Here is a 144,179-nt window from a genome sequence, read left to right as displayed (position 1 = left end):
TTCAGCATGTCCTATACATGTATGTGCTGAGGTTCAAATCTTTAGCTCCCATGTTTCTGGTGGATGTGGATTGCTTGCAGTGGAGCATGTCTACCAAATCCTGATTGGACATGGTCTTGTATGTCAGGCATAGGTCACCTGTAATGTATGTGGTATGACACTGAAAAAGCTTGTTTTAGTTATTCTGGAAGTATATGACATGTGTTGTAGATCCCTGATCTTCATGGTAAGGTACTTGTGGGGTCTCTCCAGCTGCTGCAAGTGCTGGTTGAGGTACATACCAAATGGGGCGTTGTATTCAAGCATGAGCCTGATAAGGGAGAAGTATAGTGGTACAATGACCTCCTATGGTCTGGATGGAATACCCTCCATGATAAGGTGGCCAAGATAGAAAGTCTGTCAAACAACTTTGGCAACATGGGTGTCAAATGAGATGTCACTATCTACATGTGTCCCCAGCTGTCTGATTTGTTTCCTGTACTCATTGGGTTGCTGTCTATGTACAGATCTGTGGGTACTGTGTTCCTCCCAAAGGGGATGGCTACACATCAGTTGCAGTCAGTTTCAGGCCATGAGTCCAGCACCAGCTATCTGTCTGTGTGACGGCAGTCTGTAGGATGTGTGTGCTGGCTGATGTATTCACTATGGTGCCCAGGTTGCAGTCATCTGTAAACTTTGTCGGCCACAACCCTCCTATGTTTGCTTTCACATCTGAAAAGTAAATACCAAATAAGAGAGGTCCCAGGACACAACCTTGTGGGACACCACTTGTGACTGGCTTCGAACCTGACAAGGCACCTGCAATGTTGACATTATGGGTTCTGTTTCTGAGCCATTTTGCAACCTATGCTGTGACATATGGTGTTATATTTCAGCTGTTGAGCTTGTCTATGAGGCCTGAGTGGGGTATTGTGTCAAAGGCCTTAGCCAAGTGCAGGTAGGTTGTGTGGACTGTGTAGCCCTCATCAACGGCTCTACTGACAGTTTCAAAGTAGTCAACTTGGTGCAAAACGCAGGATCTGCCCTGTACAAAGCTGAATTGGGTGGGATCAAGGGTCTGTAGGACACCAATGTCTCTGTGTGGAAGCTCCATAATGACCCTTCACAAAGCTTTGCAGACAAGGCTGTTTAAGCTTGTGTGGTGGTAGCTGCCAGGGTCTGTGGAGGCATCTCCTTTGTGGAGTGGGACCACTGTTGCCGCACGCCAGTGTTCAGGTACAGATCCTGTAGCAAGGCTAAGGTTAAATAGCATCTGCATATACAGGTTTAGCTCCATCTGTAGTTCACATAGCATGCAACTGGGGATACCATCAGGTCCCATTGATGCTGTGTACTCGTCTTTGCTGACTGCAGCTCTCACATGGACATCCAGGATGACAGTGAGGTTACATACAGCTGTAATAACTATCATGTTTTGGGGGTGAGGGAGGGGGTACATTGCACTGAACTGGTCTGCCAGGGTGTCACTAATATCTGTCAGGTCACTGGAATATAAGTTGTTGTGTACCAAATCTGAGCATATATGAGGGTTCCCACCCAGGCGTCAGACATAACTGAAGAAAGCAGTGTGGTTACCTTCATCGTCTGTGGTGATTTATGTCCCCAAGTTGAACTTGGGTGTCTTTATGTGAGAATGTAGCTTTCTACTACTGCTGATCACAGCTGCCTTACATTCTGGAGATGTAGCTCTGTCTTGCATTAGTATCCTTCATCTGTTATACAGTTCGTTTATGGCTGGGGTCCACCAGACAGGCCACTTTCCCTTGGTGGTGAGGGTCTCATTCTCATTTGTGATTGCATGGTCCATGCTTACTCGGAGATGTCCGAGAAAGTGTCTGTGCAGGAGTCACCATTGTGTGTTGTGGTTTCCACTGGCCCAGTGGGCTTAATGGATACCATCTCAGTCTGAAGAAGTGTGAAGTCAGCTTCTGAGCTGTTTGTCACTATACCCCTGGTATCATACTAGCACTGACACAGGTGTAGACAATTCCCCAGAATCCATCAAACAAAATGGACATGCAGGCTTACAGATGCCCTAGGGGGGTAGCCTAGTATGAACCCATTATGATACAGATTGTACAGGACACTACAGATAACCCCAAGGCTGTTGCAAATGATGGTAGTAAGCATGTTGTTGATTCCTGGATATGCTCCGGATCACACAGATATTACAAACAACATACCAGACACACACAGGTATGGCCAACATACATCCTGACATGTGCAGTGCAAACCCCCCCCCCATAATGCCAAATACCTTCCCCAGCAGACTGCCGCCTCCCTGACATTATGTCACCCTTACCACAGGGTACGTACCCAAAGAGCAGTGTACAACAACAGTGGGTGTTCTCAACAAAGGTGTCTCCTGAATGGATAGTAAAAACAACCACCACAGAATCATGAGAGGTTTGGTCTGCACAGCTATGGAAAGGACCAGCATGTACCACAGACATAATGATATTGTGGATCTATTGACACCCGACCCTACCCAGTGTGGGTTTACAAAGTGCAGACCCCACCCCTAAACATGTGTGACTCAGTTGAAACAGTACTTGAAGTCAGTGATGAGGGCAATGTGGTCCACACAGTGTAGCCGGACCTTGCAAAGCCTTCTGTACAATACCCTATGTGTTCCGTATAGATTTGCTCACCAGCTGATATATACACCCCAATGTCATGAGAGGGGTTGCAAACCAGACCAACGACAGAACTGACATGGTCAGACATGCAGCAGCCATGTCAGACTACAAACCACATATAACAGGCATCCCACAAAGCTTGGTCCTCGGACCTTCACCATCTGGTATATATGCCCCATAGGTACAGGCCAACAAGTAAGGACTGTGCTGGAACATGTTTGTAGAGGACAACAAGCCGCCTGACATATCCGATACACCAGCTGACACAAGCATCCAATAAAGGGCCACATAGAAACAGACAACTGGTGCCATAGCCATGTCAGCATGTTAAATGGTGAAAACAGTATAGTCAGCCTCTGTGGATATCCAGTAAGTGACCACCAATTCCCACATAGGTGTCGACCTATGACATACCTAACATGTAATGCCAGAATGGGGGACACAAGGTGATAGATATCCTGCATTGGACAAAAATGTGGCTGTAGGGTTAACAGAAACAATCCGTATACCAACCTAATCATGAGGGTTATGACATCTAGCTAACGGGAGGTCATTGTGGTTTTGCAGTTATCTTTCAGCAGCATTACAAATGACCACAACAGCGCCTGTGGGGTGTACCTCAGCAGATACATTCAGCAACTGTAAAGTCCACAACAGTACCTCACCAGGAGTATCAAAGAGCTGGAACACATGTAATGTGTCGCCTGATTAAACAGAATTCAGCTCCACACACTGCCATGTTGGCCACCCAGACACAAGCTGTGCCTGATGTAGAAAGCCATGTCCAAGCTGGCAGCAATGCACATGCCGTACCTTGTACAATGTGAATGGCAGGGAGATATGCACATGAGGGACCTGAACCCCAGCACTGACATACATAGGACAAGCTGTACTGCATTATCCATAACACAGAAGCCACCCCCACGCATGAGTAAACTACCAGTACAGGTTATCCATAGAGTCACTCATTGATTCTACTCAACAGGGATCCTAACGAGTGGATGGGAGATGGTAGGTATACCCTCGGTATCAATGTTGTGTCACAGGTAGACAGAGGCACAGTATACAAAACAAGACATATGTCATGTCAAACTGCACTTACGATGTGTTGATGGACAAACACACTATCCAATAAGCATTAGAAATGGCCTTGGGCACATCGGTAGTGTTTGCCAATGTACACCCATGTTGTGGAATACACTACTGATGTTGGATGAGGCCGTTGTAAGTAGTTCACATATGAACATAATGCAACATGGTCAGATAGGTTCATAGGTTCATAGGTTCATACTAGGCTATCTGCCCCAAGGCAGTTCTAAGCCTAGCCCAGAGTCTGGTTAAGACGCCACCCCTTATATGGAAACAGTACTGTGCCCATTAGTTGGACGTGCCTGTCTCCAGCAGTGACACAGTGACGATCCCGGGTAAACCTATGATTTCCCATCCACAGGTCAGGATACCTCTTGAACAGAGCCAGCAAGGTGCTGTGACTCACATGGACCGTGATTGTATTCCACAGCATAGGGAGTCTCCGGTGATAAATCCACCCTCCAACATGTCCAATGTACATCCCTGCTATGGTGTAAGTCACTTGCACTAGTGGTTCAGGTGGATCTGACGATTTTGAGGTGGAGCATGTCCATTAATCCCTGGTTGGACATGCTTGCATGTCATGCACATGTCACCTGTAAGCAGACAGTATGTGACTGAATAGAGCTGTAGTGTCTTCAATCTGGCAGCATATGACAGATGTTGGAGACCCTTTATCCTTTTGTTGGGGACATTCAGGGTCTCTCCACTTGCTGCAGATGTCAGGTGAGATACATCCAGATAAGGCAGTGTACCAGATCACCGGTCCGATAAGTGAAGAGTACAGGGGAACAATGACCCACTAGATCTGGATGTGGATCCCTTCCTGATCATGTGGACAATGTAGAAGGTCCTACTAGCCACTTTAGCAATGTGAGTGTCATCAGAACAGTGACTGTCAACCTGGGTCCCCAGGTCCATGATAACCTCCTCTGTGCTTAGAGGATTGCCACCTATATGGTAGCTTGGGGTTACCTTGCTTTCCCTGAAGGGTATGACTACACATGTTTTGCAAGTTGACTTCAGGCCATGGCTCTGGCACCAGCTATCAGTGTCCGTGAGTCCCTTCTGAAGGATATCCGTGTCTGATGCACTGTCCACTATGGCACCCAGTGTGCAGTCATCTGCAAACTTTGTCAGCCAAAGTCCTCCCATGTTGGCCTGTACTTCTGAGAAGTAGATAACAAACAATAGGGGGCCAAGGGCTGAGCCCTGTGTGAGACCACATGTGACTGGCCTGGTGTCTGACATAGTGCCAGCAACTCTAACCCTGTGGGTCCTGTCCGTCAGACAGTTTGCAACCTGATCTTGTGACATATGGGTGTACATTTCTGTTGGTAGGGTTTCCTACAATACCTGAGTGGGGTATTGCGTTGAAAGTGTTTTCAAGGGCAAGGTAGGCTCTATGGACTGCCTTTCCCTCATCAATGTCCTTAGTTACTGTTTTGATAATGTCAACCAAGTACAAAAGGCATGACTTTCCCTTGATCAACACAAACTGGGACAGGTACAATGTCTGCATGTCCCCATATCTTTCTTTATGAGCTCCATTATGATCCTCTCCATAGCTTTGCAGACTACACTTGTTAAGCTTATGGGGCAGTAATTACCAGAGTCCATAGAGGCACTACCTTTGTGCAGACGTGCACAACTGGACCCTAAAGAGGCTGTTGTGCACAGTATGGAAATGTAAATCAGTGATAGGACTAAAGCCCAGGATACTGTCCACCACAGTGAAAGTACTGAACCACTACACTATACAGTACTACAGTGCTAGGTCAGTAGGAATGGATGTTAACAATTGTATGCAAAGTATCCCATGCAAAACCTGCAGGCACAGTATAATCCCTGTTGTGTTCACAGGAAGCATCTGGACAGTAACTACACAACATGTCACAGAACACACAACCTTAAACAGGAGTTATTTTTTGGAGTTCACACTCATCCACAACTGTGATGGGCTGCATAGTTCAACATATGGAAAGCTCACACTGGGCATGCTCACACACTTTGATAAATGAGACATCATTCACACAACATGCCATGGGAAGGCTGAACTGGGCATGCTCACACACTTAGTTCAAATGTTCCTCTTAACAACTGTGAAAATACACCACAGGATGCACATTCCCCATTCCAAACAATGAAGATGTCAGCACCCTATAAGTAGATCAGTAGAAATGCTACCTTCCAGTAATCCGAATAGCGCGCTCTGCTAATGCGTCTGTCTCTAGTGTCATAACATAGTTAGGTAGGGGTTTGAATCCAGCAAGTGGCATGGGGGTAAGTGTGTGTATAAGTGTGTATGAGAAGAACATCCCTTTTGGCAACTGTGGAAACACACCACAGGGAGCTCATTCCACTTTCTAAACACTGATGATGTCAGCACCCTATAAGTAGATCAACTGAAATGAAATCTCCCAGTAATGCGAATAGCGCACTCTGCTAATACGTCCGTCTCTAGTGTCATAACATAGTTAGGTAGGGGTTTGAATCCTGCAAAGAGAATGTATGTGTGGTAGTATGAGTGGGGTTTGTGTGTGTGCATAACGCTGTGGAGGGAAAGTGCCTTTTGTCAACTGGGAGAACACACTACAGGGTGCACATCCCTCTTCGTAAACACAGATGATGTCAGCACCCTCTAAGTACAGCATTGGAAAAGATTGCTCCTACAAATGCAAATAGCACACTCTGCTAATGTGTCTGCTTGTAGAGTCATAACACATCTAGGAGCCAGGCTGTGTTGCAGATTCTGGTTGCTGCATATATCTTCACTGTTTCCTGTAGTGAGTGTGTATGGCTACTGAGACCTACGATTATATTTCATATGTATTTATATATATGTATGTGTAGATATACATACCTTCACATATGTACATTACCTTACATTATTATGTACAAGCTAACAGGTAGCAGTGCTGTTTCTGTTCACACTGAACTAGTATGGGAATCCAGTAATTTGGCCATTACAACTCTACCTGACATGCTTTGGATAGTACATCTCCTATATTGCCTTTATACTGATTCCTACTATTACATGTTATATTTATTTTAGCACTGTGTTCTTGTAAAGCAAGCATGGCTTAGTGGTAGGTCATACGGACTAATGTTACCAAGGTCCTGGGTTCGAGACTGACAGTGGGAATTTATTTTTCTTAGCAAACTTTCGAACTGAGTACAGGACCTGTCAATCAAAGTGCCATAAAGGCACTTTTAAGCACTTTAAACCAGGTCTGCGCTTTTGCTGAGCTCACGCGATGCGACTGGCGGTGAGCTCCGCTAACACAAGCGACACCAGCTATTTTCTTTGAAAGAAAAGAAAAGGGGTGACAGGAAAGTGGTGAAAAGGGGTCACAAAGAGGGTAAGACAGTAGGGAAAGAAGCGTGGGATTTGCAGGAAGGGTGTAGGTAAGGCCCATAGATGCCCATGTCTTTAGCAGCAACAGCTGTATATTTCTATGTATTTTGGTGAGACATTTGAAACCTTCCACCTCTGAGAGAGGTGTCAGGACAACATTAATATTTGTTGTACAGCCAATTGTAATTAACAGTTTAGATGTCCAGCGGACATGTCTGCGACATGGACAGCTATGTATGGGGCGTAATTTTTGTGGGACAGAGTGCCCTTTTTTTTTTTACAGGTGAGAGTGGTATGACAGGTGAAGGAAGTTGGTAAAGCTGGGGAGGTAGGTTGGGTAGGTTAACAGACAAGACAGACAAGACGCATACAGGGACGGTGTATGACACACGTGGGGGTTACACAATTGACGGGGACGGAGGTTGGGATATCCGAGATGCACGAGCCCACAGATGGCAACAGTGGAACTGATATCCCCACCCATAGGCAGTTGCCACTGTTCCTTCACAGCCCAGGACGGGGCTGTGCTGTGGGCTGTGTAGGCGGGCAACGGCCGGGGCCGTTAGCTGTGCCACACGAGCCTCGAGCTGGCGTAGGGGTCCAAGAACAGTGTCTTGGATCTCCCTACGCACCACAGACCGGACACCGCAGAGGGTGAGTGGACGAACCCCTCCGGCCACACTTGCAGAGGGGGGACGGGCCCCATCCCCTGCAGCGCTTCCACCCGAAGGTGGCACAGGGCCACCGGAGGGGGGTCCGGCCTGGGCACTAGTGCCAGGTGCAGTCGCCAGCTGAGGTGGGAGAGGTGGGTCCGCTGGGACCTGTCTTCCCAAGCGTTCTAGGTTTGTGAGTAGTTATGTTAGTTTGGGTTAGTGGCATTTTATTCCATTCAGATTAGTTGTAACAGCATGCATTGGTATTCCCATCAAACAAACACCCAGATATGAACACCATTGAACAAGGGGCATATCAATATCACATGCATTATTTGAACAGCAAAACACAGTCAAACGACATGCAGGGTTGATTAATGGCAACAGGCCATCAGATTTGCAGGTATGAACAGGGCACATGCACGAACAGACATGCATATATGTTTGGAACGGACAAATGTCCATGATTAATGAAATGTTCACATACCATTATTTAGTGGATGTTGTTATATGGAATTATAGGGTTGGGTGGGGATAGAAAGTGATGACACATTCATATGTTACACATTGATTCACATTTATCATAGGTACACAATTAAGTTGAGGCTGATGTTTCAAAATAATCTTTATTTGACTGTCATGCTACACCTGTTACACATACATCACTATCCTACTTATTTTGAATTTGATCAGATACATCATCCTGCTACACTTTGATGACAGGACAGGGGACAACTATGGCTGTTTAGTCTGTCAGATAATCATTCATTCTATCTGCAAATTGTTTACTGTTATCACCATATACAGATTTTGAGCTAGACATTCAGATTCAGACACACTGAAATCAGTTTGGGATGTTAATTTGTACTTCCCACATGCATTTAGTTCTGTAAAACACACTGAGGCTTATATATTCAGGGGTTATTACTACTTTATTTATTCATACATGAGCCTTTCTGTCACTCTCACACATTCTGCAACTTCACAGTTCAGGTTGGTACTTCTAGGCTTTGTTCACATATTAGACCTGTGGTGATTCAAACACTTTCCAACAGCCTCACTTCTGTCATGATTCAGCATTTGAACAGGGGATATATCTCACATGTGACTACCTCAGATTCTGAAGCTGTACTCTTGAGACTACTGCAGGTTACAGTATATTTAATTAATGATGGGACATCTGTATTACAGCACTGTTTAATTCTATCAATTATATTTCCAGTTACACTTGCATACTGATGAACTTGTTGCAGCCATACCTGCAGACTTTCAATTCCTGCTTGCACATTATATTACTTTTAATCAATACACTGCACTGTTCTGATACATGGTACATAATAATATTTATTTACAAGTACTGGGTGGGGTTACTAACCTGCATGGTGGCGCAGCCGCACCAGCCTTCTGGCGTGCATCTCAACATTCGCAGAGCGGACACCTGCAGCTGTAATACAAAGGGAATAATATTGGACTACACATCTCCATGGTATCAGCTGGTTGAAATCCTTACATACATGGGTAAAATGTGACTTACTCAGTAGTGGGCGTTGGGCATTTGCCGGGCCTCCTGGATCCAACGGTTCAATTGGTCCTGCTTGCGTCTCTTCAGGTCCGCATGGTGGTGACGGACCTGCTCACCAGTGCGTGGAATGCCAGTAGCACTGGTCAGATCACGAGCCAACTGGTCCCACGCCTCTGCCCTATATACTCCCCATGAGACCTGGCCCTGCATGAGTTGGGCCTCGTGATTATGGACAAGGAGCCAGACCATGTATCTGGACTCCTCAACGCCCAACGCTGTGCTCGAAAGCAATGTCCCTCACCTACTCCACTCATGCTGACTGCAAGTCTGTTCTACAATCAGTTATGCTGTGTATTCCCGCCTATGGGGCTTATATATGCCGCTTTTCCCGCACATTTCTCTGATTGGCCGTTTTGGAATTGTATCTACTTCACTGAAAATGCTTTCTCATGCTCCATTCTGGGTTTTATCCCATATATATGCTATTTCTGCATTTCGAGGTATTGCTGTCATGGCTTGGTGGTTTAGTTCCTTGACTCTAGTGCATGGTATCCTGGGTTTGAATCTGGCAACTGATTTTTGCTTTTCCCGACAGAAATGAGTTGAGGACCTGTCAATCAAACATGCCAAAAGCACTTTTAAGCACTTTAAACCTGTTCTGCGCTCGTTTGCACGGAGGTAACGCATGCGCACTGGCAGTTAGCCTGTGGGAGCGGCGCTCAAACGGTGTGCGCTGGGATAAATCTTAATTGGCTAGCGACACACATGTTCAGCTAATTGCACACAGTTTCAGCCTGTTTACCCGCTGCTTGGCAACGGGCACGCAGTTTGCAGCTTTTTAAACACTACTCAGCTACGGGCACTCTGTCTCACGGCAGCTTAGCTATCAGTACATTTCTGACTATTTTTATTCTTTTGTTACTTCAAAATGCTCTATTTCATTCCATTTTACAAAAGGGAATACATTTACATTTGTACAATACTGTCAGGGGGCTTTTTAGTGCTTATTTACAAAAAAAAAAGGTTGTTGTAGGGGCTCGAACCCTGCCTGCCTACTCTTAGGGTGGCTACTCTACCGCTAAGCTATTATTTCTTGGCTTACTTTGCATATTTAGTTCTTATATCCTTTTCCACTGACTGCTAACTGTGATTGCGCTAGTAGCACACCCACACACAGTAGCAAACATTTACGGGTTTAACAAAAAAAAGGTTTTAATTTACTTTTATGACATCTCTTCACTTTATACACTGATGGCCAGTCGGGCATGTGTTGTATAGTGTGTTTATTCACATTTTCATGGCCTTTCTCGTGGCTGTTTACTTTCAGCCATTCTAGTCTTCCGGCGTGTCATTGCAGGGCTTAGCCTACAGACACGCTTCTACTCTCTTACACGGACCGTGTAAGAGTTACTAGTGTGATTCAGCATGCCTCATGCACCTCATGCATATGCATGACATGCTGACATCACACAGTTTCACTGCAGCCTCCGTGTAAGAGTTATAACTCTTACACGGAGGCTTCCTGAATCTGGCCCCATAATAGCAATTTTAGGTGGAAATATAAATACATGTCAGCATAATCCTCCTCCCTTGATACCACAAATCTACCATTATTATTCTTTCCTCTTCTATCACTATTGGGGCTCTTCTAGCCATTAGTATAAGCACACCCTTTTCCTTTCTCCCTAATGTTCTGCTGAATATCTATCCACAAAAACTTTTTTAATCAGATTAATTTACTCATTTCTTTCCAAATTTGTATCCTGTGGCATTACTGTTTGCACTCAGCATTTCTTAATATAATTTAATGATCTTTCTTTTTTGACTGTACTTGTGAAACAATTCACATTCCAAGATAATATTGAAAGTGTTGTCATTATGTTAAGAAGTTGTTATTTCCACCTGTTATATATGACAGCTCTTTCAAATGTCTGTTTCCAGCCTTTGTGTTATAAGCACCAACTAATGTTTGGCAGGTTGATCTTTTGTGCAGTTGTTTGTCATTTTCATTTGAAACTATGTCGCATTTGTAAATATTTTTTGTTTAAAATGTAAACCCTCACACAAAAAACAAACACACCCCAGAACCCTTCTATAACCTACTAACTTAATATAAATGCACAAAACTACATACAGCTTCAAATAATGAAGTTTAACCCTCCTAATAGGAATAAATGTCTGAAAGCCACAGCTGCACACACAGGCATTATCCAAGCTAAGGTTAAGGTTATCCACACTAAGATATATGTTACAGTATGTGCTCCTATTTACATTCATTGTGGTCTGTTTTTGTTTTATCTTTATTCCCCTCCCACATGTGAAAAACAACATTAATATTCAGAAAATATTAACATTTAGCCTTAAAAAAGAAAAGTACTCTGGCTTTTATTGCCCTATAATCAGCTTGTCTCCATAGAAACATAAGAACAAGATATATAGCTGCCACTCATGCTTCTAAAGTCACACTGAACACTTATTTGCTGAAGGAAAGCTTTTCATTACATTCAGAGTTCTCTTATTTACTTGCCTTCACTTAAAACTTGTTATTAGATCAAGCCAAGGACCCTAATACAGTCATTCACCTATACAACAGTAATAGAAAACATAACTCTACATACATCATTATCTTTGTACTTTTACACTCCATCCCCACATCAACAACCAAAGATAACAGCCTGTTAACTTAAACATGCTTTTGTACACCTTTCTTCTTCTTCTTTCTTTTTTACATCATAATGCCTACACTTCCTAAGACCAAAAAAAGAAGAAAGAAAAAATAAAAGGCACCTGCTTACTTTAGTATATTTATCACATATAATAATAACTGAAAATGCCTTACTATATAACATGCAATTTCATACTTGTCAACTGTCCAGATTTCTGCTGAATGTCCAGATTTTTGCCTTATATTTTTGGTCTATTTCTCCAAAAGTTTGTGGTTTCTGGTAAATCATTAGCAAATCATTGAGGACTAAAATCAGAAAATAATGGTAGACATTTAAGTTTCAGACTGCATATCCTTCAGAAAATTCATGCTAGTGCAAAATCTGTTATTTTACCAACTTTCTAAGTTTGTAAGAGCAATATTTAAAAGCTGTCCCTATTTGTGGGCCTTCCCCCCATTATTTGTGGTTCTGTCCAGATTTCTTGCTCTAAGAGGTTGAGAGGTATGTGCAATTTATATTATAATGAAATAATTTATAGAAATACTGTGAAGAACAAAATTTGTTTTACTTACATTTACTTTTTCCTTCTTCTTCCCTTCCCCTTATCATCTTTCCAAATATTAATGACATGAAGTAGGGCAAATGCTTTGTAGTCCCCTACACATTTAATTGTGTCAACAAATGTCCAATCTTTCCACTTTTTCTTGTACAGCCATATTTCACAAATATGACTGGTGCTTTGTAATCTCACATTTATTCATAATTTCCATGTTGCTAGTCTTCTTCCTGTTCATCTCCATCTCCCGACTCCAGAATCTGGTTCAATTCAATTGAATTCCAAGGTGCTCAAGATTCCTCTAGTTAACACCTATGCTTTTCCCTGTCTCTCAAGTATTTTTTTAGGAACATTGTAAGAGCTTTCAATAAAGTGTCTCAATGAGTTTTATTGTCAGAAGAATGAGAAGCAAAGTCCTCTTCTGTTCAATGTCTCAGTTTTTGTTGGACAGACAAACTTTTACATTTCCTCCTTAGTCTATTCGGCATCAAAAAATGATTTTGATCTTCTAGGAAAATATTTTGTGGACAGCAGCGAAGTCATTCCCTGGATAGTGGAATACATTTACTTCTCTTCTGCTTGGTGTGCAGTGAATAATCATTTTCCTATGTCTCCAACTTGTAGTACTTTACTCTTCTTCCATAGTTTTTTGTCAGGATCATCTCTTTCTGCTGGAAGCATTTCTTATTTACTAATACAGGTCTTTGAAGGTTTCTCATGGCAAGTTTAGAGCAAGTGCACAATGTGCCCTTTCAATTAACAAACCCTGCTGTGGAATACCAGTCCAGTTGATTATTTATACCTTCATGAAATTAATACAGTCTGTATTTTCCAGTTTCCCAGGTACAGCAGGAAATCTCGGGTTTGCCCTCTGTACTGTGTCCTCTAACATAACTATTTTTGAAACAACTCTTCTAGAGCAGTGTGATAAACTGAGATGCTGCCAGGCCAGCTAGCTGGAATTTTGTAAATAATTATATGTCACTTGAAAATATTAATATGATTTATATAAGAATTGCAAAAGCTGCCAGCCCAGCTAGATAGAATTTTGTAAATAATTCTATGTTATTTGTAAATATTAATGTGATCCATAGGTTTGCCTTACAAATGTAAGAGAACTATATGTTATGATTAAACTGTGTTATGTGCTGAGCTTCAAAAATGTAACCACAGTGCACCCTGCTGGAAAAGAGCAGAAATGTGTATATGGACTACATGCTAATGCAAATGTATGTTTTCATATTAGAAGTTGGAATATACAGAGTTAACTTGCAAAACTCTAAAAAAAGTTGATAAGTAAAGACTTTTGCAATGTATTATAAAGTCAGTTTATCTCAGCTAAGAGACAGGATTTCTAGGCTAGGGGCTTCTTTCTATTGTCTGGAAACAGAACTAATTACAGGTTTCTGAGGTAATTGTTTTATGACTTCCAATTCAGGCAAGCTTATAAGAGAGAACTGTCAGCTTCTGAGAGATAAGTATTTTTTAGGAAAACACTGATGTTGAGAAAATTCTTTAATAATAACAGCAAAGCTTTTGGGACTAAACCCTTCTTCAATACTACAAACATTTAAAAAATCAAAGCAGTTAAATTTAAATAGGAGCCAAACCATCACATAATTGCAGCCAGCCAACCATGCGGTGGAAGCAATTAAAGGACAAAATTGGAAAAAATAATTTAAAAAAGTACATAAAATCCAAACTTTAAAATTAAGTATATTGTAACCTCACTAAAATTGGTTTTAAAGTTATAGCTGTGTTACAACCAGGTGAATGCTCAGCGACAAAGCTCAAAATCCATTCATATTCCTTAATTTCTAGGAAGTTGTTAATATCACCACCTCTCACAGATGCATACACCATGTCTATCACCCTGAATTTAAATCTATGGGTATAGATAAGTATTTCTAACAGAGACATGTTAAAAATGTAAGTTCCTGCTAGCCTAGGAAACTTAGGCAGAGTTGACAAGAAGGATGTAATCTGAGATGATTCAGCAGTAATGTGTATTATTAAGTTAAGAACTATCTCAGAGAGAAAGTCAGTACATTTTGTATTTGTCTCTGGATCTGTAAACATCCATTCAGTTATTTAGGTGCAGTTATTTCTCTTAGAGATAGATATGAACACAGTAAGAATAGTTTAGATGTTTTCTGTATTTATGTGAGATAATTCTGCAATGTTGTTATAAAATATTTCCTGTGATTCTGAACTCTATTGTCACTGTGCTGAGTTAATAAGTATTGCATTGTCTGTTTATTATTAACTGTATTTAAAACTTTTAATGGTGGTTTATTTTGTGTAGAGATATTTAAGCCCTTAGAGTACTTGCATGTATTTGGTGACACTGTATAGGCTACTCCTAAATAGCCTTAGCCTTGGTCACACTTACTATTTGGATAACAGTAACATTACACAGTAGAATTGGTCACCCTTTGGGAAGGGCCTTATACTAGTTGATAGGTAGGGGTTCTGGTGGCAGTGCCAACTACCTTATGGTCTGGATAGAAGGGTGCATAGCTATTAAACCTGTGCCAGCCTTCCCCAGGTGTGTGTTTGTGTATAAATCAAATCTTAAAGTGTGTGTGTGTGTGTGTGTGTGTGTGTGTGTGTGTGTGTGTGTGTGTGTGTGTGTGTGTGTGTGCGTCAGCTACTTGGGCAGGGACATGAAGCACTGGTTGGACAGAGAGAGTGCTGGGAGGACTTGGCTTGGAACCTTGGCTAAGTACTCCACTCTGTAGCTGTGCCAGTGGGGAGTCTTACTGGGGATCTGGAGAGAGAGAGAGAAAGAAACCAGACCCAGATTGACTGTGATCTCTGTGTGCTCTTAAGGGAAATTGTACTTTATTGTGTGTATGTATTGTTCATCTTCCCAATGTACATGTCCCTCACTGGTGTTAGTGGTGAGTATTGAGGCTCCTTGATTACTGGGGCAGTGTATGGGCATCACAAGCAGTCTCATAATCAGCCAGCCTTTTCTTTATTTTTACCTCTGATTTTTACAGCTTTATCAGTTCATCTGACTAGCTGTTTAAGACTTCTTCTGTTTTTTTCCAGTATTTTATTTGAATTGACATAATTCTTCAATTTTTCATTTATTTTAATCAGCTCTGAGCACATTTGATTTTTTTTCCTCTAGATTACTGGAAGCTATGTCTTGCACCAGAACTGGAACTTGAACTGGTTTTTGCCGAAAATCAGTGGGGGTTTTCCCAGTCAGCATTTTCTCTTCACCCTTTCTAGTTGATTTTCTTCAGGCTCTCTACATTTCTTTTTTGCTTGGATCCTGGCAGTGTACTTACTAGCCAGTAGCTGAATTTACTAAAGCTGGATGAGTTACTGGGCCTTATCGCTTTATCATTTCTTTTTTCACACTGGGAGACTTGAAGTTAAGCTGTTGATCATTGTGCAGCCATCTTGGAAGTCATAAACAGGTTCTTTTTGACATAAACACTACCAAAAATGTAGACAGACTTTATTTGAATAATGGTAGCATTATGGTAAGAGTTTTCTAAGGTAAGGCGTGCAGTTGTGGTTTGAGGCAGGGTTAGGGTTAGCACACAGTAAGGATGAGCAGGGGAAAAAAAAAATGTCAGATAAAGGGATAACACTTTTCCTTTTATTTTCTTATTTAGATTGTTATTTATTCTGAGACTGTAAATAATTTTATCTTCAACATTCTATGTTAAAAAAGGACAAAGGTCAGGTGATATGAAATTGAGCAAACTTGATTCTTTTACGTGTATTTCTTTAGTATATTAGCAATTATATTATTAGTTGTCATGATTGACATATATATATATATATATATATATATATATATATATATATATATATACAGATATATGATACTACTGAAAATAATTAAAAGACCAAATGTTAATGTTCCAAGTGACCACAAAACATTGACACTGCAAATGTCAACATGCATCAAGCAATGACCTCAGTGCAAGCGGAATAAAAACAAACAAAAAAAAGAAACACAAACATTGTGATTTGCAGTGAGCCAAGCCCTCTCCTCTACCCCCCACCCCCTACTAATTACTAGGTTCATAGGTTCATAGGTTTGTAGTAGGCTATCGCCCTAGGGCCTATACAAGCCTAGCCATAACAATTCCCTGGCTTTTTCCTCTCACAATATTTACTTCCCTGGACCCCTGTCTAGCAGGGTGACTGACATAATCCCCAGGGTGAATTTCCTTTCTCCCATCCAATCGTCAAGGTTCCCTTTGAAGAGGGCCAAGGAGGCGCTCTGCTTAACATGTATGGGCAGTCTATTCCAGAGTTTGGGGAGTCTCTGGGTCAGGAACCTATCCCTCCAGCATGTTTTGTTTATTGTGATGGCAAGGTTTAGATCCCTGGAGCGTGTGGCTCTGAGGAATTGGTATTTCTTTAAGTGTAGCATGTCCAACAGCTTTGGGTTTGACATGGCCTTGTATGTTAAGAAGAGATCGCCTCTGAGTAGACGATATGCGACAGAGAATAGCTAGAGTTTTTTAAGGTGGTCAGCGTAGGGCATCTGCTTTAGGCCTGTGATTCTTTTAGTGAGGTATTTCTGCGGCCTTTCCAGTTGTTGCAGATGTCTTGAGAGGTACATCCAAATGGGGCATTGTATTCTATAATGGGTCTAATAAGGGATGAGTACAGTGGGACAATGACCTCCTTTTTCTGGATGAAAAGCCCTTAGTGATGAGGTGTGCCACATAGAAGGATTTCCTGACTGTTGTGGCGATGTGGTTCTCAAAGGTGAGACCACAGTCCACCTGTGTCCCTAAGTCTCTTATCACACTTTCGGTGTTTAGTGTACTGCCACCTATGTGGTAATTCATGGGTACATGTTTTTTCCCAAAAGGAATAACTATACATTTCTTGGCAATGAGCTTGAGCCCATGGCTCTGGCACCAAGATTCTGTTTCTGTAAGGCCCTTTTGTAGAGTATCCACATCATTTGGGGATTCGATAATGGCTCCCAGTTTGCAGTCATCTTCAAAATTTGTTAGCCAGAGTCCCTTAGTGTTGGCCTGTACTTCAGAGAAGTAGATGCCAAACAAGAGCGGTCCAAGGACTGAACCCTGAGGTACTCCACTTGTCACTTGTCTGGAGCTGGATTTGGAGTCGGCTACTTTTACAGTGTGGGTTCTGTCAGTAAGCCAGTTGGCAACCCATCGAGTGATATAGGGATTAATGCCCAGCTTAGTAAGTTTATCTAATGCCAAGATCTCACAATATTGAGGAAAGGGCATGTCCAACAACATGAATAATTATGAGATCTTGCACATCTGTTGACCATCTGCTTAGCTGACCAAATATTATTAGCTAAACAGCTGCTGGCCAAAATGACAGTCAATTAAACCCATGCCTATATGTATGTATGTATATATATATATATATATATATATATATATATATATATATATACTCTCACTTTAACATCACAGCAAAAGACAACACCACTATATACCCAACTGAACACACCAAATTGCTAGGAGTGGAAACAGACAATAAACTAAAATTTGACATTCACATATCCATGACCATAAAAAAAGTGCACAAAAAACTAGGAGAGCTATACAGAAATAAGCAACTTCTCACCAAAGCAGCAAAGATTTCAATAGCAAATTCCCACCTTATCTCCACCCTACTTTATGCCTCTCCAATATATACTAACCTAAGGCAATGTGATCTAAACAAGCTAGAGACCTGCTACAACAAAATCGCCAAATTCGACACAGGGGCATCCTACCGTAGTCAACACTGTCTCTCACTTGCTAAACTGGGCTGGCTTGAACTCCCTCACCTCCTTCAATGGTATCAACTCTCACTTGCCCACAAACTAGTAAACCATCCACTAAATGTCCCATCCCTCCAGAATCTACTCCAGCCCTATCGCACCACCAGACCACTAAGATCCAGCTACAAAAATCACTTGCAGATCACTAAAGCCAATAACTGTGCTGGTGAAGCACTATTCTCTTGCACCATAGCCAAATTATGGGACTCCCTCCCTCCCACAATTATCTCCATACCATCATGCACCCACTTCAAAACTTTACTAAAAGCACACTTAAAAACATTCTGGCTATGCCCTTGCAACTCCCACTCTAATATCACCCACCCCATCCAAACACAACCTTTCTTTCCACTCCACTAACTAACTTGATTATAGCAAGCTCATATCTCATAAGCCAGTACTTATTATACAGCAGGAACTTCTTCTTGTAACATTTGTTAATGTCTGTTATGTACTTCACAGATAAAGATTCTAGTTGTCTACTGATGTACTATGTTCTTCATCTGTAAATATGTTGTAAGTAATTGCTATGTAAATTGTTAATCGTTATGTAATCCAGTGTAACTACTGTCTATTTTAACTGTGGAGCTTTTCTCCCCGGGCCTGAAAATGGACCTACGTCCAGTCGGACACTCCCGGTCAATAAATATAAATAAATAAATTAATTAATTAATTTAAAAAAAAAAAAAAAAAAAAAAAAATATATATATATATATATATATATATATATACATATATCTTGAAGCCCACATAACTCCATGTATTATTGTCTGAAATTGAAGCCGCATGATTTTGATGTTGTCTACTATGTTTTATCCATGTTTGTCACCCTACTGAAAACTGCATATTATACTTATCTCTAAATGTTTCTGTTGTTCCTAATGTATTTATACTCTGCTTTCTGGAGATTTTCTCCCTGGGCCTCCGCTGGAAATGGACATATATCCAGTCGGACTTTCCCAGTAAACAAATGTAAAATAAAATAAAAAAAATCTATATATAAATATATATATATATATATATATATATATATATATATATATATATATATAATATACAGTTTATTTATTTATAGACACATTATGTATATATACATATAGTGTCTATACTAATAAGCATTAGTGATTATGGGCTGAGCTTGTAATTAGCCATTGTTTGATCAGTGTTCTTTTCTGATAAGCAAATTTAAAAAAATAAATATACCCAAATGTCAGCATTAAAAATATCAAATCATCAAAAGAAAAATGTTGACAATGGGCTGTACATGCTCTGAGACATAAACTTGGAGCATGCAAGTACAAAACTGTGCTTTTGCAGGGCAGTAAGCCCACCTACACCCTCACATCCCCTGCTAATTAGATATTCTAACTCCCAGATCCGAAAATACTGGGAAAAGGGTATATTCCCTAAAAATCATAATGTAGTCATCTCACACACCTATGGACCAACTGATTTATCAACCAAATACTATACACGTACAGACACACACATATACACACAGACATGCATATGCATACTAGAAGATGGTAAAACGTTCTGATGATTCAGATGGTTAACATTTAAAGTACTTCAAAATTATTATTTAAATTCAATGGACCTCTGCATGGTTGAAACATTAATTAAGTGCACAACAAAAATTAGAATATACAAAATTTTAAAAGGATGACAGTGTAGGCAGAATGTCTATTTTAGTGTAAATGCTCATATCCAGGAATCAGGTATCATGTTAGTGAGGTGAGAGTGTGTTTATTTTAAAGTGTCTTTGTTCTGGTTTAACCATTTGGTTTCCAAACCAGTTATTTTACATTAGGAATGTTTGTGGTCTAGACTCTTTTGGCAGGAGAGTGTAGCCTACATCCTTCTAAGCTGGGAATTGCTGGTGAAGGCTTATTGTGCCTGTTAGTCAAAGTGTCTTTGTTCTGGTTTAAGCACTTGGGTTCCAGACTAGTTATTTTGCACTAGTAAGGTTTGTTATCTACACTCTTAGCAGTATTCTACTGAATTGCTGCTTTATTTAAACTGTTTTTCTGCTGTTGTGACTGTGAGTTTCTGCATTTTGAATTTCTAGTACTTCTGCATTTTATAGCATAGGTTAGATTCAGACTTGCTAATGTGGGCACTAAAACCAGCCATCTTACATTAAGAAGGCACCCTGCACCCTATTGGCAGAAGTGTGCAGCTAAGAACCCATCTGAGTTGGGGATTGCTGGAATAAGGTTCAGTCTTGGGCTTTACCTTTGGTTACTTTGTTTAAAACTGTTTAACTTCACTAGTATTTAAGTGTCATATTTGCACAGGTTTGCACTCAGCTTACCAGAGCTGCTCACAGATTGCACTGCTGCCCTGCAAGCAAATCTGGTGTACATTGTGAAGCACTGATGCAGATTTATACCCCTAGCCCTCCATAGAATAGCTGATTTTTGTTAGTCTTACAGCAAAAACTGGCCCCTTTAGCCTACTCCTCACTAGTTACTAAAGTATATACCTGCCATAATGGGCAGACAGTTTCCGACATTTCTCCAGCCAGCCTGATTAACATGGGCATCCTGAGGCAATGTAGCAATTGCCTCATACATACTGACAACCAGTTACTCCTAAAACAAACAAATACAATATGTGAGAGATACATCTATACTATGAATATGGAATCAATTCTCTCACATAACAACAAACCAGATATCAAACAGGTTGTCAGCTCACACACTTCACCTCTTGCACATAGCAAGCTCACAACACATAAACCCACATACACAGAGGTACTCTCTAGAAGCCAACTTAAAGATCAGAGACCTCCCAAGTTGGGGATTGCTGGAATAAGGTTCAGTCTTGGGCTTTACCTTTGGTTACTTTGTTTAAAACTGCTTAACTTCACTTGTATTTAAGTGTCATATTTGCACAGGTTTGCACTCAGCTTACCAGAGCTGCTCACAGATTGCACTGCTGCCCTGCAAGCAAATCTGGTGTGCATTGTGACGCACTGATGCAGTTTTATACCCCTATCCCTCCATAGAATAGCTGCTTTTTGTTAGTCTTACAGCAAAAACTGGCCCCTTTAGCCTACTCCTCACTAGTTACTAAAGTATATACCTGCCATAATGGGCAGACAGTTTCCGACATTTCTCCAGCCAGCCTGATTGACATGGGCATCCTGAGGCAATGTAGCAATTGCCTCATACATACTGACAACCAGTTACTCCTAAAACAAACAAATACAATATGTGAGAGATACATCTATACTATGAATATGGAATCAATTCTCTCACATAACAACAAACCAGATATCAAACAGGTTGTCAGCTCACACACTTCACCTCTTGCACAAAACAAGCTCACAACACATAAACCCACATACACAGAGGTACTCTCTAGAAGCCAACTTAAAGATCAGAGACCTCCCAAGTGCAAACCTACTGCACACACAACAGGCCCAACAGAATCCACTACACATAATAATACACACAACAGTGTCTCAGCTAATAGGGTCCTATGGCAAAACACCTCAAAACTAAATGTTTTGGTCATAGGTGACTCCATAGTGAAACACACATATGTCCCCCTCACCAGGCTGGACAAGGAGAAGGTCACAGTAAGCTGCCTGTTAGGTGACAGGATCCATCAGATCATGCACACACTCAAGTCTCTCAAAACAAGTATCATTATGACTCTGTCATAGTCCATGTTGGAGTGAATAACTTGAGTCTTACCTCACTGGACTATATGAGGAGAGACATAACTGAGTTCTCAGATTATGTGTCTCAGGCAGGTATGTCCCTAGCCCTAAGCAGCATTCTACCTTCACCCAGGATGATGCATCAATATAAACAAAAATGATTGACTTTAACAATTGGCTTAGCTTCTGGTGTAAATCCAGTGGGGATCCAGTATCTGTCAGCCTGAGAAGATATGGTCGACAGACCACATCACTTTCCCAGAGATGTTCTTCACCTGTCGCCTCTTGGCTTTTGATTACTGGCAAAGGTACTTGTCTCCCCAATACTGCGTTTTTTATTCGATGTCATAACAATAAAATTCCCGACATAAAAAACCACCAGAGACAAACTCAAGGTTATGCTGCTTAATGCTAGGAGTCTGAATCGGAAACTTCACAAACTGGAAGCACTCCTTACCTTGGAAGATGCTGAGGTCTGAGCAGTCACAGAAATGTGGTTCCAGGCCACAGAGAACACCCTGGCCATACAAGGCTACAACGTCTTACTCGTGTTCAAATCTCAAAATGAATGTGAAAGAATCAAAGGTGGGAGTGTATCCTTCTTCATTAAAGACAAATACACCTCAAGACTGGTGAAACAGTACGACTCGCTAGATCTACTCCAAGTCCAACTAACTGTAGGTAAAACCCCCTTCCATATTATTGTTAGCTATAGGTCTCCTCCATTAACCATGAGAACCACTTTGCCTACCTGAACCTACTTAAGTCAGCCAAACATCTTGGTCATGGGTGATTTCCACTATCCTTCCATTGATTGGGAGTCATATATGAGCATAAACACGCTCTTCCTAAGGTACCGGGACTTTGTTAATACAGATATTCTGGAACAGATAGTCTGCACCCCACAAGGGGCTCAAATGTCCTAGACTTAGTACTCACCAACATAGGGGGTCTCTGCACTACTCCCTGTGTGTTGCCCTCCCTGATAAAGTCTGATCATAAATCAGTCTCATTCAAAGTAATGATCGTACCTGACCCCCCCCCCCCCACTCAAGAGCAAAAAGTATGAAACATTTATCCAAAGCAAACTATAGCTTCCTAAGTGATGGCATAAATGGTTTCAAACCTCCTGCTACCACTGTCAACAATGACTGCTATACAGAGGTGTGCACTGTCAACAATGACTGCTATACAGAGGTGTGCACAAATGCTCTGTATAAACACCTATACAAATGTATAGACTTGGCTGTACCTGAATGGATAAAAACAAGGTTCTCACCAAAAAAACAAGCCACCCTGGTGGACATCAAGCATAAATACGTTATACAACAAGAGGAAAAAACTAATGTCTAAGAACAAAAGGGAACTAACTCAGCAGAGGAAGGACACCCTCCACAGCTTAAACAAGCAAATCAGATATCTTGTAAAGCCCTCTAAAGCCAATTACGAAGCTAAACTAGCATCCCTAGCTAAGAAAAATCACAAGGTGCATTTTAGCTATGTCAGAAATCTAAAAGGGAAGGCCCAGTTTTGTGTCAAACTAGTAGTGTATGGTGCCACTCATACTGACCCTGAGGGCATCACCAACCTGCTAGCAGACAGATTTGGTGCAAACTTCACCACCCTGTTCCAACCAGACATACCCGAAAGCACACCTGTCATCATTCCTCTACTTAGTATCTCTAAAGAGCAGGTCATAACTGCACACTCCATGGCCAAAAACACATCCTCTATGGGACTAGATAACATCTCAGGCTGCCTACTAAATGGTCTAAAACAAGAACTAGTGAAACCACTTGCCACTCTCTTCAACCACAGTCTAAATACTGGCTTTGTCCCAGCAGAGTGGAAAACAGCAACAGTAATTACCTTGCAAAAAGGGGGTCCATCAACCATCAACCAACCCTGGGAACTATAGACCCATAAGGCTAACCAGCCTTATCTGCCAGACCATGGAGAGAATCATCATAGACCTTATCAACAAAGACATCGGTGATCTTCAAACCTTTGACTGAACCAAATTTGGCTTTGTTAAGGGAAGATCATGCTTATTAAATCTGGTGGACTTCTTTGAGAATGTCAGCAAAGCCCTAGATGAATAGCCTATCTTGATTTAACCAAGGCTTTTGACACACTCCCCCACTCAGGCATCACTGAGAAACTCACCCAGCTCAGAATTAATCTATATGTCACTAGATGGGTAGTCAATTGGCTCATCGACAAAATGCAAACAGTCAAATTTGGGGATTCCACCTCTACCAGCAGACCAGTTATCAAGGATCTGAGCTGAGCCCCCTACTTTTGGAATCTATTTCTCAGACGTCGAGGCAAAAATAGATGGCCTGTGGGTTACCATGTTCACCAATGACTGCAAACTGGGTGTGATCATTGAGTCCCCCAACAATGTTCACGTACTACAAAAAGGGCTTACACACACAAATGATTGGTGCCAAAGCTATGGACTTAAAAAAATGCATTATCATCCCTTTTGGCAATGGGGAAGTCCCTGCAAATTACAATATTAACAATACCCCCTAAGCTCAAACCCTGCAGTGAGAGAACACAGGTTGACAGCAACATATGTCCACAGTGGTAAGGAAGGCCTTAACCTCATCCCTAATCAGACCACTAATAGAGTACAACACTCCCTTCTGTATGTACCTCACCAGACACCTGCAGGAGCTGGAGAGACCTCAGAGGATTCTCACCAAGAAAATTCAGGACCTTCAACACATGACATGCATGGACAGACTGAAGGCCCTGTAACTGTACTCTGTATCTTATAGGCTACTGAGAGGTGACTTGTGCCTGGCCTACAGAGCAGTTTCAGACTCTGTCCTAATGGAAATGCTGCACATCTGCAAGTCAAATGGGACAAGCTTCACTTACTCTAGGGGTCTTAACCTAGCCTGCAACATTAAGAGAACATGCTGGAGAGACAGATATGTCTCCCAGTGATTGTCAATCCTCTGGAACAAACTCCCAATTCACATAAAACAAAGCTCTTCAATAAATGTAACTTAGACAACTGCATGGGAGGCAGTATGTTTACCCTGGGGATGTTAGCTATGTCCTTCTTGGATAAGGGCATTTGCTGCTGATCATAGACTCATGTTGCAAATATAGACCACACAACTTGGTCAATAAGGGAACAAGGGTATAACATGGCTAGGCTTACAAAGGCCCTAGGGACAATAACACAGTAAACTCTTATGAACCTATGAACCTATAAAGAAACATTTAGTGGACATTTCAATACATGTCAGAGGAAAGGATTACATGAATATTACACCATTCTCTAGTGAAGTTTTTAAATTGTAGGCATCTTTCACATACCTCTGTGGCAGATTGATCCTCTTGCATCATTACATATACTATGGAATTTGTTCCTTTGATTCTAAATGGGTATTACAGTACATTCTTTATATTCTTGTGGTTATATGAAAAGTTTAATAGTATTCCTCTCCTTTGGGTAAAACTTGATTAATGGCAGATTTGGGGAGAGGGATAGTTTAGAAAGAGAGACTGACCTGTGGTATTAAAGTTCATTATATTAACTTACTTTTTTGTAAGCAGTAAATTATCTGGTAATCTGTGACAGATTTCAGTAACAAAACAGACAAACTAATGAATTAAAGCAAAAAAAAAAAAAAAGATTAACATTGGTAATGAAATAATACAAATGTCTAAGGGCAGTGAAAAAATAAAGTAAATAAATGCATATAGATTCTTTGGTAGGAAAACGTTGTGCTTCAGTGATATAAGGCACTAGATGGATCTGTTTATCCATATCAGTAAAGACATCAGAATTCTACTGTTTTTATCACCATCATAAGAATTATTCTGAGATGCAGAACAAAATAATCAGTAGCAAAGTAATTCATTTCAAATATGTCTACATTTTTCTGTTTTGCAGGTTTTAATAAAGATTTCATTGGTGCTGCTGTTTATCAAGTGCATCTCTGTGCACACTTCGTCAGTTCAGAAGAATGAGGATTCACAGTCCAAACCCCTCAGTTTACTACTCCGACAGCTGGACTCCCCTAAGAAATGGATTCCAAGTAGTAAGTAAACCAATGACTATCACACAGAAATCAACGTGTAAACCACTACCTTCAATATAAACATAATTTTGCTTTTCATTTTATTCCATAACCAAATAAATGTCCTGTTTCAAGATGAATCCTTTTAGGTCACAATCTGAAAATGTTAAAGAAAATGATTATATGTAATACAAGTAACAAATAAAACAGTCAGAGTAGTAATATGAAAAGTTGTTATATCTGTATTATACTTCTACATGAAACTGACTTAGCCCTTTTGTTCACGCACACCTTTGTAATTATGCATAATTAGGGTCTGACTATGAATATTAGAGTGGTATTCATTGTTATTATATGAATGTGTAAAGGGTATCTGCCCTGTCTGGGTTTCCACAGCAAAGGCATGATTCACAGAGGCCATTTATGGTATTGTATGATGTCCACGAATGGTTCCCCTTCAGACAATCAATGTTTTAAAACTTCGAATTTCATATGGCCGAGACCATATGATTGAAGTTTTAAAACTCAAACATTCTGAATAGAGATTTCCATAAAGCATGGATTGGAAAATTTTCCCTTTTCCTCACTGTAGTGCAATCTCGGAGTTGGTATATTTAAATAGCAGGGGGGTGTGGGGGTGCAGGGGGGCTTACCACTCTGCAAAAACATCCAGGAAAAATTTTTTGTTTTGTTTTTGTTTTTCTTTCAGGTGTTCGAAGTTTTGAAACTTAGATCATATGGTCTCGGCCATATGAAATTTGAAGTTTTAAAACTTTGATCAACTGAAGTACATCCCTGTGAATAAGCTTAAGCAAATGAAGTCATAAACAGTTGCAACTGAGAAATGATGCACAACATCATTTCTCAGTTACCTTCTCCTGCCTATTTGTGATTGTTTGTCAGGATTTTGTGCATTTCCACGCTGTACACAGGTTCATTATGAAAGGTGGAATCATGCCTTTTCTACCCACTTTGCAATCTATGATGATGCTGTCACTTGCTGCGTAGGTACTTTTGTTAACTGGTAATGTGTAATATTATGATCTGCCTTTGAGTCTTAGTACTTAAATATGCATGTATCTAGTGCAGTGGATTAAAGCTATGAGCTGTTAATCTTCTAGTTTGAGGTTTAGCTCCATCAATCTCCATTTACATTCCAGCATGGAAATCAGTAGCCTGTACTTATGAAGGCTAAAGAAAGGCTGCAACATTGTGTAGAAGAAAGACAACTGGTCTTTCAGCCGTTATTCACATTTTTAATGGTGTCATTAAAAAGATTCCAGACTGACTTACAAATTCACTATCCTTATAAGTGAATGAGAAAGCAGCAGATTATGACCAGGGTTAATCAGCTTTCTATTCCAGAAGATCTTTAAATGTTGACTTTTCAGCTCCAGTCAGCTCGTTCTGCTGTAGAGTATTAAATCTTCTACTAGATCATGAAGAGTCCCTACACTTAAATCAGATAATTTTCAAGCACAGATTAGCACACAACATTCACTCACAGTTGATGTTTATAGGACATAAAGACTTTAATTTAGGGCAGTGCTCCATGGTAGGTTTCACAGCCTAACATGTATTTCTCGCAAAGAGGACATGCAGTTTAAGACCTTCCTAAAACACTAAGATCTCCTGCACAGCACATTTAAAAGAAAGGTCCTCATTCATCATGTAAACACTGTTAAAACACCACTCACAGCTACACAGAGTAACACTCTTTCCAATGCCTGTACTGTTAAACCCTTAAGGCAAATCAGCACACAATCAAATTTCCTAGTCACTGGTGATTCTGTAGTGAGGCACACCAATGTCTCCTTCTCCAGACTGAGTAAGGAGAGAGTCACTGTTAGCTTCCTTTCTTTGAATGGATCCATCAAGTCACACAAGCAGTCAGTTTACTGAATCACAAGTACTAGTATGATTCTATCATAGTCCATGTGGGTGTTAATACCCTGAGAAGTGCGTCTTTTGACCACATTAAACGAGACATGATTGAGCTCACTGATTATGTGTCTCAGGCAGGTGTGAGCCTAGCACTGTGCAGAAAATCACCTTATCCAAGAATGATGCCACATTACCAATAGAAAATGATTGATTTTACTGACTTACAAAGTCATGTCCAACTCAGAATTGATGGACATGCTCTACCTAAAGAGATCCAAGTCACTGCGAGCCATGCGCTCTAGTGAGCTAAACATCGCCACAACAATAAATAGAACATGCTGGAGGGAAGATTCCTGTCACAGAGACTCCCCATGCTTTGGAACAAAATTCCAAATTACATCAGGCAGAGCCCCTCACTAACACTCTTCAAGAGAAACCTTGACGAGTGGATGGATAACAGAAAATACACCCCTGCAATCACATAATTGGCTCTGCTTGACAGAGGATCAGTTAATTAATCAATGGGGCGCCGAAAGCCAACACACTCTGGCTAGGCTTATAAATGCCCTCAGGCAGATAGCCTAGTACCTACCTATGAACCTATGAACCTATTTTAACAATTTACTTAGCTTCTGGTGTCAATCCAAGGGGGTACAATATTTGATGGCCTGGGAAGACATAGCTGACAGACCATGCTGCTTTGCTAGTGATGGCCTGCACTTATTCCCTAAAGGCTTTTGGATATTGGCAAACACCTCTTCCACTCCCATAGTGCCTTTTTTAATCAATGACAAACTGATAAATTTCCCAACTTAAATTAAGGAATATCTGAAGGGTACTGCTCAGTGTTAGAAGTCATAACGAGAAACTCTACTCTCAGCAAGCTTTCCTCTCCCTGGAGTGTGTAGACATCTGTATGGTAACAGATACACTGTTTAAAGTCACTGAGTGTACTCCAACAATGCAGTGTTAAAATGCCTTTCAGACTTTTAGACCAGCTACTGCACAGGAGAGAACTAAAGGTGGAGGAGTCTCAGTCTACAATAAAAACAATCTTACGTCCAGATTCGTTAAAGTGTATGACCCACTAGAACTTAGACATGTGCAACTCACCATAAACAAGGTTTCATATCATATCCTTGTGACCTATAGGTTCCCATTCATGTCCCAGGAAACCCATACAACCTCTCTCAGTGTACTGGGATCCCAAACTGTTCAATGCAATATGATCATTATTGGGGATCTCAACTACCCCTCTATATATTGGGAATCTACACCACTTCTAATGCACAATCCCATCTATTCCTAAACTTTGTTAATACCAACATCTAGGGTACAGACATTCTTCACCTTGTACTTACAAATATGAGGGAATGATATTCCTCACCCAATGCAATGTTCTTACTCATTAGATCTGACCATAAGAAAGTATTACTTGAAATGAAAATTAAATCCGGAACCTAGTGAAACCAAAAACCTTTAGGAACTATTCCAAAGCTAGCCACTCTATACTAAGCTACAAACTGGCTAAATTCTAAGCACCCCCAAACCCAGTAAACACCAAAGCATATGCTGAGCTATTTGCAAAATCTGTGTACAACCACATTGATAGCTGTACTGAGGGAGCTGTGCTCACCCATACTAAGAATAACATAAACTCAAAATACAAGCCACCTGGTGGAATCACAATATTAATCAGTTATACAATGAAGGAAAAATAATTTTGTCCAGGTGTAAAAGGAACAAACCATAAAACTTTCTACAGCTATGTCCCTAACCTCAAGGGAAATATGCAACAGTGCATAGAACTTATTGTAAATGGTATCACCTACACTGAGCTGGAGGCCAGTGCCAACATTTTGGCTGACAGATTCAGCTCAAATGTATCCTCCTACTCCCTCCTGCTAGTCCAAACTAAATACTGCATATTACAGTCCCCCCAACGATTACTAGGGAGCAGGTCCTCAGTCCATTTTCCAAGGCCAAAAACACTGCATCAATGGGAACTGAGAACATCTTGGGATGCTTACTAAATAGCATGAAACATGACCTCTCTGGTTCAGCTGAATCACTTTTCAGCTGGAACCTACAGTCAGGTTTTGTGCCCAAGGAATGGAAGATGGCTAGAGTCATTCCCCTGCACAAAGGAGGTACAACCACCGATGTGGGTTACTACAGGTCCATAAGTCTGATCAGCCTCATATGTAAGGCCATGGAAAGAATCATTATGGATGTGATAAATGAGGACAAAATGCATACATAAATGCTGAACCCATCACAGTTTGGCTTTGTTAAAGGAAGGTCATGCCTATTAAATCTGGTGGACTTCTTTGAGAGGGTCACCAAAGCAATGGATGAGGGTAAGACTGTGCACACAGCTTACCTCAACCTGGAAAAGGCTTTTGATACAATAGCACATGGAGGCATTATAGACAAGCTAACAAAATTAGGTATAAACCCTTTCATCACCCACTGGATAGCCAACTGGCTTACTGATAGGACCCAGGAAGTCAAAATGGGTGAGGCCACCTCCACCAAGAGGCCAGTCACTGGCAGACTCCCCCAGGGCTCAGTACTAGGTACACTCCTTTTTTGCATTTATTTCTCTGAAATGGAAGGAAATGCTGAAGGTTTATGGCTAACCCATTATAGAGTACAATGCCCCTTTTGGTATGTACCTCACAAGACATCTACAACAACTGGAAAGGCCACAGAAATACCTCACAAAGAGGATTACCGGCCTCAAACAGATGCCCTACGCAGACCATCTCAAAAAACTCCAGCTTTACTCTGTCGCATATCGCCTACTCACAGGTGATCTCTGCCTAACATACAAAGCTATGTCAAACCCAGAGCTGTTGGACATGCTCCACGTAAAGAAATCCCAATCTCTCTGAACTACATGCTCTAGGGACCAAAACCTTGTCACCACAATAAACAGAACATGCTGGAGGGATAGATTCCTGTCTCAGAGACTTCCCATACTCTGGAAAAAAATTACTTATCTATAGCAAACAAACCTCATTAGCACTCTTCAAAAAAAATCTTGATGATTGGATATGAGATAGGAAATTCACCCTGGGGATCACTTCTGCGGCTCTGCTTGACAGGGGCACAGGAAAATAATTTTCTTTGGTGGCAAAAGCCAGGTTACCATTTGGCTAGGCTTATATAGGTCTTAGGGCCAATAGCCTAGTACCTACCTATGAACCTATGAACTAAGTTTGCAGATGATTGCAAGCTGGGGGTTATCATTGACTCCCCTGCAGACATGATCATTCTTCAAGAATGTCTATTTCTGATTAGCAAATGGTGCCAAAGCCATGGTCTTAAACTCAATGCTAACAAATGCATAATTGTACTGTTTTGGAAATCAGCCATCCCAGCTAATTATCTTGTTGATAATATGCCAGTAAGAGTCGACTCAGTGGTCAAGGATTTGGGTAAGCACATAGACAGTAGCCTTATCTTCAGTCACTGTGTGGCCACAGTGGTGCAGAAATCTTTTTATGTTGTGCAACTTATAAATAAGGGCATGGCATCTAGGTCCAAAGAAGTCATTACCACAATGTAATCTGCCCTTATCAGACCAATCATAGAGTAGAATGGGTTTACCTTTACATGTGCGTATTGCACACGGGCGACCGTCAAATGTTCGAAAGACAGTTTTCAAGTTCTGAAAACTTCGAACGGAAGAAGGTTCGAATGTGCAATGAGCGAATGCACAGTGAGAGTCGCTCATTGCACATTCGACATTTAGGGGCAGAGCGCACTATAGTGGGGAGTTGGAAATGGTTCCATTCCCTGCTGTAGTGGGATCTCGGAGTTAGAATAATAAAGAAGGTGGGGTGTGGTGGGTGCAGCTCCCCACATGGGGGGTGCAAGGGGGCTTGCCCCCCTGCATTACACGGCATATACTTTTGTTGCCAACATTCATGTTCGAAAAACAGCGAATCAGCTGTTTGATTTGCTGCTTTTCGAACATTAGAAACTGATGCTTTTTCCAGTTTCGTTTTTACGATGCGAGGATATGACTACTTGCACAAGTGTGATTTGAGGTTTTAAAGGTAAACCGTACAATGCTCCCTTCAGTATGTACCTGACCAGGCATATGCAACAACTAAAGTGACCTCAGAGGTTCCTTACAAAAAGAATACATGGCATAAAAACCTGCCATATGCAGGGTGCCTTAAAGCCCTTTCCCTCTACTCAGTCTCCTATAGACTGTTAAGGGGTGGTCTGTGCTTGGCTTACAAAGCATCTGCAAACCTCACACTTATGAATCTCCTGCATATTCATAAGTCAAACAGTACCAGAAATACAAGGTCTAAAGACCTAAATTTTGTCGGCGACTTAAACAGAACATGCTGGAGAGACAAATATGTGTCCCAGAGACTGCCCCTCCTATGGAGCAGGCATCCCATCCATGTGAAGCTGAGTTCATCTATTACCCAATTTAAGTGTAACCTAGACTAGTGGATGAGGAATAGGAAATTTACACCAAGCCTGGCACCCATGTCCCTTATGGACAGAGGTAGCTTATAAATGCCTGGCTATCAATGAATACAAGATGCTATTACTCCTTTGGGAAAACATGACTAGGCTTAGAAAGACCTCCTGGTTGATTAGCCAAGTAACAATCTATGAATCTATGAAGACATCGATGAAGGTTATGCTGAAATAGAATACTGCATCAGCTCCTGGCAATGAATATTATTGGTTCTAGCTGTTGTTGTTTGTCTTTCGGCTTTTCCCGGTTAGGGGTCACCACAGTGGAACTCCGGTCCGCTAATGATTGGCAGTAGATTTTCATGAACGCTGAGGTGCCAGCTCGCCGTTCAACCTTCAACTAAGGCACGCCCATTTATGCATGTCTTTCGAATGCCCACCCAACCGCTGGGAGGACATGTAGACTCCACACAGAAGGCACTCCCTGCACCCTAGCCTAGAATCAAACGGGAGAACCTCTTGCTGTGAGGCAACAACGCTACCACTGCACCACCGCGGAATTCTAGCTGATATATCTAAAATTTGTATAAACTACTTGCATCAATATTGCCCATATTTCTCATAAATAAAAGCTTTGCACCATAAAAAAATTGCTATGTCCCCATACAGCATATCTCTGTGCAGGTGATTAGTCAGAGAATCAGCCACAGTGTCAACCAGAAGACCCAATCAAGGATAACCTTACATCTGGAATTTTTCTCAGTGCTAGATATAAGGCTTATTACCTCCATGAATGTTTCTATTTTTCATTAAGAGACCCATAATGCAAAGCTCTGTCTGTTCATTAGAACTGAAGGGTCTTCTTTGATACTGATATCTGCACCCATACCTCTCAACCTCTTAGCACAAAAAACATCTGCACAAAGTCAAGCATAATGGGGGACAAAGCTCCAAAAATAGGAAACAATTTTAAATATTGCTCTTATAAACTTAGAAAGTTGATAGAATAAAGAGTCTTGTGTTACCATGAATTTTCTGAATGATATGAAGTCTGAAACTCAAATGCCTGCCATTATTTAGTGAATTAATTCCTCGCTGATTTGCCACAAAAATCTAAAAATAACAATCACAAATAACAATATAGTTTTGTATGGTAACTGCAAAACACCTGACCAGTGACTGCAAGGCTCTCCTGGGGGTAGTGAGGACAGCTGAAAAAGTCATTGGTTCCTCGTTCCAATCCATGGATGATCTGCATTAGACTCGGTATGTGTTACGGGCTAGGAAGATAATCGACGAGTCCACTCACCCTGCCCATGGCATGTACTTCTGCCTTTCTCAGGCAGGTGGCATCACAGCTTACACTGAAAAACATCTAGACTGATCAGGAGCTTCTTCCCTCTAGCCATAAGGCTGCTGAACTTGAATGTCAGGCATGAAAGCAAGTAATCCAATCAATATGCCATTTGCTGTGAAGTATCATCTATAGTAATCGCTCTTGACAAATGGCTTTAGTAGCTGGCACAGTTAACCTAATTTCTTATGCTATTACTTCCTGAATGTGCAATAGTCAGGAGCGAGTCACCACTCCATACATGTGCAATATGAACATCAGAATATATCATACTACAACTGATGAAGTGCAATATTCTAAACAATCACAATGTGAAGTCATAGTCTTTGCAATACCTACTAGTATAATATTGTCGAATGTCTTCCTGTCCAGTTGCAGTAATTTATTGTGTTGTTAATATTTTAAGTATTACTGTATGTGAATTAGTCTTGTCTTACTATCACTCAAACTATGTGTTCATTGTTATGTCTTGCACTGGGACCAAAGCAACATAATTTTGTTCAGCTTGCACTGCTGTTTATATCTGACCAACAATAAAGTTTACAAGGAATAGACCAAAATTATGAGGCACAAATCTGGATATTCTGTGAAAATCTGGACAGTTGAGAGTTATGCCTGAGCCTCTGGTGGAGTATATAAAGAAGAACATGATGGTAGTTTTACATTTCTGACTTTATTTGTACCAAGATGAAATTCCTTTCTGTATAATATGGAACCTGTTTCTCATATAAGAAGCAAATGAAACTGTTATGATCTTAGGACATAGTAACAGGGAAATGAGATCTCCAAATCACAGATGCTATGCTTTAACCATGTCACAGACACTGTTTGAATATGAAGTAGATATAAGCTGACCAAATGATGCGTCACATTCCGATACTCCTTGTATTGGCATGCTTTAGCTACAGTTCACATTTCACTCTGACATACACACTTCAATGAGTCAATTACAGCACTGCTGTGCACTAGATCAGTGATGGGGTGAATGTTACATGAGACAAGGGTTAAAGAACTCGGTACATGGTATGGAATGAAACTTAACTCAGTAGCTTTGTATTGAAAGTGCTTCTGTTTGTCAGACTAGTAAACTTTAAGAATAATACACTTAGTGTACCGCTTGGCTGATTCATTTGTTGTAATATATAGAAAAATTATGACTTGATTTGAGAGTAAGAAAGTACATTTGTGTAAGTAAATATATCATAACAGTAGACAGCAGTTTCCTTAGCAATATGAATTATACCCTGTTAGTGTTGTAAGAGCTAGCTAGCTTCCAAAGCTTATGGTCACCTTCCAAGTACTCAAACCACTAAGCAGCTTGAGCAGAGTTGAAGAAAAAGAGTGGTTGGGTGCCGAGCCTTTCAGAGCTCTCATACCAACTGAGAGAAGGAGGCTAGTGCTCTGCTAAGGTCAATGCTTGGAAAACAGAAACAGAGGCCCTCAACCTGGCAAAAAAGAGAGGGAATGGAGGGAGTGGCTACTGCAGAAGTGGTCATTCAAATATCTACTATTATGGTCAGTTTATTTGTAGTATGCTCATCATTTGATCATTGCTTGGAATTGCCTTTGCTGTGGAGGGTATAACAAAAATTAATAGCATCAGACAACCATTTGGATATAGTCTGCTTTGATAAAGTTTGTCTTGCCTACACAAGAAACAAATTACTGATCAGAGAGCCTGAAAACTTTAGCTTTGTTAGGATAATATCTTAGTTGTTTGTGGACATCCAGAGGATAGTGGATCCTTTCTTCTTTGCTTTTAGGCCTATAGTTTGTGGAATGAAGACAAGGAGATGGATTTCTTGGCTCTAAATAAACTCAGATATTACTTTAGTTATAAATGAAGGATTAGTTCTTCAGGAAACCTTATCTCTTTGGAAAATGATATAACATCAAACTATCACAAGAGCTTGCAGAAGTCATAGAAAGCAGCCAAACTATTTCCTTGCTAGTCAGCCAGATGAGCTGTATCCAATGGATTAAGAATTATTTTCTCTAAAACAAAGTTAAGATCTCAAGGAGGGGTCACTGTTTTCAATGAGGTGTAGTATGTAAAATCCCCTTTCAGAAACAATTTAACATGAGAATGCATTGAAAGGAGAGGTTCCACGGGCAGACACACTGAAATAATCAACATGTGTACATTGATAGAGTAGTAAGAAAGGCCAGAGGATAATAATTCATTGGGAGGGTGGCCTAATGGTTAAGATGTTTGCCTTGCAAGCACAAGGTGCAAGGTTTGAGACTCACAAGCCATAATTAGCTAGGCTTAAAATGGCTTGCAAGGGCAGTTAGCTAAGTACTAAATAGAATTTAGATATTTTAGAACCAGATAAACAATGTTGTTAAAAGGGTCCTGGTTCTTATCTTGGCACCAACTAGAAAATATTTTCCACTGATCAGTATATGGTTTCCTGGTAGAAGGCTTTCTTGCCTCCTTTAATACCTGCCACATATCCTCTGAAAATAGATACTTAAAAGGTATTAAGGCCCTATCATCAAGGCAGTTAACTGCAGTTGTTTGGAGATGGGATGTAGCAAACACCCCCTGTTTGTTGTGAGTAAGTCAAGTCTGTGAGGAAGCTTGTAGTAATTGGCTCTAGGCCACTTCTAAAAGAAGAGAGAATCACTGCTACCTGGGTAAGAAGGTAGTCAACACAATGATCTTTGGAGAGTCCTTGAAAATCTTCAGAATGACCCTGGGTATTAGTGGAAGGGTTGGAAAAGGATGCAGGAACATTCCTGGACAATGAAAATAAAAACAACTCACCCCTTTGCCATTTTGTTTTGCACAGAGTCCTGGAGCAGAATATTGCCAAATGATTGCTCTGACTGGAGGCAAAAAGATCTACCAGAGGTGTTCCCCAAACCTGGATCAATTCCTGGAATGCACCCTGATTTGGATTCCATTTGTGAGGGTCAGTCCTAGTCCTGCTCAACTTGTTTGCCATAAAAGTTTCCTCTGACAGGATGTAAGATGCCTGTAGAGTGAGACTGTGCTGAAAAGCTATAACCCAGGCAACTATGGCTAGTCTGCTCAGAAGTTAAGATCTGGTTCTCCCTCAATTGTTTATGTACCACATATCTGTGGCATTCTCTGTAATAATCACTTGTAATGATCCTGGGAACCATAACTGATTGAGAGAGTTGGGTGCATTTATAACTACCAAAATCTCTTCTATGATTATATTTTTTAGTCTGGCTATTTTGTTTTGAATATCTTGCACTTTTATCCCCATGGACACTGTTCCCCAAGCAAAGTTTGAGTTGTCTGTAGTTAGAGATTGCTATGGAGTTGGAAGGGAAAATTGGGGGACCTGGATTTAGACACAACTGGTCTTTTCACTGAACAAGTTCCCTTTTCACAAACCCCAAAACAGGAATTTGGAATGTCAGAGGATCTTAAAGCTGGGCCCATACTGGTTTTAGGTACTGTTGATTTTCTGTAATTTGGTGTCTTGTTAGACAAATTATGCAAATCATAGATGCCATGCATCATAGTATCTTGAAAAATGTCCTTGCTGAGAATTTTGTTTCAGTGGAAAACTCATGAATAAATATAGATTCACTTTTTCCTTTGGAAGAAAAGTTCTCTGAGTTGAGGTATCTAGGATATACTTCTGGGAAACAATCTTGTGAGAAGGAATCAGGCAGGACTTTTGAATGTTCTCTTGAAACCCCAGTCCATACAAGAGATCTCTTGCCCAAGTGAGAGATGCCTAAGCAAGTTATCTAAATAAGGAAAATGTAAATAGCTTGCAGTCTGCAGTATACTATTACTGGAGCTAGGCACTTTGCAAATAACTTTGGAGCAGTGGATAACTCAAAGGGTAATGCACAGAATTGACAGTGTGATCCAGATACAGAAATCCTTTAAAATGTCTGAAATCTGGTGCTATAAGAATGTGATAAGCACCTTTTAAATTTAGAGCCACTAAAAATTTAAATGAGGAACAGGAGATAACAGATTGTGAAAATAATATAATAATAATAATAATAATAATAATAGTAATAATTACTATTGTTATTAGGTTCATAGGTTCATACTAGGCTATCTGCCCTAGGGCATTTATAAGCCTAGCCAGAGTGTGTGGCTTTCACCACCCCTTAGGATGAGAATACTATACCCATTAGTTTGCTGTGCCTCTGTCCAGCAGTGACACAGAGATGATTCCCAGGGTAAACCTACGATCTCCCATCCACTCAAGATTTCTCTTGAACAGAGTCAGTAAGGGGCTCTGCCTCACATGGACTGGGATTCTGTTCCATAGTGTAGGGAGTCTCTGGGTGATGAATCTGTCCCTCCAGCATGTCCTATTTATATCCGTGTTGAGGTTTAAGTCTCTTGCTCTCGTGGCTCTGGTGGATTTGGGTTTTTTGAGGTGGAGCATGTCCATTAATTCCGGGTTGGACATGGCCTTGTATGTCAGGCACAGATCACCTCTGAGCAGATGGTATGCGACTGAATAGAGCTGGAGTTTCTTCAGTCGGGCATCATGACATATGTTTGAGCCTTTATCCTTTTGGTGAGGAACTTTGGGGTCTTTCCAACTGCTGCAGGTGTCGGGTAAGGTACATTCCAAATGGGGCGTTGTACTCAATCATTGGTCTGATAAGTGAAGAGTACAGGGGTACAATGACCTTTCCTGATCTGGATGTGAATCCCTTCATGATCAGGTGGGCAATGTAGAAGGTCTTCCTAACCACTTTGGCAATGTGAGTGTCAAAAGAGAGGTTACTGTCAACTTGGGTCCCCAGGTCCCTGATAACTTCTTCCATGTTTAATGGATTACCACCTATGTGGTAATTAGGGGTTACCTTGTTTTTCCCAAAGGGTATGACTATACATTTTTTGGCATTTAGCTTAAGGCCATGGCTCTGGCACCAGTTATCCATTTCTATGAGACCTCTCTGGAGGATGTCTGTGTCTGATGGAGTGTCAATTATGGTGCCCAGTTTGCAGTCATCTGCAAATTCTGTCAGCCACAATCCCCCTATGTTTGCCTGCACTTCAGAAAAATAAATGCCGAACAAGAGGGGGCCCAGGACTGAGCCCTGTGGGACACCTCTCGTGACCGGCTTAGAGTCTGACATGGCACCAGCAACTCTAACCCTGTGTGTTCTGTCCTTGAACCAGTTTGCAACCCATCTTGTGACATATAGGTTTACATCTAAGCTGTTGAGCTTTTCTATGATGCCCGAGTGGGGTATTGTGTCGAACGCTTTTGCTAGGTCAAGGTAGGCTGTGTGAACTGCCTTACCCTCATCAATGGCCTTAGTGACTGTTTCGAAAAAGTCGACCAAGTTCAAGAGGCAGGATCTGCCCTTGACAAAGCCAAATTGGGTAGGATCCAGTGTATTATTGTTGTTGTTATTATTATTATTATTATTATTATTATTATTATTATATTTTCAACATTGCTACTGTTAGAAACTGGTTTCAAAAGGAAAGATCTAGGACTGGTCTCCATTAAGTTCTTTGTCTGCCACCAGAAATATTCTTGAATAAAATCCTTCTACTATTCAAGGAGGGACAGCTTCTGTCACCCCCGGAGTTAGCAGATGCTGAATGACAGGAAGGAGAATCAAAGTATGATTTGGAATATGAAAAGGAATCCACTGAAAAGGAAGGAGAAAATCTCCATTGCCATCATTACCCGTGATGAATCACTTTCAGAACCCATTGGTATGAGATCTGTTGCAAAAGAAAGAAAGAAAGGTAGGCTCAGATTTTTGGCTTGTCACAGTGGGAAGAGGGAAGAATTCTGAAAATATTCATTCAGATTTGTTAGACTGTGCTTTATTCTGGAGTGCTCTTACTTTCTTCTTGTAGGAAGAAAGCAGCTTGCTGTCTTTTTTCTTTTTTTCTTCTTTTTTTTTACTTTTTGTAAAAAGTTGCAATGGTAGCATTAAACCCCTTGACAAATTTGGGGAAGGCTGAGAAAACTGTGAAACTCCCTGTATCATCTTCTTGCTCTCATGACACTTTTAGCAAATGGTCCGAAGACTACCTCTATCTAAGGAAGAACTTAAATTTTCAAGTTTAACACCTTTAGGAAGATTTTCAGTATGCAACCAAGTAAACCTTCTCATAAAAGTTCCAGTAGCAGCAGTTCTGGAAGAGGCATTAGCTGAATCATAAGCATGTTTCAATGAGTGTGTAGTCACTTAAGATACAAACTCTAGAGGATTACACAAATTACACAAGGACGATTTTTCCTCAGATGAGGGAAAAGTCATAATGCTCATTATACTCAAAAAGCAGCAAGCATACATTGTAACATATGAACTTTACAACTAAATTCTTAAAATAAGTCTTGCAGAATATTCTTATCCCCAAAAAAATCTTTCAAAGGCTTCCCCATCCTTGTCAGAAAAGTAGAGGTTGACATTAACCAAATGTTTAGCAATACCTGATTTTACCAGTTGGGTCTGATCTCAGGTTAGAAAATAAAAAGATATAAAAGTAAGGACCCTTATACAATCTATGTGTTTTCTTAGGAGCAGGAGTCTCCCTGTCAGTCAAATTACAGGCTATAATAAATACATCTTCCAGTGCTGAACATACAGGAGGAACTGGAGCAGGTTCAGGAAATTCCATTTGTAATAAATCATAATAGTTCTTTAAAGACAATGAAAGGTCATTATACTCTGACTGAAACAACTGATTCATTCTAGATATGGTTTCAGAAAAAGAAAATCCTTCCAAGGGATTGCAAGAAGAAAGACTCTCCTCAGAATCAGAATCATAAACCTGAGGAGAGAACACAGAAGTTTTCCCTTCACAATCATTTTGTTGTTCAAATTCTTGAACATCCTCAGACAATACCAGAAATACCAGACCTTAGAGGGTCAACAGCATGAACTAATCCTTGAGTTAAGCCTAATACGTCACTCCTATCTAAAGTAGCAGAGACAGGCAAAGACAAATGTATGATTTATTTTTGCTTATTTTTGACAGGATTTTCTAAAGAAGCAGATTATTTTCGATAGGCAAAAACCCTTCTAGGAACAGATTTCCCCGACTGGCAAGGCAGAGCACTATTCCCTGACCCTTCTTCCAAGACTGATCAGGGGTTCTCCCTTGCCCACCAAGGGCACTCCAACAACCACAGAGGACATGTCTAATGCCCAGTTTATGGTGGCTGCAGGGACTACACCAGAAGGAGCCAGCAAAAAAGATGAATGGCCTGAATAGCCAGTAATGGTCACAACAGAGTCACTCATCAGTGGCTGAAACAATCTGTAGTCTATTGTAGAACTGTAGGGTGAAAAGGCTGCATGGAAACTTTCATTTTTGTGGTTTGAGGAAATTAAACCAGAGGAACTGATAGATTGTTTCATGATGAAGCCAAAAAGTTGAGTTAATCCAGAGGCAGCCCATTAGCAATAGTCAATGAAATGGTAAGTATTAGAATAGTAACTCTTTTCTGCAAAACACAATAAAAAGCACTTTAAGCACTAACCCAAGCCCCCAAAAGTAGTTCAAAATAACATTCAAACAGAAAAACATGATTTAAATAAGTTTTAACAACTTTTTCCTCAAAAATAAAAAGTAATTCCCCCAATCAAAAGTGGCCAAAAACACGTAACAGTCTGTAAAAGTATATTTTCCTAGTTTCAAAATAAAACTTTTACATAAAAAGTTAATTTTTGGTCATAAAATAAGATGTGGAAATTTTTTTTTCTCAAAGAGAACTTCTCTTCCCAGCAATGGAAATGCGTTACCTGACCGTGGCTCCATGAAAACTCTTGCAGGAAAGCTTTGAAGGACTTGACAACCCAAATCTCTCTTTCTTCAGCTTTGCTCAAGCCATTTTATGGTTTGGGCACATGGAAGGTGTCCTTAAACTTTGGAATCTGGACAGCTGTTATATCATTAACAAGATATAACCTATATAGTTAAGGCAACTGCGGCATGGATCAAATGATGAACACGCAATGTTCCACCAATATAGTATTGAAAACCTTTATGGGTAGAGAAGCTTAATGTATCTGTGTAACACAAGAAACATGCAAGCATCCAGGAGATTAGGAACATCAGCCAGAGCTTGTAATGACATAGCATTTTCCTCCTAGATGATAGATTCTAGGCTGTTAACTAGACAAGCCAACAATGGGTATAACCAAGGCAGACATATAAGTCAGCTTAGTTTTGGGAGAAAGAGTCCCTGAGGAAGATTTGAGGGTCAAACATTTAGACCTCTACCCCTTGGCACAGATACCTGAATTTTTTTAAGTCCCCACTAAGACCCAAGATTCTTTTTACTGTTACTTGATCATTCTGTTGTGATCTGCTGGCTGCTTGACATTTCTTGTGATTAAATCTCTGATCACTAACACTCCTTTCCGTCCTTATCTCACCTGTCTGCAGTCCTTATCAGGCACTTGTGCTAGGTGTCCTACTTGGGTTCCTATCACGTCATCGAACTTTTACAAGTTCGAACCACATATGGTTGAGACCATACATTTGAATATGTAAAAGTTTGAGCATGTGAATGCAAATCTCCATAGGCAGAGGTTTCCATTTTGTTCAATATGGTGCGATCTCGGAGTTGGTATATTTAAGTAGCAGGGGGTGTGGGGGAAGGGGAGCTTGCCCCCCTGATTACAACAGTTTATTTTGTTGTCCTTTGTGCTTTTTTTTTTTTTTTTAGGTAGTCAAAGTTATGTAGCTTTGAACATAATGGTTCGACCATTAGGTGCTCAAAGTTACGTAACTTCGACTATGTGATATAGACCCATCCTACCCTTTCCTCGTAAACTATTCCTGTTGTCTATACCAGTTCTGAATCTCTGTTTTTTACCACTTTTGAAACCACCAGGTACCATCAATATGGATCGGAGAGCAAACGCAGAAGTAATGATTCACAATTTTATTGAATGACCGATAAAACCATACGTTAACTCACCCTATTAAGTCCCAAAGTACATTTCCATTTCAAATCACTTCATTAGATGCAAGCTGAATGCTAAACAATTGCATTTATACCTCCACTGCACTAAAAAGTTTAATTGGTTAACCAATGAAATTAAAATGAATCTCTATTAATTAATATAAAAACTACAATATGAATAACCATGTTTTAAGCATTTTAAAATGTCAGTAAACACAATTCCCACTTTAACACAATAAATATGCATGATCCTAAAATCATGTGAATAATAGTAATAATAATAATAATAAAACCAATACATTTCAATAAAATATCTTTTAAAATCCAAAGCTTAAAACGTTACAAGAAAGGCATAGTACAAAAACCTGAACATTGAGCTCCCTCTAGTGTCCTTTCAACAGAAGTACATCCATAACCAATATTTTAAACAGAAAAATGTCTATGCACAACTGTTTCTTTTATTGAAGGGTGACATTTGAAAAAAATTATATTTGCTTTAAAAAATTGTATTTACTTTAAAAATACATATATTTACTTTAAAAACTAATAATCAGGGGGAAGAAAGCTTGTGTTCAAATGCTTAACAAATGGGTATTTGTTTATATTTATATATTTATTTATATGTATATCTTTCTCAGTGGTATAAATAGGAAGGAGAGAATTTCAAAGCTTAGCTGATCTTAACTTCTTAAGCACAGGGGCTATCGATATTTGGTCATTTAACCCAGGAAATTTATTAGCTTGAAGGGTAATCTGTCACCAGAGCTCCCTGTATTCTATTGTCTCCTCCCATAAACTACCCTTTCCATCCATCTTTACACTTACAGTAACAAAAAACTTATACTGGGCATTGTTACATTTCTATTTATGCTTATATAAATACATAAATAGACTTGGTTTTGAAATATAATTATATTTATTTCAAGGGGGAATTGTTCCACGAGATAAAAAGGGTGGCCATGGGCGCAGCTTACACCCCGACTTACGCCAGTCTTGTTTTGGCGAGGTGGGAGGAGAAGTTAGTGTTGAATTTTTTATACTGTGATAATTGGATTTTATGCAAAAGATTTTTAGATGACATATGTATTTTATGGTCTAGGCCTGTTGAAGTCATTAATGATTTTATAGGTTTCTTAAATAGTACTACGAAGTTTTTAGAATTTACACGTAAGATGAGTCAAGAAAGACTGCAGTACTTAGATGTCGAGATATTATGAGGAAAATAATTAATTTAATTTAAAACAATTTCAGAAAAAGTACATTCTCAAACTCATATCTACACTTTAATAGTGTGCAACCCATGCATTATAAGAAAAATATTGTTAAGGGGCAATATATTAGATCAAGCAGGATTACATTGAACAATGAAGAATTTTTGAAAGAAATGGTTTTATTAAGGCAATTTTCTAAAGCTAGAAACTATCCGGTTTGGCTGATTGTCCAAGTGGAAAAAGAAGTAAGTGATACAAGGGTAGATAAATTTAAACCTATTTTAGTTGTTAGCCTCCAGAATGATGGTGATGAGAAACAGACCAATCAGAATTCTTATGGAAATGCCTTAGTAAAAGAATACAATGGAAGTTCCAACTTGATTAGGGACATTTTGGATACTGAATGGAATAGGTTCACTGCATTTACAGACCTTGAGAAAATATCTAAGGACAAATTAAAAAAAAAAACTCATATAGTTTGAAAAATTTGTTAGAAAATGAAGCAACACAGAATAGGGTAATAAGGAAAAGAAAAGAAACAAAACCTTCAAATGTGATCATTGTGCCCAGAGTAGTTATATTGTAAATAAAGAGAGTATTTGCACAGTAGAAATACATGGATTATGGGCAAAGAATATAGTAATTGTGACTCTACTGGGCTACTTTATTTAGCCATGTGCCAGCACTGCCAGGCATGTTATGTCGGTAAAACTGAGCGCAAGCTCAGAAAAAGGATTTATGAGCATTCTTATGAGATTCAGACTAAAAAGGATACCAATGCTTTATATAAGCATAAACAGAAATGTAACAATGCCCAGTATAAGTATTTTGTTATTGAAAGTGTAAAGGTGGATGGAAGGGGTGGTTTATGGGAGGAGACAATAGACTACAGGAAGCTATGGTGGCAGATTACCCTTCAAGCTAATAAATTTCCTGGGTTAAATGACCACATATCGATAGCCCCTGTGCTTAAGTTAAGATCGGGGTGGCCTGGTAGGGGTTTGCCTGTTACAAACAAAAGGGTGGGGGTTTGAGTTTCAGAAGGAAGGGATTGGCTAGGCTTAAATGGCTAAGGCAGGGCAGTTAACTTAGTACTAACCTATGAACCTATGAACCTATGAACCTAAGCTTTGAAGTTCTCTCCTTCCTAGTTATACCACTGAGAAAGATATACATATAAATAAATATATAAATATAAACAAATGCCCATTCATTAACCATTTGAACACAAGCTTTCTTCTACCTGATTATTATTTTTTAAGTAAATATACATATATATATATATATATATTTTAAAGCAAATACAATTTTTTATACCAAATATATTTTTTTCAAATGTCACCCTTCATTAAAAGAAACAGTTGTGCATAGACATTTTTCTGTTTAAAATATTGGTTATGGATGTATTTCTGTTGAAAGGACAATCAAGGGAGTTCAATGTTCAGGTCTTTGTACTATGCCTTTCTTGTAAAGTTTTAAGCTGTGGATTTTAAAAGATATTTTATTGAAATGTATTGGTTTTATTATTATTATTATTATTATTATTATTATTATTATTATTATTATTACTGACATGATTTTAGCATCATGCATATTTATTGTGTTAAAGTGGGAATTGTGTTTACTGAGATTTTAAAATACTTTAAACACGGTTAATCATATTGTAGTTTTTATATATTTTTTGAATTAATTATTAGAGATTATTTTCAATTTCATTGGTTAACCAATTAAACTTTTCAGTGCAGTGGAGGTATAAATGCAATTGCTTAGCATTCAGTTTACATCTGATGAAGTGATTTGAAACTAAATGTACTTTGGGACTTAATAGGAGGCAATAATATATGGTTTTATCAGTCATTCAATAAAATTGTGAATTGTCACTTCTGCTTTTAGTCTCTGATCCATGTTGATGGTACCTGGTGGTTTTACTAGTGATTTGTGGTGCCCTAGTGATTTTTTTTATTTTCTCCCACTTTTGCTCATCCTGTCTAAGCAACTAAGCCACATACTTCTGTCATGCCTCCTTGGTCTCCCTGCTTCTTCTTCCTGTAGTATTTACCATAATCTATTTCTCCATCTTCTCATCTTGACAACCCTGCATCTCTTTTGTTCACTATATATCCCTCTTGAAATTGAAAAACTGAAACTGGGTGGTTGTCAGAACTGAGAGACAGATATGCAGATAATAGGTTTATGGGACTGTATACTCAATTATTGCAAAAACCTAACACCATTACAGCAAGTTTTGACATGAACTATTTTTTTCTAGTCCCATGCTATTTTTCATAAGCTACTAGACATGTAGTTACAGACCTTTCACTTTTAGAAGGAAGCTGTACATATAAATCTCTCCTTTTCTTTCAGCATCTGGCACATTTATTTTCCAGACCCTGCATACCTCCTCTATTTCCTGACTTGTAGTCGTATGCTGTTCTTCACTAGTCATGCCACCTCTGACTACATACATTACAAAAGTATGATAGGAAAAGGAGACTAAAAGGCTACTGAGTCACCCCTTTAAGTGCATTTAACATTCTTCCCCTCTATCTCTTTCTTCCTCATTATCCTTTTGTAGTGCATAGAACATGGTGATTATGCTCTGACATTTGGAAAAAGACAAATCAGTTAAGTGTTAAAGTGGAGCAAGACCTGACCATAACAATTGTTAAGCACCCCCAGCTAAGGTTGTTAATTTCGGGTCTAGCGTTAGGCAGTCAAATCTGCCAGTACTGACAAGTAAATGACAATGGCAGTACTATTGTCTGAGGGGATAACGCATCCCTTCCTCTTACAAACCAAAAAAGTAGCTAGACTAACAGGGTGTGTTCACTGGAAGTGTGTTTTTTGACCCTAAAAGGTATAAACTCTGAAACTCAAATGTATGGCATTATTCAGTGACTTCAGTCCTCTTTGATTTTTTAACCATGGACTTTATGAGGAAAAGACTAAACAAATGAGGCAAAAATCTGGACATTCTGTGAAAATCTGAACTGTTGAGAGCCACGAAAGTTGAGTGTAATCATAATGAAAAGTGTTACACTTTCTTTCTGAGAGTGCCCCTTCAAAGTGTTTCACGGGGTTGAAAGTCATCAAAACACTTAACGTTTTTTTTTCTCTTACTAGTAGTACTTGGCGCAGGCAAATCTCCATGCACTACAAAGAATTATGATCATTCATTGATCGTAACTTAATATTTATATGTTCTTAACATGGATGCCAAGATTCACCTCTCAAGCTTTGAAGTGAATTTCTTGACATCCATGTCTCAAACACATAAACAGCTTATGACTGGTGACCCAGTCTTAATCTTCTATATTATAAGTCTGTACCTTCTGGAATGTTTCAGTGTATTACTTCTCTAATGATTATTGTGGTAGTCATTTCAAGTCCATAGCTCTCTCTCTCTCTCTCTCTCTCTCTCTCTCTCTCTCTCTCTCTCTCTCTCTCTCTCTCTCTCTCTCTCTCTCTCTCTCTCTTTAAGACAGCATTTTTTGGAGACCCATTGCATAGTTGTTAGCCTCTATCTTTCCTCTCTGTTCTTCTAGTTTAAAAAAGCCCACTCACATCTCCCTGACATGACCTTGTACAATAGTGTCATGTTCGCTTCTGGTCTGTAGGAAGAGCTGAGACTCCTCTAGCATTTGATTATATCTGCCTCTCCCCCAAGCCCACAAGTATCATTTCTAAGAACAATATCTATTCAGCTACCTTTATGATTATGCACATTCTGTGCACATCTGGACTAGATCCTTGAACAACACTGCCTTGAGCTTTCACTTGTGTGGATCTGCCCAAGATTTGCTTAGTCTGCCATAATGTTCTCCTCTGATAGTATGTATGATGCCAGAAGAATTAGAGAATATTGAGAAGCCTGCACTCAGGCTATCATTGCCAACAAGCAGAGAGGGTAAGATCTAATATCCCTTGTGTGTTGAGGTACAACACCACTGTGGTGTTGTCCATAACTACTAGAAGAGGTCCCTGAGTCCACAGGTAGTAAAGGACTTTCAAAGTGTGAATAACTGCCAACATCCCCTTGATACTGATGTATTTCCATGCATCTTTAGGCCTCCAAGTGGCTTGCACATGCATCCTCACTGACACGGCTCCCCAGGCGATGTCAGACAAATCTGACAAATCTGTCTGGACAGATTGGACTGGCACCAAAGGGGAGAAAGGAAGCCCTGGATTGATACTCAACTAATCTCACCACTGTGTGGGGAATGTCTCAAGTAGATCTGTTCACCTTCTTTCAAAACAGAGAGTTGGATAAATTTTGTTGCATACATCCTTGCAGTCATGCTTGGAGGATGGATGCATTCTCGTTCCCTTAGATGGGAATGTCCCTGTATGTATTTCCACCCTTTACACTGATTTATCTGGTCTGATGAAATGCATCACAAGCATATGGGATTCCAGGGAATGGAGATGCTAGGCCCAAGAATTTTGGCCATATCATTGAATTTTTCTCATGTGAAGAATGGGACATTTGTATCATGAGAATCATGGATGACATTCCAAGTATGTTTAGGAATTCTCTCACTGAGGTGACATTCCTCTTAGAGAATTCTAGAAACACTGTCTGGTACAACACAACCTAGTCTTCAGGCAGAAAGGCCATCCTTTTGTTAGAGTCAATCAGAAACCACTACCACTTGCAAGGGTGTCAGACGACTTTCAGAGGTTCATCTTGAACCCTACATGGGAGTGTAAGGTCTCTAAGCTGTACATGCATCTCAAAACAAACTTCCGCATAAAACACTGGTAAAAGCTGCCATGATGGATTATGAAAGCTTCTTTACCTGAGATTCTAGCCACTTACCAGTTTATCTTGAGTGACTGGGTTAGAAGAAGAAAAAGAAAAAGAAGACAGGGTTTTCTTATTAGTACAAGGTGCTGAGGTCTCCAGAGAAGAGTCCACTGACAAAGGGGTTTGGAGGCCCGGCAAGGCTAAGCATATCCTAAATTTCTTAAACACTTTCTAAGGCAAATCCTCAATGAACACAAGGGAACTACCAGTTTTCTTGGGATTAATGGAGGAAAGGTCTCAAATGTCTGGAGCCTAAGCATCCAAGAGATCATAAACCTTGTTAATCTTGGGGACAGCTAGATATAGCTCCCAGATGAATACATCTCTAAATCTAGTCAACATTTGAGAAAAAGAAAACATCTGTTTGGGTACCTGTACCTCCTTGTTATTAGATTAGTCAAACTGATCCTAGTCAGACAGGTCAGAGTCCTCAGACACAGAATCTCCTTCAAAAAAGAGGATCTTTAGCAGACTGATCAGTAATGGAAGAGCTAGCATTACTCATTACCCAGCTATGTACCCATAGTCAACTGCTTGAACAATGGATCTAGCCATAGCTATTATCTCAGATGAATAAAACAGTCAGAGACTGCTGTTGCACCACCCGGTTGGTCTTCTGTCTCTTTTTTGCATGCACTACACTAGTGGGAGAATCCCTGGGGAAAAGTATCAATAATGAAAACAAATGCTGCACTTCTGACTTTTCCTGCACCTAAAAAGTCTGGTTCTCCCATACCTACAGCTGGCAATGTCAGAGCCCTGAAAGATGTGACTGACCCTTGTGTCATGCACAGTTGTGGTATTACAAGCACCCCAGGGAACATAACATAGGGCTAGTGGTACAATAACCTGCCTGAAGCTAAGACTATTGCAGAGTCACTAGCCATAGGCTGTACTGTAGTCTTTCCAGGTGTAGATAGGGAAGATGATTGGGAGTGAGGGTCTGAGTCCATCAAGTCAGGGGACAAGAAACTAAATACTGGCTGCACAGTTAGCCCATTAAGAAGATGAACAAATCCCACTATTCGTCTGCTAAGCAGCAATCTAAATACTATTTTTGTATGGATTCTGTTTGGAGCATTGCACTGAGAAAATGACAGCATTTTCAGTAACATAGTTTGAAGCACAACATACATGCACAAAACATCACCTGATTCTGTAAACAAAAAAGCTAGTTTTAGTCCAAAGGAATGGATACATCCTAAAACAGTATTAGACAAATTATGAAATGATGAAACATTCTTGTCTGAAATGTTTAGCATGCAAAATGGCACAAAAAGCAATCTGAAGCATATTTCTGCAGAGGATACTATTCTAAAGACTGTATTGAGTAAAATGACAGCTTCAGTAACATAGTTCCAAGCACAAAATACATGCACAAAAGTCCTCTAATTTTGCAAAAAAAAAAAAAAAATTGGGAGCTAAAAATAAATAAGGCGATGAAAAATTTCTGTCAAAATGTTTAACATATGAGATGGCATCAAAATTGCAATTTAAATGAAACAAAAATGTTTAAAATGCTATAATCCTAACCATTCACCACAAATAATCATAGGATCACAGGATCATAGTAGGTTACTAGGCTAACAGCCCCAGGGCCATTACAAGCCCAGCCAAGCTCAACCCATGTTCCCAAGATTGTCAGGTTCAAGCAGACACTAAAATCAGCAAGTATTTCCCCTGTCCAAGAGGGACACAGGTTGAACCCCCAGGTGAATTTCTGGTTACCTATCCAACCATCCAAATTACACTTAGATAGGGCCAATGAGGGGCTTTGTTTAACATGGCTAGGAAGCTTGTTCCAAAGATAGGACAATCACTGTAAGACAAATCTGTCTCTCCAGCAAGTTCTGCTAATGTCACATGCCAGGTTAAGGTCCATTGAGTATGTGACCCATGTGGTATTTGACTTGTGAATGTGCAACATTTCCATTAAAGCTGGGTCAAAGATTGCTCTATATGCAAGGTGCAGGTCGCCTCTGAGCAGTCTGTATGACAGAGAGTAGAGTGACAATGATTCCAGTCTGTCCACATAAGACAGATCTCGAAGACCCTGAATTTACTTTGTAAGGAACCTTTGTGGTCTCTCCAATTGTTGCAGGTGTTTGGAAAGGAACATAAGGAACATACCAAAGGGAGACTTGTACTCTTCTATTGGCCTGATGAGGGAAGAGTACAGGGGGTTATAACCTCTTTTTTCTGGAGGTAATGCCCTTACTTATTAGATGAGCAATATAAAATGCCCTTCTTACCACTGTGGAGACATAGTGATCAAAGTTAAAGTTTCTGTTGACCTGTGTGCCCAGATCTCTCACCACTGACTGTGTATCTGTGGTATTGTTATTGATGTGGTAGTTTGTAGGAACATCACCCTTGCCAAAGGGGATGATAATGCATTTTTTACATTAAGTTTAAGGCCATGACTTTGGCATCAGTCATTAGTCTGCATAAGACCTTGAAGGATGTTGACATCGCTAGGGGTTTCAATGATCTCTCCCAATTTGCAATCATCAGCAAAATTTGTCAGCCAAAGTCCTTTAGTATTAGCCTGCATTTCAGAGATGACCGTATGAGTTCTATCAGTGAGACAGTTTGCAACCTGCAAGACAAAATATATGGGTTGATACTAAGCTGGGTTTATCAATGATGCTTGAGTGGGGGATTCTATCAAAGGCCTTGGCTAAGTCTAAGTAGGCGGTATGCATAGATTTACCCTTGTCTAGGGCTTTGGTGACTGTCTCAAAGGAGTCCACTAAGTTTAACAGGCATGATCTCCCCTTAACAAAGCCAAGTTGGGTGAGGTTGAGTGGCTGGACATTTCCTATATCTTTGTTAATAAGGTCCATGATGATTTGTTCCAAGGCCTTGCAGATAAGGCTGGTCAGGCTAATGGGTCTATAGTTCTGTGGTCCATGGCTGTACCCCCTTTGTGCAAAGGGATGACGGTAGCTGTTTTCCATTCTGCTGGGATGAAACCATACCTAAGTATGTTATTGAAAACTGTGTCCAATGGTGATGCTAATTCATGTTTTAACCCATGTAGAACACAGCCCAGGATGTTGTCTGGTTCCATAGAGGTTGTATTTTTGGCACTGAAGAGGGGATTTAAGACCTTCTTCTTGGAGATATGAGGTGGGAGACAGTTGTTAGGGATGCTTTGGGGTATATGTGGTTGGGACAGTGGAGTAACATTTTCACTGGACCTGTCAGCTAGCAGGTTTACTATATCCATAGTTTCTTTATATGTAGTACCATTAACTATGAGTTCACTGCAAATCTGGGCCTTAACTTGGAGGTTATGGATGTAACTAAAAATGCATTGTGGTTATCCTTAGTTAGGAAAGCTAATTTGGATTCATAGTTAGCTTTGAAGGACTTCAGTAGGAGTCTTATTTGCTTGTTTATGTTGAGGAGGGAGTGTTTCCAGTTTTGAGACTGTTCCTTCCTACTCTTTGACAGCAATTTCTTTCTCCTGTTGTATAGCCTATTGATGGCAGTTGTTCACCAGGAAGGTTTGTTTTTCCTTGAAGATCTTGCTTTGGTTCTATCAGGTATGGCAGTGTTAATCCAATTGTACAGGTGCTCCTATAAAGCATTGGTGCATAACTCAGCATAGTTGCCTGTTCCATCAGTGGGGTGAGGGGCTGTAAAGCTATTTATGCTGTCATGTAAGAGGTTGTAATTGGCCTTGCAGAAGTTTTTAGTCTAATTGTTGGTAAGGAGGGGGCTTGTGTTATAGTTACTTCTAGCGAGACTGATTTGTGGCCAGATCTCACCAGGGATGGCCACACATTGGGGGTGGTGCAGAGGTCCCCCATCCTGATGAGCACCAGATCCAGAATGTTTGTGCCCCTTGTGGGGATGTCAAACAGCTGGTCTATGGCATTGGAGTTAATAAAGTCCAGGAACCTTTGGACAAGTGAGTTAGAACACGTTTAATTTACCCAGTTAATGGATGGGTTATTAAAGTCACCCAAAGCCAGAGTACTTGGTTATATCTTGATTGATTCAAGTAGATCCAAGTAGGCTGAGTGGATGCCCTGATTCATGGAGGAAATCCTATAGCTGGCAATGACCAGAAGAGGGGTCTTACCTACAATCAGTTGCACTTGAAGTAATTCAAGGGAATTGTGCTGTTTAACCAATCTAAAGGTGTATTTATCTTTAATGAACATTGATACACCATCTCCTTTAGTTCTTATGCCTTCAGTTTGTGGTTTGAATGTGTGGGAGGAAATTCAACCTAGTATAGCTGGGGTGCTCTCCTCAGCCTTAAACCAGGTCTTGATGACTGCACAAATGTCAGCATCTTCCAAGGTGAGGACTGCTACCATTGAGTGCAGTTTCTAGTTTAGACTCCTAGCATTCAGCTGCATAACTCTGAGGTTGTTTTTAGAGGGCATTTTTACATCAGGAATTTTGATCTTGTGACATTGCCTAAAAAATGCACTACGGGGATCCCAGGGGTAACAGATGAATACCATCTCTGGCAAAGCATCGAGGTCTGTCAACCATATCATCCCAAGCTGACAGATACTGGATCCCCTTTGAATGACAGCAGAAACTAAGCCAATTGTTGACGTCAATCATGTTCTTGCTTGTACTGAGGTATCATTCTAGGCAATAGTAAAATGCTGCTTAAGGCTAGGGACATACCTGCCTGAGGTCCACATAATCAGAAACCTCAGTCATGTCTCTCTTCATATAGTCCAATGAGGAACATCTCAAGTTGTTCACACCAACATGGACTATGATGGAGTCATAACAGTATCGGTTGTTGAGAACCTTGGGTGCGTGTGTGATGTGTTGGATCCTGGCATCTGACAGACAGCTGACTGTGACTCTTTCCTTATCCAACCTGGTGAGAGGGACATCTGTGTGTCTCACAAGTGAGTCGCCTATGACTAAGATGTTTCTTTTTGTCTTATGCCTTAGGGGCTTGACTGGTGAAACACTGGTGTGATATATTATGTGTAGTATGTTCTGCAGAGGATGTGTTATGTGAATCATGCTTGTGCTTCTGTTTGGGAGGTCTCTGATATTTAGGTAAGCTTCTGGTAAGACCTCCACATATGTAGGTTTATGTGTTGTTGGTTTAGTAGGTCAGGAAGAGAGGTTTGCATGCTGACAACCTGCTTAATATCAGATGAGCAAGAGAACCTGGATTCTAGGTTCTTCATATAGATGCATCTACATACCTCTCAACCTCTTACTGCAAGAAATCTGGGCAAAGCCTGACATAATAGGGGGACAAAGTTAGAAAAATAGGGACATATTTTAAATATTGTTCTTAAAAACTTAGAAAGTGCTAGAATAACAGGATTTGTATTAGCATGCATTTTTATGAAGGATATGAAGTCTGAAACTCAAATGTATGTCGTTATTTAGTAACTTCAGTCCTCAGATTATCCTATTGACTTGCTAGAAAACCACAGATTTTATGAGGAAAAAACAAAAAATATGAGGCAAACGTCTGAAAATTCTACAAACATCTGAACAGTTGAGAGCTATGTGCAGCTCTCACATAATGAATTTGTGTGGACTAGAAAAAGTGGATTGTCAATGTGCATGAGGCAATAGCTGCATTGCCTCAGAATGCCCATGTCAACCAGACTAGCTGGAAAAACTGTGGGAAATTGTCTGTCTATAATGCTAGATAAGTTGATGTGGTCAAAAAACAGGGAGAGGACAGGAAGGACCAGGTAAAGGAGAGGACAGGAGAAGGGGACAAAAAATACTAAGAGCTAGTGTGTAGGATCTGTGTTGGTACCTCAGCAGCTTTGCTGAGTGTATCACCTGTTAGTGAGGGACAATCATGAAAACTCACTGATGGAGCACCAGCAGAGTAATAAAGGAAAATTTGCGGGCAGATGTGTTTGGGTCTATAACCGTCAATGGTGCTCACTGCTGCTCTGTAGTGCATGATGCGAAACAAGTGTAAACCCATGCAAATGCAGTACTTATGTAGCAAACAAGAGCAAACTGATTTAAACAAATTAACCAGTTATAAAGTTCAGACTGAGCCTTGTTCCAGCAACCTTCAAGCAGATGAGTTCTAATTGTACACTCTTGCTACTAGGGTGCAGGGAACACTGTCCAACAAATTATGGCCTGGTTTAGTGCTCATGTTACACAAACAGAACTAGATTCAGCAGGTCTGAATCTAGTCTATGCTACAGCAAACAAAGTGCAACAATTTCAGAAAAAAAAAACAGTTCAAATAAGCAGTGATATGATAAAAATGCAGTTCAAAAGTGCAATATACAGTGAAACATTCTACTTAGGTTTTTGCAGAGATCAGTAGTGCCTTGGATTGATGAGATAAATACAGCAGAGCAATAGCTGGTTGCCAAACTCTGTGGAACCTTACTAGAACAAATGCAAACCCATGCAAATGCAGTGTGCTTATGTAGCAAATGAGAGCAATTTGATTTATTTATTTATTTTATTTTATTTTATTTTACATTTGTTAAACAGTTTAAAAAAGAAATCTAAATCAAAAACAATCAAACAATAAAACAATCAAACAATGACTAAAAAGATTTAAACAAATTAACCAATAAAAAAGCTCAAAACATCAGCCCTGTTCCAGCAACATTCAATCAGATGAGTTCTATCTGCATACTCCTGCCACCTAGGGTGCAGGGGAACCCTCTCCCACAAAAGATGACCTGGTTTAGTGTTCTAGTTTTACAAACAGAACTAGATTCGGCAAGTCTGAATATAGTCTATGCTACAGCAAATTGCAGCAATTTCAGAAAAACAGTTCAAATAAGCAGGCACAATAAGCCTTCAATCAGCATCTCCCAGCTCAGAAGGCAGAGGCTACCCTTTCCTCTCACAAGTTTGTAGACCAACCTTCTTAATGTAAAGTAACTGGCCTGAAACCCAAGTGCTTAAACCAGAACAAAAACACTTTTAGAATAACAGGCACAAAGCCTTCAACTAGCAATTTCCAACTTAGAAAGATGTAAGCAACCTCTCCTGCCAGAAGAGTGTAGATTACAAACTTTCTTAATGTAAAACAACTGGCCTGAAGCTCAAGTGCCTAAACCAAAATGAAGAAGCTTAGAATAACAGTTAAAATGTAATCAGGCTAATAACAAACAGTAATAAATGCAGCAGAATAAATGCAACCGAGCACTTTTAATAAGAAGCAACAAAAGCAAAATAAAGTAATACAGTAGGAAACAGAAATATAGTAAAAACAGCTGAATAAAGTGCATTTTTTTTGTTAATTGGGAAGGGAGGAACAGAAGATAATTCAAGGTTAAGAAACTAAGGGTGTAGGCTTTCCACAATGATTTCTCTGTACTCAGTAGAATGAGCTGATGAGATGGGACTGGAAAGAGTGTCCAGTGTCAGATTTATAGTAGGGGAAGGCAACTCCAAAGCCACCAAGTTTAAGAATACAACAGTTGGGAAGGTGGGTGAGAAAAATAAATTACAGACATCAACAATATTCAGGCAGAGTACAACAAGCAAGCCAAACAAGCACCCCAGCTAAATAGAGATATTTCTAGCTAAAATGAGGAATGCTATTTCTCAGCTCCTCACACTAATAAGCTGATGTTATTCACTGTTTGCAAATGAATTCTTTGCTAACTTTTCTAAATTACCCTCGCCAAGGCCTCTTAGAACACAAACAGAACAGGAAACTTAAAACAAAACAAATGTAATACAAGAATAAGATGCAAAATAGAAGTAACCAAACCTTAAATGAAACATCAATTCAAAATAAAATGCAAACAGAGATCCATAATATTCAGGCAGAGTACAGCAAGCAAGCCAAATAAAAAAATCAATATCAGTAAGTTTCCTGCTAAACTTCTAAATGAAGATTTAATCAAGAGGCCATACTGTGCTAGTCAAAATAAAAGCAGAAGCATATCAAGCACTGATAGAAAAGGGAGATGGAAGAAACAAAACTCAAAATGAGTTTCTTATCTGAGCTCTGATGTCACCTAATTTGAAAGAATAAATATCCCAAGAGATCCTTCTCGGACTGTTGCATAAGAAAACTAAAAGGGTTCTGTCTGTGATTATGAAGGGCTGTACTGGTCATGCCAGGTGAATGGTTCTTCACCCTCACAGACAAGCAGTTGGATGAGTTCTGACCCTTGGCAGACTGCCGGAGGGAAGGTAGCAGGGCACTTCTATCTGTATGTCATCAAGGCAGTGTGCTTGTTGAGCATTACATAATGTTTATCCATTGAATATTTTAATTTATGGCTTACAGAGTATACTATATACTATCATTTTAAACCTGCTTCTATGTTGCTGAAACAAATGAAAGGTGCCATTCAAATACAAATATTTAATGGAACAATGAGGAAGTAATGGTAATAAAAATTGTTTTTCTAGCCTGCAGACAGGATTATTGTTATCCTCTGACCTGTGAAGACATCTACTACAGTGGGTATCAGAACAGCGGTGTCTATCAGATCTACCCAGCAGAAACATACACTCCAGTAAATGTTTACTGTGACATGAAAACAGATGGAGGAAAGTGGACGGTAAGCAAAATTACAAATTATAAAATATAACAACTGTGAACAGGCGGTATCAATGGCAAAATGTAAAAATTTTGGGAAATACGGAATTTAAATTGTGTTTTCATAGGGTTATCCTCTCAGAGCTGAGGTTACACATTATCCAGAAAGCTTATAAAATGACTGTGTTTTTTGCAAGTCAAAATAGTTCTTTATAAATGAACCACATTAGTGTCCATCAGTGAAATGTTTCAACATATATTTTTAGTCCTCTGAGATCCATGCATATTACTTCATATAAAAAAATGCAAGAGCATACCACATCAGCAGACTGTTATGTCTACAGATAAAATGCATTTGTGGGGCAGTTGTATTAGGGCTCTAGAGCCCTAAAGTGGTACTTTTGTAGATCACACAACTGAGCTGGACAGATGTGCAGAATCTGTGTGGAGAATTGTGGCTAGACATTTGTAGGAATGACCTCTAAGCTTACAAATAAACATTTCTAAATGGAAACTAACAAATTGTCCAGTAAAAACTGCATCTGTAAAATAATATTAGCACGAAAACAATATTTAACCAAACAGGAAATGTCTTAGTTCGGAAAAGCTTGAACACGAAAGTGATCTATAAATTTAATCTGATTTTTATAACCAGAAGCAATACATTCTTGAATGAAAAGCATCTTGTGGATGGCAGTGGAGTATGGATATATTAAACTTATGGGGGCAAACCTTTTTTTAAATACAAGAAATATTACCAAATTGCAATAACTACTATCAGTGAACACTTTCCATCATGGTTTGAAAATAAAAAATGAATTGAGTTAAATCATGGCAAGCTCTTGTAACTTTCTGAAAAAGAGGCCAGCTAGAATGGCATTTCTAAAAGTCTCACCCATTGAGAGGAATTGATATTCACTAATGTGGTGATGTGCAACAAGGAGATATATAGAGATATTGCAATAAATTCACTGATGTTTTATTGTAAATATCTATCACATCTAATGTTGATCAACTACAGTAGTAATAGTTTAACACACAATATTGATTGACTTAAAAACAGATCCTAAAACGTGATAAGTTTTATATAAATGCAATGAATGGTGTAAAATGATGATAAATACAGATTTAAATACTGCACTTCAGTAATTTCTACAGGATCCACTTCTTCCCTCTTTTGGTAGCTTATCATTGCTAGTGAGTATTCCCTATTTGTATGATGACAATTTTATTTTTGTGACTATTAATGTAAAAGACTTATTTACAGTCATTCCCCATGACATTAGTGTTAATTGGTAAGGAAAAACTATATAAGCACACCAAACATTGTAATTGGGAAATTAATAAAATGATTAATTTGTTAGAAATGGTATTGTACAACAGCTTTCTTTACTTTGAAGAGTCTTTATATCATGAAGAAACAGGTGTGGCCGTGGGTGCAGCCTGTGCCCCTATATATGCCAATATTGTTATGGCATTTTGGGAGGAAACATCTGTAGTTCAATCAAGTTTTAGGGATTATTGGAATTTATATAACAGAATCTTGGACAATATTTATATTTCTTGTATAGAAAGTTTGGAAAAGTTGGGAACAATTTGTGAATTATTTGAATGATACTACTGAGTTTTTAAAATTGACATTTTTCTCAGTCATAGAAAATTTGCAGTTTCTTGATGTCAGTCTTACCCTTGATGTTGTTTAAAACAGCTTAATCTCTAGTGTGCATAGGAAAAGTACATATCCTAAAAGAAAGCCATAGTGAAAGGGTAGATGGTGACAGCAGCTAGAATGTCCTCAGAAAAATATGTATTCCTTGATGAAATATCGAAGTTAAAAAATATGTTTATATCTAGAGGCTACCCATATAGGTTAATGGAAATAATAACCAGTGAATTAATTATGAAAGGGATGAAGGAATATATATATATATATATATATATATATATATATATATATATATATATATATATTCTCTTTTTGGGACAAAAAAGTGGTATTTTGAATACAGATAGGACTATTAAACTATATAATACCATTATTACCACATGTAATGTTGACAGAAATTATATCAAAAATATTCTCCACCAAAACTGGAATATTTTTAGAATAGATGAGCAGATAACTACAATTCCAGGGGACCAGTTAAGGACTGTATATAGAAGAGATAAGAATTTTAAGAACTTTTTGGAGGGGAATAAATTAATTACAGGATATAACAGAGGATCTAAAAAGGGCACATTTAAATATGGCATGTGTGCACAATGTAAACATATCCTGGAAGGGGATAAAATAAGTATAAATGGAAAAGCGTGGACAAATCGGAGAAATTATTTTAATTTTACATCCCAAAGAGTAGTATATGTGGCTGTCAGCTATCTGACGGGTTTTATATTGGTAAGACTGAGAGAAAGCTCGAAGAATGACTCTATGAACAAATATATTAAAAACAAGAAAAGTGCTTTAGGGAAACATGTTGATGAAAATCTAGGACATTATTTCAAATTTTGGATCCTAGATGTTATGTTTGTTGACATCAGAGGGGGACTCTGCAAACTTAGGTTACAGGCATCAGAGCTGAAATGGCAATTGTTTGTCAGCTGATAAATTTCCAGGCTTAAATGAAAGTTTCAGTATTGATAATATTTTAAAATTGAAACAGTTAAAAAATTGTAATGTATTTTTAAATTAATTTTGGATCCTAGATGTTATGTTTGTTGACATCATGGGGGACTCTGCAAACTTAGGTTACAGGCATTAGAGCTGAAATAAAACCAGAACACAAAAATGGAAGGTGCAAAAACAGAAGCCAATAAACAAAACAAATGCACCAAGAGCCCAGCGTGAGTGCCAGTAGTAGGCTAAAAATCTAAGCATACACAAGCACAAAGTTAATAGCTTGTTCCAGCCAAAATACGATTTATTAGACTAAAATCCAAAGGTAGCACAAGCACAAAAAAAATATTTCCAATTTTTTCTTTCTGATGAACAATTTAATATCCACCAGTAATTTGAAAATGTTGGTCTGGTATAAAACCAAACCCTTTAGAAAATAATTCAAAATGAGCCCTAGTAGGTGTAATATGAGAATAGTTAAAAATGTTAAAATTATTAAAAGTCCATTTGTTTCTGTCACATACAATTTCCTCTAATGATCCCATTGTTTGTGTCTCCTGGTGGAATGTCCCCCCGTCCCTTTGTAGTTTTTTGAGTTATAACTAACTGGGTCCTTGCTCATAAGTCTTTCTGATCTACGTAAAGGGGGAAACTCCTCAGATGAACAAAGAGGTCAGTATAGAAAACTTTTAAAAGATATAGAAATGCATTGTGTTGATGTACAGAACAGAAAATTTTCTAAGATAGATAGGGACATGTATGAGTACAAAACTAACACTCACTATCCAAAGCCTAAATCATGGGGTAGGCAAACACTGGACAACCCGTACAGAGTCAACCATGATAATTTGGTTCAGAACACTGGTTTACATAATGATAATGTGGTGGACACTGAGGAGTTTCCCCCTTTACGTAGATCAGAAAGACTTATGAGCAAGGACCCAGTTAGTTATAACTCAAAAAACTACAAAGGGACGGGGGGACATTCCACCTGGAGACACAAACAATGGGATCATTAGAGGAAATTGTATGTGACGGAAACAAATGGACTTTTCATAATTTTAACATTTTTAACTATTCTCATATTACACCTACTAGGGCTCATTTTGAATTATTTTCTAAAGGGTTTGGTTTTATACCACAACGCAAGACCAACATTTTCAAATTACTGGTGGATATTAAATTGTTCATCAGAAAGAAAAATTTGGAAATATTTTTTTTGTGCTTGTGCTACCTTTGGATTTTAGTCTAATAAATCATATTTTGGCTGGAACAAGCTATTAACTTTGTGCTTGTGTACTTCGTGGATTTTAGCCCTACTACTGGCACTCACACTGGGCTCTTGGTGCATTTGTTTTGTTTATTAGAGCTGAAATGGCAATTGTTTATGTCAGCCGATAAATTTCCAGGCTTAAATGAAAGTTTCAGTATTGATAATATTTTAAAATTGAAACAGTTAAAAAATTGTAATGTATTTTTAAATTGGTACATAAGTATTTATTTTTTACTTGTTTTAGTATCTGTGCAAAATTGAAATTAGTTCAGTGTTATGTATATGCACTTTTGCTTTAAGAATATTTTAAACAATTTGATGATATCAGAAACACGTTATTTAATCAATGGGTTAACTTAGTAACACTGTTCTGATAAAGTCCCTGCATTCTGTAGGATGAAAGCACTAAACTAGTGTGCATTTTATGTATCTGTTATTTTTATTATAGTGGCTTCTAGTCCATTAACAGGAGCTTTGTTGCGGTTATTAATTTGTTCTTTCCAGATTTCTTTTTGTGGTAACAGGATAAATAAGATAAACAGCAGAATTGTGACAACAGACCACTTGCATGCCTTTAGCGTATATTGAATATATTTTGTGTAACAATTAATAATGTTTAAATACAATAGGAAATTATACCCTTTTATTCAAAAGGAAATATGGTAGAGAGGTATATGGCTATTTCTAGGATTTTTCTTCCTCTATCAGTTGCTTTCACAACTGTTTTCTTCTTTCTTGCAGTTATTCATTTAATGCCTGTACTGTATCATGTTTGTAACATGCTGTTCACATTACATAATACATACATCACTGTTATAGTGGATATTTTTATTGTTAACTCATGCTAACTTCGTATTCAAATGTATTTAATTTGAAACTTTTTTCCCCTGAGCCTTTGCTGTAAAATGAATTTGCCAATTAGACTTTCAGGGTAATCAAAGAGAAAATAAACAAGTCATAGATTTATATGGTGCTTTATGAATTTACATCTTTATCCTTTCCAATTAGTTCTGTTTCATTTCTTTTATATTTATTTCTTAATCTATTGGTTTACATTCTGGGATCTAAAGGATTGTTTTTTCTTTAATGCAGAGTTTGAAATTATCTTTTAATTTGATTCATGAAATCTGTAGCAGATGTTAGATTAAAGGAAGGCAGGAGTGAAAGTATCTAGTTGCATCAACTTTCTAGTTAATCAAAATTGTGAGCTTTTATATTATTGTCATTGCACATCCTTATTTAAAAGTACAATCCACCTTTAGAGCTGAACCTATAAAAATCTTCCATACCAAATCAAACTATACATACAACACAGCAGGCAACATCACACAAGGGCATTTTAACCTCTGTCTTTACTTTCTTCATCTACTAACATCTCTTAACTCTCCCATCATCCCCTGCCTTGACACTCACTACACTAAAGCATTTCCATCATGATGAAAACTGAAATATAATCACGTGAATGGTAAAATTTACATTTCATTAATAATTCTTATTACATCCATTAATTGCTGTACCATATTGTTGTCTATTGTTACTTTCTTTTCTTATTTCATCTGGGCAGAGCCTGTAAATGGTCAGTTGTGATCAGTGTACCACTATGGTAATCTAATGTGAAATAGAATAATAAAATAAAATAACAATGTCTTTTGATCTTCTGAAAAATGAATACCATAAGACAATCAAGCAGGACATCTAGTTTGTTTACAAAATTATGTCCACTATACTTTGTCTACTTAGACGTTGCTACAAAACATCAACATTTTAAGAAGGTCAACCAGTCTAATTACATTTAAATTCAGCAGTGGATTCACTAGACATAACACATTTAAATTCAGCAGTGGATTCACTAGACATAACATTACCAGAAAACATTACCAGAAAATTAAATGTGGTGTTCTCAACAGATTATATTGATAAAAGTGGTACTGCAAAGAAATAGCCTCACAAGGCATCCATTTAGAGGGGTTGCCTCATTATATCCCCCTGCACTTTATTTCACCACTCAGAGGCTGTAGTCCCATGTAAGAAGCTGCACATAATGTTTGAGGAGCAACCACTGCTGGCAATTCTTTAGGGTTTGAAGTAAAGAGTTTTTAAACATATTTGTTAACAAAATCAGCTACTTAATGAATTGGTAAGTGGACAATACTTCAACGAGTTAGGTATCAACTTAATGATTTCTACTATTTCCAACATTATTTTACCAGTTCCCTGAAAAGCAGTGATTATAAACATTGCTAGATTCAGTTTGACTTTAAGTTAATTAACTAATATGTGCTGTATTCAGATGTTCAAAATGGAGCAGTTCTATTTGTGCCATCTGAGTTTACCTTTTTAGATTTAACCTTTATACTACATGTAGATCCACAAGGTTGAGTATTCATGCAAAAATTCCAGCTCTTAATGTTTTATTTAAAGACATGACCGTGCCATGGCCCAGCAATCAAGGAGCCTTAATCCTCACCACTAACACCAGGGAGGTCGTCTCCTAGAGGAGGAAAGGGTAACTAATACAGACAGTAAAGTACAATTTCCCTTAAGTGCACACAGAGATCACAGTCAGTCTGGGGCTGGTTGCTCCCTTGCTCACCAGGTCCCCAATAAGACTCCCCACTGGCACAGCTATAGGGTCCAGATCTCAGCCTAGCTGGCAAGCTAAAATCTAGTACCCTCTCTGTCCCACTAGTGCTTCATGTCCCTGCCCAAGAGCTGACACACACCCACACTTTGAGATAAGTATTTATACAACTTCACAGACACTCCTGGGAAAGGCTGACACAGATTCTCTAGCTGTGCCCCTTTACCCAGACTATACGGTACTAATTTCTGCCACCACCAGCTTATATTATCAGCTACCCAAAGGCCCTTGAAAGGGTCTTCAATTATTACTGTGCAATATTATTATCCAATTGGCAATGTGACTATTCAGTCTAAGGCTTATTTTAGAGTGGCCTATTACAATAACCTCTATAAATATGCAATGTACTCTAGAGCTTATCTCTACACAAACCAGCCACAGGTAAAGGTTTTTAAAATATTTAATAATAAATAATTAAAACACAAGGCAATACTACTACACCACAGATATATCTAAAAGTTCAGAGATCACACAAAAACTTAAAATAATACAGTAGGACAGGTCTGATTTCAAAGAAAAATACTTAGTCTAACTTTCTTCTAAGTTTAACTATCCCTAAGAGAAATCACAGTGCTATAATCCTACTTACATACATAAAGCATAAGCAGTGCTGGGTTTGATGTCCAAGATCAAAATGCTTTTCAGTCTCTCACTCAACAATAGTTTTAAACACTAACAACAGCTCTCTAAGGCCATCCCAAATTACATCATTTTGACACTTAGTCTGGAGTTCCCAGGCCACAAACTGCATTATTTAGCAAGCTAACACCTGCTCAGGAGACTACAACAATAAAAGGCATTTCACATATACACTCTAGCAGAAACCAGAGCAATAAAGCACCTTCCACATGTAAATTTTGGCCCTTAACTTTAACCTTAAAACAATGGGCATGAAATCTTCATCCAGACTCACTGGAGCCGACTTGTAAAACATCAAAGAGATTCATAAGATCTTTTCAACTTCAAAAGACACATTTGAAATGCTTGGCTTGGTTTTCCTTACAGTGAATGGCAATGTTGCAACAATCTTGAAGTTCACATTTTACAGTGTCTTCTTTCATTTAAAAATACAAGCCTGTATTTTACATTTATTTATACAATTGATAGAATTATGTATCAAATTATATTTGACTAGGCTGGCAGCCTTCACCCATCTTCCTCCAATCTTCACATATCTTCCCCCCTGGGGAACTCAAGCATGTTTTTCAAGTGCCTTTTGAGAAACATTGCTTGAGAGTGTCAGGTCTATCTGGGTGTACCTCACCCCATTCCCTGTCTTGTGAGCCCATCTGCATTGGCATTGCTACTCCCACTGCAGTGCTGCACTGACATATCATATGCTTGCAACCTCAGGCTCCATCTTAGCAACTTAGCATTTTGCTGACTGGCTATGTTTAGACATGTTAGGGGGTTGTGATCTGTCATCACAGTGAATTTTCTTCCATACAGATAAGGCTGAAGTTTTTGTAGTGCCCACACTATGGCTAGACATTCCTTTTCTACTGCTGCATAGCATTCCTCTCTGGGTTGGAGCCTATGACTGAGATACACCACTGGGTGTTCTTCTCCCTCTGAAGAAATCTGGCTAAGTACAGACCCCACCCCATAGTTTGAAGCATCCACCTGCACAACAAATTATTTGCTATAGTCTGGACTGGCTGACACAGGAGGTCCTCATAAAGCTTCCTTAAGCTTCTGAAATGCCTGCTCACATGCTGGGGTCCACACTACCTTATCTGGCCTGTTCTTCCTTGTCAGGTCTGTGAGGGGAGCAGCTATGGTACTATAATTGGGAATGAACTTTCTGTGGTACCCTACTGTCCCTAAGACTGCCCTCACCTGCTTTTGGTAACAGGTGCAGGCCATGCCTGAATGTCATCCACTTTTGCAGGTTCTGGCCTTAGCTTACCACTCCCCACTCTATGTCCTAGGTAGGAGACCTCTGCCATACCCACCTGAAATTTTTTCAGCTTAATGGTCAACCCTGCCCTCTGTAGTCTGCCCAGCACCTCCCTGGCATGCTGAAGGAGCTCTTGCCAAGAATGGCTGTAGATAACAATATCATCCATGTAAGCAAGGGCAAACCCTCCTGATCCTGCTAAGATATGATCTACCAGCCTCTGGAAAGTTGCTGGGTCATTCTTCATCCCAAAGGGCATCTTTGTGAACTCATACAAGTCAAAAGGAGTTGACAAAGGCTGACTTCTCTCTAGCACTGGGAGTCAAAGGCACCTGCCAGTAACCCTTGGTAAGATCAATGGTTGTAAGATACTTAGCTCCACCCAGCTGCTCTAGGGCCTCATCTGTCCTAGGCATGGGGTAAGCATCTGCCTCTGTGTGACTGTTTAATTTCCTGTAATCCACACAGAACCTGGTGCTGCCATCCTTCTTTGGCACCAGTACCACTGGGGTGGCCCAGGGACTGTTGGACTCCTGAATCACCCCTAGTTCCAACATCTCCTGTACCTCTTCCCTCAGAGTCTGTTTGACTGTCTCAGGCACCCTATAAGGGGCCTGCTTGATAGGCATTTGTGGTCCTATATCCACCTGGTGCTGCAGCAGGTGGGTGCTCTCTGGTTTCCCGGTAAACATGCCCCCAAACTCCTGCAACACTGCTTGAATTTCTTGACCCTGGGTAGGAGATAGCTGCTGGGACATTGCTACCCCTTCCACCAAGGTGTCAGCCCAAGCCTCACTGAAGAGATCACTCACAAGATCTCTCTCAAGACTCCTCCTGCAATCCACTGCAAATGCTCAGCACAAGGGCCTCCCTATCATGATAAGGTTTCATCATGTTAACATGGTACAATGTTTGCCCCTGCCTTCTGCCTAGCAATTCCATCATGTAGTTAACATCACTTACCTTTCTTACAACCTTGTAGGGTCCCTCTCAAGCTGCTTGCAACTTGTTGTGTCTGATAGGAATGAGAACCATCACCTGCTGCCCTACAGCATATTCTCTAACTCGAGCATCCCTGTCATATCACACATTTTGCTGCTGTTGGGCTTCTGCCAGGTTCTCCTGGGCCAGGCCCATGAGTTCCCTGAGCCTTGTCCTGAGGTTCAGGACATATGCCACAACAGACTCCTTGTGAGACTCACACACACCTTCCCACTCATCTCAAATTAAATCTAGAGGTCCCCTCACCCTATGCCCATATAGCAACTCAAAGGGTGAAAAACCTGTGGATTCCTGGGGAACCTCTCTGTAAGCAAACAACAGATAGGGCAAATATTTGCCCCACTCCCTCTTAAACTGATCTGTAAATGCCTGTAGCATGGACTTGATTGTAGAGTTTAACCTCTCAACAAGACCATTAGTCTGGGGATGGTATGGGGTGGTCTTCATGTGCTTCACCCCACAGGACTTCCAGACAAGCTAGCAGGTCTGACATAAAATTGGCACCTCTGTCAGACAGTATTTCCTTTGAGAAACCTACCCTGCTAAAAATCTCTAGCAAAGCGTTTTCCACCTTCTCAGCCTCAATGGAGGACAAAGCCACTGCCTCAGGGTATTGTGTAGCATTATATACAATCACTAGGATATACTTTTTCCCTGTGGAACTTGGAGTACTCAGAGGTCCCACAATGTCTACAGCTACCCTCTGAAATGGCTCCACAATCACAAGCAAAGGCATCAAAGGAGCTCTCACCTTGTCTCCTGCCTTGCCTATCTTTTGGCACTGCTCACAGGTCCTGCAGTACCCTGTTACATCTCTGGAAAGTCCAGGCCAATAGAAGTTTTGCATAATGCACCTCTTTGTACATTTTATGCCCATATGACCTGCAAAGGGAATATCATGGGCTATGGCTAGAAGCGCCATATGGTAAGCTCTAGGCACTACCAACTGCTGTACTCTCTCACCTTCTAGCCCTCCCTCAGGGGTCCACTCTCTGTATAGTAACCCTTTGTCCCAGTATACAGATTCCCCCTTTCCTTGAGAATCAGGTGCCTCCCTAGCTACCTGCCTCAGGGCTTGCAATGTAGGGTCTGAGAGCTGAGCCTGTCTCAGCTCTCTCCTTGCAACCCTTCCCAGCTCCCCTTCCACAGGAAGTCTGGCATCCTCTGACAGCGGTGCCTCACTGTTAGCCTGGATACTACTACTCACCTCTACCTTTGCAGTTACCCTATCCAAGGGAACATCAGTACCCACAAGCAGCTGTGGCTCACATTCAGTCTCACTGCTACAGCATAGCTCACTCCCTGAAGTAACTACTTCAGCAGTCCTGGCGGCAAGTATGCAGTCTGTATGGGTCTCCCCAGGCTACCAAACCCACATGTTTGTCTCCTAGCCTCACTGCATGTAACTGCATAAGTACATAGTACTGCCTCATCCAAATCCTTCCCTCTCAGGACATCTGCAGGATGGTAGTTCCATACCCCTGTTGTCTCAAGACAACCCACTGTTGACATTTTGTCTATCCCACTTACTGGCCCCCTCACCTTTGGTTCCCCACCTCACCTCAGTGGACATCTGTATGCCACATGACCCCACCGGTTGCATTCAAAACATTTAACCCTAGCTCCCAGATGTGTATCTGGACTAGTGGCTTCCCCTGCTACTGGCGGATTCTATTGTGGCAGTCTGTGCTGCCCATCATGGGTTCCTTTAGACCCATGAGCAGTACTGGGGGTCCCCTTCCTGTGCAGGGCTTCTCTGCTGGCCAGGTATAGGTCTCCCTCCTTCCCCAACTCATCTGAAGTAGCACATTGTCTATCAGCTAACCAGATCCTCATGTCCTCAGGCAAAGTGCTAAGGGCTTGTTCGCTCATCAAAAGGTCTGCCAGCCCTTCAAAAGTGGTGACCTGACATCCACTCACCCAGCTATGAAAATAAGTGCTCAGTTCAGCAACATATTCACATACATTTTCATCTACCTTGCGTCTATGCTCACAAAACTTTTTCCTATACATGTCAGGTGTTAGCTTAAAACATTCCAACAAGTGTCTTTTTACAGCAGTATAATCAAAACAGTCAGTGTCATGCATTTTTGCTAAAGAAGTTACAACTTTACCATGGAGTAAGGGGGTCAGGAACCGTACCCAGAGCCCTTGGTCAACTTCATACTGTTTACATACCCGCTCAAACATATGAATGAAGCTATCAAAATTATCCCCCTCTAACTGTGGAAGAAATTTACTGACCTTTTGTGCTTCTGGGGTCCGGTTACTCCCTTCCCCATTACCTCCATGACTCTGACAAAGAGTCAGCATTTCCCTCTCATGCCTCCACTGCCATTCATTTTCCTCAGCTTGTAGACTCCTCATTTTCTCAGCTGCTTCTAGATCCATACACCTGTCCTCTAACTCAAGTCTCTTTAGCTCCAGCTGGATTTTTATGTCCACTGCAGAAAGGTTGAGCTGTCCATTCTCTGAGGATATTGTATCTCCACTGTCAGTATGATTGTCCTCCAGGCTGCTGTTTTCTGATGCAGCTGTAATCAATGTTGTAATCATGTCTGCCTTAGTCAGGTTTCCATGCACCAGTCCCCTAGCCTGGCACATCTCTGTCAGTTGGCTCCTTGTCAGCTTTCCATACTCCTCTGTTGACATGCTGCCTGCTCACCCTGACTAACACTAAGCTAACAAAAGAAATAAAACAATTGTGATCTGAGCTCTGAGTACACACTGCGTGGCTGTTTTAGAGTACAAAACACTTCTAGAGATCACTGTACATAAGCTAGAGGAATTCGCTCTACCCACACCACTACAAGCCAATTAGTGTTTGCCAACTAATCAATATGTGATGTGGATCCCACCACAGCAAACCAATAGGATATCCCAACCACTGCCACCAATATATGATAGGATATCCCAACCACTGTCACCAATATGTGATGCCCATACCCTGGCCCAGCAATCAAGGAGCCTCAATCCTCACCACTGACTCCGGAGAGGGTGACTCCTAGATGGGGAAAGGATAACTAATACATACAGTAAAGTACAATTTCCCTTAAGTGCACACAGAGATCACAGTCAGTCTGGGGCTGGTTGCTCCCTTGCTCACCAGGTCCCCAATAAGACTCCCCACTGGCACAGCTATAAGGTCTGGTTCTCAGCCTAGCTGGAAAGCTAACCTCCAGTACCCTCTCTGCCCCACCAGTGCTTTGTGTCGCTGCCCAGGTAGCTGACACACACCCACACTTTGAGATAAGTATTTATACAACTTCACAGACACTCCTGGGAAAGGCTGACACAGATTTTCTAGCTGTGCCGCTTTACCCTGACAATATGTTAGTAATTTCTGACACCACCAGCTTATATTATCAGCTACCTGAAGTCCCTTGAAAGGGTGTCCAGTTATTACTGTGCAATATTATTATCCAATTGGTAATGTGACTATTGTGTCTAAGGCTTATTTTAGAGTGGCCTATTACAATAACCTCTATAAATATGCAATGTACTCTAGAGCTTATCTCTACACAAATCAGCCACAGGTAAAGGTTTTTAAAATATTTAATAATAAATAATTAAAACACAAGGCAATACTACTACACCACAGAGATATCTAAGAGTTCAGAGATCACACAGAGACTTAAAATAATACAGTAGGACAGGTCTGATTTCAAAGAAAAATACTTAGTCTAGCTTTCTTCTAAGTTTGACTATTCCTAAGAGAAATCACAGTGCTATAATCCTACTTACATACATAAAGCATAAGCAGTGCTGGGTTAGATGTCCAAGATCAAAATGCTTTTCAGTCTCTCACTCAACAATAGTTTTTAAACACTAACAACAGCTCTCTAAGGCCCTCCCAAATTACATCATTTTGACAGTCTGGAGTTCCCAGGCCACAAACTGCATTATTTAGCAAGCTAACACCTGCTCAGGAGACTACAACAATAAAAGGCACTTCATATATACACTCTAGCAGAAACCAGAGCAATAAAGCACCTTCCACGTGTAAATTCTGGCCCTTAACTTTAACCTTAAAACAATGGGCATGAAACCTTCATCCAGACTCACTGGAGCCGACTTGTAAAACATCAAAGAGATTCATAAGATCTTTTCAACTTCAAAAGACACATTTGAAATGCTTGGCTTGGTTTTCCCTACAGCAAATGGCAATGTTGCAACAATCTTGAAGTTCACATTTTGCAGTGTTTTCTTTCATTTAGAAACACAAGCCTGTGTTTTACATTTATTTATACAATTGATAGAATTATGTAACAAATTCTATTTGACTATGCTGGCAGCCTTCACCCATCTTCCTCCAATCTTCACATCTTTTAAAAACACAAGCCTGTATTTTACATTTATTTATACAATTAATATAATTATGTATCAAATTCTATTTGACTAGGCTGGCAGCCTTCATCCATCTTCCTCCAATCTTCACAACAAGAATAAAATAAAATGAATAGAGCTGGAAACAACCCTCTTGCCATGTAAAACATCAAACTATATAGCTTTTGATAAAAAAAAAAATATTTTGGCATATTATTTTATTGTTAAGGACACCTATCTGTATTTTTACTCTTGGAGATGCAATTATCTGTTGTGATAGCACTTTAACAGGCTTTTGTAGCATTTATTGTAGCACACTTAGGTGCTATGCTATTTGCACTAGCTATTCCTACGTAGTAACGGTACCAGTACTTATTACGTATGGCCACCCCTCCTGGTATGACTGTAGGGCAATTTCCTGTGCTTTCTCCTGCTAGCCTGATGCATTTGATCATTCTGAGACAGTGTAGCAACTGTCTCATGTACACAGACAACCCTCTCCTCTTACCTCCCAACACTCATACATGTGAAAGATGCACTTATATCAATAAATTGGAAGCAGTGCACTCTCCAGCCAAGACCTATCTAGCTGGTCAAGAGGAAAAGGTCAACACTTGCAACTCACTACATGGAACACACAGCCCTCCAAAACACCAATCATCACAACTCACATATAGAAACACAAACCATACACCCACCTTTGCAGAGGCTCTCAATAAACATTTACCCAAACAACAGAGACCCCTGAGACAGAAACGCCCTCAAACACAACAACACAACACCAACCTCAAAACACATAGCTCACCACCACATTGTGCCCCTCAACCTAAGCTCTTAAGGCAGAACACTTTGCCCAATTTACTAATCATAGCAGATTCAGTTGTGAGACACACTGATGTCCCACTCACTAGGCTGAGCAAGGAGAAGGTGACAGTCAGTTGTCCATCAGGTGCCAGGATCTGCCACATAACACATGTACTCAGGTCACTCCACAACAAGTACAAATATGACTCGGTCATTGTCCATGTGGGTGTGAATGATCTGAGACGTACCTCCCTGAACTACATGAAAAGAGATGTGATGGAATTCTCAGTTTATGTGGCCTAGGCAGGTATGACCCTAGCCCTGAGCAGTATTCTACCATCACCCAGAATGATACCACAGTATGAGCATAAAATGACTGACTTCAACAACTGGATACGTTTCTGGTGTCATTCTAAGGGGATCCAGTATCTGTCTGCCTGGGATGACATGATCGACAGTTGACAGACCTTGATGCTTTGCCAAAGACAGCCTGCATCTGTCACCCCTGGGATTCTGGCTAGTGGCTAAGGCTATTGCCACTCCTATAGTGCCTTTCTTAGGCAGTGTTCCAAAGACCAGAATTCCACCATAACAGCTACAAACAAATGCAATCTGAGGGTCATGCTGCTCAATGCTAGAAGTCTAAATCTCAAGATGCACTCGTTCGAAGCTCTCCTCAAAATGGAGAATGTTGACATATGTGCAGTAATGGAGACCTGGTTTAAAGAGGCAGAAAGCACCCCTGCACTCCCAGACTACAACTCATTCCATACTTTTCAGCCCCAGAATATGGCCGGAAGCTCCGAAGGCAGTGGCGTCTCCATATTCATAAAGGATACACACACCTCTAGACTGGTAGCCCATCATAATGCATCCAAGATACTTCAGGTACAACTAACACTGGTTAAGACAGTGATACAAGTCACAGCCTGCTACAGAACCCCAACCACGTCTCTTGACTCTCACTCCAACTTCCTAAGGACCCTGGAATCTATCAAGGTCCAGCCCAATACTCTTAGACTGGGTGAATTCAACTACCCTTCCATCAACTGGAAAAACTATTCTAGTACCAATGTACAGGTCCAGCACTTCCTGGAATTTATCAGTTCAAATGCCCTGGACCAGCTCATTCTGACCTCCACTAGAGGAAGCAACATCCTCGACCTGGTTATCACCAACATGGAAGACCATTGCTCCACACCTATAGTCAGCTCCTCCCTGGTTAAATCCGACCACAAACTGATCACAATGGAAATCTCCATCTTACCTACACCCCCCCCCCCCGCTAAGGTGACCTGAAAAACTTCTCCAAAGCTGACTTTGGCCTCCTAAAAGCAGAGATGGCTAACTTCTCAGCACCCATGCCAATGGAAAATATGGCTGAATCATACACCAGTGCACTGTACAAGCACGTACACAAATGCATAATTCTTGCCATACCAAATAAAACCAAGATGCTCTCCTCCAAAAAAAAAGGAAAACAATCTGGTGGTCCCCAGCATCAATAAATGCTACAACAGAAGGAAGAAACTGTTGCAAAAAAAAAAAATGAAGTCACAAGACTGGAAAAACTCCTTTATCAGACTCAACAAAAACATTGAGATCCCTAATCAAATCTTCTAAAGCCAGCTATGAGGGCAGAATTGCGGCTGACACCAAAACCAACCAGTCTTCTATAGCTATATTAAGAACCTCCAAGGCAATACCCAGATTTGCTCTGAGTTATTGCACAGTGGTACCTCCTATATTGAGTGAACAGATATAGCCAGCATACTGGCCTATAGATTCAGTGCTAACTTTACCCCCCCCCCACAAAGGCCCTATCACAATACCAGAAAAAAGCCTGTTGCCCAGCATTTCTGTGGCACAGATAGAAGCTGCATTGTCCAAACTGAAGAATACAGTATCCATGGGACCCGATAATATCCCTGGCTGTGTCCTACATGAGCTACAAAATGAACTGGCACCACACCTGCATGCCCTGTTCAATCACAGCCTTACCTCAGGCTTTGTCCCTAACAAATGGCGCACTGCTACAGTCATCCCTCTCCATAAAGAGGGAGCAAATACAGACCCTGGGAACTATCACCCCATTAGTCTGATGAGTCTGGTATGCAAAGCTATGGAGCGCATCATCATGGACCTGCTCAACAAAGATATAGGCAATCTCCAAACTCTTGATTCCACACAATTTGGTTTTGTCAAGGAGAGATCCTGCCTGCTGACCCTGGTTGACTTATTCGAGACAGTCACCAAGGCTGTGGATGAGGGTAAGGCAGTGCATACAGCCTACCTCGACCTGGCCAAGGCCTTTGATACCATTCCCCACTCAGGTATCATTGATAAACTCACCAAACTAAACATCAATCCTTATATCACTAGGTGGGTTGCAAACTGGGTCACAGACAAGACCCATAGAGTGAAAGTTACAGATTCCAAGTCAGACTGTTGACCAGTCATGAGTGGAGACCCACAGGGCTCGGTCCTGGGCCCTCTCCTGTTTGGTATCTACTTCTCAGAAGTCCAGGCTAACACAGAGGGACTCTGGCTGACCATGTTCACTGATGACTGCAAGCTAGGAGTCATTATCATCTCCCCATGTGATGCAGACATCCTACAAAAGGGCCTCGCTGAGACCGGTGACTGGTGTCGGAACCATGGCCTTAAGCTTAAAACCAAAAAATGCGTTATCAGGAAGTCCTTGTACATCACATCCAGAAAGAAAGACGTCATAATCCCTCTCTACTCATCCCTCCTTAGACCAATCATTGAATATAACGACCCATTTGGCATGTACCTGACCAGTCACCTACAACAGCTGGAGAGGCCACAAAAGTAGTTCACAAAAAGGATCCTAGACCCTAAATACATGTCCTACAGGGACAGACTCAAAAAACTTCAGATGTTTTCAGTCTTTTATCGTCTACTTAGAGATGATCTCTGCTTGACTTACAAAGCCATGTCCGACCCAGCCCTACTTGAAATGCTACACCTAAAGAAATCCCAATCCCTCCACACCACATGCTCTACAGATCACAACCTCACTACCACAGTCAGCAGAACATGCTGGAGGGACAGAGTCATCCCCCAAAGATTGCCCATACTCTGGAATAAGCTTTCCATTCATGTCAAGCAGAGCACCTCGCTGGCCCTCTTCAAAAGAAATCTCGATGAGTGGATAGGCAACAGTAAATTCACCCCAGGGATCACTCCAGTTACCCTACTGGACAGAGGCACTGTGAACTAACATCAGGTGGCATGGTGCCAGAACAATTTTTGGGGCTAGACTTGTCAAGGCTCCAGGGCTATTAGCCTAGCACACACCTATGAACCTATGAACCTATGAATGACAAAATTCACTATGCCTCACTACCTAAATTTGTGCATAGACTATAATATTTTCATCATAATTACATCACTGGGAGTCTTATTCCCTAGAAAGCCAAGTTGTAAAATAAAATAAATAAAATAAAAGGAAGTGTTAGTTGTATGTGAAACACCTGATAATTGAAAATATCCTAGGTAATCATGTAGTACTGAAAGAATCACAATGTAAGTAAATAACTACTTCTCTAAGTAACTTCTTTTATTATCAAAATGCTTGGCTAATGTATGTAAATCATTCCTCAAGATTATCATGGTAAAATTTGTCCATATGTCTAGATGTATCGAGAAAAAATGAGTATGCCACAAAACAAAAACTCATAACTATATATATATATATATATATATATATATATATATATATATATATATATGGTTGCCCTTCACAATCTCGAATTACTGAATGCTCGAAGTTCAGTAACTCAAGACTGTAAAGTCGAAAACACATAAGCACGAATCTGCATAAGTGCAAATTCAAATATCTCGAATTCGCGCTTACGCATGACAGCTATGGAATGGGAAGTGTGTGAGTCGGGATGTTTTATGGAAGTGAAGGTAAGTGAGTGTATGTGTGTGTTTTGTAAGTTGTGTGTGTGGGTTAGGGTTGGGAGGTGGGAGTATGAGTGTGAGTGTTGGATGTGTTTGTATTTGTGTGTGTGTGTGTGTGTGTGTGTGTGTGTGTGTGTGTGTGTGTGTGTGTGTGTGTGTGTGTGTGTGCATGTGTGTGTGTGAGGCAGTGTAAAATGTCTGTGTGCTGTTTTTATTTTGTGTATTAGTGCATTCTCGAAGTTAGAATATATATACGTGGGGGGTTGTGGGGGGCGCAGGGGGGCTTTCCCCCTGCGTGCATGTAGTGTAGGGCTTGTAGTTTATGTGATGTGGGTTGTATGGTGTACGTTTTGTGTGGTGTATGTGTTCTGTATGTTCGGGGTTTTTTGTTTTCATGCTTGTGGGTTTCGGGATTTTTGTTGTTTCAACTTTACAATCTCGAGTTACTAAATTTCGAGCATTCAGTAATTCGAGATTGTGAAGGGGAACCATATATATATATATATATATATATATATATATATATATATATATATATACGTAAATATACACGCATATGTATTACATGTAGATATATACACATATATATTATGGTTTACTATCATATTTGCGAAGGTTATTTAGACACATGCAATGATTTATGACAAATATTGTTGGAAAATCAAAACACTGAGCAACCGAAATATCGAACGGAGCATTTCAGCAATGTCGTATATCGACTTTGCTAAAATGCTCACATCTGCCCACAACTAATAATAATGTTTGCAGGGGGCAAGCCCCCCTGCACCCCCCAAACCCCCCTACTTATATACAAACTCCGAGATCACACTACAGTGTGGGTAAGGGTACATTTCCTGATCCCCATTATAGTGCGCTCTGTTCCGCAATAGTGAAGCTGACAATAGCGGCTGTTCTCTCATGTCAGCTTCGACATTGTGGTGATCAAACTCTCAGTTAAAGAAAATTATTTTCATGTATATTCGATCGTCTAAATGACAAACGAATATGTGATAGTAAACCATATATTATATATACTTTTTTTTTTCAAAACTGCAACCTCAGCATGGAGATGCATAGAAATGTCATTAATATAATTTAACCTGAAATTTGAGCAACTGAACTCAAGTTGCTCCAGATTATACATTGTAAAGTTAAAACATTTTTCTTTACTTTTAAGAAACTGTGTAGCAGTTCAAAAGAGCTTTATTCACTACATCCTGTAGTAACTTAAACATGAATGTCTGCTTTACCTGATAGGTATTTCAGAAGAGAATGGATGGGTCTGTGAATTTTTACCGTGACTGGAATGCTTACAAGTTGGGTTTTGGACAGGCCGATGGAGAATACTGGTTAGGTATGTTGTGCAAAAAAAGACTAATAATAATACTTGATCAATTATAGTTGACTAATTATTTCACATGCTGTAACTTTTAAGTTCAGTCCAACCTTTCAGTAAATGTGTTTGTTTACTTCCATATACTTACTACTATCAGAGGTTTTACCAGTGATTTGCCAGTCTTGGGTTCCAAGTTATTGTTGAATGCTTTATTCTTGTGGCAGTACAGACTGTAATTAAAAAATAATGCTTGAATTTTTCCTTTTTAAAATTCTCTTTTAAATTAATCTCAAACAGTGTAAGCCTTAAGGGTTCAGGGTTCAATCCTGCCTAATGGTAATTATGCAGTCTGCATGTTCTCCCTGTTTTATTTGTACATGTGTGAAAAGGCCCACTTTCCTCTATCTTCACTGGTTGATAGATGACTGTAAATTGTCTATGACTATTTGACTTGCCCCAGTCCTTGTGGCTTGAGTAGAAGATTAATTTAATCTGTTAAGACTGTATCAAATGGACAATTAACAAATGAGCAAATAAAAAATGAATAAGCCATTTTTTGGAATAACATTTAGTAAGATCTGCCTTCCTCTGGGAAGGAATTGATTGCAAAAGCAGGATGCTTTTCTGGTGTTGGACAGCGACTGCAGATACAAAGTCCATATTACATAACAATCTCTGGGGTCTATAAACCCTTTTTTACAGTTCCTGAGGGAAATTTGATGTCATTGTTTATGACACTACCATAAGCAGCTGTGTTGGGAATATCTTGCATTGAAATAATTGTTTCTGAGAACACATAATTTATAACTAAAGTAAGATTTGTAGAATGCATAAACAGACTTACCAAATTCTTAAAGAGCCGGTAGAAAAAAAGTGAAAAGAAATTCATGTTGGTCTACTAACAGAAAACACTGAAACACAGAGGTGATGAGATACTTTTATTAGACTAAAGGTTTTATAAACTCTTGAGCTGCCAGACTTGAGCTCTTCATCAGAAGATAATAGTTAATCAAATAATTAATGTCAACTTAATTTAAAACCTATATTGGTCAAAGAAAACATAATCATATCACATCTGCATTTCAATGTTTACAGTAAACTTGTGAAACCATTCATTCCTGAGCCATATCTGGATCACAGAGCAGTTTAATGAGAATCTTAATGTTATATTGTCAAGTATATTTCAGTCCTTCATCTTGCAGACAAGTCAGAGGTATATAATCTGAAATATGGCACATCTGGTCTGCAAGCTCTTTTATTACATTTCTGAATTAATGATTTGTTCAAAAACTGTTGTAAATCATAATTTAATATCTACTTTGGCAAGCAGCATGCACATTTGTAGTTCACATATTTTAAGCTATTTCAATGAAGTTCTGAATTACTAAAAGAAAGAGTGGTAGATTCTGCAGACAACATAAGGGGTAGAAAAAAAACAGTGCAGTGGATAAGAAAGGGATCTGTAGCAACCCACACAATGTCCATGTTACAGTGTGACTATACAATTTAAACATAGGGAAAAAAACAGGTAATAGCATATCTTCCATTGTTGCAAATCTCAGTCAAAAGACAACATCTCACCAAAGGTAATAAAATTAATATAAGAAATATTTCACAGACAGCACAAGAGTAAAAATTTCTCTTTATTTAAGTAGCTTGAAAAAAGCATGTTACAAATCTTAACACTGGAAATCAAGGATCCTTCAGGAGTATAACTACATTCACCATGTCAAGGTTTTGAGTGCTGTTGAGTCGGGGTATGGTAGCCTTCAGAAGTATAACTATATTCACCACATAAAGGTTTAGAGTGCTGTTGAGTGGGGGTATGGTATCCTTTAGGAGTGTAACTACATTCACCATGTTCATAGGTTCATATGTTCATAGGTATGTACTAGGCTAATGGCCCTGGAGCCTTTACAAGCCTAGCCATAGGATTATCCTGGCATTGTACCACCCAACCTTAGTTCTCAGTGCCTCTGTCAAGTAAAGTCACTGGAGTGATCCCTGGGGTGAATTTTCTATTTCCCACCCATTAATCAAGATTTCTCTTGAAGAGGGACAGTGAGGTGCTCTACTTGACATGTATGGGAAGTCTATTCCATAGCATGGGCAGTTCTGGGTTATGAACCTGTCCCTCCAGCATGTTCTTTTGATTGTGGTAATGAGGTTGAGGTCTTTGGAGTGTGTGGTGCAGAGGGATTGGGATTTCTTTAGATGTAGTATTTCTAACAGAGCTGGGTCAGAAATGGCTTTGTAAGTCAAGCAGAGATCACCTCTAAGTAGATGATATGAGACAGAGACTAGTTGGAATTTCTTTAGTCTGTCCATATAGGACAAATGTTTAAGGCCTAGGATCCTCTTTGTGAGGTACTTTTACGGACTCTCCAGTTGTTGCAGGTGCTTAGTGAGGTGCATGCCAAATGGCGCATTGTATTCAATGATTGGCCTAATGAGGGAAGAGTAGAGGGAGACAGAGACCTCTTTTTTTCCTGGCTGCAAAACCCTTAGTAATGAGATGTGCCACACAGAAGGACTTTCTGACCACAGTGGCAATGTGGTGGTCAAAAGAGAGGTTGCTGTCAACCTGTGTTCCCAGATCTCTTATAACCCCTTCTGTTTTTAGTGGATTACCATCAATATGGTAATTCATGGGAACCAGTTTTTTTCCCAAAGGGGATGATGACACATTTTTTGGCATTGTGCTTAAGACCATGGTTCTGACACCAGTCGTTGGTCTCAGTGAGGCCTTTCTGTAGGATGTCAATATCACTTGGGAGTTAATAATAGCTCCCAACTTGCAATCATCTGCAAATTATGTCAACCAGAGTCCCTTTGTGATGGCCTGGACTTCAGAGAAGTAGATACCAAACAGGAGAGGACCCAGGACCGAACTCTGTGGGACTCCACTCATGACTAATCGGCATTCTGACTTGGAGTCAGCTACTTTCACATTGTGGGTTCTACCTGTGAGCCAGTTTGCAACCCACCTAGTGATATAGGGGTTGATGCCTAGCTTAGTGAGTTTTTCTATGATTCCTGAGTGGGGAATGGTATCAAAGGCCTTGGCCAGATCAAGGTAGGCTGTATGAACCACCTTGTCTTCATCCACAGCTCTGGTGACTGACTCAAAGAAGTTGACCAAGTTGAGCAGGCATGATCTACCCTTTACAAAACCAAACTTTGTGGGATCAAGAGTTTGGAGATTCCCTATAGCCTTGTTTATTAGGTACATGATGATGCCTTCCATAGCTTTGCATATCAGACTCGTCAAGCTAATGGGGCAATAGCTCCCAGGGTCTGTAGTCGCTCATCCTTTGTGGAGAGGGATGAATGTAGCAGTGTGCCATTCGGTAGGGACAAAGCCTGAGGTAATGCTGTGATTGAACAGGGCACACAGGTGAGGTGCCAGTTCACTCTGTAGTTAATGTAGAACACAGCCAGGGATATTGTCAGATCCCATAGAAGCTGTATTCTTGGCTTGGACTGTGCTGTTTTAACCTGTGCAGCAGTAATACAGTGTGACTGGCAATCTACTGGTATTGTGACTGGTCCTTTTGGGGGGGGTAAAGTTGGCACTGAATCTGCCGGCCAGTATATTGGCAATATCTGTTGGCTCTGTATCGGAAGTACCATTGTGCAGTAGCTCAGATCAAATCTGGGTATTGCCATGGAGATTCTTTACATAACTATAGAAGGCCTTCTGGCTGTCTTTGCTATCTGCTGCAATTCTGTTTTCACAGCTAGCTTTAGAGGATTTAATGAGGGATCTCAACTTTTTGTTGAGGCTGATAAGGGAGTTTTTCCATTCTTGGGACTTCACCTTATTCTGCATCAGTTTCCTCCTTCTGTTGTAGAGTTTGTTTATGGTTAGGGGGACCACCAGATCGGCTTCCTTTTTTTGGAGGAGAGCATCTTGGGTATTGGGTGTACATGCTCGTACAATACATTGGTGTATGATTTAGCAGTCATGCAACTATTCTCCATTTGCATGAGTGCCATGACATTAGCCACCTCTGTTTTTAGGAGCCCAAAGTTAGCTTTGGAGAAGTTTTTCATGGTGGTTACCTTTGGGGTGGGGGTGGATTTCCAAGGTGATGTGTTTATGGTTGGCTGTGACCAGGGAGGAGTTGACTATTGGTGTAGAGCACTAGTCGCCCATGTTAGTAATGACCAGGTCAAGGATGTTGCTACCTCTAGTGGGGGTAAGAACAAGCTGGTCCAGGGCATTGGAATTAATGAATTCTGGGAAATGTTGGGCAAGTGTATTGGTACATGAGTAATTTTCTCAGTTAATGGAGGGATAGTTGAAGTTGCCCAGTATGAGAGCGTTAAGCTGGACCCTAATATTCTCCAGGGTGCTTAGGAATGTGGAGTGTGAATCTTGGGACATGGTTGAGGACCTATAGCAGGCTACAACCTGAATCGCTGTCTTACTCAGTGTTAGCTGGACCTGAAGTATCTCTGATGCATTATGTTTGGCTAAAATTCTGGAGGTGTGCGCATCCTTTATAAATATGGAAACACCACCGCCTTTGGAGCTTTGGTCTAAGTTCCGGGGCCAAAAGGTGTGGAATGAGTTATAGTCTAGTAGCGCAGGGGTGCTTTCTGCCAGTTTAAATCAGGTCTCCATTACAGCACAAATGCCGATGTTCTCCATTTTGAGGAGTGCTTCGAGCAAGTGCATTTTGAAATTTAAACTTCTAGTCTTGAGCAGCATGACCCTCAGATTCCATTTATTTATCACTGTTACGGTGGTAATTTGGTCATTGGAACACCACCTAAAAAAGGCACTATAGGGGTGGCAAGAGCCTTAACCAGTACCCGCAAACCCAGGGGTGACAGATGCATGCCATCTCTGGCAAAGCATTGAGGTCTGTCAGTCATGTCATCCCAAGCAGACAGATACTGGATCCCCTTAGAATGACACCAGAAACTTAGCCAGTTGTTGAAGTCAATAATTTTTTGTTTGTACTGTGGTATCATTCTGGGTGATGGTAGGATACTGCTCAGGGCTAATGTCATACCTGTCTGGGCAACATAATCTGAGAGCTCCACCATGTCTCTTTACATGTAGTCCCAGGAGGTGCATCTCAGGTCATTCACACCGACATGGCCAATGACAGAGTCATACTTGTACTTGATGTTGAGTGACCTGAATGCGTGTGTTATGTGTCGGATTCTGGCACCTGATAGACAGCTGACTGTTACCTTCTCCTTATTCAACCTAGTGAGTGGGACATCTGTATGCTTCACTATTGAGTCACCCATAATTAGCATATTGGGCAAGGTGTTTAGCCTTAGGGGCTTAGGTTGAGGTGCACACTGTGGAGGTGAGCTATGCATCATCTGGTTTCATAATATGCATCAATGGCTTTGATAATATGAAATGATGCCTTCTAAATATCATGAAACATGACAGTTAGGCTCACTATATTCTCTGTCCAGTCATAGTTTCCAGTCATGCTTTATATCAAGTAAATGGAGAATCATAACTGCTATCCCTCTGCACAAGAGGGAGCCATCTACAAACCCAGGCAACTACAGACCTGTAAGTCTTACTAGTCTCATATGCAAAGCTGTACAAAGAATCATCATGGACATGATAAACAATGACTTAGAAAACCTAAAGATATTGGATCCAATTCAGTTTGTTTCTTCAAGAGCAGGTCATGACTACTCAACTTAGGGGGATTTAATTTTGAAGGTCACTAAAGCCATGGATCGGGTCTATGGTTATTCACTGAATGACATACTTATCAAATGGCTATTACTCGCACAGTATACATCGAATGTGCTTTTCATCGTATAGCCATATAATTGTAAATCATATCATTAAATTGGCATGGTTGGCCAAGAGCAAGGAAACAGCACATAGTTTGTGTATACCTCACAGTAAACATGCCACTGTTATTAATGTACTTTTTCCATGATATGTTAAGTATAAAATGAAATAGTGTATTCAAATACTAAGTTGATTCAGTACATTTAACTTGTTTTGTTGAGCAGAAGGACAAGGCAAAAATCTGGACAGTTGAAAAGTATGGTCTTCCTCTGTGTTGTTAATAAAGGAAGCGATTATCTTACCCTAACATACCACTTGTTTGTGAAATGTAAATAAAACATGAGAAAATGTGCTGTTTTGTTGAGGGACATGTTGTTTATTTTTCTTTTTGAAAGTGCCCTTTCTCAAAACATTTGTCCTTACTATGGTATGTGGCTGTTCAAAAAGATTACTATCAATCATGCATTTATAATCCTATGCTTAACTCCATTTTTATCAGTCACATGTTGTTTTGGATTATATATTCCATCTCACTATATAATGCACAGTAAAGTAGAGTTGTACAAGTCATAATTACTTGAACAGTAGACGCTCAAATTCCTCACTGCCTCAGTAGCATTTTGGGTTATCTGCCAAGGTAATCCAGTACTGGCCAGCTTTCAAAAGCTCAGACTCCCCTCCTTCTCTCTTCCTGTGACAGGTGATTGGCTGAGCTTGTCCTGAGAGGGAAGCCTTCAGGTGTCACAGGAAGTGAATTACAGGCTCATCATTCTCACTGCCACAGTGACATTTTGGGTAGATTCCCAAAGCTTACCCTACCTGAGAGGTAAAAAGAGAAGGATTTAGGGGGTAACCATTTGAAATGTTGAGACCTGCTACAGCGAGTCCCAGAACACAGAGGTGGAATTGCCAAAAAATGAAATTACATATACTAAGTCCAAGATGGTCATTTCCTGGAATATTCCCTTTTCTCTGAGGTTTGGTGACTCAGAGTTGGTACATATATGTTCGGTGGGTGTAGGGGGTGCAAGTGGGTACTTGCCCCTCTGCCAAAAATAAGTTTCAAGGAGAAGAGTGATCATTGACATTCACTCTTCTCCTGGGTTTTCAATCTTTTTTTTTCAGCTTGTCAGCTCTCGTCATTTTGAGTGCCAAAATTTTAATATTGAGCCAGATTCAGGAGCCCCTGGGGAACTGCCCCAGCAAAGCCTGCTCTGCACCTTGAAAAGGAATCCAGTTTGTAGTGCTTTGTGAAGATATGAATAGCAGACCAGGATATTGCCTCTAGAATTTTTCCAGAGTGCACCCCTTTCCAATATGCTGCAAAAAGAGGATAAGGCCCTAGTCAAATGAGTCTTAACAATAGCAGAGGACAATCATTATGCAATACTTTGCTCTGAGACAGAGGTATGTTGAATGTTTTCTCCTTTGTTTTTTGTTTCAAGATAAAACAATAGGAGACTGGGCAGCCACAGTGGTGCAGCGGTTAGCATTGTCGCCTCACAGCAAGAGGTTCTCTGATTCGATCCTTGGCTGGGGTGCCTTCTGTGTGGAGTCTGCATGCCCTCCCTGTGGTCGCATGGGTTTCCTCTGGGTTCTCCAGTTTCCTCCCACATCCCAAAGACATGCTGTAGGTGCAATGGACACTCTAAATTAGCCCTAGGTGTGAGTGTGTGCATGTGTGTGCCTTCCATGGAAGGTTGGGTGCCAGGCTGGCAACTTGGCACCGTAAAACTCCACTGCCAATCATGAGCGGACAGGTGATCCGCTGTGGTGACCCCTAACTGTAAAAAGCTGAAAGAACAAGAAGAATAGAACAATAGGAGACTGATGGCTTCATTCAAGATAAATTCAGAAACAACTTTAGGCATGAATGATAGATTAGTTTGTAACACAACCCTGCCCTTTTGAAAAAATCGGATAAGGTTGGCCCACCACAAGAGCTTGCATCACACAGACTTGCCTTGCAGGTATCAGAGTAATGAGAAAAACAGTCCTCCAAGAAATGAGCCATATATCAGCCTGAGAGGCAGGTTCTAAAGGAGGTAAGGTCAGTTTTTCAAGAACAAAGTTGAGATCCCTGGGAGGAATTTGCTTTCAAGGTGGGGGGGGGGGGGAGTCTCATGTGCAACACTCCTTTCATAAACTGTTTGACCACAAAAAAATGAAAGAAGGGAATCCATGGGCATACAAGACAAGCTGAGATGACCTCAGGATACACTTTAATAAAGCATATGACAAACCATTTCTAAGTAGCTCAAACATTTAAAAAACAGGGGGTTGAAACCCTTTCAGGACCTCTGTTATTGGCTAGACTCCACCTAGACAAAACCTCTTCCACTTGTCATTGCAAGCTTTTCTAGCTGCAGGTTTTCTCTCTAAGTTGGGGTGTACCATTCATCCCTGATGTTGTGTGAGTAGATCAGGTCAGTGAGTAAAATTGTGGTACTCTCTGCTGGCTAAGTCTATTAAAATAGAGACCCAACCTTGTCTGGGACAAACAGGGGTCTACCACAATGATCTTTGTTAATTCTTTCAGAATCTTTAGAAGTATCTTGGGAATCATTGAAAAGGATGGAAATGCATACAGGTACATTCCCAACCATGGGAATGAGAGCACTCTGTCTTACAAGCATGGCAGCAAGAATATCTTGAACAGAATTGTTTTTCAGTTGTTTGTTTTGAAAGGAGGAGAAAAATCTGCTTGAGGTGTTCCCCACATCTGGATAAGGTTTTCGGTTGTGTCCGGTTGTTTTCATTTTTTCCCAAATTTAAAAAATAAACTCATGAGTAAAATTTTTTTTTTTTTCAGAGTGAGAGGAGCCAGAGGATGTATCCAGCTAAGACGGGAGTGGGTATCGATACACTTAATACACACTACACTACTAACACATAAAAAACTTTAACTTCTTTGGTCTGGTAGCTACACAGTTAGGACTGTACATACATTAGTTTAGACAGTACATTAAATATACAAAATGGACAAATTTTTTTTCTGCATAATGGATTGTAGAGATATATAGACGGGCAGTAGAGATATCTGGGAAAACGGGATTTTTATTAAAATCACATATTATACCAACTACCAAAAAGTGACAAAAAGAAAGGACAAAAGAAATTAAAAACAAAATGCTTAAGCATTCTTGTTGCATTTGCATTGTGTTGCACTGATTTCACTGCTACTGATTTTAGAACTTCTGCATTTACAACTTCCTCTTGCTTGCAAATTCCTCATCTTTATTATTATTATGTATACTATTAAACAAATTTATTATCTGAAATTTCAGCATTTTGCTTTTTTGCTTTTTTTTTTTTTATTTTACTTGATTTTTTTTTGTTTGATTCATTGAAAAGGGACCACATTGAAAAATAAAAAATCTTCTCAAAATGGCAAAATGGCAAGTGTGCTGTGTGCATGTGATTTTTTTTTCTTTTAGATCTCTTCTCTATCTTAGAGAGTTGAGGCTTCTTTCATCTTATCTTCATGCCTTTTTATTGCTGCATAGCGGTGGTCCAGTCTGCATCCAGTCTGATTATTATTGTTGTTGTTGTAGGAAGTTACCTGTTTTAACCTACGACCTTTGTGATATAAAAAAAAAACATTAAAACATTAAAAAAAAGTGTGTGTTTTCTTGAGATTATGATGTATACTTTGAAAGTTACAAAAAACAAAACATGTGTTAGAAATCCATTCATCCACAACCCCTTTATCCCATTTTTGCATATGTGACATGTAAAAAAAAACAGTGGGAGGTCAGACGGACCCAGTACTAGATCTAAACTAGTAGCATCTGAATTATCACACTAGGGGCAGTGATGTTATTTGACTAAATATATCTTATGGGGTAAATCAAAACTTTTTTTTTTTAGCAGCAATATAAACTGCTTTTTTTTTTGGATTTTTAAATCAGATTTACCACCAGCAGCAAAATTAGTGCTGCCTGTGTTTTTTTCTCCCTTTAAGTACGGCTTAAGTCATCAAGGTGGGGCATGGGTGGGGGGGTGGGTGGGTGGAGTTATGTGTGATGCGAGGGCTTTAGTCTTCCAGTTTTAGTTTAGAAAGAAACCTGGCAACCCTACATCTGGATCAAGTCCTGGAAGGCCTGTACATACAGCTTCCACTTGTGATGGTCTGTCCAGGTTCTGCTTAGTCTACCAGTCTGTCTGCCTCTATGTTTTGTTCTTTTGAAATGTATGAGGCCTGAAGAGTCAGAGAATGATGTTAAGCCTGATACCAGGCCTTGCCAACCAGTAAATAGAGTATGACCTTATACTCCTTGCTTATTCATGTACCACATCACAGAAGTGCTGTCGGTGACCACTAGAAAAAAGTCATGGAGTCTAACATCATACAGTCAAGAATTTGTTTTGGGTGTTATATGATGACTTTTCATAATGCTAGTGGCAATTCCTGTATCTGATTTATGCATAGCAATATTACTATAATATTGTTATTACACCTGGGGCAAAGCAACAAGCTGAAGTTTAGAGCTGGTACTTTACTGTATTTATTGGAAATGCTTAAATCAACTTAAAGTCACAAGCTCTTCCTATATTTCTCTTTACAGGACTGGAAAATATATACCTTCTAACACTGAAGAAAAATCTTGAATTACGAATTGACCTAGAAGATTTTGAAGGAAAGAAAGTATATGCCAAATACAAAAACTTCACTCTTTCACCACAATCTATAAATGGAGAGCAGGAAGGATACAGACTATTTATACATGGATTTGTTGATGGAGGAGCAGGTAAAGACCAAGCATACTGTTACAACATTTAACAAAGGAATATGTATTTAAATTCCCACCATATACTATCATGTGAAATAGGTGACAGAGCCAGATATTTAGTACACATCACTGCAAAATTACATATTAGATGCCTTAAAGTACCTGGAACCTCAACTGTAAAACACCATTTAATGCAGGAACTATTTTTTTTTCTTATTATAGCATGGTTCCTTTCTCTGGCCTGATTGTATCAGGCCGTTACATTTTCTTTCCATTAATGCTGTGCTGCCTTAAATTTCCTGTATATGCAATCCTTACATCAGCTAGAAAATTGTTATAGTCTCTCTGAATCTCATGCCTTTTGATCTTTAGCTGAGTTCATGATTCCTTAGTGTAGTACTCTGGGTAAATAATTCCTCAGATTTTTCCTTGTTGAAACCTTTAAGAAATGTAAAGCTTTGTAACACATTTTCGTTCTCTCTCTCCTGATTCATTCTGATATTGACTTCAGTACTTTGCAGATATATGTTTTGTAGGTAATTTGTGCAAGACATAAACATATTTCTGTCACTTCGCGGCATGTAGGTTTCAGAATGCCAGTGTTATGAGCTGGTAATTTCAGAGCTGTTCCAATGTTTTGGGTGGTATGCAGATAAGGAAATATGCCGTGTGCAGTGAAATTAATAGATTTATTTTTCACTGGGAACATGTCAGTATGTCCCTGGACCCTTTACTTTTTATAAACCTTACTATACTGTATTATATTTTTACGTGGGCAGGTTTATCACCACATCCTGCCGAAGAAAGACACAGCTGGCTGTACTGGCCCTTCACACACGCATTTGGTTGTAGTCCATTCTTTGGATTGGAGTACTCTTTCAAAATCAGCATCTTATTTATTTGTAAACGTATACATGCATGCATGTGTTTATATTTATTTCAGTTTTGATAATCAGGTAACTGTCCCTGGGTTAGGAAATATTTAAGAAGGACAGTCATGCAACTAGGGAGGTGTATACCCAGCCTCTGCAACTAACTAAACAGGAGTCAGATTCTACAACATGGAATGAAGGTATCCCATTTAAGCAGTTACTATATAATGTGTTTCTGAGAAAGGAGATAAACATGAAACTAATGCTATCAAACAGGTTCACCAAATGAGCATAACATTACAGTGACTGATTAGCCCTATCCAACACAATTGGTTTTAGAAAATAATATCTAGTTTTAAAAGAATTACTGAACAGAATTATATAGAAGAGTAGATATCTCATTAAAAGAGAAATCATAACTGACCATCAATATCATTTCACAGTAACTATTTTTAACATAGAAATCAACATCAAAGCATCAAAATAATACATAATAAAAGGGTATTGCTGATAATACAATATAATATAATACAATATAACATAATACAATATAGCATAACATAATATAATATAATATAATATAATATAATATAATATAATATAATATAACATGATATAATATAACATAGCAGGAGCATTGTTGATTACGGTGAAGCAATGCTAACAAATAAAACTATGATGAAAAATAAACAAATGGATGAGTACCCATAACATTTATCATATGATACATTTATTTCTGTTTATTGAGTAGGATGTCCTTCATGGCTTAGTTTGTCTAAAGCGGAGGACAGGGGGAAAATATTCCATGAATATGACTTTGCATATAAAAATACAGTAACATTTTGTGAAAGAAGCAAAAACAATATCACAGTGAATTTTAGGACAACATATATGAAATAAAGAGATTTATTGTAGACCACACAAATAAAACGCATTGAAATGCTTAGTCATAGTGAGATAATTTTCAAACCTATAACCTAATATTAAGTATTTTAAACTTTAGGAATACAACAAAAATGACATAAGTAGGAAATGAATATAAGAATATGTTGAATGTCATAAAATAAATTCAGAAGTGGTGTATATTAAGAAATGTATATGCACATATGTTGCACAGTAGAATCACTATAGCATAACATTTATACTCATCTGCTAAATAAACCCTGGGTGATAAATCAGAAGTTGCATATCCATGGCTACATGGCAAAGAGTGATGAAGCACTGGCTGCACACCAGATGACCTGAGTTTAATTAGCTTTAGAAGCCAGGAAACTGGTGGAGGGAATGGGGTAAAGATTGATGAGGCAGCCTGCTTACCCCTCTAGGGGTGGTGGGGTGGTGAAGGTGGTCACGGAGAGGATGCACCATTTCTCAACTCTTTGTGTAGACCAAGCATCAGCAGGTTAACATTTGGACATGTGCTGAGGGAATCCAATGCAGAGGCAACAACAGCTTCTTCATAACCCCATGAATGCATGCCCACCTTAATACATCCTCACTCTTCATCTCCACACTGTGAAGGCCATTAACCAAACATCACAACATACCAATCAGCTGCAGTATGACAGCCCCTGTACTCCCAACCCCCCCCTCCCCAGTCATTGCATGGTGCAAAACCCAGTAGCTAAAAGACTTACCTTTCTGGAATGACAGAACCCACAAAACAAAGAACTGTTTCATGATATGTCATAATTGCTATCAATGTCCCCACAGAAATGGTGCCATCAGGACATCAAGAGTTGCCAGAAGCCCTGGATGAGACTAGTACTTTGTCCAGCAAATTAATAGACTATTTATGGAAAAAAGTAAAACACAAACAACAAAGAATGATTAGCAGTCTCAGTAGCTCTAAAGGTAGCACATTTGCCTTTGGTGCAGAATGTTGTGGGTTCTTTTCCCACAAATGTCATTTGGATTATTTTTTCAACTACTTTACTCTGCAGTGCAACATGGGGGGGAGTGGCTGCACTCTCAAATGTGCCATCCTTCAGATTCAATGTTGAAAAGGAGGTCCCATCTGTTTAAGTTGGTGATAACTCAGGAGAATGTAAAAGATCCTTATCACTTTTTGAAAAGAGAAGGGGAACTTTATTTAATTTACACCGTACCAATATATCTGTATGTTATCAGAAAAAAGGAGGCAGAAAAATTACAGATGAAAAAAAATCATCCAAGTAGCTACGTTAGATAGAATTCCCCCATCCTTTTTGCCTAATCCATTTTCATAACTTATGCAAAATTAGCTCACAATTCTACAATTTATTATACAGTTGTTTATCAGAACATGCTATCCACATAACCCATAATGTACTGGTAAGAATGTTGTCACATACATCTCTAAATCTTCTAGAAGGACGAGAATAACAGAATATAAAACAAAGTGTCTATCCATAAACTACTTAAAATAAAGATCATAATGATAATAAATTATCTGCCAAAATGCATGTACTCTTGGACAGTTCAGTACTTCATACTCAAGACTTTCTTCCACAGGACACATCACATAATTGTTGTGAAAGTACATTATATTTCTTCAGAACTTTCACTGGCAATTTGCCTAACAAAACTCTCCACAAAAATCTTGTATTTTCACAACAAAATCACCTTTCTGCAATACTTGTAGAAGCATCCAAATAGGGTCATGGGTTTTCATAATAAAATGCTTGTATAATAGATTCATACTAAAGAACTCTATTAGAGATACTAAAATCAACAGTAAGTTTCCAAGCCAAGAACGTATCGCCATATTCAGGCAAAATATGATCTGAACTCCTTCGTATTTTCTTAGATAAAACAACTTCTCCCCAAGAAGCATTCTTGCCCCATGGTAGATTATCCAAAAAAATCAATAAGTCTAAATTTGACCCTATTCAAAATAACAGGAAGATGAGGATAACTCATATGCACAATAGGATATTCTAACCCAAACCCTGACCCTCTGGCTTACTGTATAAAACATTCTGTTGAACAAGACTGTATCAGTCACCCCAAATAAAGGAATAATAAAGGTCAGACAAAGATTTTCCCTAGATTTTGAAATTGCAAACACAGCTCCATAATTACTTAACTTACTCAATACAACAGAATACAACAGACAAACCATTTTTTTCTAAAAGATAATATATTTTTCATCTATTTAATGCACAGCTGACAAATAAAAGAAGAATATCCCAACAAGCCAAATATTCCCGATAAGGACCAAAATAATATCCAATATATTAATACTACCAGATATCACTGAAAAAGGAGACTGCCCAGCCTCAAAACCATATCCTTACATGTACTACATTAAAAATAAGCCAACCAGTCTAGAAAAATGCTAACTTTTCAAATACCACAGACATCCACAGAGTGGAATTCAGTATAAGAATAAGATCATCTGCATAAGATACATGAGCAGTAAATTCAAACTACTCACAATATCAAGCCTATCCTGATCAAAAGACTCCATGCTGCTCTCCAATACAGGTGATGTAGTCAGTCTATACAAAAAAAAAAAAACACTCAAAGGACTACCCTGCTTAACTGTATGGGATATCAAAAATACTCTTTCCAAGCCAACCATTAACTACCCAAGACATCTGATAAATACATCTAATAACAGCTATGTATCTATTACTCACATTATAAGCTGATAGAACACTCTATAAAGCATTATGTGCTAATGAATCAAAAGCCTTACAAAGATCACAGGCCAAAACTATAGCATTCTTTTGCAAATAAGTAATACTCAGAATTACTTCCCTCACCAACAATAATTCAGATATACTTTATCCTTTAATATCATAAACACCATCATAAAACCTATTAGGTAAGGAATGACATAATCTGGTCTGCAATATTTTACATAAAAGTTTGTAATCAGTCTTAGTCAATGTAAATGGTCTCAATTTGACAAATCTGCTTTATCTCCCTACTTTTTATATATAAAATGAATGACACTTCTACAATTATCTGTAGTTATATTATTAGTAAATAACCATTCATTTAAGAGATTAATTTTTTTTCCCTAGAAATGTCTATATTCATATAAAACTTATATGGAATGCCCAGGAAAAGTGTCATGCTTTACCAACTCCAGAACAGTCTGTAATTTCCAAATTTAAAACAGAATTCTCATCATCAGTTAAAGAAAATGCACAAATATGGAGGTGTACAACAAAAAGAGAATACATAACTTCCACAAAAGATTCCACAGCAGATAAAGGATCACATGGCGAAGTATACATTCTATCAGTATTATCTTTCAAAGAATGCATCAAAATATTCTTTAAATGTTATACAATGAAAAGGAAGAATATTTGACTTACTTTCACAAATGATGTATTGATGTTTAAAAAGCAACAATTGTTGAAACATCATAAAAGTTCCATCCTTAAATAAATTATCTTCAAAACTGCCTTTAACAGACCTATATTTTTTCTTTTGCTTACTTAACTCATTCCCTCCAGTACAGCTCTCTTGAGTATGTACCTTTAACTCCCAGTGGGTGTGGCTTGAGCCTTTAAAGAATGAAGTTATCCCCTTAGCGTTCTAACAATACTCACTGACATAGGTCAAATATCAATACAATCGTCGGTACTTTTCCGTTATTGGGGCAACAGTGTCAAGACAATCGTTCAGCTGTAATCCAGTTCTTTAACATATCTGTTAACCAGATATTCTGTTAATCTGTTTAAATAATACATTTTAAAATAAAGACATTAACTGTGTTAACTGTATTCAGTTTATTTATATATGGTTAACAATATGTGGAAGAACTAGAGTATAAGTGAGCTATCGCGCTAAAACTGTTCTCCTGATAATTTACTCAGAGAAAAATACATAAGATAATCTCTTCAGACAGAATGTGGTAATTATTAATTATTGGTTTCAAAGACATCTTCCACTAAAAATCACAAAATGGTTAAATGAATGGCAACTTAAAGCTATTACACTTTCTTGATTCCAATGGATTTTTGTTCTCTAAGGGGCTAGTGTAGTGTTGTTCATGTCATTTGAAAATTGCTATCTACATGTTTTTCTTTTTTCTGAAGTGGTTAGAAAACACAGCATTTGTGATTGGGCTTAGGCTTATGGCTCATTGACTGGATGTGCACCATATGTGTATTTGTAAGTTTTTATTTTCTGTGTATGACATATATAACTTATTTTTTACAGTTATCTATTTATATTATCAGAGAACTACATGAAAAGACACTACATTCAGAGCTGTGTGACCACATTTAAACTGTTGCCACGATAACAGAAAAGTACCCAATTGTCTTTGCTATCATGTATGCTTTAATATAAAATATTCTGATACCTTGTATGTAGCATGGTTTGGGAATTATTAATGCAAATATGGACAACCAATATTTACTACCTAGAGGTACAGTAGGAGGTAACTGCAGAAACACCTGTATCTCTAACAGAGGCTTTTAGTATGAATCTATTATGCAAGCATTTTATTATGACTGTAATGGGTTAAAATACATTTTTCAACTTTCTAATTCAATGATTTATATTTCTTCTTAAAAACAACCCACCAAAAAGTGCATAATCATAGACAGAAAGCATGGACAAGTGCTGATCCCATAAAATATTCTCTTCATATGACCAAAGGTCATAATGCAGAACCCAACCAGTAAGCTTTTTCTAACCTCTGCCTTCTATAATCACAGTAAAAGGCAAAGTAACATAGAAAAAACTGCAACATGACCAGTAGATGACAGATCAGTGACATTGCAAACACAGCTCCCTAGAGTAAGCAAAAAAAAATTACACAGACAGCAGCTCTTTTCTCAGTTTTACCAATATATGGACTAAGTAGTAAATGACCACAAAGTAAAACTTCCCTTGTGATATAAATGTCTTCCAATTTTCCCAGAATGTCTCTATAAGTGACAATTAAAATCCCCCAAAACCAGGATAAAAAAATTAACAGATACAAAACATTTAAACTTTTCAAAAAGCTGTTGTCTGTCTCTCGCCCGTTAGAGTAGGTACTTAAGTCAAGTAAAATGAAAAAAAATTGCAAGTTCATTTTGAAATTTCAAACAACAACCATACCTGCCACGACTATAATATAATGCAAAAGCTTTAAATGATACTTACACAACAAGGCATTGTTACTATAACTATCATCACCAATGGACCAAAAGATATGCCCTTTCCAATAATTTTGAAATTGGAGACATTGTATAATAATTCTGAAATATCTAGTAAACAACAAACATCCGCTCTTATAGTATTACAAAAATCTGATTATTAAAAAAAGTGTTTCTCATTAATATTACTATTTATATTCAAGCAACAGGAAATAATATCAACTCTTCCCTTTTTTTACTTGTATTTAATGCTCTTCCTTACTTTTCTCCTTTTCACTCGCATCAATAGAGTTAGAAACAGTATGAACAGCATCAGTAAAATCAGCCTTCATATTGTCACTAAAATAGTATCATGCTTATTGTCTATATCAGGAGATTCCACTACATCAGTATGTACCTCTGCAGTAATATGTGAACCTGCAATAATATCATCAGGAACATTTGCAGTTTTTTGACAACCTGTGTGACTATTTTTTTTTTTTTTTTGCTTTTATAGTCAAACTCTGAGGTCAATCAAACCAAACATACCCTGTGTTTTTGCATTTTCTGCAAAACTTTTCAAAATTATGAATGGAATGGCCAAATTTACCAAATTGCTGACATTTGCTTTTATCACAATTATTAATAAAATGATGTGAAGAACCATAAAAAAATATTTTGCTGGCTCTTATATGGCATGAAGGTTTTATACCCATTGACTATAATAACATTAAGTATAGCTTTAACAATACCGCCTTCATTATGTAAAGTAATCACAACATCCCACTTTCCAGTCATCAAAACATTTAACATCATGAACCATAGGACAACAAGAATGGAAATATACTTTTAAATATGGTTTATTAATAATAGTTGTGCATTAACTGAAGAAACAATCATTTCTTAAAAGAAAGTTTTCGTCCCTTAGAGTCATAATCCATCCAAGGAGAAGAATTTCTTTAAATCACACTGATTAAGAAAATGCTTAACCACAGCTGAATTTTCCAAAGTTAAGTCACAATAAGAATCTTTCCCTAGATGTATGAATACATAGACGTCAGTCAGTTTTACACCCAAAGGTATGGTAACATTATCCCAAACCTTACAGCAATTTATTAAATTTTTTTAAGAGATGCAAATTAGGGCCACTTATTTACTTTAGAAAAAAAGGTGAAGAAACAATGGAACATCCTTTAACTGTACCAGTATAGGCTGTTTGAGTTTTCTGAGGCGAAAGAACATGAGCATTATTTGCTTCAGGCACAAGGCAAACAAAACCTCTGACAGCAGAAGCAGTGGAAATGTCTTCCAAAAGCAAAACTGACTTAGTAGCTTCTTGAAGATCTAGATAATCTATAATCCGATTCCATGAGACAACATCACCAACTAGAGGCTCCACTTGAGATCCCCGTTTTTAAATTATCATCCTCCAAACCACCAGGCAACAGGCAGTTAAACTTAAACATCATCAACTACAGACTCAGTAACACCCAAATCTTGGACACCATCACCAGCCTCCTTATGTTCCATGCTGAAGCCACTCTACAGCCCAACACAGACTAAACCAGAAATAAAAGGGGTCGAGAAAGTTCCCTAATGCCCTGGCCAAATTTCCCCTGCTGGTAAAAATACCAGCTTGGGTCAACTCTAAAAAGATGCTGCTAGCCTAGAGGGACTAAGCCCAGTCAACAAAGGATGAATAATACATAAACTGAATAGTAGTAATGAGTAAATAATGCAGACAGAGACAAGACAGAATCAATTATTTATTTGGAAATGTATTATTCAGAAAACTACTGCACACTGTTTATGGTAGGAGGCCTTAATTTAGAAACTAGTCCCATAGATTGAAAGAACAGGAAGAGAAGGAGACAAAGAGTTCAGAGGGAGAAGACTGCTAACACATGAAGTGTAGAGTATGGGGGGAGGGGAGAGAAGACTGGAAGGACAGACAGCAGACAAATGGTTAGTGTTTTTAAGAGGAGAAAGTAAGGTGCTAAAAAGCTAAAGAATGGAGGAGAAAATCAGGAACATGGAGCCTAGTATAAGAAATCAGGATGAGGTCATGAAATGACAGAGAGAGAGAGAGACAAGATTTATGAAAATGTTAGTGAGAAATAGACCAAGGAGAATAATAAAAGAGTATAGTAGTGGTGACTAAAAGTTAGTGCAAGTACTGGCAGACATAGGACCTTAAGAAATTGGAGAGATAGGAATAGACTGGAGATAACAGATGAATGCAGAAGTGTTGATAACATGTCCCAGTTCCTATGAACAGCCACACTAAATACCTCATTACCAGCACTGCTATGTGTGTGAGAAATGACAATCAAATGCAAAATAGATGTTTAATGAAGTCTTGATATAATGAAAGAAGGGTAGAAAGTCAAACTGGTGTAGAGCTAGAATCTTTTCTGCAGTAATGAGTTCACGGCTAAAAGGTCTTTGCCATAAACTGGAATATTTAACAAATGTGAAGACAGTATGGTGACATTCCTACTTACCAACACCTAGTGCAAATCTCCTCCCCCTTTTGGAGAAAGGGGATGCAAAGAAATGCCATTAACCCGTTATGTCCTTTCACAAGAGTAATTAGACCATTTTACAGTACCAGGTCAGACATCTGTGATGATAGTTTGAGGTGCAATTAGAAGCTGGCATCAATGAAAACTTTTAGCAGACCAGCTGTAAGAGGACTCGCTTTAGTTAATATTTTGTAGGGAAAGAAGATGTACATTGATGACTGCGTCTGCTGTTTGGTGGCACAGCCAGGGAAGCAGTGTTATGTGCAGCCCATATGATTTTAAGAACTAAGACTCCCTATCATACCTCTTAACTGTACCTCATTATGAGAAACATTCCTCATTTTGAGTTATAAAAAGTTTCCACATTGAAAGGGTTTGTCACACATTCAGTGCTAATATTTTTTTAACTAATAGATAAGGTAACTAATATCGAATCATATAAATTTAAAAGTAAAACACAAAGGAGCAAAACAATGAAGGAGTGAATATACCAAAGTCCCATTCAAGAGTACACTCGTTGTAGAGATGCGATATAATCCAAGACACTCAAGTAAAAACTGAGTAGATTTATTATAATTGTTAAGTAGGTTAGCGCTTTCGCTGATTAGCTTCTTCAGACCTCATACATCAAAATGCTCATGAAAACGGATTTAAATACCCAAAAAGGGCGCGAAAATTAAAATTCTAATGCACTTTCTTTTTAATTAATACAATAAAAATCACTCATTAAAACAATGTTGACACATCATATCAACCCCTAAAAACATATACATCTCAGTGTAATGTATATAAAAACATTTATATTGACATATAAAAATGTATCTATATAATTAAGTGCAGTATATATGAGATATTGCAGTTCATAAATGATCTGCAACAGAGCACTGAACAAACTGGATGTATCTATATGTACATACAGCAGGAAAAATATGAGGAATATATTAAGAGACCATCTATAACCATTTATTTATTGTGTTTCAAACTCCTCATTTTTAACAATGGTCTCAAAGGGACTTTACCATTGAGACCTGGTGACATATCAGACCTGAGTTTGATAATCCACTGTGTTTCTCTAGCTTGAGTATAATTATCCACATCTCCCCTCCTCATGGAAGTATATATCTGTTCTAAAATCCTGAACCTAAAGGAGTGTTCACTACCCACGTCATGTACATGTCTGGCTAATGCATTGTGCAAATTCCCCTTCCTAATATGGTAGATGTGTTCACGAATCCTGTCTCTCAAACAGCGATTCGTTTTCCCTATATAAAATGCTTGACAAAGGTCACATGCAGCCAGATATACCACATTTTTGGTCATACAGTCTCCTTGAGCCCTGATCTTAAATTCACCTAATCCCAAGGGATGTACAAATTCCATGAGACAACATCACCAACTAGAGGCTCCACTTGAGATCCCCGTTTTTAAATTATCATCCTCCAAACCACCAGGCAACAGGCAGTTAAACTTAAACATCATCAACTACAGACTCAGTAACACCCAAAGCTTGGACACCATCACCAGCCTCCTTATGCTCCATGCTGAAGCCACTCTACAGCCCAACACAGACTAAACCAGAAATAAAAGGGGTCGAGAAAGTTCCCTAATGCCCTGGCCAAATTTCCCCTGCTGGTAAAAATACCAGCTTGGGTCAACTCTAAAAAGATGCTGCTAGCCTAGAGGGACTAAGCCCAGTCAACAAAGGATGAATAATAAATAAACTGAATAGTAGTAATGAGTAAATAATGCAGACAGAGACAAGACAGAATCAATTATTTATTTGGAAATGTATTATTCAGAAAACTACTGCACACTGTTTATGGTAGGAGGCCTTAATTTAGAAACTAGTCCCATAGATTGAAAGAACAGGAAGAGAAGGAGACAAAGAGTTCAGAGGGAGAAGACTGCTAACACATGAAGTGTAGAGTATGGGGGGAGGGGAGAGAAGACTGGAAGGACAGACAGCAGACAAATGGTTAGTGTTTTTAAGAGGAGAAAGTAAGGTGCTAAAAAGCTAAAGAATGGAGGAGAAAATCAGGAACATGGAGCCTAGTATAAGAAATCAGGATGAGGTCATGAAATGACAGAGAGAGAGAGACAAGATTTATGAAAATGTTAGTGAGAAATAGACCAAGGAGAATAATAAAAGAGTATAGTAGTGGTGACTAAAAGTTAGTGCAAGTACTGGCAGACATAGGACCTTAAGAAATTGGAGAGATAGGAATAGACTGGAGATAACAGATGAATGCAGAAGTGTTGATAACATGTCCCAGTTCCTATGAACAGCCACACTAAATACCTCATTACCAGCACTGCTATGTGTGTGAGAAATGACAATCAAATGCAAAATAGATGTTTAATGAAGTCTTGATATAACAAAAGAAGGGTAGAAAGTCAAACTGGTGTAGAGCTAGAATCTTTTCTGCAGTAATGAGTTCATGGCTAAAAAGTCTTTGCCATAAACTGGAATATTTAACAAATGTGAAGACAGTATGGTGACATTCCTGCTTACCAACACCTAGTGCAAATCTCCTCCCCCTTTTGGAGAAAGGGGATGCAGAGAAATGCCATTAACCCGTTATGTCCTTTCACAAGAGTAATTAGACCATTTTACAGTACCAGGTCAGACATCTGTGATGATAGTTTGAGGTGCAATTAGAAGCTGGCATCAATGAAAACTTTTAGCAGACCAGCTGTAAGAGGACTCGCTTTAGTTAATATTTTGTAGGGAAAGAAGATGTACATTGATGACTGCGTCTGCTGTTTGGTGGCACAGCCAGGAAAGCAGTGTTATGTGCAGCCCATATGATTTTAAGAACTAAGACTCCCTATCATACCTCTTAACTGTACCTCATTATGAGAAACATTCCTCATTTTGAGTTATAAAAAGTTTCCACATTGAAAGGGTTTGTCACACATTCAGTGCTAATATTTTTTTAACTAATAGGTAAGGTAACTAATATCGAATCATATAAATTAATCAAAGTACTTATAATAATTATAAAGTAATACACTTTAACCATCTGGTTAACTTCTACTTGAAGTTATTAGTAAGCTGTAAGTAACTGTTACACATTTTGCCCATTTGTTCAACATGAGAGGCAGTGCTCTATATTTTATAGATGGAGGATTGAGAGCTATGTTCCTTATGTTTGTTAGAAGATATAATTTATTTTAGTGTATATAGCACAACTTTTGGGTACTAGAATGAATGATGCTATCTACTTTCAGAGCACTGGGTAATCCTATTTTGTAGTACCTCCTAATAATCATGGTAATTGTCTGAGAGATAATCAATTACCATTTGAATGTGTTTGCAGGAGTGTATAATTCAAAATGAAATTTTCTGCTTTCACTTTAAAAATAATTATTTATTGATTTGTTTTTATTTTATGGATGATAATTCCGATGAGAAGTTAAACCAAGATCCCATCTGTTTGGGATGATGGTAGCTCAGATGGATGTAAAAGATCCCAAAAAGAGTAGGGGTTCTTTATTGATATCACAACTTATTTACATTATTTACATATTATACATTTAATGTAAGTGGTGCTGCGGTAGCGTTGTCGCCTCACAGTTAGACGTTGCCCGTTCGATTCTCAGTTAGAGCGTCTTCTGTGTGTCGACATGCGTGAATGGGCGTTCCTTCATAGAAGGTTGTGCGTTAGGCTCGGCAAGCCAGCACGTAAAAATCTACTGCCAATCATTAGTGGACCGGAGTTTCGCAGTGGCGACCCCTAACTGGGAAAAGCCGAAAGACACAAACATATTATGCATTTACAATTATTTACAGTTTACATTTACAATATAAATAGTCTTATATACTTTAATTATTCCCCCACCCTTTTTCCATAACCAAAAATGCATCTTCTACAAAATTTCAAATATCTATTTTCCATTAAATTTCATTTCATTCAGTTTCTCATTCCATATTGTCCATAAAATATAGAACATTTATCAATTTCCTTCACCTCTTTTTGTTTTCTATTAACATAATACCCATACTGTAGCATATTCATATTTAAGTCTTTAACATTTTTAAAGACTTTCATTATCTTATTTTCATATATATTCTTCTATAATTCTTTCACTCTAGTACAATTTAAAAAAACTTGTTTTGTTGTTTCACTCTACCCACAATAATTATACACTCTCTCTTGTATTTTTTTGTAAGACTTGTTAGCTTTGACAGGTAATTTGCTTATTGCTAATCTCCACAAAAATCATTACTTTCATATTTTTATACCATGCAAATCTTATTTTAATCACATTTCTTTTTCCATTTTCTAAGTGCTTCCATGACTAAATATAATAATGTCCATTCATCATATTTAAATACCAGTCTTTTCTGTTTTTTCCCCTAAATTTTTATATCCAATTTCCATTAAAATATTTTGTTCTGGTACTCTTTTATATCTTTATTTATGTAACTTGTCCATCTTTTCCCTGAGCTTATCCTCTCCCAAAAGTCCTTATATTCATCTTTCATCGTAACATTTATTAAACTCCTATTCTCTTCTTTTAGTCATACCAAAGCTTTATAAAGATTCAAGGAAGCTGCATGAACAACTGAATTAATTAATCCTTGTCTCCCTTCCTCTTCTTTAACATACACAATCCCTCTTCTAATTGAATTTAATCTTGATCCCCATATGAATGAGAATACAATAGATATTAACTCTTTCTCATACCTTGACTGGACCACATCTACACTTACTAAATAAGCAATTTTTCCCACAAAAATCATATTTATGACATATACTTTTTTCCTGTATGCCAGTTTATATGACTTCCAAAACATACATATCTCTCTTATTTTTTGTACAGATTCTCCCACTGTTTCTCTCTGCATTCTTTTTCCAAATATTATCACCAAAATATATGAGCTCTTCATTAAACTGAATACCTTCTGTATTACTGATTAACCCAATCCCTTTACTTTTGCATTTATTTGTACATAAACCAATTGCATTTAAATACGAATTTAATTTTCAGGTTCCTTCTTCCATCTACTCCTTATTTTTATATTTTTAGTAACTAAAACTATATCATCTGTATAAGAAAGTATTATTTGAATTTGTACTCATTTTTTATCTTGTGTCCTGCCATTTACAATACTATATTCATCTTATTAACAACCACATTCATAACTAATCCAAATAAAATGCTACCTGCTGGACATCCCTGCCTTATCCCACATTCTATTTTTATTATTTGTCACTTAACCATCCATTTAATATTACTCTCACATTATTAATTTCATACACTGATGTAATAATTATTTTTATTATTTTGTCACTTATAATATATCCCATAAACATTCAAATTGTATTCTTTCAAATGCTTTACTCGAATTTCTTACCATAACTTTAGTTTCCACCTTTTTATTCATAATGTCATCTATCACTTCTCTCATTGTCCATAATAAATCTTTATTTCCTTTCACTTTTTTTACCAAAAATCAATATATTCAGTCAATTTATCTACTCTAGTCTTTTTCCTGTTATTCTCATAATATCTTACAGTCTGTATTATTCAACATTATTGGTCTTCAATTTCTTATATCCTCCTTTTCTCCTTTTTTCAATATAAATTTCATGACCCCATACATATTTCTTTTTCTACTTTCCCTTTTTCTAACCACTTACTTAATACTTCCACAAAATACACTTTTTGCCATTCCTCCATGTTATTATACATGCGGTACTCAGTGCCATCCGTTCCTGTAGCTTTTTCCACATTTACTTGTTTTAGAATTTCATTAAATTATTTTACACTTATATTTTTGTCCAGACTCTTATTATCTTCTTCGCTCAATTTTTTAACTTTCCACTTTTCCCTCTCTTTTATCTCCTTTTTTAATGTATTCTCTATTTGCTTCCATATTACCTCAAATATTTTTCTTGTGTAGTCACTCTTTCTCATTTATTATTCTTCATTTCCCTTCTTATTCTCTTATTTTCTTTTACTAGCTTAGTTAAATACAGAGCCACCTTTTCTTTTTCCCTTGTAAGAAATGCCTTTGCTTATATAAACAGAAGTTATGCCTTACCATAACGTTTCAACTGTGTTGTCATTCTTCACTAATCCTTAACTGTGGGATCAGTTCTGTGTCAAGAAACTGACTCAGTCATTTTTTTCAGTTCATACCTCCTAAAACTCTTTTAAGTTAGGCTCTACCCATAATGCTCCTTCACTAAATTACCTTGGATTGAGTTTGCCTATAATAATGACAGACAGACAAGAAGTAATAAATAAGAAATCATATCTGAGGCCCTATTATGAAGCCATTCTTTGGGAATATTTGGTTGACTAAGAGTCTTAGGCAGGGGGAAGGGGGGATGTCAAGGATTAGTGAAGATCAACAACATAGATGAAATGTTATGGTAAGACATAATTTCTTTATCTGATGTTGTCAATTTTCACCTAATCCTTGACTGTGGGACAGAGTCCCTAGCTACCTGAATCTTGGGAAGTCTCATGAAAGAATATTCCTGAGCACCCTCGAACCAAATGATGCACATCCCCTAGAGTCCAGGTCCAGTTTGTAGTAAGCAATAAAGGTATGAGGAGATGCCCATGTAGCTGCTGAACAAATGTCATCCAAAGAAGCTCTAGCATGAAAAACTGCAGAGGTTGCTACAGCTCTAGTTAAATGAGCTTTCACAGGACGTGTTGGATGAAGTACCTTTGAGTGCAAAATAAACTTGATACAATCCCTAAGCCATTTAGCTAAGGTAACCTTAGAAACTGGGTTACATAAGGAAAGAGAGGAAATGGCAACAAACAGTGGGTCAGATTTTCTGATGTCCTTTGTTCTATGAAGGTAAAACCATAATTGCCTGTGAACATCTAATAAGTGCAGACAGTACTCTCCCTTATTACAGAAATTAGAGAAAAAACTGGAAGATGTAAGGTTTGATTGATATTTGAGTCTGAAATAACTTTTAGCAAAAGGATGGATTCATTCTGAGGAAGGCCCTGTCCTCATGAAATATTAAGTATAGGGTTCTGCAGGATAGGGCATGAATTTCTGATATCCTGCTAGCTGAAGTGATAGTTATCAAAAGCAAAGTTTTCCAGTACAAAAACTTTAAATCACAAGTTGCTGCAGGTTCAAAAGGGGGTGAAATGAGAGACTGTAGGACCAAGGGTAAATCCCATGGAGCAATGGGCTCTTTAAATGGAGGCTTTATCATTAAGGTTCCTTTCAAAAAGGCCTTACAAAGTTTATGAGACATAAGTGATGAATCAGAAAACCAACATGGAAATTAGATATTGCAGCAGGATGTACTTAAATGGTAGAAACTGAGGAGCCAGACTGATAAAGAAAAGTTAGAAACTCTAAAACGTTATCCAAAGATGCTGCATAGGGGTCAATATTACAGTCCAGCAACCATCTAGCAAATTGTATCCATTTGTTATGTACAGCTTTCTAGCTGAAGGTTTGTGGTGGGCCAAAATGATTTGTTTGACTGGGGAAGTAAGGGAAGAATGCCTGCCAATCATGGGAACTGGGGATGCCAAAGAGTGAGCTTGAAATGCTGAAGATTTGGATGAACCATTCCTTCTAGGTGAGATAACAGCTCCGGAGCTGGGTCCAGAATCCAAGGTTTCTGAAGTAGATGGGGCTAAAGGAAGGGAAGCCAGAACAGAGCAATGAGGATTATTATGTTCTTCACCTCTTGGTTTGTTTAGAAACTGACATATCAGGGGAGTCCGGGGAAAAGCATACAGAAGACCTGGGGGGTGCAGTTGTGGAGAAGTGCATCTCTGGATGACTCTCCAAGAGGAGGATCAGAGCAGAATAACTACTGCACTTGTTGTTCAGAGAGGACACAAATAGATTGCAGCAAAGTTGGCCCCAGTGGCAGAATATCTCTTAATTCACTACTGGATTGAGAGACCACTCATGAGGCATTAGTATGGATCTGCTCAACTCGTCTGCAATCACGTTGGAGCTCCCTGGAATGTGTGTTGCCATTAGAAAGAGGCTGGAAGAAATCACCCCTTGCCAAACTCTGAGGGCTGTTTGACAAAGTGGGTAAGACTTGGTTCCCTCTTGTTTGTTGATGTACCAGACTACCAACATGTTGTCTGTTTGAATTGCTACTGTTCCAACAGGGAGGATATCTTGAAATGCTTGCAACACTAAGAGCACTCCTCTCATCTCTAGAACATTGATGTGCAAACTGGCTTCCATCTGGGACCAGGTCCCTTGGACTGTCCTTCCCAGATAATGCCCACCATCTGGGAAGCATCCATGGTCACTATTGCTTTGGTCTGAGGTAGGACAAAAGAATGGCCTGGGAAGATTTCGTTGGATTTGAGCCACCAAGACAGGTTTTGTTTCCAATGATTGGTGATCAAAATCTGAAGAGGCATCGGTTGGTTCACTAATAACCATTGGGAGGTCAGAAGCCATTGAAGAATTTGCATGTGATATCTGACCAAGGGAACTAGGGCAATAGAGGCTGCCATTGACCATAAAGCCCTAAGAATGAGTCTTGCTGCAACACTTCTATTCTGAATGATGCAATTCACTTGTGTTAATGGGAGAGATGCAATTTCTGTGACTGTGTTTAGTATAGCTCCGATGAGTTCCAGCTGTTGTGTTGGTTCCAAATGAGATTTTTCAAAATTTATTGTGATTCCTAAGGTGGTGCAAAGATAATGGGTGCGATCTCTTGTCTAAGCAAGTTGATGCCTGATGGTAACGGTAAGGAGCCAGTCATTGAGGTAGGGAAACAGTCGGAATCCTAGCAGTCTGAGATGCTCTGCTACCACTGCCATGCATTTAGTAAACACCCTGGGGCTGTGGTGAGACCAAAGGGCAGTGCCCTGAACTGACAGTAACTGGCTCCCAGTCAGAAGTGCAAGAATCTTCTAGTGTTTGTTCTTTTTTATGTGGTAATATGCATCATGAAGATCTAATGAGCACATTCAGTTATCTTTTTCCAAAAATGGAAGTATTGACTGTACAGAGGCCATCCAGAATTTGTTTTGTTGAACTGATTTGTTCGACTGGCTGAAATCCAAAATGGTTCTCCATGGTTCTCCAGTCCCCTGTTTCTTTGTGCAATAAAGATATCCTTGAGTAGATTCTGGATCCTCTCTGGTCTAGTGGGACTGTTTGGATGACTCTTTTGTGCAGCAGTTTTTGGATTTCTAAGATTGCTGCTTCCCTGTAACTGGGTGGAATGTCTGTGAGCCTTTTTATGCTTTTGTTTTTGCTGAAAGGGGAATGATCTATCCTCTGGAAATGATTCCCTGCACCCATTTGTCCAATGTAATTTGTAGCCTATCAGACTGGTGCAGGGATACTCACCATCTGACTGCCTCCAGAAGAAGGCAATCGGGCCTCTGTTCAGAAGCACATGTAGGAGTTACCCACAAAGGAATCACTGGACCCCTGGTTCTGCGGGCTACTTCTGCCTCTTGGATGATGTCTTCCATTATTACTTCCCCCTCTGCCCCGAAAGAAGTCATTGTCATGTGAGTCTTGGAAAGGCCCTTGGGTCTTTTTTAACCTTAGCCTCCCACTTCTCAGGTTCCTGAAGTAGGGCTGCTGAGGAGTGGAGAAGTGTAAGCCCATAGCAGAAAGACTCTTCCCATCTTACTCACATCTGGCTATTGTGTCTTTAACCTTGGATCCAAACAGAGATGATCTGTCAAATACAGCATTGACAAAACAAGATTTAAATGTCTCTGAAAAGTCACACAAGTGCATACAGGTGTGTCTCCTGATGACTATGCCTGAATCTGCTGCTCTAGTTGCCCCTTCAGCTGCATAAGCAATTAGCCTCATGAATAACTTGTAAATCAATTCAAAGGTGGTGAGCTGAGAGGTAACTTTATCTCAGACCCCTTCAGCTACTGCTCCTGCAAGAGTGTCTGAAAGCTCTATGATCAGATCTCTCTGCAATCAAGTGAAGTTTGCTATATAATTCAAGGACCTGAGAGCATAGGTCAATGAAGTGTATACATGCTTCCCAAACCTATCCATAGTCCTAGACTACTTGTTAGGAGGATGGATAGTAGGACTGCCTTCTCCAAGTTCCTTTTTGGTGGCTGCCGCTATCACTATGGCATCTACAGGAATTCCCTCAGCCAAGTGTTGTTCATCCTTTGGAGCAGATAGAATCTGGTCAGTTCTCTTAGGGATCAGTTCAATGGAGTCAGGAATATTCTATGCCCACTGAGCAATAAGTTTAATAAGTTCATCAGCAGGTGGAGAGATCCAAGAGGCAGAGGGCTGGGCAATAAAAGCCTCCAGGTATACCAATTCTGCTGTGGACGTTTGGAGGGAAGTCCAGCCAACCCCTGCTTCAGGATTTCTAGGATGTCCCTGAAGGAATCATCATCAGGCAATGACCTAGGGGAACCTTCCCCTTCACTGAAATCAGTATCCTCTGTGAAAGACTCTTCTGGGGAGTCCAAATGCTTCCTCTTGCACTTTTTCTTCAAAGGTACCTCTTTGGTGGGATGTTCCAGAGAGGTGTCAGAAGAGGAAATCACCAGGTAGGATCTTTCCTAAGGCTTCTGTAACCCCTGTCCCAGGGATGTGCCTGGAAGAAGCTCTGGTCGAGGGGGCATAAAAGATAATTGTCTCAACAGGGGTGGCATAGACTGAGAATCCAAAATGGATAAGGCCTTCTCCATGGCCCAAAAACAGGCCTCCCTATAGAGGAATGGGAGTCCAGAACCAAAACAAACTCCTTCAGAACCATGGTCCCACCCCGCACAGAGGAAAACACCTCTGAGGTAGAAGCCAAGGTCAAGCTTATGAGTGCTGAATCACTGAGGGGCATGGAGGGCTCCAAAGGTATCAAAGCCAAACCCTGCTCCTTGGAACCAGCAACAAAGCCTCAACCCTGGGAGGTCTCTGGGTCCGACAAAATGAAGGAGCTCAAGGAAATCATTGGTGCTGGCAAAGGAGATCTAACTGGCACCAAGGCAGTCAGAGTTGGGAATGTCAGTACCAGGGGCTCCAAAATCTCGACTGGAGTCATAGGAGGAATTTGAATGGGTGCAGATGAAGGACCAGCTCCATAGCTGATGTGGCTTGGAACCAAGGACTGAGGCACTGCCATCGCCATCAGGAGCTGATTGACCAGTCTCATAATATCCAGTTTGGAAAGGCTCTTAACAGACCAAATCAAAGATGCTACCAAGAGACCTAGGTAGCCTTGGTTCCATAAAAGGACTTGGTGGACAGTCCACAAATGGGTCCACTGCTGGAGAACTGAAGGTCCTTGGCAATGTAATAAATTAAGGTTGCTTCAGTACCAAGGGTTTAGATGGTACCAAAGTCTCAGATGTCTGCACTGAAGTTTTGGTTGCGCTCAAGGTATCCATTCCTATCTGTGCCGAAGAAACAGTTGACACCAAAGTAGGTTTGGTCAATTTTGGAGGTGGTTCTGAGGAACTCACTGGAACTGAATATGACCATTTTTTTTAGTTTTGGATGAGGAAGAAGAAGAGGAAAAAAGAGCTGGGTTCAGTCTTGGGACCAGATATCACCTCTTCAAACTCACTCTTCAGAAGACCCTTTAAGATAAGTTTGTTCTTTCATTCTGTTAAGGCTTTGGCAGTGAAGCCATGACAAATGGCACAGTCCTCTTGGAGATGGACAACACCCAGACAGTAGACACAAAGAGAGTGTCCATCCAAGTTGGGCATTTTCCTGTCGCATTTCTGGCACCTCTTAAAACCAGAGGTGCCTTTAGAAATCTTATCGGCCATAGTTAAGGATAGAAGGCCTAAGTCTTGCTACACACACACACACACACACACACACACACACACACACACACACACACACACGGAGGAAAGAGAGAACAGAGAATACATTTTTTTTTGGTAAAAAGGGACAGAAAAATTACCAGCAATGGAGACAGAGATTACCCTAAGGTAAAAGAAACAAAGGGAAAGCAAGTACCAACAATGGTATGGTAGATTATTGACTGGTAGAAAGTGAGGTAAATGGAAGGGAACAGTCATGCACTACTTTAAAAAGAGGAGCGGGTAGAAATATAGAAAAAAGTTACATAGAAATAGTTATATGAACAAGAAATTAGATCTTACAATAATAACTGTCAAAGCTCAAGAGACTGGCTGAATACATCTGACACCATGAAACGACAAACAAGACCTGAGGTAATTTAGTGAAGGAGCATTATGGGTAGAGTCTAGCTTGAGAGTTTTGTGCGGTGTGAGCTGGAAAAAAATGTCCGAGTCAGTTCTGAGACTCTAAACCGAAACCGCAGTCAAGGACTGAGTGAAGATTGACAGCATTGTATCATTTTCTTAACCTTCTCCTGATTAATTTCATATATTTTTTTCTCTTTTTCATAAAAAAAATATTTCTTAACATCTCTCTAAATACTTCCTGTCTCAGCTGCCTATACTTTAATTTTTCTTTCCTTCAACTTATAACTTGACTTTCCAAAAACACATTTACTTTTCTTTAAGACTTACCCACCAACTCGAACAATTTTCATAGAAAATTCTCATATCTACTTGATCATTCCATAACTGATTAATCTCTCTTCTATCTTCCTCATCTGATTATTTTTTTTAATCTCTTAGTACCTTTACCTATTCTTTTCCATCGTTCCTTTTCCTGCACTTCTACCCATATAGCTAAATGATCTGAGAAGCCTGTTACCTTTACTCCTTCTTGCACAACTTTTAGACTATCAGATATTACAAATTAATCAATTTCCATTTTTATATCATTTATTTTATTAGTTTAATGCTTGTTATCCCATACGTATAACTTTCCACTTTTCATTATTTCACCTATGATCCTAACATCACTTTCTTCTTTCTAAGTCACAGTTAAAATCCCCCACTAATATTATTTCCATATTTACTCCTACATAATTCAGAATTTTTTTTAAATATTGTCTCTTTCTTTGTGACATATGCATATATTGCAATAATTCTATAAGACTTTTTCCACCTTACTTCTATCACCATTGTTCTACTTAATTTTAATATAGTATAATATAAAATTTTTATTGTTTCATGACATATACTTATTCCAGAACATGTATCTTTTCCCTTGTTACAAATAATGTTTCCACCCCATAACTCTTCCATTTGTAACCTTTCTTCTTCTGTTAATACTCATGTCTTCTAATATAACTATATCCATGTCAAGTGATGCACACCATTCTAATGCAACTATTCTTTTAATATTCTTTATAGTATTAACATTTATAACTTATACTGCAGTGGTGGTGCTGCGGTAGCATTGTCGCCTCCCAGTAAGACACTGTCCGGTTCGATTCTCAGCTAGAGCGTCTTTTGCGTGGAGACATGCGTGAATGGGTGTACCTTCATTGAAGGTTGTGCATCAGGGCTGGCAACTCGCCACGTAAAAATCTACTGCCAATCATTAGCGGACCGGAGTTCTGCTGTGGCGACCCCTAACCTGGAAAAGCCAAAAGACACAACAACATTAACATTTATAACTTAAATTTGCAGCTTCCTCCTTATGTAAGTTTATTATCCCCTTCCACTTCTACCCTTTATCTTTTTTATTTTCTTTCAGAATTACACTTTTAAATGTCCTTTTGTTATTGTCACCATTTTCCCTATATAATTCTTTTTTCCCTTTACCATTCTCCAGTTTATATACTCATCTTCACTTGTTTCCTGTACCAGTTCCTCCCTTTCATTATTTTTTTAATCTGTTATTTTCTTGTGCAGTAATCTGTTCTTCATGTTCCTCTTCTACATTTCTTTCTAAATTATGTACACATTTCTGTATCTGGTCTTGCTCCTTGACTTCTATATTTTCTTCACAATCCACTCATACATGTCCACTTTTCCCACATTTGTTACACATCATGTCACATTTCTTAGCTTCATGCTCCAGCTTGCCACAAATAAAATGTTTTCTTTTGTCATAATTACTGATCAAATGATCATCTTTTCACACAAAAATCATGTTTTCAGTTGTCTCATATGTTTAACAAAACATCTGTTACCTTCTACATTTATTATCCCACTTGGAATATGTCTAACTTTTTAATTTTCCATTTTTTAAATTGCACCACATTCCCATCCCCCAGTCCACAAACCTCTAACATTATAGGTTTTTGTAATGTCCATAACTTCTTTATTTAAAGTCTTTAAATAGTCCTTTAACACTTCTTTCTCAACTTCAGTTCAAAATTACACAAACATTCTCTGTTTTTTCTCTCTATGAATATATAAGTTCCAAGGATTACAGTTTTTCTTAACATCAAATTGCCCTAAAAATGTCTCCTACCATCCAGTCGCAAAAAAAATGCCACAATACATTTCTTTATTAATGTGTATAAGGCTCTTATCTCCTTAGGGGAAGTACCCAAAGGTGCAATCACTGTGTCTCAAACCGCATACCTTTCACGCCCTTGCCATCTCTCTTACTCCTTCCACTTATCTCTCTCCTTCTTTCACCATCTGTGCATATGACCACTTCTTTTCCACAATCTGTATCACATCCTCTTCATGTATCTTATCATAATTTCATCCCACAATGCTATCATCTTGCTCTCCAGTTCATTCTGATTCACCATATCTTTCAAGTAAACATCCCACAACCTTCCCAGCTGGAGGGTAGTAATCATGCATCCATCCTTCAACTCATCCTGGAAGAGTTCCTCCTAAAATAGCATTTCTGATTCTTTAATTCAGCCCTCCACTCTGATTTCTCCTTAATAAACTGATCCTCTGCATCCTCACTCCTTGCTTCCACCTCTTACAGTGAAAGATGTCCTTATCCTCTGATTCACCGACCATCTTTTCCTCAGCACTACTACTCGCCATATTTCTTTCTACTTCTCCAAGCCACCTCTGTGCCTGGAATGGAAGCAGGAAGTATAACCACAAACAGTATCCTTGTACGCTAGGAATTTCTCTGATGCTCTAGCTAAAATCTCTCCTGGTAGTACAAATACCATCTTGGTTTCCCTGAAAGGAGGCCTGTAGGCAGAAGAATAGGGTCCAGTCACTTGAAGTAAAAAACATGCACAGAATGTCAATGTACACCAGAGGCAGACACCTGAGAAGGTGAACATTTGAGGATTATGTTTCTGATGGACAGTTGCTCCCTGCACAGAATATAGGTGAAATATTCAGTAAATGAGTCAGCCATAACACATTCACATCAGATATCCAAAGGATGAACAGAGGTTACTCAGTCAAACAGAGAACCATCTTCTGACTTTGTATTTACTCTAGTGAATGGGTTAAATATCAGACCATACCTCTCAAGTGTACTTCATTACGAGGAATATACCTCATTTGGGGTCTTAAAAAGTTCATGTTCCTCTAAGTTCCACATTGAAAGTGTCTGTCACACATTCAGTGTTAGGAAGTTTTTTAAGTGAAATCCATGATAAATAGAAATTAATTATATTAATTAAAGGACCTTCTTTATAAGTAAAACCAGCATATTTTAACCATCCTATGACCTTCCTAGTCGAAGTTGTTGGTAAGCTGTTAGCAAGTGTTCCACATTTTGCCCATTTGTTCCACATTATGAAGGTGAGTGCTCCTCATTTTGGAGATGGAAGGTTGAGAGCTATGTATCAGACAGAGGAACTAATATCTAGTAGAAGAGACATGTAGATCAGTGTTGACATAATACAGGACAGACACTAAAAGCATATTTTTAACACTGCACTGTACAATGTTACAATGTATACATTGTACTATGACTTCTTGTCCTATCTGTTAACACCTTTGCTCAAAATTATCAGAGACAAAGAAAAAAAGTTATGGTAGACAAAGATCTGAAATCAAATTATTAAATTTTTAAAAAAAATATTTATCAGTACTTATTTGCAGCAGGAGAAGCCTCTAATTTCCCTAAGGCTTCTCCTGCCATAAAATGTTGTGAAAGGTACTTGGGAAGTGTGTGCCTTGACAAGTGGGGAGTGGTGGTACAGATAATGGGTTATAAATTGGATTAAGGATTTCGGAAGTGTATTATTGCAACCAGATTCGGAGCAGGAGAAGCAGCTCATTTCCAAGCTGTTCTCCTGCCAAAGTATATTGGGAAATGTTCTTGTGAAGTGTGTGTCTTGATAACTGTGTACTGCTGGTAGAGAGCATGGGTTGCAAATCAAATAAGCCTTTTGGAAGTGTGGCAAACCGATGATAAAAAGAGCAAAGAAAGAAAAGTTCTGTCTTGGTTTCTTGGGCAATCTGCAGGTTTTAAAGGCTTGCACGCAAGCATGAGATGACAATGGTGAAAGCTTAAGTCTGTTTTCTTAAGCCTGATGTTGAATCGATGGCTGTATTATAGTTTTCCAAAAGCTATTGCTACAGTCATATATAAGAAATAACCTTTGAAAATGGGTACACTGTACTAATGTGCTGTGCTAATGTACAGGTAATACCCACTGAAAAAGGAGTCCATTTCTTAGCATCAGATTAAGGTGCCATGAGGTTCGGACAGTTAATGCTAAATGTCGCCATTGTTTTATGCTTCCTAAGCATGACATGTTCAACTAAAAATCACTGCCATAAAACACACTTCAGTGACCCACACTTCCCAAGTACCTTTCACAACATTTTTCGGCAGGAAAATGGCTAGGAAATGAGCCGCTTCTCCGGCTGCGAATCTGGTTGTGATAACACATAAGTACCTATTTATCTTACTCATTTAAAAAGTTGATAAAAGAATGGCTTTTGCAATGAACATGTGTTTTCTGAACAGTGAGAACTATGAAATTCTAATGGCTGGCATCATTTACTATTTATTTATTATTTTATTTTACATTTGTTAACCGGGCTAGTCTAGCTGGATACATGACCATTTTCAGTAGAGGCCCGGGGAGAAAAGCTCCAAGAAAGACATAAAAAGAAATATAAAAGTAATAATAGATCCAATTAAATATACAAAAGTCATAACAGATCAAACTAGAAGATACAATTGTAAAAAAGCATATATTTTTTTATATGTATTCAAATACAGTAGTCAGTGAGGATAACATTAGCAGTAAGCATCAATGGGTGATGTACAAGAGATGATCAATATGCAGTATAGAGATAAATTGTATTTGCAATTATATGGTATTTTGCTGCTCTAGGGTAATATTATGAGTTTCAGAGTAATTATTAGTTTAAAAGGAAGGAAGTTAGTCAGGGTTAGTACAGGTGCATAGCCAGTGTGTCTTAAGAAATAGCTTTAGTTTCTTCTTAAAAAGTGAAAGAGAAATTTGAGTTGTAAGTTCAGTGGGTAGCAAATTCCATCACTTTCCTACAGAGTTAGAGTACAGGGGGTCACCTGATGAGTTACTGGATCTTGAAGTGTTGATCAGCAGTTTGTTTGAGGAGCGTAAGTTCTTGAGATTTTTGCAAGGTTTAATGATGGTAGAGAGTATTGGAGTGTTGGTGGGTTGATGCAGGGTCTTATGGACAATGGCAAGCTGGAGAAATTGAAGATGGTTAAGAAATTCTAGCCAGTCTAGTTGTTTTAGGTTCAGACAGTGATGAGTTCTGAAAGCAAATCTAGCAATATTATTATAGGATATTGCCAGTTTGTTGAGGTTATTTTTTGAAAGGTCAGTATAAAATATCCTCAGTAATTTATAAGAAAATCAAACATTTTATGAGGGACAGAGGAAAAATTAGGGATATTCTGCAAAAGTCTGGACAGCTGAGAGATATTCTCTGAGGACCTACAAGGTTCAGTGCTGGGCCTTTTTCATTTCTGTTTCTTCATAAAGGACTTGAAATCTTAACTCCAAAGAGTACAAATTAGGCTATGTGTAAATGACTTGCTCCTATTGAAATAAAGAAATGGAACCTCCACTCAAATAGACCTACAGCTTGACATCCACAGAGTCAGGAACAGGGTTAAGAATGAAATAGAAGTTAACCTATCAAATTCATTTCTGAACCAATACTACAGATGGCACACTCCCTATAGCTCACTGACCCCATAATATATGAGCTACACTTACCTACAGATATTTTGGCATTTGATTAGATCCAACACTTTCTTTTAAACATATTGTCAATGTTATTTTTATATATGCCCTCAGGAAGGTGAAAGCTGCCTACAAGATCTCAGACCTACTCCCTTTTCATTCCAGAATAGCATTAGCAAAAGGGATACTGTTCCCCGTACTTCAGAAGAACTTCCCAATCATCACATTAAATTATAATTAAAGCACAGCTACCCTGCAAACAGGTAGTTAGCCAAATATGCAGATTTGTTTTCCTGTCTGATAATTCTGAGCACCACTGCCTTTCATTAAAGAAATTAATCTGTCTGCCTTTTATTACCTGTGCAACCATACACCTGTTCTGCCAAGCATTCAAAATGGCCCCACCTGGGCTACTGTCCACCTGTAGCAAACTGATTGTAAGTCAAAACCAGCTCCTGCTGCCTAAGGTCCAGATATAAGAAAGCATTATCAGTTGAAAGATAAAATCTTTGATTAGTCATGAAAGAAAAGAGCTTTTGAAAATATCAGTGGATCTGCTTTCATCATGTATGAGCAAAAGAATTCAGCTGTCCAGTCTTATGATCTACCCTGCTTGCTCATCTAAACTTCAACTATGACTGGAACTGCTTTAGGGACACAGACTTCCAAATACACCAATTTTAAATGTACAACCTATTTTATCATCTGTCAAATTTAATGAACTGTCAAACTAGCAGTAGACATTTGCACAGAGTATGGTATTTGTTACAATGTGTTACCATGTAGAAAATACTCACTGATTCATTCTTTGTCAGTGTTACTATCAGGCTGCTGTGTAAATGCAATGCATGATATGAGTTTGATCCTTGTCCATATATTACTATGCTTTGTGTAGGCATAAACTCTACTTGTCTGTTACATTGTTATCATGTTATTATAACAGCTATCAAATGTCTTAATGTTTGTCACCTTCAGTGTCGGTCATTACTGAAAAGGGTTCTGCAACTGACCCACCTATCTAGTCAACAAATATTTTAGTAAATAAAACTTTTTTAGATGATCTAGAATGATGTGCCATTGCATATTGCATATAAATGACTGTCTAAAAACTTTATGACATCATTTTGTAGATGTAGTCATAAAGAAAACTTGAACAGGCAAGTGAAAGTAAAACACCACAATTTCACTATGATTTTTGTGGTCATAAAGAAAACCTGAACAGGAAAGTGAAACTAGAACGTCACAATCTCACTATAATCTTTCTTTTTTACTAAAAAGAAAATGTAACTTTAACTTCTGTAGCACAACTACAAATGGAATCCAGTGTGAAACATAGATGCATCATGAAAAGACCATTAATGCACTCAAGTTCAGGGTCCTTCTCCAGTGGATCCTGGATCTCTTATTCCCTCTACAAGTTTTGAGGCTGGCACTTTACCAACTCCCAAACATTGAGAAACGAAGTTCATTTAATCAGTGCCATTGGAGTCTTTCCTTAATTTAGTGCCTCTAATATGCCAAGTGAATTAGGTAACTTTGTTGGTACCACTGCCACTGTAAATGCTGGATGTTCCATAAATAATTCTGGAAGTTAAGGAAGTATGTCAGCCAGAAGTTTCCTAGGCAGAGTAGCCTAGAATTTTTCCATTGTCTATGGATCAGTCCTCATAGACTAAAGGGCCCTGTCCCCAGTACCTATAAATTATCTTTGATTAATGCAAGAGACTGATGGAGGAAACCATCTTAATCTTCTTAGAGACATAGTTGTGATAGGTTCATAGGTGTGCACTAGGCTAGTGACCAATGGGGGCTGTTTAAGCCTAGCCATGCATCCCAAATCTCTGACAAGTTCTGGTACCCTTGGTAAGTGTAAGCAGGGGGTTGGTAGATGAAACATTTATGGGCTGCATCAGTCTATTAGAGATTATCATCTTCTTTCAGCTGTTCCTGTTAGGGGTCGCCACAACAGATCACCTGTTTCCATTTCTTCCTGTCCTCTGCATCTTGCTCTGTCACACCAACCACCTGCACGTCCTCTCTCACCACATCCATAAACCTTATCTTAGGCCTTCCTCTTTTCCTGTTACCTGGTAGCTTCATCCTTAGCATCTTTTTCCCAATATACTCAGCATCCCTCCTCAGCACATGTCCAAACCAACATAATCGTGCCTCTCTGGCTTTGTCTCCAAACTTTCCAACCTGGGCTGACCCTCTAATATACTTATTCCTAATCCTGTCCACCCTCGTCACACCCAGTACAAATCTTAACATCTTTAATTCTGCCACATCCAGCTCAAACTCCTGCCTTTTTGTCAATGCCACTGTCTCCAACCCATATAACATAGCTGGTCTCATTACCCTCTTGTAGACCTTCCCTTTCACTCTTACAGGTACTCGTCTGTCACAAATCACTCCTGACACTCTTCTCCACCCACTCCATCCTGCCTGTACTCTCTTCTTCACCTCTCTTCCACACTCACCATTACTCTGAACTATTGACCCCAAGTATTTAAACTCATCCACCTTCGTCACCTCTACTCCCTGCATGCTTACCATTCCTCTATCCTCCCTTTCATTCACACACATATATTCTGTCTTAGTCCTGCTGACCTTCATTCCTCTTCTCTCTAGAGCATATCTCCATCTCTCCAGAGTCTCCTCCACCTGTTCCCTACTCTCACTACAGATCACAATGTCATCTGTAAACAGCATAGTCCACGGGGACTCCTGTCTGATCTCGTCTGTCAACCTGTCCATCACAGGTGCCAAATCAGCAATGAATTTCTTGTTTCTCATCCATTTGTCCAAGCTGCACTTGAATTGGATTAGGGAGGAACTCTTGCTTCGCATGGATGGGGAGCCTGTTCCTGAGAATGAGTAGTCTCTGGAATACATACTTCTCTCCAGCAGGTCCTATTTATATCACAGACAAAGTCTAAGTCTTTAGAACAGGTAATTTGGGTGCTGTTTCTTTCATTGATATGCAGGAGGTCCATCAGAGTAGGATCAGATAATGCCTTGTATGCCAGGCATAAACTGTCTCACAGCAGCCTTTAGGAGACAGAATACAGGGATAGGCTTTGAGGCGGTCTGCATGGGATGTGTTATTTATGCCCAGTATTCTTTTAGTGAGAAACCTTTGTGGACATTCTGGATGTGACTGGCTTGGTACATATCAGGGGGGCAGTGTACTCAGTGATAGGACTGATGAATGCTGACTAGAGTAGAACAGTAACCTCCTTGGACTTAGATGCCATCCCTTTGTTTATTTACGTTGTACAACAGAGAATGATTTTCTCACTACTGTAGATGTGATGGTCAAAGTTTAGATTGCTGTCTGTCCCCAAGTCCCTAATTACTGGATCAACTCTTAGGGGTGTATTGCCAATATCATAGTTTCCAGGCATGGCTGACTTTCCAAAGGATACTACTATTCATTTTTTGGCATTTAGTTTTAGTCCATGGCTCTGACAGTAAATATTTGTCTGTGTCAGCCCTTCTTGGAGAACATTAGTGTAGGTGAGGTAGTCTATGACTGCTCCTAATTTGCAATCATTTGCAAATTTGGTCAGCCAGAGGCACTTGACAATGGCCTTGACTATAAAGAAGTAGATGCCAAAAAAGAGCAGCAGCAGGACTGATCTCTGAGGGACTTCACTGGTAAATGGACTCTCTGTAGAGGGGGACTTCCCAATTCTAACTTCCTGGGTCCTGTCTGTGAGCCAGCTAGCTATCTAGTGAGTGACATAAGTGTTTCTACCTAATCTCTTGAGTTTGTCATCAATGCCTCTGTGAGGTATTGAGTCAAATGTTTTGACCAGGTCTAGGTAAGCAATGTAAACTGTTTTGCTCTTGTCCATTGCTTTGGTGACCTTCTCAAAGAAGTCCACCAGGCTGAGTAGGCATGACCTGCCCTTAAAAAAACTAGACTGGGTTGGGTCCAGTGTCTGGAGGTTTCCTATATCATTAGTGATCATTTCCATTATAATTCTTTCCATGGCTTACTTATAAGACTAGTGAGACGTTTGGGTATGTAATTTCCATGGGCTGTAGCTGGCCCAACTTTGTGCAGAGGGATTATGGTTGCTCTTCTCCAGTTATGAGGTACAAAGCCCATTTGGAGGCTACAGTTAAGTAGTGATTTCAGAAGGCCTGATAGATCATGTTACAGACTATTTAGAAGGCAACCTGGAATATTGTCACAGCCAATCGATGCAGTGTTCTTGGCCTTAGAGAAATCACTGAGGACCTGCTTGCCAGTGATAGGGGATTTATATTTGGTGATTTTTCCTGAGGGTTGGCTGGGGGGAGAGTGGTACAATTAGAAAGTAAAATGTGTTGACCAGTAGGTTTGCTATATCTTTTGGCTCAGTATGAGTGGCTCCATTAACAATGAATTATGTACACAGTTGGGTACTTTGAGGTAACAGGCATAGCTGAAGAATGCCTTGTGGTTGTCCTTAGCCTGGGAGGACATATTTACCACAAATCTGGCTTTGGTGAACTTTATGCATCACCTGAGTTGTTTATCTTTAGTTTGATGAAGGCATTTTTAACTTGATGGGTGCTATACTTTATAATTTTTGCCATGATTTTCTTCCTTCTATTATACAGCCGATTGATGTTGTGATTCCACCAGGATGGCATGTTTTTTGAGTTAGTTCTGTATTTATTCTTGGTAGGTACAGCTGGTTCTGTGCAGCTATTAACATGCTTGTATAGGATTTTTGAGAACAGTTCCATGAGGGCAGCAATGTTTTCAATGTAAAAGGGGCTTGAAATTTTGCCAGGTTATCAGTCGATAGTAGGAAGTTAGCCTTAGAGTAGTTCCTAAACATTGTAGGATTAGGTGGGTTTCTGGGTTTTATTTTTATTTCAAAGAAGACCATTTTGTGATCTGACCTCATCAAAGAAGTCATTACACTAGGGAGTGTGCAGTGCTCTCCCATATTAGTTGAGGACCAGATCCAGTATGTTTGCACCCCTGGTCACTGTATTGACAGTCTGGTGTTTACAAAATCCAGGAATCTCTGTACCTGCATGTTTGGTGTCATATGATTCCCAGATAATAGTGAGATAATTAAAGTTGCCCATAAATATGGTAGTGGGTTGGATAGTGAATGTTTCTAGTAGCCTGGGGAGGCAAATCATTAAGGCAGCCATTGAGATGGTTCAGACTTTTAATCCTACATCCTCTGGATATGCTTAATTTGTGCAAGGTGGGGGAGGTGTAGTGGGATGACCATGCCAGTCATCCCTCTTCCACAAAGGATATTGACAGCAAGCAGCCTTTCCACCATCCTGAATCATAGGAAGTAGTTTTTCCCTGGTCTCCACTGGGGAATCACAGCTACCCTGTCTGCTCACTGAATATCCAAACCATTCCATGCCCAGGAAAGGTAAGCAGGCCACATTATTTCACTCTTCTCTTTCCCTACCTCATTCATTTAGTGCCAGGGGTAATAATTGAGCCCCATCCACCTGCATAACAGTCAAGACTCCATACCTCTGTGACACATACCCAGGATGCATGATAGCAGGCTGAGGATTGTCTTGAAATTTAGGTACTGGTGTGTGGAGCACTTACTTTATAACAATTCTAATTTCTCCCTTTCCTTTTCTCCTAAAATATCATCAGCAGACTTGCCAAATAAAAGGGATATACAGAGAATGGAGCAACAAGATATTAACATTAACATTTTCTGGATAATTTTTCTTCCTCAGTAAAGCATGTCTTCTGAGTATTGCCCCTTGAAATACATGCTTTACAGAATGCATTCAGAGGATTATAAGCACATTTGAGAATGTGCAACCTTATCCTGTATATGTTAACTTTTCTAACCTACAGCTCTGCTGGATTGGGATGCCTTATTGTATTGATGATTACAGCTCTTCAAAGGCAGACCATACACATTGGTATTATTGCAATATTGCTTAAACAAGTAGAGGCATATAAATATCAGGAATATTAGGTACAAACTTTGCAAGATATTACACCATTCTTCAGAAAGTCTGTATTGTTTTTCTATTTTCTGGCTTTGATGCTTTCACACTTTTTGAGATTTTTTTTCTGGTTCAGGTTTCAGACCCTTTGATGTGAGATTATACCAAGGTATTTCAATCTGTTCGCCATTATTTTGTATTAAATTCTTATTTAACTTAAAATTATTATGATGTTAAATAGCCATTTAGCATCAGTATCAGTCTCTTTCTGTGGTGTTTCTGTGTCTGACTCCAGACTAGCATATCAACAGTTATACTTACAATACCTTCTAAGTCTTTAGTTATCTGGGAAACAGCTCTTTGGAATGCCTCTGTTGTTGATAAAATATCAAACAGAAGTCAAAGAAAGCTGTATCATCCTAATGGAGTAGTGAATGTACACAAATAAGATATTCTGTTTTTCAGTCATAACCCCTATTCTCACTCTCTAACAACTCAGAAATGCTAAACATTTAGCATTCCAGAGACGACTTCTTCAACTGGAAGCAATTGGTAATACTCTCCTTCACTCACTTTAATCAAATCTTACAGAGCAATCCAAATGCATATTTTTTTTCTTTTCTTTATAACACTGACCATACAATTCACTCATTCTATTATCTCTATGTATTTCTTAATGGCAGTTAAGGTTTTCATGCACTTTGCTTTCTGGTCATTCAGTAATACATCCTCTAATACTAGGTCTATCTTGTGATAGGCTATATTTAATTCACTCGTACTTACTTCTTCATATGTTTTGCTGTAAAGGATAGAGAACATTTTGTTGTTACAGTCATTAGTATTCATAATGACTAGTCCCCCACCTTTGTCAGGTTGCATCACCCTTAATTCAAGGTTTTCACAAATCTGTCTTAGTATATTTCTTCCTTCATATGTTAGGTTATTAAGCATTATGTTCTTTTGCCCATTATGTTTTAATAATTCTCTGATTTCCCATTCACATAATTTTTCAAAAGTACTGACCATTGTGTGTGTGTGTGTGGGGGGGGGGTTGAAAGTACTGGGTCAAATAAGGCCACTATTCATATCCATAGGTGCCCTGGAATTTTTAAAGTAAAAATCCAGGTTCAATTTCCTTGTAAATAGTTTCAAATTAAATAAGACTTCATCAGTCCTTGCCTTTCTAACTGGAACAAAAGTCAAGCCTTTCTCAAAAACATCAGCATAAAAAGAATAAATGCTCACATCACTATAATTATACACTTTAGAATCACAGTTTTTCTTGTTAATAATAACACAAGAATCATTGTCACAACCATTGTATTCACTCAGTTGTTCCAATGGTAATTACCTCTCCCTCTCATGTTGCCTCTCCCTCTCCCCTGATGGACCCCACCACAGGTCCCATAAAAGTCCTGGTTCGGTGGGTTTGTTTGATTCCTCCTCTGGTTCATCAGTCTCTCAGACCTCCTCAGAGGGGGATATTCTAAAGGGTCAGAGCTATCAGATATAAATGGTTCAGAGGCATGAGAAAAGTTGTTGTTAGGCTGTTCATTGCTCATATGGTTGTTATTATTATTGTTCACATGCTGGTTTAATGGAGGTAATGGATATGCTATACCATTTTCATATTGTCTTTGGTCTCTTAGTAATTTCTTTGTTTTTTTTTTAGCCTTTAAACCATCCACTAAATGGTTAATCCTAGCAAAGGAAGATATTCCCCTTTTTTACTCTCAAACAAGTCAGACTGTAAGCTGTTATCAAGCCTAAATATAGTATCAGATAAAATAGATATTTGTCTTTCATTGTCTTTCAACAGTACCTGTAATAGTTTACAGCTATGCTTGTTGAATAAGTTCAAGAGTTCAGTGTGTAAATCTAAGCCTCTCTGTAGACCAGTAGGGTACTTCCACATTCTTAATCCTTTTGGTATTCGCGCAGTGTGAATAGATTCATGAAAATAGCCATGTTCTAGCTGCAGTTTCCTGAATTTTAGTGTAGTCTCTTCTAGTGTTTTGAGTGGTTTATCAACTGTTTCTATGTCCAAATTAACATAATGAAAGTCAAAACAATTTTCTGAAGCCTCTTCCGGGTACAGAAGATGGAGCTATGTGTGTTTTCAGTATTCTGATGACGCAAGGATGAAAGCGCTAAATAAATGGATTTTCTACAAAGTGGTCAGCTGCCTACTTTCATCCTGGTGGTAGACTCTTATAGAAGCTATAGAATTGCCATTTTGCTCTATGTGGAAATTTGAGATTGTGGCCATTTGCACTTTGATAGTGGAATAATTAAAATCACTGTGCAAAAGTTCAGACAAAAACTCTAATATGGAAATGATGGGAGCAGAAAATGAGTCTAAATCTTTTGACACAGCCAAAATGGAAAATCTTTTCTATTTGTTACAGTAAATCTTCTTAGTGGATTGTCCTTGATAGACTGATATTATTTGAACAACCAAAGCTGGCAGCCTGGCATCTCAGGCTAAGGTTAGAACTGGAAGAACCAAGTGATTAATTCCATTGATCTCTGGTCCAGAGGAGGCAATCTGGACAATTGTGTTTATAGATTTGGATACTGATCCAACATCCATGTGGATGTACTGGTAGAGGCCACAGGAAGGGAAACCATGTTTGTCAAGGCCAAAAAGGGGCAATGAGATTAACTCTGGCCTTGTATATTCACTCTGGATGAATTTATTCATTAAGGGTAACTGAGGACCTGAGCATCTCTCAATGACTGTTTCTGTTGTGAGATCAGGGTAAAGTAACATATGCACTTGTTTATGTAGACTGTGAAGAGATTGCAGCAAGGTTGGTCCCAGTGATGAAAATCATGGCTGTTACTGTTGGAATGAGGGACCACTTAAAGACATTAATACAATTCTGCTCAATTTGTCTGCTAGTACATTGGATGTGAAGACATTGCTCATTGCCAAACAGTCTTGGCCTCTTGACAAAGGGGATGAGAGCATGCTCCTCCATGTTTGTTGATTTACCAGACTACTGATATGTTGTTTGACTGACCAGAAATCACACCCTTGGGGGGACATCCTAGAATACCTGTAATGCTAGGAAGACTGCCCTCATCTCAAGATATTGATGTGAAGATTGACCTCTGTATGTGACCAAGTACCTTGGACTATCCTCCCTTTCAAACCCCCCCCAGGAGGAAGACGTCTATGGTTAGTATAGCCACTGATGGATCCATTTGAAATGTGTATTCGTCTGTCACTGAAGGAGAGTTTATCCACCAGGAGATGTGCTACCTGCAGATTTGAGTGATGTGAATTTATGAATGCAGCAGATGAACATTTTCAGACCATTGCATAGCTAGAGTCACTTGAAACACTCGCATGTAAAATCTAGCCAGCAGAACCATTACGAATGTAGAAGCCACTAGACCTAAGGTTAAAGAATCAGTATTACTGGAGGACAAGGGTGATGGAGTACTTCTGTAGTTGTGAGGTGTAGGAAGAGCACCCTGGGGGGAGGGAGGCTGATGATTTGTAGAACTGAATCCAGGTGGCATCCAATACATTCTATCTGCTGCATTGGGGGTAAGGTGATGTTTGGGTAGGTTGATTGTGATCCCTAGATCTTGCATTAGGTGCAGCAGAATGACTAGATGATGCAATAACAGATTCCAGGAGGTAACATTTAGGAGTCAGTTGTCAAGATATGGGAAAACCTGGATCCCTACCAGGCAAAGATTCAATGCCACCACTTCCATTTTCTTGGTAAACACCCTGGGGGCTGAGATGAGACTGAAAGGCAGGGCTTTGAATTGATAGTGATTGTCCCCCAGCTGGAAATGGAGGATTCTGCTTAATTGCTTCTCTATCTTCACATTATAGTATGCATCTCGTAAATCTATGAAGCACATCCAATCATCCTTCTTCAGTACAGGCTGTGACATCCGGTTAATATTCCACCAGACTGCCACTAATAATGTGATGTCCCCCACTTAACACCCAGGTCAGTAATTAAAGAGTCTCAATCCCCACCACTAACTCCAGTGTGAGAGAGCTTCATGGAAAACACCAGAGCACAGAGCACACAAGAGTAAAATTCCACAATTTCCCTTAAGAACACAACAGGAACATGCTCTACTTCTTGGGACTGGACTACATACCTCTGTCCACCCCAAATGTAATCTCTTAGCATACACTTCAGAGCAATGTGTTTCAGATTAAGACCTCTGACTCACTCAAACTCAAAATAAAGTTCAAATCTCACACACTCTAACACTTATGGGAAGCCTGATACAGATTTTCAGATGTGTCCCCTCCCCAATACAATGGTACACACTGCCACTAGAGTCAAACAGGTCCACACGCCCTTCAAAGGTTGATCAATTATTCAACATTAAATATCAAAATAAATGATAGCTATGACCAGAGGCAGCAAGAAATTCGAGGTGACCTGGGGAGTATCAAACAGGTATAAGCACTCTCTAATCTCTAAAGAACACACTGATTGTCCAGCCACAATGTAAAGTAATGAAAAGCATTTAATAATAAGTAAAATAATGTAAATCGATAATTTTCAATAAACACCAGAATTCAATCACTAGAAATATAAAATTAAACTGTAGGATAGAAGTTCATCATCTTAGAAAAACTCTATCTAAATACCTAAACTTTCCTAATCTAACTACAGAATACTGTCCCTGATCTAATCTAAAACATAACAGCAAGGCAAAGGAAGGCTTACAGTTTTTGATGAGTCCTTTTTCTTGGGTATCCACTGACTGCAACTCTTCACTAACTGCTCAGCACTGTAACTGAATTCAGCAGTCTCTGTTATAGTCCAGGTTAACAGTCTCAACATCTTATTTTAAAAATAACAGTCAGCTGTTTGAAAAAGTTATTTTTCCTTCAATCAGCTGTTCAAATAATCACATAGCAACCAGGAACATTCTAAATGCATCACCTACTCATCAGATGATTCTCCACAGACAGTTTGTACTTTAGAATCTCCCTCACAAACATGTGCAATTAGAAATGTATCAAAACACTGACAGGTTCTTTAAACATTTTGTATAAATAGGGAAAAACATTTTTAAAACGTATTTACATTTTTTTCAATTAGACATGCTGGCATACAATACAAGTCAGTCTGAGAATATACACAAATCTCCTGCCAGACATGCTAACACAGATGACAGTGTTTTCATTTTCTTCACAGAGGCAAAACATACAGAATTGTGACCATCCTGAATTTCATCTATTTTACAGATTTAGATGACTCAGATCCAAAAATGTGTCTGAGGTCTGCTGTTTTATTGGGTACTAAAAAGAATATCAAATAGACTTTGGACTATAACTGGTCTTTGTGGACAGGTTGGATGACCATTTTTCTTAACATCTTTGAAACTTCTGTTGCTGCGAGCTCCCACTGACTGAATGGAACACTGGCCATTTTCTTCTTTTTAATGGAGGAAGGGAAAAGGATATTGAATAGCCTTTGGAAATTATGTTTAACACCCAACAATCTGTTGTGAGATTTTGCCAGGTTGGTGGATGCATGGATAAATGCCTCCCGATTGCCACCAGAGTACAGCATTCAGGCAACTCATCAGGAGCACTGACAGAGCTTCTGGTTGAAGGGACTGTGAAAGCCCTGGTTGTGTGGTCTACGTCTGCCTCTAGGGTGATGTCCATTGTAGTTATCTCATCCTTTGCCACAAGATGGTCTATCCCCAGGTCTGGCATGATAAAAACTTTGTGACTTGCACAACCACATCTTCTTTCTAGCCCTTTGATTCCTAGAAATGGATTTCCACTGCAAAGAGAGTTTTGCCATCTTGCTGACTCCTGGTTTAGTATGTCTTTTACCTTGGGTCCAAAGACAGCGGAACCATCAAAGGGAGCACTGATGAAGGCTGTCTTAAAACCTTCCATGAAATCACAAAGCCTCATCCAGGCATACTGATACATGGTGATGCCAATGCCTGTCACTCTAGCCATGTCATCAGCTGCACTGGAAAGCAGTTGCATAGATATATTGGAAGTAGACTGCAGGGAAGAAAGTTAGGAATTCACAGTTTTCTGAACATCCACAGGCAGACTACCCAAGAAAGACCTGAAAAACTCTTTGGTCAAGTCTCTCTCTGGAGTCTATTAACATTAGCCAAATAATTCAGTGCTTTGCATACAAAAGTCACTGAAGCATATGTCTATTTCCCAAACATGTCCATAGCTTGTGACTCCCTGTTAGGGGGATTTCCTGTTAGGGGATGGATAGAGGAAATTTCTTTTCATTTCTTTTTAGTGGCTGCACTACCACCATAGTGTCCACCAGTGGGTTTTTGCTATTTTTGTCATTCCATGCCCATTTAGCCATAGGTTTAATGAGGGGGTCAATGGGTGGTAGTAGCTAGGATAATGCTGAGCTGGAACCAAAGGCTTCCAGGAACAGGTGACTCATCAGGTGAAGGATTCTTGGTGGACCATCCCCTTTCCTGTTTTGTCAGTTGAAGAATCTCACCAAAGGTGACATCTTCAGAGGCGAGATCTAGGGGAGCCTTCACCTTCATCCAAGTCTATGTCTTCAGTGAAAGACTCTGAAAATGAGTCTATGTGCTTTTGTTTGCATGCCTGTTTCTTATGAACTGGTTCCGTTGGAAGATCAGATGGTTTGAATCAGACTGGGAGCTAACGTAGCATGCCATCTTGGAAGTCTGTGGTACCAACTGTCCCTGTCTGGAAGTGTGATGGAGAGTAGAAGTAGAATCCTGTCAAGGTTTGGATAGAACTGAGCTGAATAAAGTGCCATTTCCCTTGGCATCAATAGGGCCCTCTCAAAGGTCTTGAAGGCTGAAACCTCCATTGGTTCATAGGCCTTCTCCTAGCTTAAGACAGAAAAGATACATCAGTGCTGACATGTCTTGACCCCAAAGCCAATCTTGGATCTGAGCTGTCGAGTGCCGAGGCCCTGAGAGGGAATGCTGACTTTGACAACTTTGGCGTCGACCCATCCCATTGAAACCTCACACTGATGCTTTGGCTCCAAGTCTATTCTAAGTCTGAATATATCAGAGTCAAAAGAGAAAGGTATGGTGTTGGAGTCAAAGTAGCTCAGACTATCAGCTCTGACAAAGGTGTCCCTACCCCAGCACTCCTTTGTTGGTTCCAACAAAGGCATCCCAGGGCAGGTCAGATCCAAGGAAGTAGAGTCCGAAAGATGGACCAGGACCAGAGAAATAAGAGGAGGAATATTTGAGCCAAGACTCATTCCCAGGGGATGGCACAGAGAGAACCCCAAATTGGATTTGCGTTCTAAGAAACTTGTGCATCATTCTATTGATGTCTTGTTCGGATAAGCTTCTGGGTGACTGGAAGAAGCCACCAAAGGTGGTCATGAGTACCTCTGCTCCTGAAGCATAGGGGAATGTAACCTTGGGTTCATTGGGTCCAGAAAGAAAAGGGGCTGAGGAGGAATGGACCTGAGGGATTGTTGGTTCTGACCTTCTCGGATTTTTCAGATGTGGCCCAGTCATCATCATCAGATCCGGGGAATGCTTCCTTGATTTTTCAGAATCCACTTTGTCTGACATTTCTGACTCAGTCTTATCTTTTTCCTTTTCTTTTTATTTTACTTTCTCTTTCTCATTTTCTTTTGGCTTGCATTTGGGGCTGCTGTTATCCTGCTTAATAGCTGGATAAGTAGAAGTGGAGGAAGTAGAAGCTGAAGAAATAGAAGACCCTGTCTATGGAAGGAGGAGGCCCTTAACTATGAGCTTCTCTATCCTAGTCTGGAGTAGCCTGGAACTAAAGGAGGCACAGGCTTGACACTGAGTATTGAGGTGGGCAGCACCCAAACAGTTCAAACACAATATATGAGGATCCTGAGAAGGGAGTGTGTGCCCACCACAGTCAGAACACTTTTTGCATCCATGGCTGTCCACATTACTAAAGTTGTCTATCTTAAGAATTATGACTAAACAGAATAAAGGAACACTGGAAAAATATCTAGCAGACTAAAATATATCGTCATCAATACTTATTAGAAAAACACATTCCAAACTATATACTAAATCTGCATTTATGAACAACACACCAAAAATGTAAGAACTATACAAACAACTACTACTTCTACTATTATCCTAGTTACCCTAACTATCTAAGTCTTCTCTGGAAAACTAATCCTATAAACCACACACACTTATAACACTAAGTCTAAAAGCTAAAACTGGAGGGATAAGTCTCTCAGTAGGGAGAGGATAAAAAGGAGTTATAGCACAAAGATATATCACTAGTTGAGTAGCCCTCACAGAATGCATCTGAAGTCTTCAGGTGGCAAACAAGATTTGAGGTACTAATCTGGAGCAGAGGAAATTATAGATACAGGAGGAGTTAAAGCCCTGGATCTGAGAAACTTAGAATCAGTGCTGATGTGTTGAATCAGATAAAAATAGACAACATCGGATGATCAATATTAAAATGGCAGCTTCTAAGCTAAATAATTGCAATTTAATTCATCAGGTGTCTCTACTGTTGTCAAATGGCAGATATTTTAATTAAGGGACAAGAAAGTAAAATATCTTGTTATTGTTATCCTTTAGTAGTGGTGATAGTTGCTGATCATGCAATGCTTACTCAGAATTGTCACTGATGTAGTAATGAAATGTTTTGTTGGTTCTTTCTCCTCATTCCAGGTAGTGCCCTCACTTACCAAAATGGGACAAAATTTACCACTTATGATCGTGACCAGGATGAACACGGTGGACTAAACTGCGCTAAAACATACTCGGGAGCTTTTTGGTATAACGGCTGTCATCACGCTAATCCTAATGGCCTTTATTTAAGTGGACAACATTCATCATTTGCAAATGGTGTTAACTGGTATACCTGGAAAGGGTTCTACTATTCTCTAAAAGTGGTTGAAATGAAGATAAGACCAGTTTAAATTACACTTGACAGAAATATTTTCAAGAAATGAATATCAGAAACAATGGAACTGTAACACGCATTGCCAAAATATTAGGAAGAGTAATTTCAGTCCTTCCCTTCTTTCTTGCCCTTAGAATTAATTGTTAACTTGCTAAATAACACATTGTGTCACCTTCAAATGTTTTAATAGTTGTGACTTTCAGCTTTTCCCGGTTAGGGGTCACTACAGCAGAACTCCGGTCCGCTAATGATTGCTTCTAATGTTTTAATATAAGCTGAATTATTTGCAAAAGGACTCTCATTCTCTGGTCAGGGAAATACAACTACTGTCACAGTCAATACTATAATGCCTTAAAATCAAGTAATGATAGATGGGTAGCTGAGAGCTGCAGTACTTTGTACATGGATTTTATATACTATCTGGGATTATGCTACAGGCATATATACCAACATTAAAAAAGTGTAGAGCCAACAATGAAGTATAGAAAAATGGCAGAATATACTGACACAAACATGTTCAGAAGCAGAAAACCTTTATCTATTTAATATGCCCAGCTGTGCAGTCCATTTGCCTCGCATTAGATGGAGATATCCACTGTTTTATTTGGTATCTTGATATGAAGCAGTCACTACAGCAACTATTTGATATTCTGAATCTTTTACTGCAAGTTCCAGAAGAACAACACTAAATGAGTGAAAATATGGACTTGTATACACAAAGGCCAAAATTGTTCTTCCATGGAGTACTTCCTTTTCTCTAAGTATGGCAATCCTGGAGTTGGTATATGTAAGTTGGGGTTACCACCTGTCCGTCATTACACAAGACAGTCCCTATTTGGGGAATTGCAGCCTGCAAAAAAATGAACAATGACAAATGTCCTGAGATATCAAGATAAAAAAATATTTCCTAAGGTTAGTGTTTCAACTACATAAAACTTTTATTTTGTACAAGAAAAACATTACAGGAATGAACAGAAGCAAATCAAATTCTACACCAGTGAGCTTCATACCTCTCATGTGTACCTCATTATAAGAACATTCCTCATTCTGAGTTGAAAGGCCACGTTCCTTGCAGTTGCACACTGAAAGAGTCTGTCACACATTCAGTATTAAGAATATTTTAATTGATATCCATGGTGAATGATACTGTATCATATTAGTTTATCAAAAGAACCTTTTGTAAGTATAAAGTAACACAGTTAACCATCCCGTGAGCTTCCTAGTTAGTACTTACTCTGCATTTGCCTGTTTGCTTCACATTATAAAATGCAGTCATCCTCATTTAGGAAGTGGAAGGTTGAAAGCTATGGTGAGCTTTTACTCTGGAAAAAAGTGAAGCTCAGTCCTTTGCACTGCTTGTGGGTATGGTTTGACCTGTAAAATTCTATTTTTCATTAAAAAAGTCACATGTTGGCCACTTAAAAAAGTGGCAACCCTAATATAAGTTCAGAGGAATGGGGCTTACCCCTCACTTGCAAAAAAAACAACTTTAAATGGAGAACAGTGAAGTTTGTTAGATACTGTTTTATGTTATTTCATTGTTGGGACTGTATAAGCAATTAAACAGTTTAAAATGTGATGTAACTGGTGCTGCCTTATTCATGTAATTGTGGTGATGTAATGCTTCCTATTAACATTTTTTGATTTGTGCACACAAATATTGAAGGTAGATTTTGTGTGAGTGCTTGAGTACTAACCAGTACTGTCACAACTACGTACATTAACCCACAGCTCCTTATGTCCCTCCATTTCCACTATCTTCATTATAATCCTGACTTTCTTCATCTATCCATTACCTGTCAGATTCTCTTACCGGCACATTATGATTCATTAATATGTATAACTCAGCACTCTCCTACTCAGAACATGGGTGCCCTGATGTTGATTAAGGAATATCTTCTTGCACTCAAACCTCCATCCCCACATATACTTGAGAATTTTAGTCAAGAATCTTTCTGTTAAATATTACAGGCAGGCACACACACACACACACACACACACACACACACACACACACACACACACACACACACACACACACACACACACGCACTTTCCCTGTAGCTGAAAAGACAATCAGAGTGCCATGTGCCTCATCAGAGTTGAATCTTCTTCGGTTTGTCAACAGGTCATTAAGCCACAAGTCCTGTGCAGCTTCTCATTTGCTTCTGTTGATCTGAATATTTCTTATGCCTTAGTGCTCCAAAATAATCTTTTCCAGAACATACTTTTCACAACTGCATTTCACAGTTGAACATCCAGACTTATTTTTTTTTTTGCTTCCACACTAATTTAATAACCTCCAGTCTATCTTACATACCAAGACAAACTGTAGATGCTATTTCTTTCACAGAACTGTCCCTCCTCCACCATGACTTGATGCATGACATTTTTCTTGTACTAATTTTGAATGACCTGAGTTTTTTCTGCATACTATACTTTGCAACTATATTGACTTATAAATTTACCCAAATTATAAACTTTTGTAATATTCTACTATACTGAACTCTTTTTTTTTTCTCACTGACCAGGGCCTTCTTAGAAGTAACTGATTTCTCAGAGTTGATAGCCTACAAAAGAGTAAGTAAAAGCTTCCACATAAGGGAGTACAGATGACTGCACCCCCCCCCCCATTTTTGCAAGTCTGTTTCATGCAGTGGATGAAAGACTTGCTTGCATGAAATCTTTAACAAGAACCATACATCTTAAATTGAAATCGGGTATAGTTTTTAATTGGCCATCAATACTTAAAATAAAAATCCATCAATGTCTATTTCTCCTCATTTTATCTCTTGTGCACATACATACATAATCTTCAAGTAGATTTATATATAATAGCAGATCATAAATATTATTTTTTATAAAGGTTTCCACTGTCCTTGTCTGTTATCTTTTTAGGTAATGTGCATCATTGATGTACGAAATGTCTAAAAGTGTTTTATATCACATGCTGCCATTTTCTTTAACAAAATAACAATCTAGTTCAAGCTTCTACAACTATAAAGTAAATGTTTATGAAAAACCAAGAATACATGTAATACATCATATACACCTCTCTGTGGATCAGAAAAATTACTAACTTACTGTAAAAGTTGTTGGACTCTTTCCAATTTCTTTGGTAAATGTATAAAAGCCTGAATGATTTCCCCCCTTTCTCATCATTCTTGGAGGTCATACATATTATTTAATGTTTTATTATACAGCTTCTGATTTAAGACCAAAGTAGCTGCTGCTGTCTTCTGGAACTGCTCCCACATTGCCACCCTTTCAGTGGTGACATCTCTAATATTACATGCAGTAACCACAAATAAAATGTCATCAAACCATATGGACACAGAAATAAAAAATGCCCTGTAGTCAAATTATTCAAATAATTATTCCTTTTCTATACATTTTTGTATCCCACCAGTTGTCCTTATTTGTTTCTCATGACAGAATGGCTATCTTTACCTAACCTGATATGATTACCACAAGTACACTAAATTTGTTATTGATATACTTTTGAACACAGTTGTGGATGCCAATCCTTGCTTTATGGCTCTAGTACAATTTTATACAGTAACACCAAAACTTTCAGAGTTCCTTTTAAACAAGCCTAACAGCACCGAATCGAGCAGAACATCATACGACACTGAAAATTATCACTTCTAGGACATAATAGAATTGATGCTTGAGTTCTGCCAGAGCCAATATATACTGAAACAAAAACATGGAAGTTGGTATAAATCTAATATATGTGCAGTTATGCTAAAAAGTCCTGCCATGGCATTAGATCCTATAGCAAGTCAAAATCAGGTTATGAAAACGTGTTGCAGAAATAGAAAAATATTATACTTGATGTTTCAATATAAAATTTAGGAAAATGGTTATGCTATTTATTGTTCAATTTTCTTCTCCCCAATACTAACAGCCTATACATGAGGAAGAGCAATTTTTTTGTATATGATAGCAGACCATTACCTGGTGTTTCTTGCAAACAGTAAATTCACTTATATATGTAATGTCAATGAAGAACATATCAGGGTTGCTCTTGGGGGACAGGATAATCCTTGTTGCATTTTTAGTTAGCATATTTTGGAAAGGTATGTAATAAACAAAGATCTGTTATATAAAAATAAGAAAAACAGAAACTGTAAGTTTAAAATGATATGCTCTATCAGACATTCCCAGTGGTGTTATTGTTTCTTTGAAAGTCAATGCACTGTAAAACATTTCCACACTTTAATTCTGTAATATGGTTGCATATATTTAATTTTCTGTAATTAAAGAATGTGCTTTCTGGACTGAAATATTTTAAATCTTCAGAATAAAATGTGACTTAATTCTGTTACTGCTTAATAAAATGTTAATTGTCAAGACTCTTGCACTGTTGTTTCTTAGTTTGACATCTAGAAATAGTACTAATGTGTAATGTTATAAATTATGCACTCTGTCTCGTTAGCCACTGAAAATCTAATTTGTATTTCTAATACAAACTAAAGAGGAAGATAAAAAGAAAATAAATATTTGTCAATGCCAAATATTGGCAATATTGATTAAAGATGTAGGGTCAATAAAATAAGAACGTGTGTGGCATTTGACTAGTGTAAATACAATAAACTTTCATTCACAATGTTATGTTATCCAATGACAGGATTTTTTTTCCTTACCTGATCCAAAAGTTCACATTTCTGCCTGTGTGTGGTATTGCTTGTTCTGCTTAGTACAACTGGGCCCTTGACAGTGCATCATTTTCCACATGGAAATAGTGCTTCTACTCAGTACTGGTGGATTAATGATGTTGCTATGGTTTTAAAGTATAAAATAGAAGAAACCTACTACTTTGCAGTTCATTTCCTTCTGTAAACATTGACTTTCTGTTTCATGTTTACATTTACAAAAAAGATATATGAGCTGACCCAACAGCATAGTGACAAATATGCTTTTTGGAGCACTTGCATGTGGATATAGGGGTAACACAGCACACCAGTGGACCTTTCTCAATCCGTATATCTACAAATCCAAAGTTGTAACTCACAAAAGGATCTTGCATCTCTCTAGAAAATGATTGTTTTGGAGTTTGTTCCTCTGATAACTCAATCTTTGCTATAGTATTGGATCCCCTCACTTCAATCACTTTGCATACAGGGCTTGAAGACTGGTTACTTTAAGAAATGTCTACCTTTTTTAAAAAGTTGTTTACTAATACTTATGAAAACAAAAGTCATTACCATCATGATAAATCTGTGTTGCCAGTTTCATTTCCATCACCAGTAGGACTCAGACTGGCAGGACTTAGTCAGCCCAGCACCTACAATGTTGTTAGGCTACAATAGCCCCTCCTGTTACCCATAATGCTGTGTATCTACTGATGCAGATCTCTGATAGCACGTACAAGGTGGTGCACTAAACTGAAAAAAACTCTCTCTTCTACTGAGGACTCTCCCACTGAAGGTAAGCACTAGGTTTGAAGTGGGGAAAGGAGGGAAGAGGAGGATAAGGAAAGTGATTGAGATGCACTACCAATACATTTCAATTATTAGGGTAAGTACACAGCTTTCATATCAGGAGGATAGGGAAGGTGATGGATATGACACTACCAACACAGATATATCATTAGGGTAAGTACACAGCTTTCATATCAGGAGGATAGGGAAGGTGATGGATATGCACTACCAGCACAGTTATATCATTAGGGTAAGTACACAGCTTTCATATCAGGAGGATAGGGAAGGTGATGGATATGCACTACCAACACAGATATATCATTAGGGTAAGTACACAGCTTTCATATCAGGAGGATAGGGAAGGTGATGGATATGACACTACCAACACAAATCTATATTTAGGGTAAGTACACAGCTTTCATATGTTTTGTTGAGAGTTTCATCCCTATTATCCATAGGACAGAGTCCCAGACTTGGCCCCCTTGGGTAATTCTCATGAAACAATGTCTTGAATAACTGTAGTCCTAAAGGAGGACATAGATCTGAAAATCACAACTAGCTTGTAGTGTTTTGTGAAAGTGTTCAGTGATGCCCATGTGGTATTCACACAAACGATACCCATAAAAGCAAATTTGAAGAAGGTTTGTGAAGGGGTGCTGCTCTAATAAAATGGGCATTCACAGATTCTGGTAAAGATTTGCCATATTACAGATAATACAGTTTTAAAGAATGTTAAAGACAAAGAAACAACCACCTTAAATTCCTTGGGACTAAACATCTTAGAGAAACTAAAATAAAATGTTACACAAATCCATCCCTATGCTTTTTTTCTCTCTACCTAAATAAAACCTGCCTATGGATACTCATGGAATGAAATAGGAATTCCCATACTCTGAATAATTAATAGAAAAGAATGGAAGGTCAATTAATTGATTAATATTAGCTTCTGCAGCCACTTCTTGCATAAAGGAAAGATTAGTACTCAAATATATTCTATCTTTGTGAATGATGAGAAATGTAGGATTGACATACAAGAATTGGTTCTTAGACAATCCTAACTGAGGTGATAGCTACTTGAACAATAAGTTCCTATGAAAGATACTTTACATCAGCAGATGAACCAGACTCATACAGAGGTGCAGTAAACTTCTTCAGGATGAAATATGGATCCCAAAGAGGAACTTAAGACTTTTGTGGAAGCCAAGGCAAGAAAGATTCCCTTTGAAAGATTTTGGCACCTGGCTGGGGAATGTGGTATGGCTGTCAGGTGGACCTTAACAGAAAAATAATACCTGAGCCAAAAATTTGTAATACTTACCCCAGAACAGCAAGATCTGACATCAAAAAGTGATCTAGCTCCCTGCCAGTGGCCCATAAAGAAAAGGAGTCCATTTGTTGTGATAAAACTACTTTGTATCAGATCTTTCAAAAGATATAACAATATAGACCACCCTATCATGTGTGAAGGTTCCTCACCATCACAGAAATTGGAAAAGCCAAGTGGTTAGTCTGAGTGAAGATATGAGTCAGGCTTGCTAGATTTATGAGACAGCAGATTCTTGGAAGGCTTCTGCTACAGAAACCTGTCACAGACATGAGGTAAGAGCAGGGAGAACATAACTTTTTGGAGACAAAAGTCTTGGCTGTCTCCAGAAACATGTGGATAATGGGAAACAGAGAAAATGTAAACAAGACCTGGAAGCTACTTATGAATGAGTGTATCTCTTAGGTATCTTCCAAAGTTATAAAAAGGGGAAAAGTTAATGCATTTGTAGTGGCTGGAAACACAAACAGATCAGAGAAGACTTTCTCAGTGATGTAAAAGGTTTTGCACTGCTTGGTAGTTGTGGAACCATTTGTGGGACATCAGCAGGCAGCAGCTTAATTGGTCTGCTGGAGAACAGGCTTGTACTGGGACGTAGAAGTTATGTTTGTAATCTCAAAAGCACACTGCAGCAATGTGGTGAGTTGATTCTGAGCAATGTTACCTACACTGAGACTGAAGATATAGCTAACCTGTTGGCTGATAAATTTAGATCTAACTTTACCCCTTTCTCCCCTCCATCTGTCCCTCAATATATACCTGAAACTGGCTCACCTCTAGCTATTGCACAAGACCAAGTCCTAGAAGTACTATCAAAAGCTAAGACTATTGCACTTATGAGTTTTGACAATATCCCTGGATGCACCTTAAATAGCATGAAGCATGATGCAGTCAAAGCCTTAACACTGTTTGGTCTTAGTCTCCATGCAGGTTTTGTACCAAGTGAATGAAGAACAGCTACAGTCATTCCCCTACATAACAGAGTACCTTCCACAGACCTAGGCAATTACAAACCCATAAGTTGACCAGCCTCATATGCCAAACCGTGGAAAGACTTATCATGCAATTAATCAATCAGAACATAGGGAACCTCCAAACTCCAGACCTGTTTCAGTCTGGAGTTTTCAAGGGCAGATCATGCTTACTCAACCTGATGGATTTTTTTAAAGGTCACTAAAGCAATGGATGAAGGCACAATGGTATACATTGCATAACTCAACCTGGTCAAAGCGTTTGACACAATTCCTCACTCAGGCATTGTAGAAAAGCTATGTTAAAAGTAAAGTTATGTATTTACCATAATGACATATCCATGTTGCTTCATTTTCATCCGGTTCAGCACACAGATTGTTGTATTCAACCAGATCAGACCTCAGCACCCACTCTCAAGCTTCCTCAGTTCCAGGGATCTGACTCCCCCCTTGCTCATAATTCCCTGCCTTCTACCCTAATACCTCAGATTCACGTTGCCCCCTGCCAACATAAAAAAATAAATAAATAAAAAATAAACAATTGGCATTGCACACATGAAAAAAATGGTGCCTAAGAGAATAAAAGGGAGAGATAATGACAGTCAGAACATGACTGTTCACAGACAGGGAGCTGGTAGTAACCAAATGGTACCCCAAAGTCATAAGTATCAATTTAACAAGGCAGAAAGAGGAAGGAAGGTTGAAGTGGATGAAAATGAGGCAACGTTTATCTATTGTTATGTTAAATACACAATTTTCATATCCAATGTTCTCTATTTTCATCTGATTCAGTACATTGGATAGATTCCCAAGCTGTCCATTTGAGAGGTATCAAGGAAGGATATTCCTGAGGATGGCAGAACTAAAAGAATGTGATCTGTATTGTATATCCAGCATGAGACACAAAAGTATGGACTGTAGACCAAGTCGCTGCAGCACAAATGTCGTCAATGGGAAGCCTTCTAGAAAAGGCTGTTGAAGTAGATATTGCTTAAGTGGAATGAGCTTTAGGCTTAGATTGAAGAACTAAATTATTCTTGTTATTGACAAAAGAAATGCATTTTGACAAGCATCTTGAAAGGGCAACTTGAGCATAAGCTTTACCCAGTTTTGGCTTTAAAAATGCAACAAACAACTGAAACAGATTTTCTAAAATAGTTTTGTTCTTTGTATAATCTGAGTTGATGAATCTCTAATGTGAAAAATCTATTCTCCTTTGTTTGCCTATCTAGGAAAAACACTGGTAAGTTTATTGACTGATTTAAGTTCGCTTCAGATGCCACCTTAGGTGAAAGGACACATTAATCCACAAAGAAACTCTATCTTTATGAAAAACTAGGTAGGGAGGTTTCCATGAAAGTCCCTATAATTTAGAAATCCACCTGGCTGATGTAATCAATATTTTCCCAGGCCAGGTACTTTAGATCTACTGTGGCTGCAGGTTCAAAGGGAGACTGAGTTAGAGCCTGAAGCATAATGGTGACGTCCCATGAGGGACCTGGGTCTCTCATAGGAGGGCGTAAAAGAAAAGTCTTTCTCAAAAAGGCTTTAAAGATATTCAGGGAAGCTACGGATGTGTCATTATGTCCAGTGTGAATGTTCAAGATTGATGACATTTGTACTTTGATGGTTGAATCACTGGAGCCTTTGTCAAAAAGTTCAGATAAAACCTCTAAACTGGATGGGACAGGTACTGAGAAAGGGTCCAAACCTCTGGAAATAGCTCAGATGGAAAGCCTCTTTCATTTGCTGTGGTATACATTCTTAGTGCCTGGCTCCTGATAAGCTAAAATAATATTGACAAGTGTGGTAGGAAGACTGGCATCTCTGGCTATGGTCAAATCTGTGGAAATTATGCAATTAGTTTCATGGATTTATGGTCCAGTACAGGCAATCCAGATAGGTGAGTTAGAAGATCTATATAGTGAGCTAACATCCAAGGGGAAATATTAGTAGAGGCCACAGGAAAGAGAACCTTGTTTCTGGCAGCAGAAGGGAGTAATAAGGATCACCATAGGCTTGCACTGTCTTACTCTCTAGATTAATTTGTTCATAAAATGTAATAGAGGAAAAGCATAGATGATACCTGGGGACCAAATGTGGACCACAGCATCCCTGGTTGACTGACCCAGTGGAGGGATCAGGGCAAAGTAACTGCTGCAATTGTGTTTGAGCTCTGAGGTGAAGAAGTCACAGCAAGGTTGTCTGCAGTGACTGAAAATCAAAAATGCTATTGTTGGGTTGAGGGACCACTCATGAGGCATCAGAATAATTCTGCTCAATCTATCCATTAAGACATTGGAAGACCCTGGGATGTGCATTGCAATCAGAAAATGGTGTGAAGACATTGCCCATTGCCAAACTCTCAAGGCCTCTCAACACAATGGATAGGAATGGGTTCTATCCTGTTTGTTGATGTACCATACCACTGTCATAGTTTCTTTCTGTATGGAGATCACACCCTTGAGGAGGAAGTCCTGGAATACTTGGAATGCTAGGAGGAGCACCCTGAACTCCAAAATACTGATGTGAAGATTAGCCTCTATTGGTGACCATGCACCTAGGACCATCCTCCCCTCAATATGCACCCCCCATATAGGAGGCATCCGTGATCACTACCCAAAGCTGTTTAGTCCATCTGAAAAGGTCATTCCTTGGTCACTGAAGAGGATGCAATCCAAGTAATGTGCAATTTGCAGATTTGAGTGATCCAAATTTTTGCATCTAAGACCATGATTGAAAAGTATATGCATGGCCCTCGTGGATAGGAGAAATATCAAAGTTCCCTAACATATGTGTATTTGGCCTGTCTTGGGATACTCATATTGCAAACTATAAGGGATAGTAATTACCAAGGAAATATAATGCTACTTTTCTTAAGATCCTAATATATCAATAGCCTAGTAAGTACCTATGAACCTGTGAATCTATAAGGTGCAACAAGAGGGTGTATAGCATCTGGGGAAAAAGAGAAATGGAGGCCAAAAATATACCTAGTTGCTCAGTCTGTGATGGGGGTCCATATGAATGATCAACAACTGCCTCATGAAGTAATTGGTCAAATAATCAAAAAAATGTACCCAAATATCCAAACTGAACATCAGTAATAATGTCTGCGGAGAGTCAAGCCATCCCCATGCCGTGTGGGGGCTTCACTCCATGTCCCTTACTTAAATATAACAATGACACATTTTACAAAGGCAAACCAAATTATCTGCATGAAATGCAATTTCATACTCTTAATACTAGTGCAGAAAAAGTAAGGAAAGCGAAAACAGGGAATCTGAAATGAGAAACATCATCCAAGCAAATGTGTGTCATCACTCATATTGTAGCATCGCAGGATACTGGCCGTTAAGCCAAGTTCCAGTGGGAGTGGTTGCAAGATCGGGGAGGGGGGGTTCCACAAAAGAGTAAAAGTACCAGGTGAGCAGTTGCTTAAGCAGCTTCTAGAAGTCTATGGGTTCAGTGCATGGAAATCAAGTAAAGTATTCATCCTCAAATATGATGTAAGGGGTTTAAATCTTCACATAAAGAGGTAAAGTGTTAATCAGTTAAGGAGAATGGGGAAGGTCAAAATAAAAATAATTCAAAAGTAATCTGTAAAAGAGCCAAGGATGCTTCTGTGTAAATGGCCAAAAACCTCCATGGCTTAGGAATATAGATGAATGAAGCTTAGTGCACTGCAGTTTAAATTCCAGAAGAGGATACAGGACTATATGTATTTATATAATCATTTTTTTTTATTATTATTTATTAGCATTTGTTTAATGTGATGGTCTGACTGGATAAGAGAGAGAAAAACCCTTTTCAGTGTGTTCCTGGGAAGATAGCTCCACATAAAGCAATAAGCAACCCATTGAGAAGTATGGCAAAACACAATGTGGTTACACAACTATGGAAAGCAGAACAAGGGAGAAGGACAGATTTATAGCGCGAAGAGTAGGAAAGCAGGGTAGCTGTCAGCAAGGGAGCTGAATGACCAGAGACAAGCAAAAGGAAGGATAATTGGAAATGTGTATGTGTGTGTGTGTGTGTGTGTGTGTGTGTGTGTGTGTGTGTGTGTGTGTGTGTGTGTGTGTGTGTGTGTGTGTGTGTGTTTAGGAGGCTATTAGGGTGAATTTTTTTTTTGTTTTTTGCTGATGATTTATACACTTAATCTGAAAAGGTGTGGTAGGAATGCAGATAGGGATACAGGAAAAACTGTAGCAAACTTAGAAGTTTAGAGTAGAAATCCATTATACAATAATTACAAATCAGTCTGGGGAAGCAAAAACATAGTTAGTTATGGAAACATTGCAGTTCTACAAAACCTTGTGCTTCAAATCTACATTTAATAAGCCAAATAAATCTGAATATCTTGATTATGAAGACAACTAACCTTCGAGTAGGTAGTGGCTAAGAAGGATTGCCCCAACACTTTACTTGTAGAAGCCAGAGAGCTGCAGCAGACTTATAGCTGGTATACTCTTCAAACGTAGTTTGGATCAGTGGATGGGGAATTGCAAATTCACACCTGGGGCAGCATCTCTGTCTCTTATAGACAGGGGCAATATGTCATAGGCACAAGCTCATGCCATTGTCTTGCCCCTAGGGGCCATATATTGGGTAAAGTCAGGTTATATTGGCTAAGCTTGTAAGGGCCCCTAAACCGTTAGCCTAGTAATCTCCTAGGAACCTATGACACAGTTAGGAATGGCTTGTCATATGCCCCCCACTGCTACATTTGTAGAATACAGGGAGATGCAGGTGTGCCTAAGAGTTGGTATACTAATTTAGGAATAACATAGCATATGACCCCCACCACTACATTTACAGAATGCAGGGAAATGAAGCACCTAAGGGCTGGTATACCAATTTAGGAATGGCATGGTATATGCCCCACCACCACCACTACACTTTTAAAATGTAAGGAGTTGAAGCACCTAACTGTGGATAAACTAATTTAGAAATGGCATGATATATGCTGCCCCCCCCCCCCCACACACACACACACATATAACTTTAATTGTAGAATGCAGGGAGCTGAAACGCCTAAGAACATTTACACTGATTTAGGAATGGCATAACATATATCCTCCACCACTACACTTGTAGAATGCAGACAACTGAAATATCTAATTTAGAATTGGCATGCTATATGCCCTACTACAACCTCTACCCTTGTAGATTGCAGGGAGCTATAGGGGTTTAAGAGCTGGTATACTAAGCTAGGAATGGCACTGTATATGCCCCCACCACTTCACTTGCAGAATGCAGGGAGTTGAAACACCTAAGAACTTTTATACTAATTTATAAATTGCATAACATATGTCCCCCACCATTACACTTGCAGAATGCAGGCAACTTAAACACTTAAGAGCTGGTACACTAATTTAGAAATGGCATGATATATGGTCCCACCACCACTACCCTTGTAGAATGCAGGGAGCTGCAGGTGCCTAAGATCTGGTATACTTAGTTAAGAACTATGTTAGGAACTGTACATATACCACTAACAGTGCTGCTAATAAGAATTTACACTTTTTTATTTACAGCCAGGATATTCACTTAACAGCTTCTTTGTAAAGAAACTGTTTAACAAAAGTTAGCTCCAAGAATTAGTCTTTAATGAAAGGACAGTACTGTGAGAAAGATAGCAGTCTGATTATTGCACAATTAAGTTAATGACTGAGCACGATACATGGACAATCCCCTATTCCACTGAAGTGTAGTTACCACACAGATAATTATGTTACTCTGAAGATATGAGGGATTTGCATAACAAAGAAATCAAGTTTGCACATAAGTGCAACTCCCATTTCAGACTGCCTATTTTCCTCTGAAACAGAAATAGTATTAAAGACATTCTCACTCACACATTACACCTAGAGCTGATTATTACTATAATCTTTATTTACACTTTAGACAAATTCTTTTGTATAGTTTTGTACATATGATAATCTACACTACACAATGGTACAGTAAATGCTTAAATGAAACCATGTCCACATAACCATCTACACCAGAACTGGCTGACACAACTTCTTACAATTTTCTGAGATAAAATGTTGATTCACAATAAATGCAGAATTTATTTTCATGACAGTATATTTTCTGTTATAGACAGGCTATCTAATACCATCAACTCAGAATGATTGTTGTAAAAATAGTTATTTTCCAGAGTTTAATTGAAAGGTTCCATTTCTTGATCACAAAAGGTTTAGAAAGTAATGTTAACTTCTGCTGCAGACCCATAGAATGTTCAGAGCCAAGTTTACAAAGCCAAAATCTCAAAACAATTGGCAGCTTATTTCAGAAATTTATTTTATCAAGAAAACAGGATTCTGTCAAGCACTAAATAAAATTCTTGGTTCAAGATACAAAATAGGTGTGTGTGCTGATATAGACATGTCATTTTAAGGAAGCATCTGAAACCAATTTATAATGATTTGAAGGAACCATTATGTTAGAAGCACATTTGTGGTATTCACAGGAATATTTCCAGCTGTAGCAGAGAAAAATGTCTTCCAAGACCTTTCTCACATTTTCCCAAAAAGATACAAAGTGTGGTGTATTCAATGGACTGAGTTGTTTTGCCTAGCTAATGTTCTGTGGGGGCGGAGAGGTGCATGACGTAAGGACTGTGAGACAGGAAGGATGTTGATTGTATTGTACGCTGGCTTGTCAATAAAGTTTGGAGTTGGTAGCAACAGCACACAGTTGTCCCGCGTCGTTCTTTCTTAAGCAAAAGAACACGACATGGTGTCAGAAGTGCTGTGTGGCTGTGCCTGGGACTGCTGAACACT

General features: G+C 39.0%; 1 protein-coding gene across 1 annotated transcript; it reads left to right on the top strand.

The window, feature by feature from the left end:
- Nucleotides 1-56,931: 56,931 nt before the first annotated feature.
- LOC122814336 (microfibril-associated glycoprotein 4-like) lies at nucleotides 56,932-129,828 on the top strand. The gene is made up of 4 exons (XM_044086922.1): nucleotides 56,932-57,108; nucleotides 76,837-76,933; nucleotides 87,266-87,448; nucleotides 129,436-129,828. The coding sequence occupies exons 1-4, from the start codon at nucleotides 56,932-56,934 to the stop codon at nucleotides 129,684-129,686; spliced, it is 708 nt and encodes a 235-aa protein (XP_043942857.1). The 3' UTR covers nucleotides 129,687-129,828.
- Nucleotides 129,829-144,179: the final 14,351 nt, after the last annotated feature.

Source organism: Protopterus annectens, chromosome 10.part0, assembly GCF_019279795.1.
Source record: "Protopterus annectens isolate FY-2018-M chromosome 10.part0, PAN1.0, whole genome shotgun sequence".
NCBI classification, from domain to species: Eukaryota; Metazoa; Chordata; order Ceratodontiformes; family Protopteridae; genus Protopterus; species Protopterus annectens.
Note: the sequence above shows the minus strand (reverse complement) of the source record. Positions and strands in the feature narration are given on the sequence as shown.

What these genes read in the sequence shown, in the direction of transcription:
- LOC122814336 (XM_044086922.1), top strand. Translation starts at nt 56,932, where the DNA reads ATGGTAATAAAAATTGTTTTTCTAGCCTGCAGACAGGATTATTGTTAT. An exon ending in CGATGGAGAATACTGGTTAG is followed by an intron (nt 76,934 to 87,265) that starts GTATGTTGTGCA and finishes TTCTCTTTACAG; the next exon opens with GACTGGAAAATATATACCTT. An exon ending in ATTTGTTGATGGAGGAGCAG is followed by an intron (nt 87,449 to 129,435) that starts GTAAAGACCAAG and finishes TCCTCATTCCAG; the next exon opens with GTAGTGCCCTCACTTACCAA.